We start from the raw sequence: 118,313 nt of genomic DNA, 5'->3' as shown, positions 1-118,313 counted from the left end.
TTCAAAACTTTATTTACCCTGATGTGTCAGCAAGGTGTAGAGATGGACGATGCACACACATTAACACACCAGTAACTAGATTTTTTGTTCAGACTGGCCACCTGAACACTAAAACCAGTGGACATTTACATTTTTTTTTCTTATAAACTGTTGGCTATTACCTGGATCAGCATACATGGCGGCGGCCATCTTGAACTGAGTAGAAGACCCGAGTGGACTTTTTTCAGCCTTTTTATACCTTTGCTGTGATACCAAGTATGTGTGCAAAGGGGTGGAAACTGTTCATGAGTTTGTGTATCTGACTTTTTAGAATTATTGTTGAATTGAAGCTATGCTATATTGTGTTACTGATATCTAATGGATTGAAGGAAATAGTGTTACTTGATTTTTAATCCTTTTTACATGTTAGTATGTCATATGATAATTAGGTGATTATGACTGCTTCTCAGAAATGGTTGAACCCTTGTGTATGAATTATCACGTAATGAAGCAGTCAGGGAGTCCTGGACTGGGCCAGTGAGTGCAGTAGCTATTGAGAAACACTCTGATTGAAGCATTGTTATACCTGAACCAAGTTTGGTTGTTTTATTTGTTGTTTTTTGTATTTTTAATTTTGAAGTTGGATTTTTCCATATGGAATTTTGCTATGTTTTCCACCTTTGAGCACTCTGCACTTTATTAGCTTAAAAAAAAAAAAAAAAAAAAAAAAAACCTGCCATTCAATGTCCCCTGTTTATTGTTTGAAGAATTCTAGACAATAGCCTTATTAGTGTGAACCGTTGACAGAAGCCTACAAGAAATTAGAAAGAAATCAGCCTCTGGGGGTGCTTTTGTGTTTATTTTATCAGGTGCATTATTGTATGTTATGTGTGGTGTTTTTTTTTTTTTTTTTTACACATGCACAGGATATTCATAACATATGGTCTCTTCATTCTAAACAACTTTGCTTCTTGTAGCACTGCTTTCAGTCAAAACGTTCATTAAATATTTGTGATTTATGTGAGAAATTTTCTTGTGCAAACTAGTCAGAGGTTTTTTGCTCATCCTAAATAAAACCATTGCAGTAAAATTATCTGGACTCTCTAGGTCAATAATTATCACAAAAGAAAAAAAAAAAAGTTGAGGTTTATTTTTGGAAAATGGGTGTGGCCTAGTGCACACTATAGCCTGCAATTCTTCAATGAAGACTGATAACTTTGCAACTCTGTGACTACATGCTACATATGATTCTAAAGAAGCATTACAAACTTTTACAGCGATCGGGCTACAGGTGGCACTTTAACTAGTATAAAAGTGAAAATTCTATATTGAAAAGCTAAATTTGATAGCTGAAATTTGTTTTTGTGTGTCTTATTTACATAGAACTTCACAAAATTTCCTGAGCACATGCAACATTTGATAATATGGAGCATCTAAACTTTTATGGAAATTGGACAATATGTGGCGCTATAACCTATATAAATTTATATGATAAAAATTGTTTATTTAAATTGTATTTTTTTATTTACTTCATTTCTTCTCTCATACAAATTAAGGTCTGTAAATATGTTTTTAAATATGGAAATAATTTCTATTGCCATTTGGTCATTGATACACTTTATTTGGTTTAAGATATACATATGGGGTACTGTTTTGCTGCAGCAATCATCAAAACAGAGTAAGGGATCTTAAGGTTGATCCAGGTAAATGTGTGCTAAAGGATTGGGCCCCAATCCTATATTTTGCCGGGGCCCCCATATATATATATTTTTGAAAGATAATTATACATATTCCAAACGTAATCAACATTTTATATCTATATGCCAGCTCTCTTTGAAACAGGCGGATGACAGTGAGTTAATTCATCCCCTGGGCAAGTCTCTCCAGCCCAACGATGAAAGTGCGGATTTACAATCTACTATAATCTAAAGTTTAAAGGCAAAAAATATTAACTCAACATTACAAGTTGTTAAACTATAGCAACTTTTTAATGTCAAATTAGCTAACACCTAGTTTTAAAGATAAACTAAATCCTATCAAGTTCTACAGATATTCATACATGCTGTGATTGCAGATTCAGTCAACTTACTTTAAAGTTTTCATGATAACCCCAATTTAACATACATGATCACCCTGTAGCAGATCTATACAGGTGGATCTGGGGAAGGTGGAGGGTTTCAGAAGTGAACTGCAACTAGCTTTAACTTTCAGTGAAGCACGGTTCTGTGATCAGCTGTATATCTCCACCCGAATGCCAGAGGGCACTCTTGCGCAGAAACATTAAATACACTAAACAGAAAAAATCCAGGAAATGCCTATGGCGGTTGCTGAATAAGCAAGTGGTATGAAGCTGCAGACTTCATGCCCTCTAGGCCGAATCAATGAAGACATTTAAATCCAATATTAAGAAGCTGCAGACTCGGAGCCTGAGCCTGCTGCATCTACAGTCCCGCACACAGAGTCCCGCATTCTCAGACCCCTTGCAACCCGATTTAATGGCAATTCTTACATATTTTAGGAGGTGGCTAATTCGTACAAATTTGTGTGATTGTCCAGTGGTAGTTTTTAAAAACTCATGGAATTATTATATTTTGTTAATGTGTCTGTAGAATATTATAACTGATTAATGGACACAATTGCCTTTCAATTAAGTACTCATTCTTTACTTCAGCCTTTAGAATTATGGTTTCATTCTTCCTTGTACCCATTTTTGTCTTATCTGGATTTCATCTCGTGCTCATTGTAAATGTTAATAGCCTCAATAGGGGTTTGGCTGGAAGTTTTTGTTAGGTAAATGTTTTAAGATAAGTTATAATACAAGAAACTTTTTACATAAATCAGTAATAAGTGGACATGAACGTTAAATGTTTTCTTTCAATGAAAAACTGCCTTGAACTAAAACCCTCAGAAACACCATTTTAATTTTTGTAAACAAAGAAATTAACTTCATAAATCTTGACATAATGGCTGGAATCTATGTGTCTCTAAAATATTTGTGTGTTATCAGAAATAACTAAGGATATATCAAAATCACTGAAAGTGAAGTGACATGGTGTATGGTGACCCATAATTTGTGCTCTGCATTTAACCCATCCGAAGTGCACACACACAGAGCAGTGAACACACACACACACACACACACTGTGAACACACACCTGGAGCAGTGGGCAGCCATTTATTCTGCGGCGCCCGGGGAGCAGTTGCGGGCTCGATGCCTTGCTCAAGGGCACCTAAGTCGTGGTATTGAAGGTGGAGAGAGAACTGTACATGCACTCCCACCACCCACAATTCCTGCCGGCCCGAGACTCGAACTCACAACCCTTCGATTGGGAGTCCGACTCTCTAACCATTAGGCCACAACTTCCCAAATGGTAAATTGACTTACAAATGGTAAATAAATAAATAATAATAATAAAATACAAATAAAATATCACAGAGCATTTTTTTTTTTTGCATTAATACATGAACACATACTTGGGTTTCAAAACTTTATTTACCCTGATGTGTCAGCAAGGTGTAGAGATGGACGATGCACACACATTAACACACCAGTAACTAGATTTTTTGTTCAGACTGGCCACCTGAACACTAAAACCAGTGGACATTTACATTTTTTTTTCTTATAAACTGTTGGCTATTACCTGGATCAGCATACATGGCGGCGGCCATCTTGAACTGAGTAGAAGACCCGAGTGGACTTTTTTCAGCCTTTTTATACCTTTGCTGTGATACCAAGTATGTGTGCAAAGGGGTGGAAACTGTTCATGAGTTTGTGTATCTGACTTTTTAGAATTATTGTTGAATTGAAGCTATGCTATATTGTGTTACTGATATCTAATGGATTGAAGGAAATAGTGTTACTTGATTTTTAATCCTTTTTACATGTTAGTATGTCATATGATAATTAGGTGATTATGACTGCTTCTCAGAAATGGTTGAACCCTTGTGTATGAATTATCACGTAATGAAGCAGTCAGGGAGTCCTGGACTGGGCCAGTGAGTGCAGTAGCTATTGAGAAACACTCTGATTGAAGCATTGTTATACCTGAACCAAGTTTGGTTGTTTTATTTGTTGTTTTTTGTATTTTTAATTTTGAAGTTGGATTTTTCCATATGGAATTTTGCTATGTTTTCCACCTTTGAGCACTCTGCACTTTATTAGCTTAAAAAAAAAAAAAAAAAAAAAAAAAACCTGCCATTCAATGTCCCCTGTTTATTGTTTGAAGAATTCTAGACAATAGCCTTATTAGTGTGAACCGTTGACAGAAGCCTACAAGAAATTAGAAAGAAATCAGCCTCTGGGGGTGCTTTTGTGTTTATTTTATCAGGTGCATTATTGTATGTTATGTGTGGTGTTTTTTTTTTTTTTTTTTACACATGCACAGGATATTCATAACATATGGTCTCTTCATTCTAAACAACTTTGCTTCTTGTAGCACTGCTTTCAGTCAAAACGTTCATTAAATATTTGTGATTTATGTGAGAAATTTTCTTGTGCAAACTAGTCAGAGGTTTTTTGCTCATCCTAAATAAAACCATTGCAGTAAAATTATCTGGACTCTCTAGGTCAATAATTATCACAAAAGAAAAAAAAAAAAGTTGAGGTTTATTTTTGGAAAATGGGTGTGGCCTAGTGCACACTATAGCCTGCAATTCTTCAATGAAGACTGATAACTTTGCAACTCTGTGACTACATGCTACATATGATTCTAAAGAAGCATTACAAACTTTTACAGCGATCGGGCTACAGGTGGCACTTTAACTAGTATAAAAGTGAAAATTCTATATTGAAAAGCTAAATTTGATAGCTGAAATTTGTTTTTGTGTGTCTTATTTACATAGAACTTCACAAAATTTCCTGAGCACATGCAACATTTGATAATATGGAGCATCTAAACTTTTATGGAAATTGGACAATATGTGGCGCTATAACCTATATAAATTTATATGATAAAAATTGTTTATTTAAATTGTATTTTTTTATTTACTTCATTTCTTCTCTCATACAAATTAAGGTCTGTAAATATGTTTTTAAATATGGAAATAATTTCTATTGCCATTTGGTCATTGATACACTTTATTTGGTTTAAGATATACATATGGGGTACTGTTTTGCTGCAGCAATCATCAAAACAGAGTAAGGGATCTTAAGGTTGATCCAGGTAAATGTGTGCTAAAGGATTGGGCCCCAATCCTATATTTTGCCGGGGCCCCCATATCACTAAATCCACCCCTGGTCATAGTCAGAACACTGGAAGAATATTAATCTCTTTCCTGTTGAGCTTACAGAACTGATGCCGTTTCAACACTGTTCTTCAAAAACACAACAGATGGCGCCATTCATCAGTCCAAATAATATCATACAACTGATCAGTGCAGAAAGGTGTAAATATCAAAGGATTCAAATTATCAGTTTCAAGGAAGTCATTTACTGTAACTTAAGTAACACTGTTTGTATGTGCTATATATAACAGGGTGTGAATAGGTGGCAGGATTGTTTTGTTTTTTTTAATAACTGATAATTGGGTACAACACCCTGATATGCATAAAGTCAACTAAACAATTACATTCACAACAATAACTGCTATGATATCTGCTCAAATAACTACTACAGTGCAAAATAATAATTCTAATTAGGGAGAGTAAAAATCAATTCCCACAAATAATTATTTACAACGTCCTCTAGTTTATGATGTTGTCAAGTCATAGAAACGCCCCTGTGCCCAAAACACCCTATTATTGTTTCACATGTGAAGTTTTATTTTGAACACTACATGGCACTCTATACTCCAGTTATACACACTTTCTATTAAACACCTGCTGTTAGATTTAAAAGTTATGTGGGGTAAATGCCTCTATTCATTACAATGAATTTAGTATTATAGCAGATGTTTCACCAGTGACATATTTATTATTATTGTCTACATTAATTAATTTAGCTGCTCTTAGAGGGAAAGTTCACCCCAAAAATTATATTTGATGTTTATCTGCTTACCCCCTAGGCATCCAAGATTTAGGTGACTTTGTTTCTTCAGTAGAACACAAACTAAGATATTTAATTCAAACCTGCAGTCTTATAATGGAGGTGAATGAGATTCATGGTTAACACATAAATTAAAAAAATAAATAAATAAATAAAAAAGCACATACACAAATAAATCCAAATTGAACCCTGCAGTTCAATACACTGATGCGTAAAGACAAAAAATGATCGGCCTATGCAAGAAACTGAACAGTATTTATATATATATATTTTTTTTAACCTCTGATTTACGCATTGTCCGAACTGTTAGAACTCTACTGAGCGGGTCTGTTGTGCACGTTCTCAAGCAGCAGGTGTTTAAGGCTTCTTCTTCTTGCTTTAAGCTAATCACAGATTTATAAGTGCATTACTGCCACCTATCTCTCAAATGGACCATTGACGCTCCCAATTGAGATTGTAGATAGAGTGTCAATAGTCCAAATGAGAGATAGGTGGTGGTAATGCACTTACAAGTCTGTGATCCACCGTAAAGCAAACAAGAAGATACAAAGTCACCTACATCTGGGATGACCTGGGGTTAAACAGATAAACATCCAATTTTCATTTTTGGGTGAACTACTTCTTTAATATAGAGTGATCAGTTATGTGATATTTACAGCTCAGGAGTTATCTACACACTAACAAAGACAAGTTAGTGAGAAGCCGTGGACTAGTGGTTAGAGAGTTTGATTCATAACCCTAGGGTTGTGGGTTCGAGTCTCGGGCTGGCAATATCATGACTGAGGTGCCCTTGAGCAAGGCTCTGAACCTCCAACTGCTCCCCGGGCGCCACAGCATAAATGACTGCTCCGTGTGTGCACTGCTGTGTGTGTGCACTTTGCATTGGTTTAATGGAGAGCATGAATTCTGAGTAAAGCCCTGCATTTCAGCCCGAGCCCGACAGGCCCCGACTTATTTATGCCCCTAGGGTCTGGGCTTCTGGCCAATTTTCACGTTATAGCTCACATGCGGGCCGGGCCTCGGGCCTTTTTTGAGTTATTCTTCTATTTATATTTTTAGACATTAAATAAAAAATGAGAAGTTGACGTCGTCAATAGAAAAACAAACATAGAAAGACATTTCATAACCTCATAACTTTCATAATCTGATAATTCAACCTGTTATAATTAAACTGACATACTGACATGACAGTCTCACACACGCACGCACGCACTTGCGCACGCACGCTTTTCCGTCAGCGCGACCCACGATTATACTTCACTTATATCCACTTATTGTAGTAGTAGCTATTATAGGCCTCTAAAGTAATGTAAATGTAAACAGCACGAGACCCTGCTACTCCTTCTTGAATTGTTTTATATACTGATTTTATTGTAGCCAAGTAAAGTATTAGCGTTAATTTGAGAGGCTTAATTGATTAAATATGTTTTAGGCTGTCGGCTCAACTGTTTAATGTTAATCGTCATTTTAAAAAAAATGCTCCAAACTTTTTTCTAAATTAACTTGATAAAGAAATGAAAAGAAACATAACACAAAACTGACCCATTTTTTAATTGTTGCAAATAGGGCAGGCTTCCGCTGTGTAATAAAATAAATAAATAAATAAAAACATGTGCTCGTGTCGGATTCGGGCTGATAATTCTGATGAGCTGTCGGACACCGGTCGGGCTAGGGCCTGAGCGTCTCGGGCGAGGGCCGGGCTCGGGTCTAGATTTGAGGCACGTGCAGGGCTCTAATTCTGAGTATGGGTCACCATACTTGGCTGTATGTCCTTTCACTTTCAAAACATTTTAAGACTTAAAGGTCCAGCTATATTTTGCTATACCAATACACATTTCAAGTTCATGCACTCCAGGCAAATTTCTCTTGCAGTAAAGTGGGCCATGCATGGTTTGTCATAAATTACGTTTTACAACAATTCAACACATTTTGAAATATTTCATTTTATTCCTTGTTAACTGTTCTTACAAACAACACATGAACTGTTTAATATTTAGTGTTTGCACAGGAGCCCCGCCATCCTAAAAGGTGGTCAACCTTGAATCAAGCGGGTTAGCATTGTTTGGCAGTTTCTCCTCAAAACTGAAGAAAACCAAATACATCAAACATAAATTATACATTGTAAATCATGCATTGCATGTTCTCTTTAAAAGACCCAGACACTGGCAGAAGAAGAAGAAAACAGGATATACCATTTATAAGAGTAGTTCTGCTTAGAAAGAAGTCTTGAGCTGGAAATAACTTCTGAAACTAGCACTACTTTGCTGCAGGATCACTACATGGTTATATAAGATCATGATGCATTTGTGCATGTGATATTTTCATGTACTAATATGAACAGTAATATCACTGCTTGTTTTGAAACCATTTTGTCAAACAGCAGCATTGATGAGTTCATTATTATATAGTAACGTGGTTTCTCTGTAGAGCAGAAGTTGATGCTTTCATGTAAGCAAGAATGGAAAAAAAGCCCTTCAACCACAAGCTATTGACACAGATGCACTTTTCACACCTCATACACACTCACAAACAAACATCAAACAAACATCCAGCAGTAGGCACATTCTCATGCACAAGCTCTTTGTCTATCGGTAGATCAAACCACATTTTCTGTACAGATGTAAATAATCGATACCACAGCAGGGTTTCCATTTCTTTTGATGAGTATAGTTTGCATCTACAGTTTGCACATTTAACTTTAAGAGTGAACAATGAAGATGCTTATTTGTACTGTAAATTCATTAAAACTCATTGCATTACAAGATTAAGTCTTTTGACGTTTTAGGAGACCAGATGCAATGTGGTGTTCTCAAAACCTAACCAGTTGACTCCGAATATGTGGTCATTTTTGGAGGTTTCTAGTGAAAATGATCACACAATGTAGGTCTTGTTCTAAGAAAAACATTGACGTCTGATCACCTCATCGTTATTGGTGCATAATCCACATGACTCTCTTCTTTAACTTCCTGTAGAAAATGCATAACACAAAATATAACAATACCACAAAATGTGATGTACCGAGATTATATAGTTTTAAAAATACAGAGCATTTATTTATTTATTATGAAAACGGACTGACTCTCTGCTGAAATTAAGCAAATACACTCATCAAATGAACAAACAAATGTCTTACCGACTCCTCTGTGTTTGTTCTGTTGAAAGCCAGCTCAGTGTAAGTGACCGTTTCTGCAGAAGCCTTCACTGTTTCAACAATAATATGCTTTAAAACAACTAAACTCAATACTTCACAATTAGATCTGGTTCTTCACAACAATTTTAGATATGTAGGGCTTTCAAACTTAAAGCAATACATATTTAATACCACAGTTTTAAAAATGGCATAAACAAATTTAATTTGCCATTCTGCCTATTTTTCATATTTTTCACCATGCACAAAATGTTTATAAAATATAATTTCATTTAGAGACACATTCTTTATACATAAATTAAACCCAGTTGGATGTTTAACAAAAGTCATTCTTTGTATTTAATCATCATTTAAAAACTCAGCTAGCAAAATAAAAGTCATCATTCATATAGAATTTAACTTGACCACCAGCTACATCTTTACACCTGTAAAGTTATTTTAATTATTATTTATTATTTAATTTAAAATTTTAAATTCATGTTTTTGTGTTAATGCAGACTGAGAAATGCAGATTTCTGTGAGACTGTGAGTGAGACGACTAAAGAGTGATGTTCAGTGTCATTATATACAAAGAGACACACATTTTGACAAAAAACTATATTATATTGGTTTCATATGCAGGATGTTATCTACAAAACTGTGAGATTAATTTGAATTAAATGATAAAATAGGCCTAATGGTTGACTAAAATTTGGAACTTATTTTCAATTTAGTATTTTTTAAAGTTTTTATTATAGTATTGTTTAGAAGCAGTAGGAAACACTTGCCTTGTTGATCATTTTTTCTATGTTTCCTGTAGATCCAGAATATCACAACTGCAGCAACAATCAACAGAGATCCAACAACAGAGATCAGCAATGTCAGAGAGACTGAGACTGGAGGAACTAAAGGAGAGTGAAAGATAGACATTAATGTGAGTGATTGAAATCAGTCTGATCTACAACAGAAGATCAGATAAGTAAATAAACACACACACACACACACACACACACACATATATATAGATCTCAGCTCTGATGTACCTTCACATGGTTGACAGAGTTGAGTGATGTCCAGATGTGTGGTCTGGTTTGTGATGGGATTGTTGATCACACAGCTGTAGCTGTTTTTCTCCTGATATTCCACCTCCAGAGGTAGAGAGAGACTGATGCTGAGATCAGACACACTGATGCTGGATAATAAACTGTTTCCTTTGTACCAGGAGAGAGTCACATGACCCACATTCACCACTGAACACAGCAGTGAACAATTCTTCTGTGATGAAGATGAAGATGATGAAGAACATTGTGAAGAGTTTCTGCTGATGACAGGAACAGGCAGACGAGCTGAAAACATGAGAGAATAAGAGGAGTATGAACACAACATTCATTCTGCTTTCTGTGATGTGAATTCTAGTGAATCTGTGTAAAAATTACATTAAGTGAGTGTTTAGCATGTCGATGGTCAATGAATGTGTCTGTCCTCTCAAACTATACAATGATTTAACACATGAAAAAGAATATGTGCCTGTTTGGATAAATTATGTCTTTATACCATGGATAGACAACATCCATAGCTGAACAAACTAATCAGTGTTTTGAGGATTACGAAGACTGTGCAGGTGTTTTTTTAATTTTTTTTATTTTCATTGTTGGATATAAACTCTTCTGGACAATGGCTTTTAAGCACCATTGAGACCCATCCCTGATCTCTACTCACCATAGACAAGAACACTGAAAGTTTTTGATGTTTTTTTCGCTCCACTTATCTCTAATTCATAATTTCCTTCGTGTTGAGTTGTGATGTTTGTGATGGTCAGAGATAAATTTTGATGGTCCAGCTTCAGTCTGTCTCTGAATCTCCCGTCAAGAACATCAAATGTGGAGAAGTTTTGCTTCTTTCTCTTTATTTTAGTTATGAGAGACTTTTCAGCTCCAAATTTCCACAGGATATCGTCGTCCTCATGTATTGCAGTAAGATTAGTGTGTAAAGTAACAGAATCTCCTTCCGTTCCTGACAATGACTCAACAAACACACCTGAAAAAAACAAAACAATAATAATAACAAAATATATAAACATAAAAAACTCAAAATATATAAACATTCATTGCAGACAGATTAGGGCCTCTGCCTTTAGGGTGTGTTACACCAATAAGGTTTCAATTAAATGCATGATCTTATAGCTGTATATCTCTGCTATATTGACCTTCCTTTGACACGATACAAATAAATATCTAAAATATCAACTACCATTACAGAGAGACTGTTAGAATAAATCAGACAGATAAAACACTGCAGCAGTGCTTACATATTGCCTGGAAACTTATCTATAGTGTTAAATAATGAAATAATATAGAATAATTTATGAAAAAATGATAGATAAACAGTGCCAAATAAGGAAAACATTTGATCCTAGAGCTATAACAACCTTGATGGATTCTTCAGAGTCATGACACATAGTCTTATAACACAATAATAATAATAATAATAATAATAATAATAATAATAATAATAATAATAATGACAATAATAATAATAAGAATTATTATTATTACAAATCTTTTTTTTTTAAGTACATGACCCATAAAAAATAATACATTTGATTTTCAAACTAAATATTCAAGGCTGTTTAATATATTAAAAACATAAATGCAAAAAACAGGTCTGCAAATATTGCAACAACTTTTGTAGTCATGGGACTTCATTGATGTGTTTAAAGTAACAGGGTCAAAGTTAATTAATCTTAAATATAAAGGACCATGGAAGACCTGGAAATTTTAATGTAACATTATGAACATAGACTAAATTTAGTAGATTTCTCAATATTTTTAACTATACTGAGAGCAGTAGATGAAAATAATATTTGAACAGTAGCAGCACCTTTTATAAATATGCAGTAGGATAAAAACAAAAATAAGATATAAACATTTTTATAACTTACCAGTATGATGGCACCAACACAAACATAACAAAGCAAACATGTGCAACATTTTCTGCAGTTGTTCAGTGTCTGATCTAATAAAACTACCTGCTAAACCAACAGCAGAACTGTAAATGTGTGAATCCTCCCACGACATAGTTTGAACCTCCCAGTTCACATTGCATGATATATTTTTACAGTTCATCTGGCTGTTATTAAAACTTAATAACGGTTCTTAATGGGTCAACATTCTTTATTTTTGTCATTTAACTTTCTTTAAGGTGCACTCTTAGAAAAAAAAAAAGTACAAAGGTTGTAACTGGGGCGGCACACTTTAGAAAAGTATCTTATTTACCCCCTAAGGGTGGATATTAGTATTGCAGATTTACATATAAGTGCCTAAACTGTACATATTACTAATGAAAAGGTACCGTTCCAATAACATTTTATGTGCCTTTCCTGGGAGCGTAGCTGTCTGATTGTGTTCAATTAAAAAAGTAAAAGAAAACAGTGTGAATTGTGGGTGAACAGCATTTAATGGTCCCAATTTTGCAGCCATTAAAATCAACATCATTGAAAGCATTGGAAAACTTTTATTTGTACTTTTATCAGTTTAATGAAGATTAATAATAATTAACCAATAATTTTTAAAGCCTACTGATTATAAAATATGTATAGTTATTCTAATCTTGGTGAATGGAAAAAAACAAAGTATAGAGAATGAAGTAGTCTGCCACCTCACAGTACCAGGTTTTAAGTTCAGCTTCTGAGTCAAACTGAAACCTGCTGCGGTCGCTGCTCTGCAGACATGTGGTTTCATCTGCTGGGTGGACAAACATCTAGTAGATAGGAAAGTGTATTTATTTCACGTGTTTAGTTTATAGGTCAAGAGTTTCCTGTCCTGCTACTATGAGCAAACTCACTTAACTACTGAAAAAGGCCAAGATGAGCAACTGCTTGACACTGACAGAGAAACAATAACACAAATCATCATATTTAACTTTTTTTCTTTATTTCTGGAGAATGAAACCAAGGTGGGATCAGAGGAATGAAGGACCAGAGTGAAGGCAGAGGAATGTAGAAGCATTTGCGCCAGTGGGATGACGGGCCCATGTACAGACGCAGGCCTGGAGGTCCACCTTGTAGCTGAAAGCTGGAGATGAAGAGGCAAATATATGGCCCAGGATAAATGAAAAAGTAAAGTCTATTGAAAATATGACATTCATTAAGATTATCCACTAGGCTCATGTTATTGTCACGGTTTTTGCTGCCGGAAGGAACACGGAGCCGAGGATAAACAAAATAAGGTTTTATTTTCCAACATAGGTGTTATCCAAACATGGATCACAGAGGAAGACACACGTGAGTAGCATGTGAGTGAGGTAGTGAGGAGGAAGTGAGGAGACCCGACAACACAGAACTGAAAGGACAGGGCTTATGTACAAAGGATAATGGGGAAACACAGGTGAATGGAATCACTAAATTAACAGGGACATGGAACACATGAGGAATAGAATAGACACACCTGGGAACTAATCAAATCAAACACGGAAGACAGAAACTGGGTCACGGGCAAAAAACACTAAATGAGTCCAGGTGTGACAGTACTCCCCCCTCCCGGTAGGTGCGTCCTCGCACCGTAGAAACAACCGAGGGAGGCGTGGGTGGGAACTTGGGAGGAGGTTCCAATGGAGGACGGACTCCCAGGAGGGGGCCAGCAGACAGGGACCACGGAGGAAGGAGCCAGGGAGGAGACAGGAGCAGGAGGAGCCAGATGGTCCACCAGAGACCAGCCAGGACGGAGATCCAAGGTGGAGTCGACGGCGGGAGGAGCCATGGTGAAGGAGGGGTCGACGACACCAGGGGGCCGACAGGCGGAGACTGCACCGGTGGGTGAGGAGCCCAAGATGGAGCAGCACAGCCACAGAGCCAGGGTGACGTCGAGGATCCGGAGGGCCTAGGTGGAGCAGAAGGCTCAGGCGACCAAGGCGGAGGCGGGGTCCTGGCAGACCGCTGTGGAGCTGGAGTGACCGAGGATGGAGGTGGAACCAGAGAGAAGGAGGAGCCTGACAGAGCCGGAGGGATGGAATGACGAGGTGGAACCAGAGGAGTGGAGTCCCGAGGCGTCGGATGGTCGACGACTGACCAAGGTGGAGCCGGAGGGACGAGGGAGCCCGGTGGAGCAGGTGGGATGACAGGCCACGGTGGAGACGAGGGAGCTAAGAGCCAAGGCGGAGCCGCTGGGTCGAAGGACCGAGGAGGAGTCCAGGGCTCGGAGGCTGGAGGTGGAGACAGGGCCTTAACGCGCCAAGGCGGAGCTGGAGACTGGCAGTCCAGCGGCGAACCATCGCGCCCCGATGGCGCGGACTGAGGGTGAGCTGCGGGACTGACTGGCACCAGCAGGGATGACGAGGAACTGGCTGGTCTAGGAGGAGGAAAGAGGAGAAGGATGGGAAGGACAGGAGGATCAGGGCTGGACCGAACCAGCGAAAGTGGAGCAGAGGGACCAGCAGGTCCTGGAGGAGGTGGGAGAGGGAGGCCGGGAGGGAACACAGGAGATACAGAAGATTCAGAGCTGGGCGGAACCAGCGGACACACAGAAGATTCAGAGCTGGACGGAACCAGCGGACACACAGAAGATTCAGAGCTGGGCGGAACCAGCGGACACACAGAAGATTCAGAGCTGGGCGGAACCAGCGGAGGCACAGAAGATTCAGAGCTGGGCGGAACCAGCGGACACACAGAAGATTCAGAGCTGGGCGGAACCAGCGGAGGCAGAGAAGATTCAGAGCTGGGCGGAACCAGCGGAGGCACAGAAGATTCAGAGCTGGGCGGAACCAGCGGAGGCACAGAAGATTCATGGCTGGATGGAACCAGCGGAAATGGAGCAGAGGAAATGACTGGAGGAGGTAGGAGTGGGAGACTGAGAGGGCAAACAGGGGAGTCAGGGCTGGACGGAACCAGCGGAGAAACAGGAATATTAGGGATTACCTCCATAGACCAGTCCATCAGATCCAGAACTTGCTCCATATGACCTTCAGAGACTGCATACAGCTCACCCTCAGTCGCAGGAGTGTGGGCAGGGCTTTCCTCCACGCCCTCGATCTCCACGAGGACTCCCACGACGCACTGTGTTGCCGGCTCACACACCTGGTCAGTCGCGCTCTCGAGATCCGGCTGCCTGTCGGTGAATGGCTCGGGCTCTGCGGCTGCGGTGGGCTCTGGCTCCGTGTAGCGAGATGGTGGCTGGCTGGTCTCTGGGTCGGGAGTGGGACTGGCGAGATCCTCCATGGGGCAGACGGTGAGAGGTGACCCATTTCTCGCCAGAGTCCACTCCACGAATACGACGAAATCCTCCCGAGGACCATCTTCGGGCGACAACGCTCTGCACTTGGAGTTCAGGCTGGTGTTGTAGAAGGTGCAGAGTGCGTCGTCCGGGTAGCTGGTGGCATTAGCTAATAGAAGAAACAGTCTGGTATGGTCCTCAAGAGAACGTCCTTCCTGCTCCAGCATGAGGAGGAGGAATTCGGGGCTATAGAGGGGATCCATTGACACACTACGGAAAGAAAAAGACTGAAAAACGGAAAACTAAACGGAGGGAAAACACGCAGTTTTTAAACTTTTTAGGTCGGGTCTTCTGTCACGGTTTTCGCTGCCGGAAGGAACACGGAGCCGAGGATAAACGAAATAAGGTTTTATTTTCCAACATAGGTGTTATCCAAACATGGATCACAGAGGAAGACACACGTGAGTAGCATGTGAGTGAGGTAGTGAGGAGGAAGTGAGGAGACCCGACAACACAGAACTGAAAGGACAGGGCTTATGTACAAAGGATAATGGGGAAACACAGGTGAATGGAATCACTAAATTAACAGGGACATGGAACACATGAGGAATAGAATAGACACACCTGGGAACTAATCAAACCAAACACGGAAGACAGAAACTGGGTCACGGGCAAAAAACACTAAATGAGTCCAGGTGTGACAGTTATTTAGTTATTCACTACATTTTCCTTTGCGAAATGGTAAAACGGTTTAAAACCTACTTTAAATCAAAGCATCTCTGTTCCCTACACATGCACATCAAACTGGCACAATTTTCACATTACATATGTCACGTGACTTTTAAATCCAGCTGTTGCAACGGGCTGATAAGTTGTTTTATCTTTTGATATTCAAAACCCACCAGATGGCGCCAGTTTATTGAATGAAAGTGACAACGACAGATGGGTGTAAATATGAGCTTAAGACATTGGTAAAACCAATATTCTGTCAATCTATAATAATAATAATAATAATAATAATAATAATAATAATAATAATAATAATAATAATAATTTAATATATTTATCTATATATAAGTCTTATTGAAGTAAAGTGTTGTCTGGTTATTACCATCACCATAATGAATAGGTTTTATACATTCAGTACAAAACAGCTGATTCTGTGTGAAAATAATGTTTGAAAGGAGTGGAAATGTATTTGTCAAAAGTTTGAATCACAACACTGCTGACCCCTGCTGGTCTGAACAGTGGAAATGCAGTGGAAACCCAAACATGCATAAAAACACATACATACTAGCCTACTACTACATACCACTTGCAAATGATTTCTTAAAGCTTTAATATATTAAATGCAAATAACAAATCATCTAATACCATTAAAAATTGAGTGTCTTCTGTGTGTTATTTCATTAAATTGTAGGACTGGTTTGATTTGTTTTACTGAGAACTTGGGTAATCAGAGCAATAGACAACTACAGCTCTTCATTTTTATTATTATTAATAATAATAATAATAATAATAATAATAATAATAATAATAATAATAAATGTTTAATTTAATCCCAAATAAAATGTTTAAAAGTGGTCTGAGATCAAGCAAAAACCATAATGTAGATACTGGCTCATGTGTTCTTAGAGATCATCGCCCCCTAGCGGCGAAACACTACCATTTTGAAACAGTTATAACTTAACAAAACCTAGTTTACCAAAATCACGTGGCTTTGGAAGTCTGATTGCACTGATGAGTCGAACCTTCATAAAGCAAGAATCATCTATTAATACTGCACAATATTGGGAAGCCAGACACTCCGAAAGTAGGATAAAACAGTGCGGTATTAAAGTGTTCGCTCAGAGCTGACCGATCATTGGCACGGCTTAATGGAAAAAGCTGCACGACTGACTTGACAGCGCAGAGAGGATGTGTTTACCAGTGCCACCGAACTAGCAATGTGTCAATCTAGAAATGATTCGTTCATTTTGAAGCTCTTCCTTTATATTATTAAATAAAAAGGATAATTATATAATTATTATTATTCATTTAGAACATATTTTTAATATGACTCGGGAAGAACGAGTCTTCTCTGGCGGGTGATTAATTCAGTCGCGCATATACAATATTCTATAGGTTCTGTTCTGCTAGTAGTACTTCAGCTGTGTCAGTGAATGCCGTCTTGAGACATAAAGAGAATTGATTAGTTCATCTTTCGGGTCTTTCGGGTTTTTGAGTCGTTCCTTAATCATGTGACAGCACCATACGCTAAACCAATGCAGTCTGAGCCAGAAAGATAAATGATTAGTTCATCTTTTGGGTATTCGGGTTGTTCGTTCTTTTGTCCCGTGATGTGACAACATTGGCTAGAGGAATTAGTTAATTTAAAACCTTCCTTACAAATGGGTGCATAGTAATTATTATTATTTTGTTTTATTTATTTATATTATTATTATTATTATTATTATTATTATTATTATCATTTACTCTTACAGATACGTGATGCATTTCTGGTTTCAATTTGTTGCTTTTAATTTCTGTCATGATGGTACTTTTCAATAATACTGAATGTGGAAATAAAGGTAGCTAAGGCTAAACCCACATCGACCAGCTCTGCCCAACACACTGTAAAAATTTTTGCCGTTAAATAACAGTAATTTTCTGGCAGCAGGGGTGCCAGTAAAGTACTGTTAATTTACAGCTCTTAACCATTAATTTACCACTCTTATTTTTTAACAGTATTTTACTGTAGATTCTACCATGGAAATTAACTCCACTCCCACTGCTTCAAACAGTTCGAGTTTTTAAACTAGCATTCCCACGATGTTAGTACTATGAACTTTTTCATTTGAGTCCACTGAGAAGGAATATTTCTTACACTTAGTGTGCAGTAATAAAGTAACTAAATACATGACTTTTACTCAAATCACTGCAGCTCATTGTCCGCTATAGCACACATGTATGTGCTGAAGTACTTAACACAGAGATCATCACTGTATCAGCGACTCCACATTTACTGCCTTTATATAAAGCAGCAGAAAATCAGAATTTGTGGCTCATCATTGACTGAAGCACCGGCTCTACTCTCCAGCACAATGGTGAACAACAAAACTACATTAAACTAAACGATCTCTCTTGTGCAAACACACATTAATACAGTCAAGTTCAGTATTTACTCTCATTATCAGTGTATGACTTTGCCTAATTTTTTTTTCTATGGATGTTCACAAATATTTTAGTTAAATTAACTTTTTTTTTCATTTGGTAAATCTGACGTTTACATTTTACAGTATATTACTGTTTTTCCTTGACTTGACGGCAAAAAACTGTAGAAAAACACTTTTTTTGCTGGCAACCATTAATTTACGGCAAGAAACAGTAGAAAAACAGTTATTTACTGGCAGCAGGGGTGCAAGTAAATAACTGTTTTTCTACAGTTTGTTTCCTGTAAATTAATTACAGTTTATTACTGTTAAATTATGTTTCATTCTGTTTTTTCTTCATCTTAAATCTTTAACCCTTTAAACCCCACAAGAAAAGCCTCGGTTTTAAATGAACACTTATAATGTGTGCACACTACAGAGTGTTAGAGTAACACTGAATCAGTGAAGTTAATGAGATAATTCGGTGATTAATTGATGATTGAGCATAAGTGATAAACACCTGCAGAATCACTGAAGGAAAGAGAAACACAAGAACTACAAATGACTTCAGCCACAGCCTTAGATGAAATCAACTGAATAAAAGAATACATCAAATCTCTCAAGATCTGATTAAACAACTCATAAAACAGCTTCACCAGATTCACATTACTAACCAGACTGACTTTATTTCTGTCAGATGTCTACAGAAGAACTTATGGAGAGTTAAATAGGTTTAGGTGTTTTTTCACTACCATGATGGAGATCAGTGTTTACTTTAGTTGGGCTCTTAAACGTGATTTTTCAACAAATAAGGTTTTTTTTTTCATGCTGTAACAATGCGCCTTTGGAACTTGTTATAGCAAAACAAAAATACACAGAAGAAAAAAAATCTGATGTTGTTGTTTATAGATTGACAAGAACAAATACTATTATTTCTGATCTAATCCCGTGTCTCTTCTCTTATTGAATATTGATACTACAGCATGAAAAGGAACACTGCTGAGCCATAAGTTATGAAAGACTGTTAAGAAAATTTCACTCATAATAAAAAAAAAAAAAAACCTTTGCTGAAATTTAGACAGAAACATCAAGAATCAGCGTATGAATCAAAACAATGGTGACAATCCACAAAATAAATGAACATCAATTCTGAACATCACAACATAGCTACTAAAACTTAAAACAAATGCAAAATTATAAGCACATAAGAATTCAAGAAAATAAGTGAACAATTCAGGGGCATAATTTATTCATGCTGCAATGCATGCTGGGAATCATGGATGAGTTTTATCCTGTGCTGGTACCCAGCATGCATTGCATCATGAACCTTTTGATTGTCACCATTGTTGAGATTCATATGCTGATTGTTGATTTCTCTCTTTGAGTGTTGTGGGGACTGCTGCCCGAAATACTTTTTAACTAAAACTAGTCGTTAAATACATAAATACTGGTTATCACACTACTTTTCAATCTTACAAAATTGAAGTGTCATTCACTCAAATATTTCAACACCAAATTAATATTTGATTATTATAGCAACACTTTAAGCCAGTCTAGTAGATCATGCCTGTTAGAAACAACCATAATCACTTGACTATCAAAATTAATACTGCTGTAACAGATGCATCATAAAGATACAAATACAGCAATAAAACAAAATTTAAAGTGCAAAAGTCAATGGTCAGGAGCCCAACTAAAGCAAACACTGATCTCCACAATGGTGACGCTAAACGAAACAGTAACATTATCATCTAAATCTCTTTAATTCTCAATAAGATCTTTTGATCTCTGTTCTCTGATTGGCAGAAATAAAGTCAGTCTGGTTAGTAATGTGTGAAGTTTGTGAAGCTGTTTGTTGATCATTTAAATCTTCAGTTGATTCCATCTAAGGCTGTGGCTGAAGTCAGTTGTATTTCATGTGTTTGTCTTGTTATGTTTTTTTTTTCTTCAGTGATTCTACTCATTAACAGCAGCTGTTGATCAGTGTCTGAATTCACTCATTAGTGTTCATTCTCTCTGTCAGGTGGACTATATTAGTAAACTCATGTAGGGAATAGTGAATGAGGGTGTAGGGTGTGATTTGAAACACAGCCGCTGAGTGTCGACTTTGAACGTTGTTAATTTACGATATATAGCAGCAGGCTACTTCTCGAAAACGATGAATATTTTTGCCAATGTCAATGTACGGTCTCTAATGAACAAGATGGACGAACTAAAGATCTGGACCCTCACACAGAAATGGCTTATGGACTGTAATGTTACAGTGTGTTATTCACTGAAACATGGCTCTGCAACGATGTCCCAAACAGCTTGGTGCACATGAATTGATGCTCTTTCTTCAGGGCTGACAGAGTAGCAGCAACTTCTGGTAAAAACAAGGGTGGTGGAGTATGCATTTATTTAAACAAATCATGGTGCACAGACTCTGTCATTGTTGATACCTACTGCTCTGCTGACCTGGAGTTCCTGATTATCAAGTGCAGGCCATTTTATCTACCACGTGAGTTAACTTGCATTGTTGCTGCTGCAGTTTATATACCACCGGATGCTAATGCTAACGTGGCTATGAAAGAACTTTGTGCTGCTATTAGCAAATTACAAACCCTGCACCCGGATGGAGCCTTTATCGTTGCTGGGGACTTTAAGATCTGTTCTCCTTAAATTTCACCAAAATGTTTCCTGTTCTACAAGGGGACATAAAACATTGGACCACGTTAATCTGACTGATGCCTACAAATTCACACCCCTCCCCCTCCTGGGTCAGTCTGACCACCTCTCTTTGTTCCTGCTCCCCAAGTACACCCCGGCATCAAATGTGTGAAACCTACAATAAACACTGTTAAAATCTGGCTGGAAGGTGCTAACTCCACTTTTCAACATCAATTCCAGCACACAAGACTGGAGTGCTGCCCAGGCCACCACAAACTCTCAGATTAACATTGACATTTACACCAACTCTGTCCTGGAGCACATCAACAGATGTGTAGGCAGAGTGACCACCCACACAAAAAATATAAATTTTCCCCAATCAGAAGCCCCGGATGAACAGAGAGGTTCGCCTACTGCTCAAAGCAAGAGATGCAGCCTTCAGGTCTGGAGACATGGAGGCATACAGCTCAGCCAGAGCCAACCTGAGGAAGGGTATCTGCCAGGCCAAACACATAAACATAAGATGGAAGAACACTTCAATTCTTTAGACCCCCAACGTATGTGGCAAGGCATACAATCTATCTGTGCCCCCCTCCAGCTCTGCCTCCCTCCCAGACGAGCTCAATCACTTTTTTTGCTAATTTTGATCAAAATAATGAGATCTCACTCAAAGATGACCATCAACCCAGTGAACTACCTCTTACACAGTCCACATCAGATTTTTACTCTACTCTGTGTAAGGTGAATGCACAGAAAGCAGCTGGCCCCTACAGAATACCTGGTCGTGTGCTTAAAGCCTGTGCAAAGCAGTTGGCTGAGGTCTTCACAGAAATTTTTAATCTGTCCCTGGCAGGGCCGTTTGAAGGAATTTGGGGGCCCCAAGCAAAATGGACAAAGAGGCCCCCCAACCCCTGCACGCACGCAAAGCCTACAGGAACCACAGCATAGCCAAACAGTTTAAGTTCACCTACACCTTATATAAATAAAAAAGGATTTACAGTGCAAATACTGCTTGAAAAAATAGTTTGGTGGGAATTCAATAGTGATTTGCAATAATATGACTGCACACACTTATCATTTCAAACTCTGGGCTGTGCAGGATATCAGCTATAATTATATATTGTACTGTGAAAAATGACAATAAAGTTTACAGATGAATTAAGTGAATTTAAGTGCCATTCAGTTGGGGTTTTAAATAAATAATTTTCTGAGATGCACATTAAACATTAAACACAAAACATTAATTTAATTTATATTAAAATTTTTGAAAATTAAGAAAACGTAACTTTTTTGGTAAACAAATGGGATTTACTATTAAAAATAAAACATGGAAGAAATTTTGTGTGATTAAACCTTAAAAAAAAGTAAAAAAAAAATTTTAGCAGTAGGCTATGTTCTGCTGAACAATAGTAATACATCTCTGGCAAATACTTGTCTAAAACAGGACTTTTATTTTGACGGGGTTGACGTACCATTTATTCAAATCAAACGGTCAAATGCACATGAAGGGACTGTCAGAGCAGTTCTGGAGATGTTGTTCATGTGTTCACGTCTTTAGTGAGACAGCAGACGCTGAAATTACCGCGAGCGTCACGTGCACTTCAGTGTAAAGGAAGTCGCGATTCTGCTCCATTCATTAACAGAGACGAGCAGAACATGCAGGATTCATATTTAAATAGACTGTTCCGGCTTATCGTGATTTGATGTAAGTGCAATGACCTATTTTTAATAAATTCATTCAAAATTGACACACGCCACGAAATTCTCTTTACATTTGCCCTCGCCCTCAAATCAAAACACTGCTGACTCCTTGCAGTGCGCGATTTCTGTTCTGCGTCTTCCTTATCCCGTTAAAAAACATGTTACAGTAACCATATTCCTTCCTTTCGAAAAAAAAAATGCACTAACTGTTCGTTACAAGCAGCATTTGCAGTCAGGCAGGTAGCTAACATAAACATATTTTTGCTAGCCTACCTGCTGCAAAATTACACCATTTGTACAAGACTGACAAGGTAGAGCTATTATATCCAGTGTAATTTATCACTTACCACTATCTTGTTTTTTTTCTTATCCTCCTCTTCCTTTCTCTTCTGGCTTCCTGAAGCATAATTCCACTTCATGACTGCCGAGGAGGTTTTGTATTTTTCCGGTAGCAGAGATCACGTGTTGGCTGGCTGCTGTCCGCGACTACTGAGAGGGGCCCCCTTGAGGGGGATCCAGATAACAGTGTCATTGCACGTTACTGCATTGACAATCAAAGAGGCGCTCAAACAGTGTCGTTGCATTTTATTCTTAACCAGTCGTTGTCTTGGGGCCCCAGGCCAGCTCGGGGCCCCAAGCAATTGCTTGGTTTGCCTGCCTTGTCGCGACGGGCCTGGTCCCTGGCCCAAACAACTGTCCCCACTATTTTCAAAACCTCCACCATCGTGTCAGTACCAAAGCACTCCACTGCCTCGGTCCCTAATGACTTCCGTCCTTTTGCACTCACCCCCATCATTGCCAAGTGCTTTTAAAAACTGGTTGCATCCCACTTAAAATCCAGTCTCCTTCTACATTAGACCCATTCCAATTTGCCTATCACCACAATAGGAAAACAGAGGACATCATCTCAATGGCACTTCACTCTGCCCTCACCCACCTGGACAGCCAAAATACACACGTGAGAATGCTTTTCATTGATTTCAGTTCTGCATTTTAATACAGTAATCCCCTCCAAGCTGATCTCCAAGCTCGGACTCAGCACATATATCTGCAATTGGATTCTAGATTTTCTGACTAACAGACTCTCCATCTTTATCATCACCCTGAACATCGGCGTGGAACAGGGTTGCGTACTGAGCCCTCTCCTGTACTCCCTATTCACCCATGACTGCGTTCCTGTTTATGGCTTCAACACCATAATCAAATTTGCAGATTGGTCTCATGGTCTGATCAAGGATGATGATGAGTCAGCCTACAGGGATGAGGTGCAGCACCTGGCTGTGGGGTGTGCCACCTACAATCTGGAACTAAACACTCTGAAGACAAACGAGATAATTGTGGACTTCAGGTGGACTAGGAGTCATGCACACACCCCCATCTACGTCAATGGAGCTGTAGTGGAGGGTGTGTCCAGTTTGAAGTTCCTTGGCATCCACATCTCTGATGACCTCACCTGGTCCCTTAACTCCTCCACCCTGGTCAAAAAGGCACAGCAAGGCTTAATTAACAACTTAATTAGGTAAACCTGAACCGGGAACACTTCCCATAACACCCAATGTACTTGCTACATCATTAGAAGAATGGCATCTACGCTAATATTAGTCTCTGAGGTCACCGTAGCCACCAGATCCAGTCTGTACCCAGATCAGAGGGTCACTACGTATCCAGACCAGATGGTGTATCGTCACCTAGAAAGGACCACTACATCCCTGAAAGACAGCGGTGACCAGGACAACTAGAGCCCCAGATACAGATCCCCTGTAAAGACCTTGTCTCTGACGACCACCTGGACAAGACCACAGGAAACGATGATTCTTCTGCACAATCTGACTTTGCTGCAGCCTGGAATTGAACTGCTGGTTTCGTCTGGTCAGAGGAGAACTGGCCCTCCAACTGATCCTGGTTTCTCCCAAGGTTTTTTTCTCCATTCTGTCACCGATGGAGTTTTGGTTCCTTGCCGCTGTCGTCTCTGGCTTGCCTAGTAGGGGTCACATCATTTACAGCGATATCGTTGTCTTGATTAAAAATGAATTCACAGACACTATTAAACTGAACAGAGATGACATCACTGAATTAGATAGTGAACTGCCTATATTTTTTGTGTTATTGACCACACCTAATGAATGTTGTTCAGTTGCTTTGATGCAATGTATCTTGTTTAAAGCGCTATATAAATAAAGGTGACTTGACTTGAATAATAAATAAGTAAAAAATAAAAAATACATATTTTTATATATATTAAGAAACATGGGAATTAAGAAACATGGGCGTTGAATCATTTATTTGTCAGGCCTTTTGAAAGAGCATGCAGAACAAGGTAAATTATAAAAACGTAAACATGTTTACAGCCTGGCCATGAGTTTGGTCTAAAAAGTAAATTTTGCCATTCATGACAACTGTGAAGGAGGTGGATTTTTTTATAACTCATCCGTTTAAATTATATTAAGCCTTAAATTTCTGCATAATTAAGGGCGTGGCCACTTGAGTGACAGGTGGTTTGTCGCTGCTGACAGTAGCTGCGTCTCATTTCGGAGGCTGCGTCCTCCGGAGGTCGCATTTGAAGGCTGCATACGTCATCGGGGATGTCTCATTTAAGAAAGGTAATCATAATAAAATTGACTGTTATTCCTTGTGATGTTTGTATTTTTTACTTTGCAATTTAATGGTTACTTTTCTTAAATGTGACTTCCCCGATGACGTATGCAGCCTTCAAATGCGACATCCGGAGAACGCAGCCTCTGAAATGAGACAATGTCGTCGCACAAGGTGGGCATGGCTTCAGCAACTAGATCCCGCCTTTTTGCCCATTTCAACTGTCCAGGAGAGTCGCACGGTAACGTGCTGCCAAGATGGCGACGGCCCGCTCTGCACACTTTAAGCTTCATAAACGCACTTCAGGAGTCTACGGATGACATCACGGACACTACGTGCATGTTTATTATACAGTCTATTATGGTAAACATGTCCTCTCCGGGCTGAGCGAACACTTTAATACCACACTGTTTCATCCTACTTTCGGTGTGTTTGGCTTCTCATACACTATGTCGGGTAAAAGTAGATGTGATTTTCCTCTTGACATTAGAGAGCGATGATGTGATAAAAAAAAAAAAAAAAAAAAAAACAGTCACTTAATTATCTCATTAACTTTAACCCTTTGAGGACTTGGGATATGACTTGAAGACTTGCTTGTGACTTGAAAGTCCCAACTCTGGTAAAAGCTGAATGTCAATCAACAATGCAAAGAAGACTATCTCATGATGTCCAAGTCAACATGATTTATAAGCAGAAAAAGCATAAGATCATCTGTCACTACAAGGTTTGATTCAACGATGCATACATGTGTGTTGCGAAAACAATATTGAAATTGTTTTGAATCAAATTGCTTTGAATTAGTAAAAGGGTCAAGAGACTACCTAAAGCAAACCCTGACCACAATTATGGTGGCATAGTGTTATTATTTTATTTTTTTTTTTCAGTTGAAGGCTGTGGCTAAATTCAGTTGTAGTTCTTGTGTTTCTCTTTACTTCAGTGATGCTGATTGTTAACAGCAGAAGTTCATCACTAATGTACAATCATCATTTATTTAGTCACTTAATTATCTCATTAACTTTAACCCTTTGAGGACTTGGATATGACTTGAAGACTTGCTTGTGACTTGAATGTCCCACCTCTGGTTAAAACTACCAGGCTGTCAATATTATAATGAAATTTGTGACTTATAAATAGATAAATATTTAATCATAATCATTAATTTTATGATCTCCCTAGCTACTTTTTTTTTTTACATTTCCTGCAGGTGCAGAAGATCCCAAACCCAACAGAGATCCAGCAGCATCTGCAGCAGAGATCAGCACTATCAGAGATACAGAGACTGGAGGAACTGATGAAGAGCAAAAGAGAGACAGTCATGAATGTAAGTGATTGAATCAGTCTGATCTACAACAGAATACAGAAATCTGTATCTGTACCTAAACATGTGTGACAGAGTTGAGTGATGTCCAGATGTGTGGTCTGGTGTCTGATGGGATTGTTGATCACACAGCTGTAGCTGTTTTTCTCCTGATATTCCACCTCCAGAGGTAGAGAGAGACTGATGCTGAAATCAGACACACTGATGCTGGATAATAAACTGTTTCCTTTGTACCAGGAGAGAGTCACATGACCCACATTCACCACTGAACACAACAATGAACAATTCTGCTGTGATGAAGATGAGGATGATAAAGAACAGTTTGAAGAGTTACTGCTGATGACAGGAACAGTCAGACGAGCTGAACACATGAGAAAATAAAGATGAATATGAAAACAACAGTCATTCTGCTTTCTGTGATGTGAATTCTAGTGAATCTGTGTAAAAATTCTGTTAAGTGAGTGTTTAGCATGTCGATGGTCAATGAATGTGTCTGTCTTTTCAAACTATACGATGATGTAACACATGAAAAAGAATATGTGCCTGTTTGGATAAATTATGTCTTTATACCAGGGATAGCCGAAGACTTTGCAGGAGTTTTTTTTTTTTTTTTTCTCAATATTGGATCTTAACTCTTCTGGACAATGGCTCTAAAGCACCAATGCTACCCATCCCTGATCTCTACTTACCATAGACAGAAACACTGAATGTTTTTGATGATATTTTTGCTCCACTTATCTCCCATTGATAAGTGTTGCTTCTTTTTCTTTATTTTAGCTATGAGAGACTTTCAGCTCCAAATTTCACCTCGTCATCCTCATGTATTTCAGTAAGATTAATGTGTAAAGTAACATAATCTCCTTCCGTCACTGACAATGACTCACCAAACACACCTGAAAAAAGCTGTATTATTTACATGTGAAGTTGAGAACATTCAGAAAAGCAGCAGAAACACTAAACACAATGAAAAGGGAGATATACGAACAGTGAGATGTGTGAGGGCTAAACCTTTAGGGTGAGTCACACCAGTAAGGTTTCAATTAAATTCATGATCTTATAGCTGTATATCTCTGCTATATTGACTAAAATATCCCTGCTAAAGCAAACACTGACCACTATAATGGTGACACACAAATTGTGATTTTCTCGTTTGGTGAGTCTGCTTGTTAACATCAGGTGTCTTCAATAATGCTCAATCATAACTCAATCAACTTCTTAACTATCTCATTAACTTCAACTCTGCTTCAGTGTTACTTTTAACACTGCTTCAGTGTTTATATGAGTCCACACTCAGAGTGTTAAATTAACACTGGAATATTTTGCTGTGTGCCTGATAAACCAATAGCTGAACTGTAAATGTGTGAATCATCCCACGACATAGTTTGAACCTCCCAGTTCACATCCTGCATTTGAATGATATATTTTTACAGTTCATCTGGCTGGTTTTAAAATGTAATACATGTTATTAATGGGCAAATATTCTTTATTTTTGTCATTTAACTTTCTTTCTTTAAGGTGCACTCTTAGAAAAAAAAGGTACAAAAGCTTTAACTGGGGTGGCACACTTTCAAAAAAGTATCTTTTTCAGTCAAACTGAACGTGCTGCGGTTGCTGCTCTACAGACATGTGGCTTCATCTGCTGGGTGGACAAACATCTAGTAGATAAGAGAGGGTATTTATTTCACAAGTGTTTAGTTTGTAAGTCAAGAGCAGCTTTTTAAGACTCACTAAACTACTGCGAAAGGCCAAACTGCTTACACAGGCGTAACTATAAGCAGGGTAAGCGGTTGCTTACGGGCCCGGACCAGTCAGGGGCCCGCCCGCGTTACTGGAAGATTTTGATTGACAGCCGGGTCCCCCTATCGCATTTGACTACTTTAAGTTTGATCGCATAAAATTTTTTTTGCGAATTGATTTGAATAAATAATGACAACAGCATATTTGACTGAAAATTAAATAAATGTTTGAAACGAACAATGATGAATTTGGTGTAATTTGTTTCTAATTGGAACTGGGGAATCCCCGGGTGAACTTGGCATTGTGTGCAAAACAGTTAAAAAATGTTGAACTTGAGACAGACATGGAGTCGTCAAATTATAAACACAAAAGTGGTTTGCACTGCTTTCATGATTTTTCTGACCATCCCAGTGACAGTGGCCTGTTTGATCGACAACTTCGCACAGAGAAAAACCCGAAAAATGCAGTGTATTTTTATGTATTTGGACCTATGCCTATGTGTATATAGCAGTGACAGTAACAGTAACAATGTGTTATTATGGTGCGCCGACACCAGCATTTTTTTTTTTTTGGTGCGCGTAGCGTCATCACGTGTTGTAGTAGGGGGGCCCGCCTTGATAATAATGCTTAAGGGCCCGGTGTTGGCTCGTTATGCCACTGACTTGAGCGAGAAACAATAATAAAAATTCTCATATCTAACTTTTTTTCTTTCTTTCTGGAGATGGAGACCAAGGTGGGATCAGAGGAATGAAGGACCAGAGTGAAGGTAGAGGAACGTAGAAGCATTGGAGCCAGTGGGGTGACAGAAAGAAAATGGCAGAAAGCTGGAGACGAAGAGACAAATATGTAGCCGAGGCTAAATGAAAAAGTAGAGTCTTTGAAAATATGAGATTCGTTAAATTGCACAAGATTATCAATTAGGCTCATATTATTTATAGTTATTCACTGCATTATCCTTTGTAAAATGGTAAAACTGTTTAAATCCTACTTTAAATCAAAGCAATAGCTTTTAAAGCATAACTGAGATTATCTCTGTTCCCTTGAAAGTGACACAATTTTCACATTACATATTATATCACGTGACTTTTAAAATCACATGAAAGTGATGACGAAAGATGGGTGTAAATATCAGTCAAAGACATTGGTAAAACCGATTTTCTTCCAATCTATAATAATAATAATAATAATAATAATAATAATAATAATAATAATAATAATAATAATTTCATATATTCATCAGTACAGCTTCAGGGCTGTATTTAAGTCTTATGGAAGTAAAGTGTTGTTTTTCTGCTTATTACCATCACCATCATGAATAGGTTATATACATTCAGTACAAAACAGCTGATTTTGTGCGAAAATAATGTCGAAAGTTTGAATCACAACACACTGCTGACCTCTGCTGGTCTGAACAGTGGAAGTGCATTGGAAACCCAAACATGCATGAAAACACCAACAGCAAACCACTTGCAAATGATTTCTTAAAGCTGTAATATATATTAAATGCAAATAACAAATAATCTAATAAAATTAAATATGAAGTTTCTTCCATGAGCTATTTTTATTAAATTGTTGGATTTGTTTAATTTGTTTTAAGGTGAGCTTGGGTAATCAGACCAAAATGTGACTACTCTAAACAGCTTTTCCCTTTTATTATTAAACATAATAATAATAATAATAATAATAATAATAATATATTTTTTGTTTGTTTGTTTAATTAAATCACTAGAAATGTGTATAACTGGTGTGATATCAGGCCAAAACCATAATGTAGAAACTGGCTCATGGGTTCTCAGAGATCATCGCTCCCTAGCGGCGAAACACTGAAATTTCAAAACTATTATGATGTAACGACATGTTCCCGATTAATTAACTGTAACCTTGTTCCCTAAGAAAGCAGAACTATATGCTGTGCTGCTCAGCATGTTGGGAAACATCTTATTCGTGACCAGCTGTGCATAATGTGTTTAACATGTTGATAGAATTGACCCGGCAGTAATATAGCCCAGTTGATGACGTCATCGGAGCATGCCCACAACATGGGGCTATAAATAGATAAGCCACAGGTGCATCAAAAGGACATTTTGTCTGAAGAGCAGTCCTGGGACATCTTCAGCATAGCAACGCAGTGCAATATCTCGTTCCGCTTTCTCAGGGAACAAGGTTACAGTTAAGTAACCGGGAACAATCCCTTTCGAAAGCTTCAGTCGATGCTGCGCTGCTCAGCGCATTGGGAACAAGAATACCCATGCCACCGTGCTTGAAAATGTCTGGACCCCTAAGGTTGTGCAGGTGTGCTACCAATCCACAAGAAGGCCTCAGACATTAGCTTGTGATGATTACTCAAGGACATGAGAACCCGGAGTAGCATGAACATCCAAACTATAAAATCTTATGAATGTGTGCGGAGAGAACCTACCTGCTGCATCACAAATCTGTTGTAAGGGGGCACCCCTTGCTAAAGCACTAGAGGAGGCGACCCTCCTTGTGGAGTGAGCTCTAAGACCTATAGGCGAAGCTTGACCGTGTGCCTCATTAGCTAAAGCAATAGCATCTGACCCAATGAGACATGATCTGCCTGGTGGCAGCTGCTTCTCTGTTACTACCACCATAACAGGAGAACAGCTGCCCGACTTACACCACTGGCTAGTGCGGTGAACTTAAGTCTAAAGAGCACAGACTGGACACAGTCTATAAGATTTATCCTGCTCCCGCATTGTGAATGGCGTAGGGCAGAAGGCCTCTAGAATGACCGGATGTACAGCCGAAAACGGAACCTCAGGCAGGTTATCAGGATGAGGATGCAAAATCACTTTCACCATCCCTGGGGCAAAGTCTAAGCATGATGGTGAGATAGACAGAGCCTGCGTATCCCCAATTCTCTTCAAATAATTTATTGCAATGAGAAAAACAATTTTTTTTAGAGTCAGAAGTTTATCAGACGCTGATTCTAAAGGTTCAAATGGGGTTTCAACCAGACCCTCGAGACCTATAGCTAAGTCTCAAGAAGTCATCTTGGTTTTCACTATAGGCCTCAGTCGTCTGGCCCAACAAAAGAAGCGAGAGAGCAGAGGGTGTCTCCCGAGTGGCATCCCGTCAATCAAGGCGTGGCAAGCCAAAAGAGCGGCCACATAAACCTTAAGAGTAGCAGGGCATGTGCCTGTTGATAATTTCTCTTGCATGAAGTCCAGAACTAAAGCAATATGGCAGTTGACTGGATCTACATTGTGTACCACACACCACCTCTCAAAGACACCCCATTTACTGGCATAACTCTGTCTGGTGGAGGAAGCCCTAGCACTAAGAACGGTATCAATAACATATTATATCGTGCCCTCTGCCTGAGACAAAAGGTCTCTCCTCTCCGGAATTGCCCATGGCGAGCCGTCGAGGAGAGTTATCTCCGAGAACCACACTCTGTTCGGCCAACATGCAATTGATGTGCCAATCGAGCTGATGACCCTCCCATTCCCCTTGAGCTGGATGGCCAACAAAGACCGCTCCCCAGCCCATCAGGGAGACATCCGTCATTATCAGTCTGCGATGACACGGTGCCCCTACAGTGTGACCCAAGGCAGGGTGCCACACAGATAGTGTACAAAGAGACTATGTAGAGGACAACGAATAAATTGGATCCTGTACCCTATCTGTACTGTGCTTAATACCCACACAGAAATGCCTGGCAGAAGTTTCCACACTGTCAGACTCTCTGAGAGTGGTACCAATTTTAACACTTCCTTTTGAGGGGATGTTAGATGTTCCGTGTCCTGAATGACGGCAGGAAACACTGGAACACCTAATATTTTGCTGGAAACCACTGGCCCCGAAGCACGAGAGGTGGCAGGGATGGATGGGTTTTGTGAGGGTAACAGGAAGGGGCGAACGCTCCCTTGTGCGCGTAGAGCCACTAGCTCTGTGTCCTGAAGTGGCAGACCAGCAGGGGACGACCATACTAGCTGCTCTAGAGACCTCCGTAGAGGTAGCGAGCCTCTTAGCACCGCTACGTTTCGGGCAGTAAATGAGAGAAGCGCTCGCTGGAGATCGCTGCACCCTGAAACACTGGCAGTGTTGGCAGAACAATCTCCTGAGGGCACTGAGGAGAGATGGGCACCGTGTAATGCAGTGCCGATGGCCCCTCCCCTTGAGTGCGGCAAGGAAGGAACTGACAAATGCCTCTTCAATGCCCATCAAATTAAGCCAGAGATGCCTCTCCGTGCTGACTAAAGCTGACATAGAACGAACGATGGCATGGGCCGTTTGCTTGGTCGCACCTATATATATATATATATGTTGGAAACAATACCTTTACTTTAACTTTTTATACATTCTGATAAAAAGAGGAAAATAATATTTCTGGTTAAAAAACACCACAGGATCAATATTTTCATAGGTGCAGAACAAAAGATCCGCCCACCTCTACAACACTTTGCATTTAGAGTGGGGGTGTAAACTTTTCCACAGGACTGTTGGAGTAAATTGCTCATCTAGACGAAACACACTATTCCCATAACACCCGATGTACTTGCTACATCATTAGAAGAATGGCATCTACGCTAATATTATTCTGTTTCTTTCTTATTCTGAAATCATCCAGACTTTCTGGATCTGACTTTGCTGCTGCCTAGAATTGAACTACTGGTTTCGTCTGGTTTCTCCTCTGACCAACAAAACCAAGGTTTTTTCTCCATTCAGTTACCGATGGGGTTTCGGTTCCTTGCCGCTGTCGCCTCTGGCTTGCTTAGTTGGGGATACTTCATTTACAGTGATAGTGTTGACTTGATTGCAAATGATTGCACAGATACTATTTAAACTGAACTGAACTATTTATCACTGAATTCGATGATGAACTGCCTTTAATTCTCATTTTGCATTATTGATACACTGTTTTCCTAATTAATGTTGTTCAGTTGCTTTGACACAATTTTTTTTTGTTTTGTTTAAAGTGCCATATAAATAATGGTGACTTGACTTGACTTGATTGTGTTAAATTATTAAAGAAAGAAAATTGTTGGATGAACAACATTTAATCGTCCCAATTTTGCAGCCATCAAAATCAAAATTGTTTGTTTTTTAAAAATACAATTTGGTCAATGAAGCATTGGAAAACATTTAGTTTTACTAACAAATTAACAAAATGATTTTAAAATTATGTTTTTTAATTTTAATTTAGGTGAATGGAAAGGTGTTGCGGGGGGAGGGGTGAATGAACAGTGCTCACTTTCACCTTCAATATCCATGGCTGAAGTACCCTTACGCAAGCCACTGAACCCCCAGTTGCTCCCTGGGCGCTGGATCTATAGCTGCCCACTGCTCCGGGTGTGTGTTCACAGTGTGTTCATTTGTAACTGCTGAACTACTTGGATGGGTTAAATGCAGAACACCAATTCTAAGTATGGGTTACCATACCTGGCAAATGTCATGACTTTCACTTCACTTTCATAAAGATGTCTGCCACCTCACAGTCACAGCTTGATGAATACTCTGAGTACTCTGGCTGGATGGATGACCATCACCTTCACCTCAACCTTACTAAGACAGAACTGCTGGTGGTTCCAGCTAACCCATCACAACTTCTCTATACAGCTGGGTTCGTCCACCATAACTCATTCCAGGACAGCCAGAAACCTAGGAGATGTGATGGATCATCAGTTAAGCTTCACAGACCATATTACTACAACGACCCTGTCCTGCAGATTTGCCTTATACAACATTAGGAACATTATACCCCAACTTCTTGTTTTCATAAAACATCTAAAGACTCATCTTTTCTGCCAACACTTAACCAACTAATACTAGCATTTACCTTTTCTTTTCTTGTCTATCATATTCTTTAAAAAAAAACACACATCAACCAACCTGGTTACGTGTTCTGTACTAGACTAACTGAGACTTGTCATCATGGCACTTGTATACTGTACACTTGTATACTGTTGTTGTTCTCGTGTTGGTCTGATTGCTTCTATTGTTCTCCTTTGTAAGTCGCTTCGGATAAAAGCGTCTGATAAATGATTAAATGTAAATGTAAATGTAAATGTACCAGGTTTTTAAGTGCAGCTTCTGATTCAAACTGAAACCTGCTGTGGTCGCTGCTCTGCAGACATGTGGTTTCATCTGCTGGGTGGACAAACATCTTGTAGATGAGAGAGGGTATTTATTTCACGTGTTTAGTTTGTAGATCAAGAGTTTCTCCCTGTCCGGCTACTATGCTACTGCTAGTGTTAAGACTCTCTAAACTACTGCAAAAATGCAAGATGAGCAACTGCTTGACGAAGAAACAATAACTAAATTATCATATCTAACTTTCTTTCTGGAGGTGGAGATCAAGGTTGGATCAGAGGAATAAAGGACCAGAGGCCAAGTACAGCCGCAGGCCTGGAGGTCCACCTTGTAGCTGAAGCTCGAGGATTCAAAGAGCCATGATGGAGTCTTGGGTCATTTTCCTTTGAGAAGTGGTAAAGCTGTTTAAAATCAAAGCATAGCCTAAAAGAAAAAGTGAGCTTAATATTAACAAGTATTAACAACATTAAAGCATAACTGAGATTATCTCTGTTACCTTCACATGCAAATCAAAGTGACACAATTTTCACATTACATATTATGTCACGTGACTTTTAAAATCAGCTGCTGTGTTGGGCTGTGATGATGTTTTATCTGTTAATATTCAAAACCCACCAGATGGCGCCAGTTTAGTGAATGAAAGTGAAGATGACAGATTGGCCAAGGAAGACATGTTCCTGAATCGACTGTTCCCATCTACTGATGATTCTGGACCAACATTACTGTCCAAAGATATAGACATAACCTGATTCCTGCCCCTAAACCTAACCCTACCCTTCATGTTTTCCCTAAAATCTGTGGACATGATTGCTGATTAATAAGGGTGACCCTAACCCTGACAGTTGTTGATAGTCCCAGTTACTGTCTTACAAGGCTCCTGTCCCCATAATAGGAGAAATCAGATGCGTTGTGTGCACTGTGTGAACATGATGTAGTTCTAGACTAAACGTTTCCTGGAAATGGTGTGTAACGGGGTTTAAGATACATTTTCTCTTGTTTGGTGGGTGTGTCAAACATGTCAGCCCAATCAGCAGCAACATGAATATAAACCCTGCGGTATTAAAGAGACAGCTCACACAAAGTAATTAACATCAAAATAAATTCACAAGAGCAAGTATATTGTTTGTACAGTTTATTTACATTAAAGGCAAAACAATAATAATAAGTACACATGTATAAATTTGGAAGTTCTGTAGGTCCCACTTTATATTAGGTGGCCTTAACTACTATGTACTTACATAAAAAAAAAAAAATACAATGTACTTACTGTGTTCATATTGTATTGTAAAACACTTTTGCTGCTATTGAGGTGGGATAGGGGTAAGGTTAGGGAGAGGGTTGGAGGTATGGGTAATTTTAAGGATGGGTTAAGGTGTAAAGTATAGGTCAACAGTGTAATTATAAATGTAATTACAGAAATTAAATACAGATGTAATTACATGTATTTTTTTTAAAATATAAGTACAATGTAAAAACATGTATGTACACAATAAGTATATTGTACAAAATGATTAATTAAAATTTAAGTACATAGTAGTTAAGGCCACTTAATTGCAATGTCTTCTGGTCCTTCCTTTCCTTAAGACGGTGTACTAAAGACAATTTAATTTAACATAAAAATACTATACATATTTATGCATTTTGCTATTGTATTTTGGAGTAAAACATTCATAAATGTCTCTATTCTCCTCTCATTATATATTGGTAAACTTTACAAAATCATAGCACAACAACAGTGATCAGCAATATTGATAATCCTAATACTCCCATTAGAAATAATGTCATATAGATCATAATATATTCTCGGAGGTACGAAGTGGATTATCATTCAATGTGAGGCACATTTTGGATCACAATAACTAGGAACCACAGTTTCCACAAACCCCTTTCACTTAATTGGGATGTTATCTTTTATTCTGGACAGCAAGGGCAGTAACTTAAACATTGAGCTTATTTTTCAGTATTAAACATTATAAAAATTTAATAAGACTGAAAATTCTTAAAAAAAAGAAAAGGCCTTCTCAGCTGCCATAGTTGCAACTCATGAATAATCAAAACAGGGTCTTCAACGCACCAGAGTTTCCATTAAAAAAAAGTTTTGCACTGTTTTGTCTGGGTTCAGACTGATGGCTGAAGGTCTAGAATTCATGGCAGCTTTCATTGGCCAAGGCCCGCCCATGGAGCTGTTTGACATGTCAATCAACCAATCACAGTTAGCCTCATTCAGTGTTACGTTTGGGGATGTGGAAATGTCACCACAATAACAGACTGGTGACATATTTTAAAGATTATATGCCGCGAACTTTAAATATTACATACACATACTTTTGAGAATCCAGAGTTTAGTTGATCCCAGAGGTGGAAGTCACACATGTGCGAGTCACAAGTAAGTCTCAAGGCTTAATCTTCAAGTCTCTTGGGTAATCAGACCAAAAGGTGACTACAGCTCTAAACTACAGCTCTTCCTTTTTATTATAAAAAATGTGCCATTAATTAAATGCCAAGATTAAAAAAATAAAATAAAAAAAACTGGTCTGAGATCAGGCAAAAACCACAAATAGACACTGGCTCAGAGATCATCGCTCCCCAGTCTGATTGCGCGCTCTGCGTCACTGTAAAGATGTCCAACCTTCATGAAGCAAGAATCATCTATTTATAGCGCACCTTGTGGGGTAAAAGTAGCGCTATTATTAGAGAGACGTGATTTTCCTCTTTCGACACCATGATTGTGATTATGCTAGATTTGCCAAAATATCCAGCAGCCCTTATCGTGTACAAAATATGCAATCGATATTATTATTATTATTATTATTATTATTATTATTATTATTATTATTATCAGAGAACAGTAAAGGGCGGAATCAGTATTTAATAGGCTAAAGTTTCTTGCATGTTAAGATAGAAAATAAAATAAAAAATTAGTTGAGTTTCAGAATGATATACTACTTGTAAACCACTAAATTAAACAGCAGCGAACATTCAAGACATAACAATGAGAGTGGATGTGAAAAAAAAAAATAAAAATAAAAAAATAAACAAATAATCCTGGCCGAGAATAATTGTAACCTAAAGAGGTGTGAAGCAGGACCTGCAGAGCTGCAATATCTATTTTATTCCAGTAGATCCTGTATTTGATCATCGCTTTGTTGTGACATTTCCATACACATGTTCATTCATTGATTTCTGCAAGGGAAAATATACAGTAAATCAAGAGCAACACCATTTTAAAAGTTATAATTGAATCTTGCTTTAGATTCACTCCGAGCGATTATGCAGGCTTTAGAAGACCTTATTAAAGCTTCTGTAAAATAATTTCATAAAAATGTCTACTTAAAAAAAAAAAAGGAAAACAAAAACTTTAAAAGAAATCATTCAATATAGGAACATCTGTTTTAAGAACTATACTGTACAAACGAGTATCAGACTGTCTGACTGCAACAAATTCTTGTAACTTCTTACCTTTTTTCGAGATGATGATTTAAAAAGCACTGAATGAGTCTTGTCTTTCCTTTTTGTCTGACCTGCAATAACAATGAAAGAACACATACATGTTAAAACTACCAGGCTGTCAATCTTAAAATGAAACTTGTGCCTTATAAATAGATAAATATTTGTAAAATATATAACAATTTTTTTACATTTCCTGCAGATGCAGAAGATCGCGACTGCAACTATAATCAACAGAGATCCAGCAGCAGCTGCAGCAGAGATCAGCACTATCAGAGACACAGAGACTGGAGGAACTGATGAAGAGCAAAAGAGAGACAGTCATGAATGTAAGTGAACGCAACAGAAGACAGAGATCAGATCAGTAAATAAACACTTAAACCAGGGCTGCTGTACCTGAACATGTGTGACAGAGTTTGCTGATGTCCAGATGTGTGGTCTGGTTTGTGATGGGATTGTTGATCACACAGCTGTAGCTGTTTTTCTCCTGATATTCCACCTCCAGAGGTAGAGAGAGACTGATGCTGAGATCAGACACACTGATGCTGGACAATAAACTGTTTCCTTTGTACCAGGAGAGAGTCACATGACCCACATTCACCACTGAACACAACAATGAACAATTCTGCTGTGATGAAGATGATGATGATGATGATGATGATGATGATGGTGATGATGACGAAGAACATAGTGAAGAGTTACTGCTGATGATAGGAACAGGCAGATGAGCTGAAAACATGAGGTAATAAAACAAATATTGATAAATCTAATCAACAATCCTATTTTTAGAAGGTTTCTATCATCTCAAACAACAAAATTACTAAGGGTCAAATAAATTTAGGTGACCACATTAAAATAAATCCACAAAAGACATTTTATATACATTGAAAGGACATTGAATCTAAGTTAACTGTCTACACTGATGTTTCAAATATATTTTAAGAAAACAAAATGTGGGTAAAATAATCCCAAAGGTTTGGTCTTTTAGCCGATTTGGATGTTCCTTCGAGTTTTCCTAAGGGGTTTTATAATGTGTTTTTTTTTTTTTTTTTGTAAAATAAAGCATGTGGTAAACATAACTTGAAAATAATTTTCATGTTTTGTTGTACAATGTAACTTACATCCATACCCAACATAAAAATGTGGAAACAGTTATGTTCATTTTTGAAAATGTATATTTGGGCAGCGAGTGTGTGCAGTTTACATTTTAGAAAAAAAAAAACTTAAAAGTATTGTCATGTTCACCACAGGCTTTATCTTTCTCATAAATTGTACCTCCCCCTACACCCCCTATTATAAAACCCCATAGGAAAATCTCAAGGAAACTTCTGCGAATTACAGTTCCTGGTTCTGATGTCAAAGTTCCCCTATATTGGAATAAGTTTGTCAGCAACTTCCGGTTCACGCAGACTTTAAGGAGTGCTGAAAGTGCACTGCTTTAAATGAACGGAATAGCATACGACACAAGGACTGTTCATTTCAAATCAAAACTGAAACTAAGATATAATTCATTACTCTGCTGCTAGCACAATTGGCAAGTTAAACTGTTATCAATGACTTAACAATGCCTTAAAGACGTCCTATTGGAGATGCATTATATAATCTGACAAGTTACAGCCATCTAGTAGGAAGCCATTGCTGTAAATTTAACATTTTTATGAAGAAGTAAATGAATGATCAGGATCTCTGCGATACACCTGAAAAGTTAATTGTAGAAGTCTTCAAGATTCTTAATTAAAAAAAAAAATATAAATTATTTTGTGTGTTTGGTGTAACAGAATATGTTGAGATGCTTTAATGTTCAAAAATATCACTTTATTGTTTTTCAAATACTGTACATTATTGTAAGTCTTCTATGCCCCGCCTCTCTCAAACAGTCCCTCCTTCCAACAAACGCAGTCTGCTCTGATTGGCCAAACGGGCCCAGTGCATTGTGATTGGCCGAACACTGCAGGCACTCTTAGGAAATGTAATGGCTCTTTCCATAATCGCAAGCTTCATCTTTCAAAATAAATGTAAAGACAATTAATAATGTCCTTAGTTTTACCATCAGTTCAAGCCTGAAAGAGGAACAGATTCACGTGACAGACACCGTGATGAATGAAGCTCGTATGCAGTACACAAGCCACAACAGATAAGACAGCTTACTCCACTGTGTGACACTGTCTCTTTCTCTCTCATTCATCCGTGCATGTGCACACACACACACACACAACACGCACACATACACATCACGTCACAACATTACGTCACAAATGCTGTTGATGGAGCTAAACTTGTACTGACTATTTCTTTTATAAGACAAGCTATATATGTGAATGTCTTGACTACTCACCATAGACAAGAACACTGAACGTTTTTGATGTTTTTTTCGCTCCACTTATCTCTACTCCATAGTCTCCAGTGTGTTGAGTTGTGATGTTTGTGATGGTCAGAGATCCAGTTTGATTGTCCAGCTTCAGTCTGTCTCTGAATCTCCCGTCAGGACCATCAGATGTGGAGAAGTTTTGCTTCTTTCTCTTTATTTTAGCTATTTGAGATTTTTCATCTCCAAATTTCCACAGTATATCGTCGTCCTCATATATTTCAGTAACACCAGTGTGTAAAGTAACAGAATCTCCTTCCGTCACTGACACTGAATTTCCAAACACACCTGAAAAAAAAGCAGATTTGAGGTTTCTGAGGGCTTACAAAACCTGAAAACAGCTAATTGTTAATAAAACATTCAGAACAGCAGCAGAAACACAAAAGGAATTGAGAGATGATATGCATACATTATATTAATGGAGTTTTAACATTATCTACTAGCTAGAGCACAAAAAATTTAGGAAGCTTTAAGGTTATTTTCAATATCAAAACTTGATTTAACCTGCACATTTTCAACAGCTTATCCTTCTTAATTATGGGACATTAAGATCTGGAGATGAGTTTCACATTGAATTTATATTACTTTAGTTCTTAGTACTTTACAGAAGATGTTTTGCATTTGTAAGATATATATATTTTTTATTTATTTATGAAAGATACAGGTGAAGAGTGGATGTAATATATATGCATTTTTTAAGCCAGCCCTGTTGTGTCCAGTCCCACAGCTCTTTCTGTTTTTCATTTTTCACTCAGCACTTTTTATTCTTCTTTAAAGGATTACATCCACTCTGCACCTGTATCTCTCATTGAAACTTTTTGCGAGGCTTTCAATCACCCAGCTCATATCTGGTCTGGTCATACCTTAGGTTTGTAATATCTCAGCCTATAAATATGTGGACATATTATGAAGTCTACAAACAGGACATTATTAGGAGAACATCTGAAATCTGCAGAGGATGCAGAGGATTTGTGGCATCAGCGATCATAAGACTGTTGAAAGAACTTGTAATCTGGGTCAGGCTTCACAGAAAGGAGAAGTAGCCAGCGGATTTTCCACGAGTGGAATGGGCCCCAAGTAAAGCAACATAAATCACTCAAGAACTCAGCCAGCTGCAGACTATATCAACAGGGTAAATTTCGGGAACATATAGCACAGGACACAAGCTGAGGATCTGATCATCCTGTAGCGGGCCACCCTTGTAGAGGGTGTATGTAGAAAGGTTGAAACACCCAATGGTGTAAGAGTACACTACTGACAGTGTGGCTCGTGCACTATTAACCTGAAATGGCACCCTGACTCACATTTACAGTATCTCACATACAGTTCTGAAAACCCCTACCAGTTGATTGTCTAGCACTTCTAGCAACAAGGTAAATCTAAAAAAAAGTGCCACCTACTGACAGAAGAGACAGCGTCGTCTGTGTTTTTATTCTGTGTTCAAAGTATGGTTCTTGTAGTGGTAACCAATGTATAGTAAACAAATACTATGGTTAAACTGTGGTTGATGCATGTTTAATTTTTGTAAAGGGCTTCCAGAGATGGGCTGTTGTACATCTGACGGTGTGTGAATTTAGCTGAACTTTCGAAAGCTGAACTTTCGGCATCGTTACTTCAATGTCGCACGATCCTTCAGAAATCATTCTAATACAATATTGTAAAAGCCTTTGCTGTCACATTTGATACATTCTGAAGTAAGTGCTAACCACACTAGGATCGATATTTTTAGGTGCGGAACAATAGATCCGCCCACCTCTACAACACACTGCATTTAGAGTCGGGGGTGTAAACTTTTCCACAGGATGGTTGGGGTAAATTGCTCATACTCTGTCTAGAAATGTAAATATTTCATGTACTGTTGCTTCTGGAGGGCAGTACTAAAAAAAAAATAAGAACTTTAAACCAAACAACCATCAGATTCAATTGTGTGAAAAGTCTGAAAAACAGATAATAATTCCTGCCATGTTACGGTGTGTCAATCACCTTGTTCAAAAGTTTACACCCCAGGGGCCTCATTTATATAATGTTGTGCAGAAACCATCCTAAAATGTATCTTACGTTCATCTCTCAAATATGCTCTAAATGTGTGATTCATAGAATGAACGTACGCACAGTAAATGCACGTATGTCTCTCTTTCAGATGTGATATCTATGAATCGCTACTGATCTCGAACTTGTGCGCAACAGAATGGTTTCAGCTCTGTGCTTCGTAAATGACTCCTTATTAATATCATTAACATGTAGAAGATCACAGTGATCATCCAAATTCTTTCATTTAGAACAGCGAGCTGCAAGAACGGCTTACGTTTTCAAAAACCTCCAGTACTCGAAAAAAGAAAAAGTGCGTACGTCTGTTCAGTCAAAGACAGTTTTTACAAATATAAACGCTGGGGTGGATTTAAACACACACACACACGCGCTCTTAGATCAAATCTGAGCATCTGCACACTTTATAAATGAGGCACCAGAGCTCTTAATGTTATGTGATGCGTTCTGCATCAGTGAATGTTGGCAGATGCTGATCATCAAAGTAACAGCATGCATATCAAGTACAAGAAACAAACGTATGGAAACATTTGACCCAGTTCTTTGGGTTAAATTCAGTTATCAGATGTTCAAATGAGACCTGGATGTCAAGTGAGCACTGAATCAAAAAAAACAAAAGCTTATGATCTCTCTTCATTTTTATTATTTTTTAAATCAAATATTTATTGCAGGATAATGTGCTACGTTTTTGAAATGCAATTCTCGAATTGGGCCTTGCAGAAGATTTGAAGGTGGCAAAATGGAGAATACACAATTTTCCATCAATCTCTGTGATTTTTAAGATCTATTTAAAGAATGCCACTGACATTAATCCAAAATAAATAAAAAAATATATATGTATTTATAACTTACCAATCAGACTCCACCAGCACAAACAGGACAAAACAAATATGAGAAGCATTTTCTTCAGTTGTTCAGTGAGAAGGGTTGAATAAGTTAATAACGTCTGCCGATTGTGACATCTTCTCAGCTCCTTTTCAGAGTCAAACTGAAACCTGCTGTGGTCGGTTCTCATGAGAGCTGAAGAGTGTGTGTTCTCGTACATATGTGTTTAATCTGTAGGTGAAGGGTCTTCTTCCTGCCCCGCTTTTATTGAACCGCACAGTTGATTCTGTCAAAAAAAAAAAAAAGTTTAATTTTTATTTTTTTAAAACATTTTTTACAGTGAAATAAGAAAAAAATAATAAACAGTCAAATTATTATAAATGATTAAACTAGACTCTTACCTGTCACATGTCGCTGATAACATGCACAGATCGACAGCTTAACAAAATGCAAAATAATACCAGACTTTTGGTTGGCTGCTACTGTAGCTTTCAGCAGTTTTTATAAAGCATTTGGTTCAAACACATTACGCCATTTTTTAGGGCCGTGATGTTGGGCCTCATTTGGCACAACATAAAAACATCAAGAGCTGACATTTGGAACACGCCACAAAAACCAGCACGACAGATGCCCAAAAATGGCCCGACATCACAGCCCTAAAAATAATGGTAAGCAAGTGCTGCTTTGGTTGCTGTTACATAAGTACTGTTGCAGCTGACACAACGCAGCAACACATTTACGCATTCACTGCTAGTTCTTTGATGTCGACTTGATGTGTCACAGCCTTTAAAAAACAACATTCATAAATAAGTAAAAGTGGCTATCATTACTTTTTTTTTTTTTTGAATCTGGCGTGTCACTTTTCATTCTGTTTTGGGGTAGGGACATACTAAACCGATGCCAAAAAACACTAGAACACATTGGACAAACTACTGCTAATGACAGACTAGCGAGTGTGCTCTGCACTTGGGTGACAAAATGAAACTCTCCCATACCAGCAGATGGCAGTAGTCAGTTTTTTTTTCCATGCAAACAGGGAAACTGGGAGAACTAGAACTGTGGATATACAAAGTAAGCAGTTGTTTTTTTCAGTCTTGTCTGCTGAGTTGCAAATGCCACTGGCATTGTCAGTCCTTGGTCTTCTTACTATAGGTTTTTTATTTTTTTAAAGAAAGGAATTGATAGAATGACAGGAAGTATCTATGCTCATAATACTTTCCCCACCCCCTGTTACTATAATTGCTGTTTTCACTTGCTTTTTTGTATGCAGTGGGGAAGGGTCTGGCTGCAGACTTGCACTTGCACTCTCAGACACTTGTGCTCCCGCTAGCGACGTCACTTACAGTCTTTATTATTATTATTATTATTATTTATATTTATTGATTTATTGATTATATTTATATTTTTGTTTGAATCTTTCAACATTTTACAACAGTAGCCAGGTGGTGAAGACAATAAAAAAGAAACCAAATTACAATGTCACTTGCAATCGCTACTTGCATTCTCAGACTTGCACTCTCCGACACTTGTGCTTCCTCTAGCGATGTCACTTGCAGTCTTTATTAATTCATATTTTTTTTGTTCTATTTATTTATACGTTTTTGTTTTGAATCTCTCAACATTTTACAACAGTAGCCAGGTGGTGAAGACAAGCAAAAATAAACTAAATTACAATGCAACTTGCAATTGCTACTTGCATTCTCCGCTACCTGTGACGTCACTTGCAATCAACACAAATCGTGCTTGTTGCCAATGGAGACAAGAAGCTGTGGTGGTGATTGATTACACGATTAAAACTAAATTAGTAGGCCTACTATTACACACAAAGTTTTTCGTTAAGTGTTTTCCTCCTGTAGAAAAAAACAAACACTTAATATGGCATAATGTATTAGGATATGTTAGGTTCAATTAAAAGACCAAATTCGATATATAGTTATTATTTAATGTACAATAAGGCAAGCAGATGGCTATGAACAATGCGAGCACTTAATGTGGCCTAATAACAGACTAAGATGATAAAGACAATTCAGTAGGCATAGCCTATATGTCTTGTTGTAGACTCAAAGTATATATGGACCAGCAAATATGAACGTGCATTATGAAATGCATTAAGTGATTTTAAAAGGATCAGCTCCGTACAGGCAGGCAGACAAGTACAGAACGCAGTGCGTTAAATTGTACATTAAACGTTTTCCTCCTATAGAAAATCAGTATAAATAAAACACATAATGTAGCTTAATGGACAAAGACAGTGATATAAACGAATTGTAGACAGTTTATTCTATATGGAAAAATGCTTAACGCGAAACTTTGCGCGTTGCGTTTATTCACCACCACAGCTTCTTGTCTCCATTGGCAACAGGCACGATTTGTGTCGATTTCAAGTGTCTCAGGTAGCAGAGACTGAAAGTAGCGATTGCAAGTGACATTGTAATATAGTTTATTTTTGCTTGTCTTCGCCACCTGGCTACTATTATAAAATGTTGGGAAATTCAAACAAAACGTAAAAAAAAAAATCAATAAAATAAAAAATAAAAACTGCAAGTGACGTCACTAGCGGAAGTGCAAGTGTCTGAGAGTGCAAGTCTGAGAGTGCAAGTCTGAGAGTGCAAGTGCAAGTCTGCAGCCAGACCCTCTTGATGCAGTGTGCAGCCAGTGTGCAACAATATCCAAAGTGTATAATCTGAACAAAATTTGAGTCATTGAATATTGTTTCAGCTGCTGTTTTTCCAGACTTGTTCCTGGTTGCACATGCTTGAACATAGCATGCTACAATGCAGTGGCGTGCACGGGGTGTGCTCCAGTCCCCTTTGAGGTCCGATGCTAAATTGCCCTTGCGTTCCGGTCTACCCTCAGTCCACGATTTCTGCCGAGGGCAGAGTAATACACCCTACTCATCACGTACTACCCCCACCCCGCCCCCGGTCTGCAATTGTGCCCTCGTTACGCCATTTCGCCCCTGCCCCTCCAGAGGACTGTGTACACCACTACATCGTATCTACTGTTATGAACCTGTTCCCGTATTCACATTTTCCATTTAACAGCTGTCAGTTGTTTGTTTTTTTGTGTTTTCAGGGTGGGGTCAAGCAGTTTGCATGTGATGACTGATAAGAAGGTTCTTTTTTTTCCCAGTGTGAGGCCTTTTCAGTGTGAGAGGAGTGACATTTCTATTGCCCTTGCCTAATGCAGTTAAAACATGTACCAGCAGGTGCTTATGTGACAAAAGATGATGCTCTTTTTTTCCTCTCTGGACTCTACAGATGGTTTGTATGAGCATAAAAACGTTCACTACATCACCGCTCTACCTTGCATAGGGAGGCTCTGATGACACTTTCACTTGACCTGGCAATAAACCATATTGCCACTAAAACAATTTTACGAGCACAGAGCACTTTTGATGACTTTGAATCCAGATTCATTTTATGAAGGGAAAAGTGGTGAAAATGAAGCCTCTCTTTAATTGGCTCGCCGTGATCTTGTTTTTACACCACTATGGTAAGACCTTTATTTATTACAATCTCTTTTCCGCTGTTGCACTGAGGTCTTTTTGAGGGGTTTAAGGGGCTGTAAGGGGCTGGAGCTGATGTTTCTGGTGTGGAGGCATGATCTAACAGTGTGGATTGTGTATGGTTTAAGATCATCTATGAGACTCATGTCTGTTTGTCTGATGAGTAATTGTGAGAATCAATTATGTTCTTCTGCTGTTTGTTTGCAGGTGTTTTGAATCCAGGCATATTTCTCTAATTTTGTGTATTTTGCTTGACTTATGCTGTGTTTTTTTTCTTCAGGTGTGTCTGGTGCTGATACAGACAGAGTGTCAGTGTCTGTGAAGGAGGGAGATTTAGTCACTCTACACACTGGTGTTGAGCCAGGCAAACTAAATTATATCGCATGGTATTTTAATGACACTCAAATCAACGGAAATCTCAGTCATAATCATACAGATGTTCAGTGTAATAAAGGGACTGAGAGATTCGGAGACAGACTGAAGCTGGACAATCGGACTGGATCTCTGACCATCATGGACATCAGAATCACAGATGCTGGAGTTTATAAACTACAGATCATCAACAGCAGCAGCAGTAAAAAATTCAGTGTTGATGTCAGTGGTGAGTCATTTAACAAATGCAGTTTATATATGTTTAAAGTATAATCAATGTGTTTTTTTTTGTCTATTGCTTACATTTTACATCTCCATTTTACTATAAAACCCTCAGTAATATCAAAAACTCAGTGATTCTGGATGGTCCATCTGATAGAAAAAAATAATTAAAATGTAAATTTAGGTAAACCTAAAGTTCTGCTAAATGTTTAATTGCCTTTTTGACTAGTGAAATTATAATCTATGCCACCGCAAAACTATTAAAATAATGTGACAGCTGTGATCAACTAATGAATTGTGTTAGAAAGCAACACGTATGTTTGTTATGATGCAAAAACTCAATTTTAAAAATTAAATGCAATATACAGACAATGACACATGTGCATCAACAATGCCGTGCATAGATCTGATCGGCTGGTTGCTTTCTATCAATGCTTCATGAATCTATCGCCTAAGGGGGTCTATGCTCTAAAACACATTAAAGGCTCTTGAAATACATTATTAAACAGCTTATTCAGATTTGAAACTAAAGTCCTATTCAAACCAGTACGATAACAATAACGACAGCAATATAGATATCCACAGCAACACACAATATTATTCAGTTTATTAAAAGAGAAATTTAAATGCTAGAGCTCATGTTGTAAAAGTTTATATAGTTCATCAATATTGTTTTATATTTAGAATGTTTTTAGATCTGTTTCTTAGTCATCAGTGTTATTGTTATCCTTGCCGTGAAAGGGCCTTAAGCCATTTCCGTTTTAACAGTTAATGTTTTTCACAAGAAGCTGCCGTTGAGTTCAGATGAAGCTGACAGTGTATACTCATCCAAATCTGACCAGTTTCTCTTATAATCTGTCCGAATAACAAACAAAGTGATCCCCCAGCAGCTTGTCGGTTTGTGTTTCAGGTTTGTCTGCTACTGAACGATATCAAATCAGACACGTGATGAACGGAGAATCTATCACTTTAGTATCCGGTGAAGCAAAAGACAAGTGTTATTTAATGACGTGGTACTATAATGACAATCTCATCACTGAAATGACTGGAGATCAGAGTAAGATCTGTACGGATGATCAGTGTAAAGAGAGATTCAGAAACAGACTGAAGCTGAACCAAACCACTGGATCTCTGACCATCACAAACATGAACATCACAGACTCTGGAGTCTATCAACTACAGATCATCATCAGCAACAGCAGTCTTTGTATCGCCAGAGTGAAGAGATTCACCGTCACTGTCTTCTGTGAGTATCCTGTGAACATTGTTTCCTCTCCACTCTCGGAGATATGATGCGGTTTTAAACTGCTTTTGCTAAAAACAACAGATCTGCTATTTATTGTTTAAATCAGTATCATGACCAAATTAGAAACTTTTATTTGAAATGATTCTTAAATGCTGGATATATTATTGCTGTTTTCAGTTCCCGCGGTGGGGATTTGTGTTCTTGTTGTTTTGCTGTTGATGAGTGCGACTGTAACTGCTGGTGTGATCTACTGTCGCCAGAAGAAATATAAACCGCAAATACTGAACATGTAAGTATTGCACACAACTGATTTAACAAGATATATGACTCACAGTTCATCAATCAATTAACATTTGTATATCTGTGTTTCCTCACAGGAGAATGATGTTATCCCGCCACCGAATCAGAAAGACGTTGCTTAAGGGACTTGGCATGACGTTAAATCAGACTCAGGACGAGGCTGGTTATAAATTAGTATAATGTTATTGATCATTTTGATACTTTCATTGTTTCATAAATACATTATTAGGACATGACGATGGAAAGAAGAGCAGCTGAAACTTAGCTTTGTGGAGAAATCCATAAGTTAATGACTTAGTGTTTTGTGTATTAATGTGGGCCTTTAACAGTCAAACCTGACTTTGCTGAGAGTATGTCTGAAGTTCAGTGCCTGTAAGACGCAATGTTGTTATTATTATTATTATTTTTTTTCTGAAACAGATAAACAAGGAAATTAATCTTTGTATGTTTGTGATATTTTTAAAAATAGGACTCACTCGTGACAGGAGGAGTCTGGGTGTCTCTAAAATATGTCTGTGTGATCAGAAATTACATAATCAGATTCCAACACCGAATAACTGTTTTCGGTATGAGCTTAACTGCACAGGCGGAGTATCCTGTAACAGATTGTTATGCTGTATTTGTGCTATTTCCCTTTATTGTTCTGTTTTCCTTTCTGCCGCTTAGGGTGTGTGGGGATTTTTAGCCACAAATCAGGTTAACTGAGGCCGATCGGAAGGAAAGTCACCAAGCCAGTTTGACTTATGGACCTTGAGGCCGGTGAGAAGTTTGAAAGACACTGGCTCCCCGGGGGGCATCGTGTTTTTCTGGTGTGTAAATAATTTTTTAGGCCTATTGCACTTTTTTTTCATCCATGCTTGCAATATTAATGTCATATTATTGAACTTCTCATTCGGAAGAAACAATTCTTTGCAACCACTACTGGAATCGTGATCCATGAATAAATGGATCATAAATGGATGACATGCATCTTCAACCGGGGAGAAAAGCAATCACGAAAGCAGAAATTATTACAAAATGACTGCTTTGGTAGTTCTAGTGTTAAAGGCCTTAAAGTGCTTGAAACCTGCATTGCTGCTTGCAGTAATAAAATGTCTAAAGTTAGGTGAAATATGTTCATTCAGCGTTACACTGAAAAATGACTTATTCTGACCTGTACTTACTTAAATACACAAAATAAAAAGTGATTATACTACATTTTATTGTATTTCTTCAAATGGACCAAATTTACTTTAGCCACAAAGTAAAAAAAAAAAAAAAATTAAAAGTAAACATTATAAACTGGTATATTTGTCTTTCCAGCTGATTGAAAAGATTCGGCTCAATAATGGTCACCAAATGGGTATCGAGGAAGATACCAGTTTTATTATATTCATTTAAAATGTGAGATTTTCAGATCTGGTTCGAGTCAAAATATTATTATAAAATTTTTAGAAAGTGTCTAAAATGCATGCACATCACCGATCTGTACATAGTAGTATATAAAAGTTGAACCTAACACTGTTAAAATGTATGGAACTGTTTGCTGAAATAACCTCAATATAAAAAATAATAAAATAAAACCTATTGTGGTGTCATTTATCAAATGCATGACAGATAATTATGTAACAATAATTGTCTTGTCATGCTATTAGAAAAATACTGATACATCCTTTTCATTTCCTTTCTTGTACTCTAATGATATGAAATAATCAAAATATGTTAAGATTATTTAAAGCTTAATCTGAAGACCTGATCCTCTCTCTATGGATAATCAACACAATTAATTTACTAAATATAGTGGGTTGCTCCTCTGTTAGCCTACAGATCAGTGAAACCGTAATGGACAGGCAACATTTTTTACCTCTTCTGTGCATTATAATAAATGCTTTGTAAAACTGCACAGCGTTTTAAGCTTTTTTTAAACAACATACTCCATCCTACACAAACTATGAAACATTTCCTATCATGTTTGTCTATGAAAGACGATCGAACCAATCAGAGTAGGTATTGGGGGAGGGGGTGGGGCTGCCTCTATATCTGCAGGCTGCAGCCGGGTGCTTCTCAATTTTCCTGCCTGGCTTCTGTTTCCTTGTTTTGCATTTTCCGTTGGCAGGTGGTTTTGTGTGTTCTCTCTCTGTTTGTGGAAGGTGGAGCTGCAGGTGCTGTGGGTTACTGTGATGAATTGACTACTAAGAAGGTCCTTCTTTCCCAGTGTGGTTTTTGCTTGAGCTACAGGTCTCTTTAGCACCAGGATTTTTTTTTTTTTTTTTTTTTTTTTTTTTTTTTTTTTGCCTTATTCATGTATTATTTATGCTACTACTGTAATTTTATATTAAATTTGTATTTTCTTTAATTTTTTTTTTGTATTTGTTTTGAAATATTTTTTTTTATGTTTATGTTTGTATTTTAATAATTCTTGTCTTTTATACACTTACATTTTATATTTTTAAATATAATTAAATTTAATTTTTAATATATATATATATATATATATATATATATATATATATATATATATATATATATATATATATATATATATAATTTTTTTATTATTTGATTGATTGATTACAGTATGTGTGGAGTGAGAGCCATGGCATTAAAGAAAGCTGCCTGCCAGCCACTGCTTATGGGACAAAGGACCTGCTGTTTTTTTTTTATACTCTGGACACTCACTATACGTCATCGCTCAACCTTCCAGTGAGGCTCCAATGTCACTTTCACTTGAACAAGTGAAACATTTGCATCGCCATTAAAGCAGAAGAATATAAGAACACTTTTATTAATCTGACAAGGCATTCATTTTCTAAAGGGAGAAGCTGTGAGATGAAGCTTTTCTTTCATTTGTTCGCCCTGACCTTGTTCTTTCTCGACAATGGTAAGACCTTTGTTTGTTAAAGTTTGTTGCACCGGTTTCTGTGAGCTTATAATAGGCTATGTAGGTTTGTGTTGACTTTATGATTAGGCTGAGAACAGCACCTAAGATCAGATAATTCATCATATGCACATAATTTAAGTGGGAGATTCCAAAAGTAGGACTAAAACATATTTATAGAAAAACATGGAGCTAATAATTTTCTCAAGTATTTTAATGAGCAATTCATCTATGCAATATAGAGAAAGGGGGTAACAATTTGAAACAGGATGTTGAAGGATATATGTATTCTACCTGAGTATATCAATATAAGAGGGCTTAATATATTCATTCAATGATTGATACGTTCATTTATTTTTACTTCATTTGATCATTTTTATAATGTATATGGGGAGGCGTGACAAAGGAGTTGAGGAACCAAATGCAAGGCTTTATAACATTATCATTTTAGTATTTCATTTAGTCATATCATTTATAATAATAATTTAAACCATTTATATACTAATTTAATTGATAATTTTCTTGATTTGATTATATATATATATATATATATATATATATATATATATATATATATATATATATATATATATATATATATATTCCATTGTTGTTTGGTCTCTTTGGGATTGTGTGGTTTCTAATGATATTTGCTGTTAAGAGAAGGAGAAGATAATATCTATTTTTTTTTTTTTTTGAGTTCACTGGATGATATTTTGAATTTTCCACTGCTGTTGTTTGTGGTAATAACACTTACTGGATTTCTGCTGGTCAGATAAACTTTGGAACGTACGCTGTAAAGATTAAACAACAAACTCTGCTTATTTGTTTTCATCCGTTTGTCTCCTGACTTTGCTCTTCACCAGCTTTACACCGTAAACTTCTTGGCTAATAGAAGACTTAATACAGTTTTGACTACCAGTAAAGTCTTGCTGTTAACAAGTGTTGGACAGTAACACTTCACTTAGTAACGCTTTACAGTAATTTGATTACTTTTTAGTAACTGAGTAATTTAACATGTTATAATTTACAAAACAGCAATTAGATTATAGTTCCAAGACGAGGTCTCTGGGTTACATCATTGCCAACAGAATGTAGTTTTATCATCTAGAGGGTGGAGCACATGCAGCGTATAATTACTGATAAAGTGCCTGCAAGGTGGATAATACCAACGAAAAACTCAGCATGGAGACTCCTGCCAAATAGAAATATCTAAATATCTAAAAACAAATTAAGTGTTATTCATCTATTGAAAAAAAGCATCAACTACAACTAAAATAACAATAGACTGTATAAAAACATGGACATAGGGAGTTTGACGTCACTTGTAGGTTTCTGAAGAGCAGTTTTTAAGCTTAAAGTGGGCGGATCTGGCTGTCGCCATCTTGGCAGTGCATCACCGTGTGTCACTCCCGGATAAATAAAAATGTGCAAAGATGTGGAAGCTGGTTACTGAAGCCACGCCCACCTAGCTCGACGGCAGTGTCAGCAGCTGCAATCCACCTGTCAATTAAGTGGCCACGCCCTTAATTATGCATAACTTTAAGGATTAATATAATTTAAAAGTATTTTAAATTAGAAAATATTTTCTTTATTATTATCACAGTTGTCATGAAAGGCGAAATCAGTTATATAGCCTAGTGTTGTCACGGTACCAAAATGTAAGTATTCGATACTGATACCAGTGGAAATCCACAGCTCTCTATACCAAATTCAGTACCAAGCAAAACACAAAAAACATGCTAAAAAAAAAAAAAAAAAAAAAAAAAAAACCTTTATTTTAATCCAAACTATGTGCACATTTAATTTTAAAGGGCTTATGCATTTTAAAGCCAAGAATAACAACTAAGAAAAAAGCCCAGAACTGCTTTTCTGACCATTTTTACATTCTCTAACAATGGATATTTTAGATTCATAATTCATTTAAAAGCCTCTGGCATGTAAAAATAGTAATCTTTTTTTTTACCTTAATATAAGTTATAGGAGCATTAAATAGTTAATAGAGAAATGTAATTTTATTATTCTCATTATTTTAGCGTTAGCCTCGCTTATGCTAATGATTAACTACTCTAAGAACAGCATTCATTGAAACCCGACATTCAAATTAAAATATTTAATTCCATTCATAACAGAAGCAGTGTTTCCCACAGCCTTGCACTTCATTTGTGGTGGCTCTTATATGCAAATTCATTTTCTGCCAGCAGGAGGAGCTTGTAGAGAGTGCGAGAGCGAGGTTTCCCGGTAACGGCTGCGATCACAAACGCTGCTCAGGCATTACAGGCAAGATGAACACCGGTACTAAAAAAAAAAAAAAAAAGGTACCGTAACATTATAAAAAAATTAGGTACCGACTTGGTAATGAAGTACAGGGTCTTTTGACAATAATATTGTAAATATTATTACACCAAACTGTAAACTTTTTTTCTGCTGTAAAGTTGGGCGTTTTGACATGGGGAGTCTATAGCCCCTTTCACACTGCGATTCCGGCAAATACACTGGTAAAGTGTCCCGGCAATTGTTCCCTGGTCGCTAGATTTTGCACTTTCACACTGCCAGTGATTACCCGGGATATGTGCGTGCTTTTACACACAACCTGTAAAGATCCCGTAATGACACGCGACATCAGGGCATGACGTGTAATGTATGAGTCGAAAACGTTAGGCACGTTATACTTTCACTGAAGCTAGTGTACGATCTCAGCGTCGGCACGGATAGTGAGGAACTAACTGATCTCTGAGTCATTCCAGTTTAGACATATTTTTTCATCGCAAACTTTGATCTTCATTCAAAACACCTGGTAAAAGAGTTGCGCGATAACGTTCGTCATCACTACGACATGGCATTAGATCTGGCTTTTGTTCACACAGCATTTGTTCCGGGACTGAACCTGTAACTAGGTCCCCGACCCGGGTTCAATGCCGGAATCAATCCCGGGACGTGTTTGCTTTCACACAGAAGGTGACCCCGGCAATGTTCCGGCAATTTGCTGGGTCTGACATGCAGTGTGAAAGGGGCTTATGGGTCTGACTCGCTTTTGGAGCCAACCTCTAGCGGCCAGTCGACATATTGCAGTTTTAGTCTCTTCCGTGATGTTTTCACAAGGTTACCGCTTGTTTATATCGTGTTTGTAGTGTTGAGCAATGTTGATTACTGGAACATAATGGCCAATAATGCTAAAAAAAACCCGGGAGCTCCTGTGCAGCACTGAAATTATGCGTGCTCATGAATCCTCTCATTATAACACACAAAATATAGAAAGACTATATATTATAATAGAGCTTTGTGAGACTGCAATACACAGAGATAAAGGGAGAGTCCTTTGCTAGGCTGAGAAGCAAACCAGTACACAGTCTATGCTTGCATTTAGGGATGCACCGAAATTTCGGCCACCGAAAATTTTCGGCCGAAAATGGCCTTTTCGGTTTTCGGCCGATAGACTTTTATCACCGAAACAACACGGCCGAAATGTTGTGATGACGCAAACAGAAACCGCGACCTGAACGTGCAGACCACGAGCTCCCCGCGACATTCACTTAACACCAGTGAGAACATTCTCTCTCTTCGTATTCCTTTATTCGCAGCACTAAAACGTCTCCTAATAAAGAGATTAAGACGGACCACGAAGTAAAAACAAAGAAAAGTACAGTCTTATAGAGTCTGTTAGCACACGTCTCACTGAGATCTTTTCGGATCCTCTGCACTTCATCGCGAATGTGCTTGATCCGCGTTATAATGACCATTACTTAGATGCGGAAATAAGGCAGCGCGCACGAGAAATGATCCAGGCCGCACTGGATGCGGAGAAGCGGCAAGCGCAGGAGACAGATCAGAGCGCAGAAAAGACTCGTCTCTGCACCAGATGAGTGGCATGCACCATCGTTGTCTGATATGTTCAGTGAAATTCTGCAAGAAAGTGCCTCAAATAATAATAATACGTTGGCTATTTTGTTCTTAGGCTACTATATATATATATATATATATATATATATATATATATATATATATATATACACACACACACACACACACACACACATATGTACATACATAATTTCAGATTGTACCCATATTTATGCTAGATTTTCTGCTAGATTTCTGCTTTAATTTGATAACAATGTTTATTTATGCCCTGGCCCTATTTAAATACACTCTCTCACACATTTCTCAAATGTCAGGCAGATGACAAGCTCAACTGCTCAACAGCTAGATGGTTATCTGTCTGAAGTCCCCATCCCCAGAAGTGACAACCCTCTTGCCTATACTGGAGAAGTGATGCACTTTCTAGTCCTACAGAGAACAATTTCAAATGCACTTCACCTAAATGCACTTTGTTTTTATGAGAGAACTGTTCATTTTAAAATCTTTCTGCAGGCCAGTAGGCCAGTACATTATTATTAAATATACACATGAGAGGGATTCATTTTTGGTTTGAATTTTATTTCATACTGTGCATTGTTGCAATATGCTTAATAAATATTTGCATCATTTGTAATTATGTATTTTTTTTTTTTTTTTTTTTTATAAGTTATGTAATTGTAATTATCTTTGAAACTTTATTAATTTATGCAATTGCAATGTCTTAATTTTAGTAAAGTTAGTACACGGTCATAGCAATAAATGCAATGGTACTAATAATTGGCATAATTTCTTTCGGTGTTTCGGTTTCGGTTTTCGGCCTTGGTTTTCTCTTTTTCGGTTTTCGGTATCGGCCAAGAATTTTCATTTCGGTGCATCCCTACTTGCATTTAATTAAATATAAAGTGGTTTGTGAATGTTGATGCTTTGAGCGTTTATGCTGAGATGTTGTGGATGTCCAGAAAAAGTAATGTAACAAGTAATGTGACTAAATACTTTTGAAATAAAGTCATCAGAAAAATAACTTGATTAATTTTACAGTGAGTATTCAGTAATCAGTAATATAATGACATTTCAGAGTAACTTGACCCATACTGCTGTTAACAGGTTTTGAAAATGTGACTATTTTGCTGAATAGTTGTCCTGTTACCAGAAAAACTGGTATATTTTTTGTCAGGATTTGCATGGCTTCAGGGGCAGGATCTGATATGGAGGCGTGATCTAACAGTGTGGATCATCTATGAGACTCATGTCTGTCTTTCTGATGAGTCAATGTGTGAATCAATGATGTTCTTCTGCTGTTTGGTTGCATGTTTTAATCCACAGATGTTGTTCTACTCAAAATCTTTGTAATGTGTAGGGGGAAAAAGTATTTCTTTTTTCACAGCACTATTGCATGTTTTTCTTGGCTTATGCTAACTGTTTGTTCTTCAGGTGTGTCTGGTGTAGGATCAGATAAACTGTCGGTGTCTGTGATGGAGGGAGATTCAGTCATTTTTCACACTGGTGTTGACACAAAATATCAGGAAGATATTAAATGGTATTTTTTTGACACTCGCATCGCTCAGATCAGTGGAGATCTCAGTAAGATCTGTACGGATGTTCAGTGTAATGAAGGGACTGAGAGATTCAGAGACAGACTGAAGCTGGATCATCAGACTGGATCTCTGACCATCATGAACATCACAAACACAGACTCTGGACTTTATGAATTGAAGATTATCAGTAGTACCAGCAGCAGTGAAAACATTTTCAATGTTACTGTCAGTGGTGAGTGATTAATGATTGTTTAAATGCAGTATTATTTTTAAAGTATTATTAATGCATTTATTGATTTTTTTTTTTTTACCTGTATATTTACACAGTATTTTCCCAATCTTGAAATTACATCTGCAGTGCATTATTAAACAGGTTATTTTGATTTTAAATTAAAATCTAATTTAAACCAGGATGATAACTATTATGATATTATATTACTGTCCACACCAACACACAATAGCATTAAGATCATTAAAAATGCGGCAGTTTTTTGGTCTGCCACTTTAAATGCTGGAGACCTTTAAGCAGGATGGATTCTGATTGGCTGTCAATGTTTTCATTGTTATTCAGCTGAAAAAATAAAAATAAAAAATAAATTCTGAAAATGATTCCTACAACATTTTTCCTCTGTGCTATTATCATTATAGATGCTGTGTGGAATCTTCACAATTATTGTTATTGTTATACTTGTTGATAAAGGCCTTAAGTTATTTCCATAATTTTAACAGTTAATTAGTTTTTCACTAAAAGCTGCAGTTTAAGCTCGGATGAAGTTGAAAGTAAACACGCCATCTCTGACCAGCTTCTATTATAATCTATTTGAATTAAGATTTGATATGTAAAGTGTGTTTAAGCACAGTCCAGAATGTTTTTTTTTTAGACCAAAAGTCAAAAAAGGGCTTGTGCAATTGCTGTCAAGTTCACAAATCTTTTATGTTGTGCAGCATTTTGTTTTCCCCCAAAAGTTCCTCCAGCAGCTGTTGGTTTGTGTTTCAGGTGTTTCTGCTGCTGAACGAGATGAAATGAAGAGAAAGTCAGTGAAGAAGGAAGAATCTGTCACTTTAGGATCGGATAAAACAAAAAGTCCAAATGATGAGTTGAAGTGGTATTTTAATGAGATTCTCATCGCTGTAATCTCTGGAGATCAGAGTAAGATCTGTTCAGATGATGAGTGTAAAGAGAGATTCAGAGACAGACTGAAGCTGGATCATCAGACTGGATCTCTGACCATCATGAACTCAATGACCACAGACTCTGGAGAATATAAACTACAAATCACCAGCAGTGTCAGAAGCAGTAGAATCACCAGAATAAAGATATTCAGTGTTAGAGTCAATGGTGAGTGTTACTGTCATTGGTGAGAAATAAAAAAAAAAAAATTGCTTTAATTAAACTAGTACGTGCTGGAATGTGAATGTTAGTAATAAGAAAAGTGGAAAACTTTAGTCCATTTTCCTGTCAGCATGGCTTCCTGTTGATCTCACAGTGATCGGATGCTGCTGTTGCTAAAACAGGTGCTTGCCATTTATCAGTTAAATCCGTTTCATATAACTGATGACAAAAGTGAAAAAAATAAATAAAAATAAAGTGTTAATATAAGTACATTATATTGTTAAATACTGGATGGATTATCATTCACTGTCTAGTAATAATGCCTGTCTGTCTTCAGCTGTTCCAGATCCAGGTCAGTCTTCAGCTGCTGTAGCAGGAATAGTTATTGTTGTTCTGCTGGTGGTTGCTCTTGTAGCTGCTGCTGGTGTGATTTACTGTCGCCGCAGGAGACATACAGCTGTACCACAGAATGTAAGTATTGCATACTGCTGATCTGACATAAATATAAATGCATACAGAAGACTGTGTGAAATATTTAGGGAAAGAAAACCTCTGTACGAGCAACAGGAGAGGAAAAAAAAACCCACACAATTCCGAGTCTCTAGTAAATGGTGTTTATACTTTTTACCATTTGTGAATGTGTTTTCTTACAGGACATAGATGCTAATAACTCGCAGCTCAAAGAATCCAAAAGATTGAGTGGCACGGAACATCAATGAATCAGACTCAGGCCAAGGCTGCCAATAAAACAAAGTAACATAATTTATCATTTTGATACTTTCAATTGAAAAGGACATTAAAGAGAATTAAGAAATTATTTAAACAAAGCAACATGTTATGGATCAGCAAGGACTATTTATTAGAGGTGTATTAAAGCTGCAAAAGTGATCCAGACAGGAACAGAGAGACATTATCTGTTTCTTGTCTTTGCACTATAACTGTCACCTGGTTTGACATTTCAATTATTTGGACTTGCCTTGCATTCAATGTTACTGACAGAACGGGCTGTGTTTTCACACAGTCTCATTCTGGAGCACAGTCTGCTCTATTGTTACTGTCAATGGTTTAACTGGTATTGTTGCTGTTTCTGGGAAAGATTGTATCATTACATTGTTAATGTTTATGATTTAAACAGCACTGTGCTTTAGTCATCAACTCTTTCCACCCACCACCAAACCAAACCCAGAACCAAAACCAGCCTTAATTAGCTTGGAAGTCCGTTGATTTGTTTGGTGAAAAACTTTGATGAGAGTATTTATGATGTGCAGTGCCTGTAACTGGAACCATACATGACACAGACTCTGGTAAATGCTGTTACTTACACTCAGAAAATGTTTCATGTGATGTTTGTCAGGAGGAATTTTACAGAATAACTAACACAGTGATTTTACCAAGTACAACATGTTCCTGGATCAACATCCTTGTTGATCCTGGAACAAAATTCCAAACAACCAATCAGAATTAAGATATAACTTTTCAGAAAATAATTGTTTTAGGCTTGCAACCAAGTGCTTCTACACTCTTGTTAATCAGCTATCATTTCCCACTGCTTTTAGGAATAAATTATGGGTAAGGTAAGGTTTAGGGGTAGGGACTGGGTTAGATCTATATTTTTTGGATAATAATGTTTATCCAGGATCATCAAAAGGAACATGTCTTACTTGGCAAAATCACGGCGACCAATTAACACACATGTATACTGGATAATGAAGGTAAAAGTGATGTGGCCAGTTATGAATATGCATCTAAAGTATAGTAAATCTTCATATATTTGATAGATATACTGTACTGTGTTTAACCTAAAAAAGCCAAAGACTGAAATTGCAACATTCAGTCTTACCTGTAGTTGCAATTAAATAACATGTGCTGTTTTATGAGGTGCTGATTTGTTCTTTTATTTTATTTGTTGGCATTTGAGGGGAGATGTTTGGCATATTCAATAATGAAGTGTGTTCAGCTGTGAATGAGTGTGATTGATTATTTTGTGATTGTATTTTGCTGATGTGTTTGTCCTGTAGAATATTTCCACTGTTTGAAGACGATTGCTTTCACTTCAATACTCCTTGGTTCTTTCTTCTGGCATCCCTCTTGTTCCTTTTTTCCTTTTTGGGGATTTGTCTTTTTGTCTGGTGCTCACTATTGTAGAGGTATATCATGATTTTTTTTTTATTTGTTTATGTTATGTTAATATTTTCAGAAAAGTCTCTGAAGTATCATAGCTAATATGCTGATCCTGTAGCACCGATTTTACCATCAACCAATATGAAGTTGACATCAATGCTAATGCTTTTACTCCTGTGGTCTGCTGAACATTGGCAACTGTGTTTGTTTTTGCTGTCAGTGCCGTCTCCACCTCTATTGTTCACTGTCCTCTGTGCTGCTGCTCTGAAAAGCATTATTTGCATACTGCACCCTGTTTCCTGGTTACCAGTGAACAGTCAATTCACTGACTCCTGCATGAAGAAGCCCAACAATAAAAACAGCCAAAGAAGCACAACAAGCAGAGACTTCAAGCTCTTTCTTCTCCATGAGGCTCCTTGCTAGTAATGTGAGAATCAAAGCCTTTCTCAACTTTAAATCAGTTGAAACAATTACTTCTTTGAATGATTGACTCTTTTGAATCGGCCGAATCTGGTGACCCCTGCTGGTCAGAACAGTGTGAATGCTCAGGGAAACTCAACTGGGTGTATCCATGTTGTATTTTAGGCCACATCTGAAATAGGTCATACCATTGATATTACCACGAGAAGTTGATACTCTAGAAAACCTTGCTCTTTCAAGGACATATATTCATGTGTGGTGTAAGAACAAAAACAAAATGTTTAAAATATGCTATCTGGGTGTCTGAAGGTGCAAAAAGCAGAGGAAAAGACAAACCGATTCGATTGACTGAGTCGTTTATGCTGGAACAGTTTTTATGCTGGAACATTGCCATAACAATGAACTATTTTTTTTTTTTTTTTTTTTTACAGTAGTGCTCTCATTATAACGTTAGCATAAAACGTTAGCAGTTAATGTTCTTCATTTCTGTTGTGAGCTGCGCGAGCTTAAGATGACCAGTAGAGTGATGCATTTGATAGCAGGTTTTTAATCAATGGGATTCAACTAATTTCATTATTTATACAACATAACGTTAATATTCAGACTTACAGACTATTTGCAAAAAGGGCCCGAATGCACATGAACATATCTGCGGGGCTCTGAATGCAAACTCCTTTTGTGGACACTTTCTTCCCTAAACAATGTGCAGAAACATGGCAGCTAAACTCTAAATATTCACAGCGTTTTAATATAATGGTCTTCTCATTATAATAGTATGTATACAGTCATAGTTATTAATATTCTTCATTGTAGTTTGTCTTGCTCGTGCTGCGCGGTAAAGAGATAATCACCGTAGTAGTACAATGAAGCGCTTGACTCAAAACCAAATGCATCTTATATCAGGTAAATAATATATCCACGATATATATACACCGACTGAAGTGTTTTGAAATCACTTGTACCCTACATGATCGAAAAAATCCAGTCTCTGCCTGTGTCAGTTTGAGTCTTGGTAAAGTTTTAAAAGATGCTCCTCTGTCAGTCACGGATTATGGAAAGTGAAACATAAACCTATAAGGGTGGTTGGATTTATTCACGCACTTTAAAATATTAATTTGAAGCTTCTTTTTTTCAGATTCTTACAGCTTTATCATAATAGGCTGTATATTAACTTATGGGGAGAAAAAACGGTAGTTCTATGTGAAATCAGACATTTGAGCTCCCCATATAGTCAAAATGGCATAATCAATAACACCCCGCGAATATTCAACTGTTAGATTGGTAGTCGAATCAGGCTCCTCGAATCAAAGCATCAATTCGTCGACTATTCATCCCTAGTAAAATTATTAGTTTATTAGGTAAGATCCTAAATCCTTAGCTTGTTAACACAGTGTCGAACCAGCAGTCTCTGTACAGTATATGTGTGTAAAAGCTTTCATCTATTTTATGTTGGATGAAGGTGAAGGCCACCATGGCGCTACTGTACCGTGAATGAAAGTGATAACAGCAGAAAGGTGTAAATACAAATCTCAGATACTGGTCAAATCTATTATTATCAATCAATCTATAATAGGTCTGAAAAGGTCTGCCTTGAAAACCTGCAGGAAATAAAACAAAGTAATATGTGTTTAATTAAGTGTTTATTATAATATAAACAGGCAAACAGAGGCAGATGTTTTATTTAATTCATAATATTGGTGCATCGGTGGTTCCTTTAGGAACTTATTTATTGTCATTTATTTTACACAGTAATATGGTTAGATTTATTATATCATCAGTATAATATACATTGAATAAATATATTATTATGTGATCAGGGGCAGATTAAGGTGGTCAGTGGCCCCTAGGCTGCTCTTTGTGTGAGGCCCCTCTTAAAGGGTAAGTTCACCCAGATAGCAAATTTATGTAATAACTCCCCCTCATGTTGTTTCAAACCCGTGAGACCTCTGTTTATCTTCAGAACGCAGTTTAAGATATTTTAGATTTAGTCCGAGAGCTCTCAGTCCCTCCATTGAAGCTGTGTGTACGGTATACTGTCCATGTCCAGAAAGGTAAGAAAAACATCATCAGAGTAGTCCATGTGACATCAGAGGGTCAGTTGGAATTTTTTGAAAGCATCGAAAATACATTTTGGTCCAAAAATAACAAAAAAGACGACTTTATTCAGCATTGTCTTCTCTTCCGTGTCTGTTGTGAGAGAGAGTTCAAAACAAAGCAGCTGGATATCCGGTTCGCGAACAAATCATTCAGTTCACCAAATCAAACTGAATCGTTTTAAATGGTTCGCATCTCTAATACGCATTAATCCACAAATGACTTAAGCTGTTAACTTTTTTAATGTGGCTGACACTCCCTCTGAGTTAAAACAGGATTTTGTGAGACTGTGATTGGTGAATACTGGTTCCTCTAGAGTCTAGATGATTCTGCAGGTATAAGAACATTTTGTTCATTTTAAGTTTAAATGCATAAATCTGAAGCATTCTGAGAGCAAAATCAAGAGACTAGACCAGTGGTTCCCAACCTTTTTCCTTGGGGCCCTCCCTATGTACATATTTAACAATCCGGGATATATATATATATATATATATATATATATATATATATATATATATATATATATATATATATATATATATATATTAGTGCTGGGAAAAAAATTAACCGCATCCAAAATAAAAGTTTGTGTTTGCATAAAATATATTTGTGTGTGCTGTGTATAATTATTTTGTATATACTATATACCGTAAAACTTCAAATAATAGCCGAGTCCCAAATAGACGCCTGTCTCTTTTAAACGCCTGGTGTGACGAGAGGTTTGGGTAAATAAAGGCCGGTCTCAAATAGAGGCCTGGTCTGTTTCAAGCGTGGGAAAAGCTGGATACGGAGCGGCTGAAAAATTCCTTTAAGGTATGCTTGCGCGCGCGTGTGTGTGCGCGCGAGGGAGAAAGAGGAGATAATATATTTCATTGACTTAAGGATGTTATCCTTAGGTATGTGGCCTGACAGTAGCTTCTGATGGAAGTGAGGATCACCATTGTTTCAAAGAGGGAGAGCCGTGCGCAACTGTGCGAGAGCTGTTAGTGCAAGCAAGGCAGAGTTAGCGGAGGCTGGAGAGGGAGAAGTGGAGGAGAGAGCGATGTGGAGGAGGAATTCGCCAATGAACTTGTAATTGAGGATCGCGGGGATGATGATAGTGATGAATAGAGTAATTTTCTATCACATGATTGCAGTTGTTTTACAGGGTAGCCATCATTCTTTCTTGTTGATATGTTTCGGGCAACAAGTTCATATGCTCAATGGATTTTAGCGGTAACTTCTATTGTTCTGCCCATTGCTGTCACATCGTTTCGTTTTTTATATATTTTTTTATGCTGCCAATAGCCAAAGACATTTCTTACATTAAATGATTTGTTAAACACATTAAAATGAATTATAAATAAAACGTAGTATAATGTGGTAACCTCCTGCTGTCATGCTTGAACATCTCAACACTAAATTAAAGGCCTGTCTCTTACAGACGCCGGTCTCAAATACAAGCCGGTGCAGTTCGGCGGTTTGGGTAAATAGAAGCCCGGGCTATTATTTGAAGTTTTACGGTATATACAAAATTCCCGGTTCGGTTCGATACACTTGTGTCACGGTACGGTTTTGATACAGCAAAAAGAAAGAAATGCCAGAGAAATTTCCTTGATTTCTTTTTTTAAAAAACTAACATAATAAAGTGTGATATTTTTGAGTAATTCTGGAGCTATAATTGATTATTCTAATGAGCATATAAAACAAAACAGCTTCTTGGAAAAAAAATTAAATTGTGGTAGATATAAACCAAGGTTTATTTTATTTCAGATCAACATTTGAGGGCAGCAATTGTATTCATGTCAAAATAAAACCGACGTAATGTTACTTGAAGGCATTATAGCCTACTATTCCTGCCAAACTTTCATGGTTCGGTTAGTGTTACTACAGTAAATCCATGGTGAATGTTGCAGATCTGGACACTGGATAGTTCATTCACGGCACAATGTTTCTTCCTGGTTTCCACGCGCTGTTTGATCCGTTAATAACGGAGAAATGTGAATGTTTCTCTCTAGAACTCGCAGCGATTTTATTACTTCTGTGGCAAATTCAAATGCTTTCTGTACAGGATCTCTTATTAGCGCTGTGTAGTAACAGCGTCGCATGATCACGATCGGCTCGCGTTGCCCTGGTCCAAAACTGATAAACGGTCCGTCAACCACACAATAACGAGCAGTTTATGTTTGCCATTTGATGTTGGGCACTGTTGTGGTCGCGTCAGCGTCTCTTACATTATGAGCGCGCTTGCCAAGTGCAACGCGCCTACATTTGAAATAACGAAATTGTAATTGAAATTGGCATTGTTAGCATATGATTTTTTAAAAACTTTGAAAACATATTTTTATATAAAATGATTAGTAGAACATTTTATGCATCTTTATTCACCTCAAAGCATATCCGCTCCCGCGCCCCCCCTGTGAACTCTGGCGCCCCCCTGAGGGCGCGGACCCCAGGTTGGGAACCAATGGACTAGACCAATAAATAAATATTTGCTCTTTCTTAGTAGTGATTTATTTATTGGTTGCATAAATGTGAATTTGATTGTAGGGTACAATTTTCAATATATAAATTCTTATAAAAGCTACAATGTCATTCTGTCAAGAGCAGGGAGTGATCTTTCATCTCATCTTTTGTTGGTTGTTTATCATTTATGCTGACACTTAACCAGTGGTGTAATGTAACAGACTAAAAATACTTCGCTACAGTACTTGTTTTTGAGAGTATCTGTACTTTACTTGAGTATTTACATTTCAGACAACTTGTACTCCTTTTTTCTTTTAATTTGATTAAAAGAAGTCACAATTCACAAGGGGACATATAGATTGTTCTGTTTGATACAGATACATAACATAAATACCCAAAAATAAAAACAAAAATACATAATTATTGAAAGGTATTGTTAGCTCGGAGCAGAGCAAAAAAGGAATCAGTTCTACTTTTTGAGTATGAATTATCATATGCAGTAAAAACAACAATACTCAAGCACTGCCCGCTTCTCTCCCGTCTGATTTCATGTGAGTCTCTTCAGACCTTTGAACTGTACATTAATTATCAGCTTTTAGAACGTTCGACCTCCTAACAGAACTCCTTTTCATAAATTGAATATACTGTAAAAATAAAAGCACTAATAAAAAAATAAACAACGGTCTTAGTTGACTCTAAACTCTTCCTAGTCGTATTAAGTGGAAACAATAAGTGCTCTCTCTATATTAAATGTGCAAATAGAGACCAATTGTTATTCAAGCCTGATGGCGCGGTGGTATAGAAACTACACAACCTATTAAATACTAGGCCTACATATTAATAACAGCTTAGATATGTTATTTAGCCATTATTTGCGCGGATCGGGGAGTCGCTCTCAAAACTTGGGGTTTTAAAATCGAGTGCGCGTTTTACTTTCGGTTTCGATTTAACGATGCCGCAAAGTCTCAGCGGAGCATTTATTTATTCTACAATACAAGACTTACATTTTGTCAGATGCTCTGCAACGTATGCTCCTTTGATGCTTTTTTATGGAACAGTGAGGGTATTTTTGTTCGCGCTGAAGTAAATTAAAAAGCAAGCCTGTTGATTAATCAGCGCTTGTATATGATAGATCATTATTATACATACAAAAACTCAAAAGCACAACAATGAATATTATGATGATGATGAATATTGTGAAGAGTTATTGATGATGACTGAAACAGATGGACGAGCTAGAAACACTGGTTTACATGTGCACATTAAAGGGGGGGTGAAAGGCTCGTTTTCACTCAATATCCTGTTAATCTTGAGTACATATAGAGTAGTACTGCATCCTTCATAAATCCAAAAAGTCTTTAGTTTTATTATATTCATAAGAGAAAGATAGTCTGTACCGATTTTTCCCGGAAAAAACACGACCGGCTGTAGGCGTGGCATGTGGGCGGAGCTAAAGAATCACGAGCGCGAATAGGCTTTTGTTGAGAGCATGTGGAAGCTGTGACATTACCGTGAGGGAAAACCCATCATCCAAAACAAACCATGCCTAACAGTCAGATTCAGCCGTTTATTTATGATCCAGAATCAGATCCCGAGGCTGAAACTGAACGAGAGCAGCAGCAGCAACGACTCGCTCCGAGCGGGGCTCGAACCCGGGTCTCTGGCATGGGAGGGGACGCATTAACAAGGAGGCAGATATATTTGAAACAGTTTTACTCACCGCCTGCGGTTCCAACACACGATCGTGACCCTTTTTCTTGGGATTGCATCATCCTTAAGCAGACATGGGGACTTGTGACTTGGTGACTTGGACTCGAGTCGACTCGAGTCGCTATTTTTATGACTTGAGACTTGACTTGGACTTGTAAGTTAAAGACTCGGGACTTGACTTGACTTGAGAGACGATGCCTTGAATGACTTGCATGTTAATCACACCATGTTTTCAGTTTAAATATAAAATATATAAATAACTTTTAAAAATAAAGTTGATTACTCAGCTGGAGCGCAGGTTGAGAATAGTGTCGTGACTGGATCAGGACACTATCATCAGTCATGTCCTCTCTACCTTACGCACACCACGCCCACTTAGATCAGATATCACATCACATCAACATGTCAGCCTGAGGGGTACCGAGGGTCATCGCTTTTGTCTTCAATAATTTGCGCCTAAAAACGCGTGGAAAACGCTGGGTGCGCCGCTTTCTCCTTCTTTCCAAAGCGCTCGGGCAGTTGCGCCCCTGAGGCGTCTTCCGTTGCTAAGCAACCATGCCGAGCTCTCTCCGTGACATGCTCTCTCCATGAAGACGCGGACATTTCAGCAAAAGATAAATGGATTTGCAGTTCTAAAAATCGCTTGCACTTGCACATGACCTGCGGCTGCGGTTAACTCGAACTCGATGAGGTGTGGACGCGCCTGGAAAACGAGTGCATCGCACCGCGTCCGCGTCACGACCGCGTTGCTTCCTTTATGAGGGCGCATACCGCGCGCCTACATTGGAAATAACGAACTTGCGCGCACAAAAGACGTGCTATGTGAACGCCCCCTCACGATCCGCTAGCAGGCCGTCAAACGTGTTCCAAAAAAAACGCTAGGGCTGGGCTTGTTTCATTCTGAAGCATAAGTGAATGTTTGAATCTTTTTAAATAGTTGTGTTTGAGTCCCTCAAATGTCCTCAGTCTGAAAAGATGCATCTCAAAATCATAGTCACTGCTGGAAAGGGTTCAAATATGCAAAGATGCTGGAAAACTGAAGAATCTGCAGGACCTTAAAGATTTTTCTGAAGACTGCTGCTCAGTTTAACTGTTCAGAACAAACAAGGGACTCATGCACAACCATCACAAAACAGAAAGACAGACGAGGATCATCAGGTTACAGAACACAGTACTAAGAACCAAGGGTTCCCAAACTTTTGAGTGGGGTAATTTTAATAATTTCAGCATTTTTTTTTGTCTTGTGGACTAAATGTTAAAATCTTTTATGTGCAATATCTTACTCAGGACAGTACTAAATAAAATATAACATGCATTTAGTAAGATCTCTCTTATTTTTTGAAAATTACTCGCATTTTCACAGATTCTGCAAGGGGTGCCCAAACTTTCGATAAATGTAACAAAGTTTAATGTTGTATGTAAACTATGTTTGCGAGAGAGAGGTGTTCAGAGAAGAGTCTGTTGGATGTTTAGCTGTTATTTGTTTAATGGACTCAGTGTTGAAAATGTAAAACATTTCAAACACTGTTGGCAGAAGTGAAAAATAAATAATTTTATGAAGTTACAATTTTGTTTGATTTCATGATGTATTTTACTGAACATGAGTATTTACAATGCAAATCCAAATTATTTTAATTTAATGACAGTTACTTGTATCTTGTCTTTTAACTTTATTAAGATCAGATTCTGCAGGTAAAATTACAATAATAAGGTGACTTGACTTGGACTTGACTTGACATAGCTTGTGACTTGACTTGACTTGACTTGCCCAAGAAAAAAATGCTTGGGACTTACTTGAGACTTGAAGGTTAAGACTTGAGACTTACTTGAGACTTGCACATGTGTGACTTGGTCCCATCTCTGTCCTTAAGAAATAAACGATGTGCAAATCCGGCATCAAACTGGGCCTTGTTTGTAAAACAAGCATCTTCGAAATGCAGGGAACAAACAAAAACACTTGCACAACTCCGTTGATGCTCTGTAAAAATAAACTCCATCCACTTGTCCCTTAATGCTGTTTTTTTTTTTTTTTTTTGGTAATCTGTGCAGGGTTGTCTTGCCCTGGCAACCAAAAACACACTTCTTTTGTGACTTTTCGTGACGCTCTTGCTCTGATCAGTGAATCGCTCTGATCAGTGAAATGTCTGTGCTGCTCAGCCTCGCTATATGGGAGCCCACGCTCTTCCGGCAGACGTGCCCTCAGGACCCATATAAGGAAATTCCGCTCCATCTAACGTCACACAGAGCCATACTCAAAAAAAACTTTCCGAAACTTGTGACAAACCGGAAGGAGTATTTTGGGAACAAAAATACTCCTTCAAATGTACAACTTAATTTTTGAAACTTTGTCCATGTTTCGCATTAGCATTAGCACTCTTTAACAGTGTAAAAAACTCAGTATGCATGAAATAGCATTTCACCCCCCCTTTAAAACATCGAGAACAGTAGCAGAAGCACAAAATGAAAATCTGAGCTGTATGAACAGATGAGAGACAAACATTTAGAGTGAGTTGCACTATAACTTTAAACACAGTTTAACAAATCAAGGCCTGTAATCCAAAACTGTGATAAAAACTTGTCCACCATGATTTGCTATTGTAATTTAAAAACAATAATGTTAATATTCAATTTTCTTATTCTTATTATTATGATAGAAATGTCCACTTTAAACAAGCACATATCCCAAAACACAGGATATTCACACTAAATATTCCAGGCTATTTGATACACTGAAATCATAAAACATCAATTGGACTGGGTCTGAGTTTCTTCTTCAGAGGACTCATCAGACAAGTCTTCAGTGTCATCAAATAGGAGAGCTGGATTTACATCTACAACTCCAGATTGACCCTGTGCCATATATATATATATATATATATATATATATATATATATATATATATATATATATATATACTCACCTAAAGGATTATTAGGAACACCATACTTATACTGTGTATAAGTACCCCCTTTCGCCTTCAGAACTGCCTTAATTCTACGTGGCATTGATTCAACAAGGTGCTGAAAGCATTCTTTAGAAATGTTGGCCCATATTGATAGGATAGCATCTTGCAGAGATTTGTGGGATGCACATCCAGGGCACGAAGCTCCGATTCCACCATCACTCCCAAAGATGCTCTGTTGGGTTGAGACCTGGTGACTGTGGGGGCCATTTTAGTTCAGTGAACTCATTGTCATGTTCAAGAAACCAATTTGTAATGATTCGAGCTTTGTGACATGGTGCAAGTTGCTCTTCTATCAGCTTGAATCAGTCGGTTCATTATCCTCTGACCTCTAGCATCAAAAAGGCATTTTCGCCCACAGGACTGCCGCATTGTGGATGTTTTTCCCTTTTTACAACCCTAGAAATTGTTGTGCGTGAAAATCCCAGTAACTGAGCAGATTGTGAAACACTCAGATCGATATATATTTTTTCTAGTAATAGATTTCAAGGTCAAGGTAACCTTACACTAACATTCAGATATTTCCAGTCATCTTTCGTGCACACACCAAATACTGTATACAAAAGCAGCCATGTTGAGTTGAGACAGTAAATATGTTTCTATAGGTTTCTATATGGGTTCTTTATGTATAAACACCTAAACTAAAGTAAGAAAGCAGAAAATAAATAAATAAATAAATAACCATAATGATTTGTGGAAATCCAAACCAGGATATTTAACAAATACCCCCAAAAAATAAATGATAAAATAAATTTCTTTCAGAGATCCAGCAAAGAAACCCTCAGCCAAGATGGAAAAAAATAAGCATTTGTGATGATCAAAAATAAGTTAATTGAGGAATGCCTGGAATACTGAATGATGAAACTGATTTCTTAAAAAGGTATATAAAATATAAATTCTGTCAGGTCACTTTAGACTCATGTTGTGCATCAAAGTGTTATTTATATTTTTAATCATCCTACTTTTCCCCTCATGGTATTTCATGGGTTTCATGGGATTATTGTTTGAAGACTTTTTGTTAAATGATTGAATGAAGAAATGTTTTGGACAATAACTTCCTGTCGACTGCTGATCATGATATTCTTTCTGAGTTCAGTACAAGTGTGGCATGCAGTTCTGCACTTGTTCTTCAACACTTGTTCATGGTTGCATATGTTTGAGCATTTCCCTGTTCAGTGATTGACTTCAGCCCTCACCCTGTCACCATCTGGGCATGATTTGTTTTATATCTCTGTGTTTGGGAATCAAGTGGATGAATTGACTGACAAGTAAGGTCTATCAAACACCAGGTTTTTTAAATGTATTTATTTTATTGCACATTTCATTTATCCATTACTTTTAAAGGCTTTTTTTTTTCTCTTCCATTTTGATTACCCTAATAAATATCTACTTTTGGGTCAGTTAATTTACTTGTGTCCTCCCTATCTTTGTTTTACTCTCATGCTTCCCTCAGGTTGTTCTTCTTCAAGGTTAAAGTATAGTAGTTGTAAGATATGTCAATAAACGGTAGGTTTACTTCTGTACCTCATCATTAGAAATTCCATAGGGGCTACAGATTATTAGTTTCACTTTCAACTAGTTAAATAACTGCATCACCATCATAACCACCAGCAGAAGAACAGAACGCTTTTGTGAATCAGAATCTCTATTTGTGAAGGGAAAGTGGGGAAAATGATGCAACTCTTTAAATTGCTCGCAGTGATCTTGTTTTTTCTCAACGATGGTAAGATCTTTATTTCTTAAGGATTATTTAAATATAGATCTAGGGCTTGTGATGGGTTATGGTTAGGACGACAACAGTGTAAGACTAACTATAAGTCTGTTTGTCTGGTGAGTGAAACTGATGTTCTTCTGCTGTTTGTTTTCATGTGTTACAACATGAAAATGATGAATAAATGTACTTGGGCTAGTTTTTTTTTTTTTTTCTTCTTCAGGTGTGTTTGGTGATGTTTCAGATGAAGTGTCAGTGTCAGTGATGGAGGGAGATTCAGTCACACTGATTTATGTCGAAACAAATAAACAAGAAGATATTAAATGGTATTTCAATGACACTCAAATTGCTGAAGTCACTGGAAATCACAGTAAGATCTATACAGATAATCAGGATAAAGAGAGATTTGGAAATAGACTGCAGGTGAATCAGACTGGATCTCTGACCATCACAAACATCACAAACACAGACTCTGGAGAATATAAACTACAGATCAACAGCAGCAGTGAAAACATCTTCAATGTTACTGTCAATGGTGAGTCATTAATGAATGTTTAAATGCAGTTATATATATATATATATATATATATTTTATACAATTATTATCATAATTATTCTTTTTGCATGTATATTAATTCACATATAAAATAAACTATTTCCATCTTCAAGCTGCTAGTTTTATCAGTCTTTACTTTTTCACAAGAGACTTAATATGACAGTGTCTAATCTAACCATCTCTGATCAGCTGGTAATCTGTTTAAATAAGGATTTTATATAAAATATGGATGTAAATCATGTTTTAGCACAAACCAAAATGTTTCTTTCTGGTTCAAAAGTCAAGAAAGAGTTTGTGCAACTGCATTCATGTTTATAAGTCTTTCATGTTGTGTAGTTTTGTTTTTCCATAAAAAATCCCCTGTGTTTCAGATGTTCCTGCTGCTGAACTACATGGCATTAAGAGAAAATCAGTGAAAGAGGGAGAATCTGTCACTTTAGATCCTGAAATAGTAAAAAATCCAAATGATACAATGAAATGGTATTTTAATGAGATTCTCATCGCTGAAATCACTAGAGATCAGAGTGAGATCTGTTCAGATGTTCAGTGTAAACAGAGATTCAGAAACAGACTGAAGCTGGATCATCAGACTGGATCTCTGACCATCACAAACACCAGAACCACAGACTCTGGAGATTATAAACTACTGATCATCAGCAGCAGATTCAGCATCGTTAGGAATTTCGGGATCACTGCTACTATCGATGGTGTGTATATAATTCAGTCATTCAATGCATGTTCCTTTGAGGAAAAAAATAAAAAATAAAAAATGTTCATTGTTTCTAAATCAACCCAATAACTTTTTTTTTTGTTGTGGACCATTTAAGAAAGTGAGCTTGGACATTTTGATTGAGGTTATTAAAATGAAAATGCATAATATTACATTACTTGCTCTTGTGCTCACAGTGAAGTGATGTTGTTTTAACTGCTGTTCCTAAAACAGATGCACATTTATCAGTTAAATCAATATCATATAACATGGTTCAGATATTTGTTAAATATGGGTTGGATTATCGGTCCCTCTTTAGTAATAATGACTGTCTCTCATGTTCTGTTCCAGTCTCAGGTTTGTCTGCAGGTGCTATCGCAGGAATTGTGATTGCTTGTGTCGTGCTGAATACTGTGTGTGGTGGTTTCAGTTTGGTGCTCTTCCACTAACATAAATGTAAGTTGTGAAAACTCACCTCTTTTATTTTCAACATCACAGAAGCAGAAATTTAGTAGTGAGGCAGAATCAATACAATCAAAAAAGATCCGTGTAATGCTTCACAATTCAACTTTCAGACAATATGGTGCAGATGCAAAAATGCAAAAATGAAAACAAACATCAAAATTGACATTTTCTTTACTTTTTTAAATTGTACTTTTGTTAACATGTGACTTCAGAAATGAGGATTTGAATGAATAAAATCTAAACAATTTTAAATGTTTACACTTTCTTTTTTTTTTTTGCTTAGAATTTGCGCTGTGGGCTGTACCACGAGGATAACAATTCGAAATGTTGCATTCATGTTCTCATCTGCTTTCCTGTGCTGTAGCCTGTCCTTTATTAATACATTATATTAATACATATACAGAGTTTTAGCTTTTTAATTTATGCCACTGTCTTCGTCCAAGGAGCCACGTATTTTCTTTAGGGGCACAAAACACTTAACACGCAATTTACAAGAAATTGCTTTCATATTCGGAGCTATTGAGTTTGTATGTAAATATAATCCTATATGTTTATTATTAATGAGGTGTGTCCTCCAGTGTCACTCTTTTAGTAGGATACACTAAATAATAATTGTGATATTATTTATTCAAAGTGATATTTTCTGGATTCACAACTTAGCATACATAAAATTGAAAAAGGAGAGAAAAGGGCATTTACTAATTTAAATATTTAAGAAATGAACAATAGGAAAACAACACCAAGTCTTCAGGTCTCTTATTTGTTAATCTGTTTTCTTACAGGAATATGATGTACTAGCCGCCTGGTCCAATTATTATTGCTTTGAGGAGGAGGCACTGGCTGTTTATCTTGGGTTATTTTGCAAGTAAATGTATCCTAATTTAAGAATGTTTCCGGATCAGCTGTGAATAGCATGGCTTTTGATATGTTGAGCTAAACCAGAACCAAAATCAGTCTTTAATGATCTTGTTAATACATTGACTTATACTGAAGTTGGTGAAACACTTTACTGACAGTAGTTATCATATTCAGTGCCTTTAACTGGATCTATTAACACTAAATGCTGTGTTAAATCTTGTTACTCTAATGTTATTCGTTTGGTTCACCATTTTAAGTGTTCATCTCTTAAACTTAAAACAATAATAAAAAAATAAAAAAACATATGTTTCGGTCCTATTGTATGATGACACATCATTTAATGTCAACTATAAAAATATATAAAAACAACTTTACAGCAGCATCTTCAAGGAGACTCTTTTCGCTGTATACGTGTTACATTCATGGACTTTTGAGTTTCCTTATTTGGTTATTTCCCTGTTCTTGTTTGGTTAATTGATTAATCCCCACCTGTCTCCATTCACCTGATTACTTCCCTCGTGTTTAAATACCCTTTCTTTTTAGTTCCTCCTCGTCCGTGACTGTTGTAAGTTAAGTTAATGTAGTAATGTATTGTATGGTTATGTTGGATGTGCCATTGTTCTCCCGCGATCATTAAACGATCCCATTGATACATCTTCTTCCTCGTGCACCTTCATTCGCAAACCAGCAGCCGTAACAATACGCATACATTACGCATTTTGTCCACCCAAGAAAGGTTTGGGAAGGTGAAACCAATATTTTTTTTAAAACTGGGTCCCAGTATGGATGAATCAGAAAATGCTGCCCTTGCAATATACTATATAACTATAACATGGGTTTTGGGGGGACACGCCTAACTATGACTTCAATTATAACCGCATGATAATGCTCGACAAATTGGCAGACTGAGCATTTTTACATGGTATACACAGGTAATACACAGGTAACCGTAAAATGGCTTCTCCTTTCAGACAAACCAACTGTTATGTGCTGCTGTTACAGAGAGACAGTTTGAATCAAATAGACAGAGAAAACACTGCAGCAGTTCTTACGGGTTTATGTAAATTCTATTGAATAATGGAGTAATATGGCATAGTTTATGAATAATAATTATTAACATTAATCTTAAAATCACCTGTTGTTTAGTGCTGTGATGATGTTTTAGCAGCTGATATATTTAAAACCCATCAGATGGTGCCACTATACACAATGAATGAAAGTGATGACAGGAAAGTGTAAATATGAGTCAAAGATATTGGTAAAATCGATTACTAGTCAATCTATAACAATGATGATAATAGTTTCATATAGTTATCGTCACAGATTCAGGTTTTTCTTTAGTCCTCTTGTCCGTTTTTATTGTAAACTGCCAAAAGTGATCAGATGTTTTATTTAGTTCATTATACTGTATGCTACACATCTATGCAATTGATATTCCATTTTATGTTTATTTAAATAAATCAAACAATGTGATACAAAAAAGTGAAAAAAAAAAAACAACAACAAACAACAGAGGTAAAACATCATAGCAGAAAATAAATGTAATAAAGATCTTGTAGGTGAGAAAGGTTATCCACTGCATGTGTGTTCAGTTTGTAGGTGAAGAGGTTCTTCCTGTTCTGTTATGAACAGCGTTGAACTATAATCTACAGAAACAGGATGAGAAACAGTTTCACACTCAGAGAAAAACAAAAGAAACACAATGATCATATTCAACACTGAAATTCACAAGATTAATTTAGAAATGTTCCACTTTTTGTTTTAGAAATTGATCATTTAAATCAATAGTTAAAAAAAATAAAAAACTCCATGCATTTATTGTTTTGGTCCAGTGACTTTTTAATGTGGTTTATGCTATAACTAAGGTTTTATTTAGTTCCCACTAAGGTGAATGTCTTACTACAGGTTTAGAAGCCAAAAACAATACATTGACATCATAACCATAATCCAAACTGTAAATATGAAACTAAATGTAATATTAAAACATGCATTATGAATACATTAATTTTGCAGTATTCTGAAGAGGTGATATTTATCAGGGGTCTCAGGGTCTATGAAGATGCGCAGTCATCTCTTGAGTGTGTATGTTGTGTATGAATCAGGATGTGAGTGTTTATGTTGTAAATGAAGTTATATAAGGTCATTTATGTTTGTTTGTCTGATGAGTGAAAGTGTGAATCAATGATGTTCCTCTTCTGGCTCTTTGCATTAGTTACATTTACAGACTGCAGCAATCAGACTGGATCTCTGACCACCACAAATTATATATTATAATATACTGTTTTTATTTTTATTTTATTCTTAGTTTTATTTTTTATTTTACAAATTTATTCAAGTTCTTACTTGATCATTATAGCGTAAACACACAAGCACACACTGATCTACACCTGACTCACTGAAATGATAGAAACACACACAACATAAATGAGATATAAATGATCTTACCGAATTATGATTCATTCATACAACGTTGAATCATGAAACATAACAATAGTGATCTCATCTTCACAGATCTGACCTGTGTGAACAACAGTAACAGATTAAAACAATGTTTTAATGTCAAAGTTGACGAGTTAATGAACACAGTTGATTAAATATATTTAATGCTTAAAAACATCATTAACCATTTTAATATGACATTATTACATTTTTTTTTCACTCACACTCCTCTTCCAGAGGAATAAAACAATGATTACAGAATTAGTTTTTGTGTGAGAGACGAATAAAGAGCTGTTCATTGTAGATAATTGCAAACAAATAACTACACTTTATAGGAACTAAATGGTGTTACCTACATACATTAAATTATAATGTTTTATATCAGTTGATTAATGTAGTGTATTTTGGTGAAGATTTTTAAAGTTAACTGTTAGTATTTGTAATAACAGCAGCAATAGGAAACACTCGCCTTCTTGATCAGTTTTTCTACATTTCCAGCAGATGCAGAAGATCCCAAATCCAGCAACGATTAACAGAGATCCAGCAGAAGCAACAGAGATCAACACTGTCAGAGAAACTGAGTCTGGAGGAGGAGGAGGAGGAGAGGAAAAGAGAGACATTAATGTAAATTGAGTCTGATCTACGGCATATTATAAGATCAGGTCAGTACATAAACACATATATCAGCTCTGCTGTACCTGAACATGTGTGACAGAGATGACTGATGTCCAGATGTTGATTCTGGTTGCTGCAGAGTTGAGTGATGTCCAGATGTGTGGTCTGGTTTCTGATGGGATTGTTGATCACACAGCTGTAGCTGTTTTTCTCCTGATATTCCACCTCCAGAGGTAGAGAGAGACTGATGCTGAGATCAGACACACTGATGCTGGACAATAAACCTTTGTTTCCTTTGTACCAGGAGAGAGTCACATGACCCACATTCACCACTGAACACAACAGTGAACAATATGATGATGATGATGATGATGATGAACAGTCTCTGGTAATGGTAGGAACAGGCAGACGAGCTAAAACATGAAAAAATAAACAGAAATATGGATAGAGTAAACAATTGTATTTTAATGGTGTAGTATTGAGTGAGTGTTTATACGATCTGTCATCTCAAACTATAAAACAAGAATATGTGAATGGCAGAACAAATTATCTCTACTCACGATAAACAGAAACATTGAATGTTTTTGATGACAGTTTTGTTCCCCTTATCTGTTGTTCATAGAGTCCAGTGTGTTGGGTTGTGATGTTTGTGATGGTCAGGGATAAAGTTTCGTTGTCCAGCTTCACTCTGTCTCTGAATCTCTCATCAGGAACATCAAATTTTGAAACATTTCGTTTCTCACTGATTTTAACTATGAGATACTTCTCAGCTCCATATTTCCATGTTATGTCATCATCTCCATTTAATTCAGCAACATTAGTTTTTAAAGTGACATGATCTCCCTCCATCACTGACACTGACTGCATTTCATTTGTTTCTGCACCAAACACACCTGATGAACATGAAGAGGTTTTGTCACAGATTAATGTTCCTGCTGGTTTACAAATCCTAAAATCAACTATAGTTTTAATCACGCTCATGTAAACTGAAGAACATTCACAACAGCAGCTGAGACACAAAATGAACAGGGGTCTGTTTTAAAGTTATCTGCTGTGGGGCAAAATCAGTGTGTAAAGTTACATTAGTTGAATTGTGCTAAATATTTAATACTGTCTCTCATTCTCTCAGGGCTCCTGCACATTTACATGACTTTTGTAGAAGTTTCTGATATCTGCATTTACATTTTTTAAAACATGGAATTCTTTTGAAACATAATTTACATTGCAGCCACCATGCAGAACATAAACAAAGACATCTACATTCACTGTTGAGATTTCCCATGAGATTTCTCATAGTAATGATGATTTATTTGGTACACATAGTTTAGCACATGAAAATTGTCTAATTCTTAATAGGGCTGGGCGATATATCGAACGATATGATCATGCGCATCTAATCAGTAAAGCTGCTTCCGTGATCACCGCTAAAATCTCCATCACATAATTGGAGTGGCATTTAATAGACAGCAGAGGTGGGACTTGCAAGTCACAAGCAAGACTTCAAGTCATATCCAAGTCCTCAAAGGGTTAAAGTTAATGAGATAATTAAGTGACTAATTAAATGACGATTGTACATTAATGATGAACTTCTGCTGTTAACAATCAACATCACTGAAGTAAAGAGAAACACAAGAACTACAACTGAATTTAGCCACAGCCTTCAACTAAAAAAAAAAAAAACACTATGCCACCATAATTGTGGTCAGGGTTTGCTTTAGGTAGTGTCTTGAGCCTTTTACTAATTCAAACCAATTTGATTCAAAACAATTTCAATATTGTTTTCAATAGTGTTTTTTTTTTTTTTTTTTTTTTTACTTTTTTTTCAGTTGAAGGCTGTGGCTAAATTCAGTTGTAGTTCTTGTGTTTCTCTTTACTTCGGTGATGTTGATTGTTAACAGCAGATGTTCATCACTAATGCACAATCACCATTTAATTAGTCACTTAATTATCTCTTTAGCTTTAACCCTTTGAGGACTTGAATATGACTTGAAGACTTGCTTGTGACTTGAAAGTCCCACCTCTGATAGACAGAGCCGTAGATCGCTGACAAGCCACGCCATATCGCGTTCATATCTAAGGCGATTCATTTGCGATAATGAACGCGATATGACGTGGCTTGTCAGCGATCTACGGCTCTGTCTATTAAATGCCACTTCAATTATAAGCAGGTGATGGAGATTTTAGCAGTGATCACGGAAGCAGCTTTACTGATTAGATGCGCATGATCATATAGCTTGATATATCGCCCAGCCCTAATTCTTAACAACAAAAATAAACATAAAAACATTTTTTATATCTTACCAGTCAGACTCCAGCAGCACAAACAGAACAAAACAAACATGTGAAACATTTTCTTCAGTGGTTCAGTGTCTGATCTAATAAAACCTCTGCTAAAAATACTCAAGCTGATGTGACTCCTCCCAGACAGAGTTGGACTCTCTGTGTTTTCTCTGTATTTTCATATGGTATAATGCTTTTTTTTAATTTTTTTTTTAATTTTTTTTATCTGATCCTTTTATTTGTAATGGGTGAAAATATTCTATATTTTTAACATCATTTTTAAGGTAAATTTTTATTAAATAAAAAAAAAGTGAATGTTAAAACTATGTCGTATCACACTATCGGTTTTACTGAGGTTCAGTTTCTGTGTCAGACTGAAAGCTGCTGTTGTCTGTTGTTCAGAAATGTGTCTGAATCTGTTGGGTGCAGGAACATCTTGTAGTTGAAAGTACACATTCAGAGCACGTGTGTTTAACTTGTAGTTGAAGGGCATCTTGTGCTTCTGCACTGAAAAGCTTTTTAAAGCTGTTTCAATGTGAAAAATGTAATTTTTAAATGTAAAATGTAACTTTGTCTGACACAAACACTGCAGGTTGGGTGGTAAACCTTGAAAATGTATTATGTGGGAATGAGTCCACTAAATACATGAACTAAAGACCCCGAAATCTTTCCAATAATACTGGGAGAGTCAAATTGTAAATTAAAAATACATAAAAAACAATACATTAAGCAATACATTGAGATTCTTTCACCAAATATCAAATTAATCTTGAGTACCTATAGAGTAGTACTGCATCCTTCATATATCCAAAAAGTCTTTAGTTGTATCTTATTTCTAAAAGAAAAATACAGCTTTCTGAATCTTTCCGGGATAATGCCGAGCTCCTGGAGTGGAGCTATAATGCTGATGTTTCATGTTGTTTCCATTAACATATATTCACTTATGTGCTGAGTTCAAACAGAATACAGAAATCTGATGCAATTGTACTTACATGAATGGGGTCTTTTATCACAGGGACGGCTCCATGTTTTAATAGGAAACAATGTGCAAATCCAGCTTCGACTCGGGCCTTGTTTATAAAACGTTTGTCACTCAAATGACCAGAAAACACACAAAGGATCTTGATACACTGCCCCGGAAAAACAAACTGCATGCACTGTTCATGTAACGCTGGGTTCTTTGGGAAGCTGAACATGGAAAACTTTCCCTCACATCAAAAAATGCACTTATTTGGAGAGATTCTCGAACAAATCCTACGCAGTCTCGATCTCCTCTGGTCAATATGTGCGCCGGCATGCTTTTCCCAGAGAAATGGTGAAAGGAGTTCCACTTTTGTCTACGTCATTAAATCCACGATCGAAAAAAAATAACAAATATCCGAAAAACTCGGAAGTAAGATTTCCGGCATTCTCAGTCATTCTTCTAAATTATTTATTTTTAAACTTTGGCCATATTTAGCATGAGAATCAATCTCTTTCACACTGTGAGCAACTCTGAATTCACTTCTTTTTTTTCAGTGAACAACTCTGAATTCACTTCTTTTTTTTCAGTGAAGAACTCTGAATTCACTTTTTCACACTTTGTCACTGTACTTTACACCATTGTACCCCCCAACCCTTTAAGATTCCATACAAAAGTGACTTTCACCTGCATTTATCAGAAGTTAATTCAGTTGTACAGTGCAGCTGTCATTCCTGTGCAGAACACTGGTCTGCCATGACTCAAGACAGTTTGAAGGCTTCTTTGAGACTAGTAACCAGCAGCTACTGCCTGAACTATGCTAAGCTGTTACTCTCCAAACATGATGCAATAATTCAACAAGCAAATAAATATCTCTTGTGCAAATCTGACCATTTGTCCTAACTAGCACAATTTGCGACAGGATGTTGCTTGTTACGTTTCTATTTAAGCCCATGCCTTAAGTGAAATGTATAGGCCACGAATTCTGCTCAAAATCATTACATGTCAGAGCTGTCTTTGATAAATCAAAGACATCTGTTGATGATTGTCTGCAAAATTCAAAATGTCAGATGCACAAAATGACCTACTGAGAGCAATCATATCATTTTATAGCCAAGCTGTTGAAAAGTTAAAAACAAAAATGTAGATTTTTATATTTATTGACCACTACGTGGCACTGTGATGAAACTGCTCAAATATCCTCAGGCCATGATTGGTTTAACACAATTTGGTCTGAATAAATTAAAGCATTGCAGAAATAGCCTTGTGTCTATTTTGGCACACTTCTTATTCACTTTAATGCACTTTACAAGAATTGTTTGGTCTGTAATAGTGCATCATGCACCATTGTCACAAAAAAACAAAAAACCTCAGGGGCTTGTAGGATTTTTTTCCACCTGTTTATCATCCAGCAGCAAGTCACTATCACTGGAAGAACACAGAGAGTTTAAAGGGATAATTCACCCAAAAATGAAAATTACCCCATGATTTACTCACCCTCAATCCATCCTAGGTGCATATCTCAACCTCACTAAACTGCCAATATAAAGCTTGGAAGAGCCAGAGCATTTATAATATTACTCAGATTATATTATTCTGAAAAAAGATAGCCATATATATACTGAAGAAATGAGGTCAGAGCAACATTTCTCAGAATATATAAATGGGAAAATGCAAGTATATATATTTTCACAACCTTATTCACTCATTCCTTGATACCAGTGCAAGTTTCAGTACTTATTTCCATCAATAGTGGCACTTGTAGAAGAGCTATTCTTGTCGATATCACATCCTCTTTTCATAAAGATCTTTTCCTTGTCTGACAATCCCTTGGAATAATTAAAAAAATAAATATAAGTGTTCTTTTGTTGTTGTTGTTGTTTCTTTGTTTCACTGTTGTAATATTTATTGTATCATGCAAATGCGCAGTGGTCAAAAACTATGTTTTCATCAGTTTTGGGTAGTTACTTACAAAAAGGACAAATCTTGCTCAAACCTAATTTCTTTTGTATGTATATATCTTCTTTCAGAGGAATATAATCAGAGTTATATTATAAATGTCCTGGCTCTTCCAAGCTTTATAACGGCAGTAAATTGAGGTTGAGATGTTGAAGTCCAAAAAATTATGTCCAGCCATCATAAAAGGAGTTCTACACAGCTCTTGGAGGTTAATAAAGACCTTCTGAAACAAACCATAAGAACCATAATCTCTAGCTTTCACTAACCATTGAATGCACGTACATGAGAGGCTGGCGTTCTCCCACCTAGAAATTTTTAATGTTCTAGGAACGTTTTCAGCGGCTAGTTTTATTTTAGTTCCCAGAATGTTCTGCTAAAAGTTAGGATAACATTCTCGAAAAACATTCTAAAAATGTCTATTGATAGCATTGTTACAACATTGTCCTCTAACATTCTAATAAAGCTTCACATCACACTAGATGTGAACTTACATTGCTCAAAAGTCAAAATGCACAATCTTCATTTAATTAGTCACTTAATTATCTCATTAACTTTAACTCTTTGAGGACTTGGGATTTGACTCAAGACTCATTTGTGACTTGGAAGGAATGACTTGGTTCCTCCTCTGGTGAAATCGGCTGCTGAGTTCATGGGTGGAACAAAAATATGGCAGGACTTTTACTCTTTGGCCCCTGGACTTCCCACCTCTGGTTGGATTATCGGTCCCTCTTTAGTAATAATGACTGTCTATCATGTTGTGTTCCAGTCTCAGGTTTGTCTGCAGGTGCTATCGCAGGAATTGTGATTGCTTGTGTTGTGCTGAATACTGTGTGTGGTGGTTTCAGTTTGGTGCTCTTCCACTAACATAAATGTAAGTTGTGAAAACTCATCTCTTTTATTTTTAACATCACAGAAGCAGATATTTAGTAGTGAGGCGGAATCAATACAATCAAAAACGATCCGTGTAATGCTTCACAATTCAACTTTCAGACAATATGGTGCAGATGCAAAAATCCAAAAATGAAAACAAACATTTTTTCAAAACACTTAACATGCAATCTACAAGAAATTTCTTTCATTTTCGGAGCTATTGAGTTTGTATGTAAATATAAGCCTATATGTTTATTATTAATGAGGTGTGTCCTCCAGTGTCACTCTTTTAGTAGGATACACTAAATAATAATAAATCAAAAGGAAAAAATTTACGTTTTTCAAAATTGTGATTTTATTTATTCAAAGTGGTATTTTCTGGATTCACAATTTAGCATACATAAAATCGAAAAAGGAGTGAAAAGGGCATTTATTAATTTAAATATTTAAGAAATGAACAATAGGAAAACAACTCCAAGTCTTCAGGTCTCTCATTTGTTAATCTATTTTCTTACAGAATAATGATGTACTAGCCGCCTGGGCCAATTATTATTGCTTTGAGGAGGAGGACCTGGCTGTTTATTTTAGGTTATTTTGCAAGTAAATGTATCCTAATTTAAAAATGTTTCTGGATCAGCTGTGAATAGCATGGCTTTTGATATGTTGAGCTAAACCAGAACCAAAATCAGTCTTTAATGATCTTGTAAATACATTGATTTATACTGAAGTTGGTGAAACACTTTACTGACAGTAGTTATCATATTCAGTGCCTTTAACTGGATGTATTAACACTAAATGCTGTGTTAAATCTTCACTGTAAACCCTAATAAGTTGAGACTACTCAAATGATTTGAGGAAAGTGGTTGCGTAAGTAAAATTGAGTTATGGCAAAATTGCCAACTTAATTCAATTGAGTTGACCTAATGTTGGTCTCTTCATTGAATTAACTTAAATGTTCAAGTACAGATAACTTAAAAAGGCAAACAGACTTAACTTAAATTTTCGAGTTTTATATGGTTTACTTGTTTTAATGATTTAATACAAATACTGTTTTTCCATAAACAGCTTTATTTGGTTTATACATTTACATTAATTTAAGAAATATTGGTAATATCAAGCTTATATTTTTAAGTCACATTAAGACACTTGAACAGCACTTTAAGCTCATATTTTTAACGGTAAGCTCACATTAAAAAAAAAAAAAAAACAGTAGCTATTTTTTTTTTTACAGGAAGCTGCATTTTTAAGTCACATTAAAAAAAATTGCTTATATTATACTGTAAGCTAACATTTTTACAAAACATTAAGCTCACATAAAAAAAGTGAGTAAGCTCATTTTTAAAAGACACATGAATAAAAGAGTAAACTCGTATTTTTAACAGTCTCATTTTCAAAAGACCATGTGTAATGTAAATGTGTTGCTATTAAAAGTGCGGCAAGCAATTTCTCCATTTTAACCAAACAGCTGGTTTGCCAACGACTGTGTTTTAGGCTGCAGGTCTTTCTGCCCCAAGGAAAGTAGAATCCGCTGAATGAAGTCAAATGTGTCTCTCAGCGACTTTGGGTAACTCAGGTGCAATGCATTTATTAGTCCGAACAGAAGGCACATTGCTTCAGGAAGGTCATGTAGATTGTCCATCACTAATTTTCCCTCGATTACTATTCCAATCGAAGAGGGAGACCCATCTTGTAGGGCTGGGCGATATATCGAACGATATGATCATGCGCATCTAATCAGTAAAGCTGCTTCCGTGATCACCGCTAAAATCTCCATCACCTGCTTATAATTGGAGTGGCATTTAATAGACAGCAGAGGTGGGACTTTCAAGTCACAAACAAGTCTTCAAGTCATATCCAAGTCCTCAAAGGGTTAAAGCTAATGAGATAATTAAGTGACTAATTAAATGATGATTGTACATTAGTGATGAACTTCTGCTGTTAACAATCAACATCACTGAAGTAAAGAGAAACACAAGAACTACAACTGAATTTAGCCACAGCTTTCAACTGAAAAAAAAAAAAACACTATGCCACCATAATTGTGGTCAGGGTTTCCTTTAGGTAGTCTCTTGACCATTTTATTAATTCAAAGCAATTTGATTCAAAACAATTTCAATATTGTTTTCGCAACAAACATGTATGCATTGGTGAATCAAACCTTGTAGTGACAGATGATCTTATGCTTTTTCTGCTTATAACTCATGTTCAGAATCAGAATCAGAATCAGAAAGAGCTTTATTGCCAAGTATGTTTGCGCATACAAGGAATTTGTTTTAGTGACATAAGCTTCCAGTACACAGAGACACCAAAAAAAAAAAAAAAAAAATGTAGCCAAATAAATAAGTGTATAAACAATTGTGCTATAAATGATAATGTCTTTTAATGTCTTTGCAGATAAACATTTTCAGAAATACACTGGTAAATTATGTTTTTTTGCACAAACATTGAGGTTTAAACCACTGGAGTACAGTAGTAAAGAGTACTGTAACAAAGTCTTTATTAGTCTTTAAGTGATTGAATCAGTCTGATCTACAACATATTATAAGATCAGGTCAGTACATAAACACATTTATCAGCTCTGCTGTACCTGCACATTTGTGACAGAGTTTGCTGATGTCCAGATGTGTGGTCTGGTTTGTGATGGGATTGTTGATCACACAGCTGTAGCTGTTTTTCTCCTGATATTCCACCTCCAGAGGTAGAGAGAGACTGATGCTGAGATCAGACACACTGATGCTGGACAATAAACTGTTTCCTTTGTACCAGGAGAGAGTCACATGACCCACATTCACCACTGAACACAACAGTGAACAATTCTGCTGTGAGGATGAAGATGATGATGATGAAGATGATGAAGAACAGTCTCTTGTAATGTTAGGAACAGGTAGACGAGCTGAAAACATTAAAGAATAAACAGAAATATGGATAGAGTAAACATTTTTATTTTAATGGTGTAGTATTGAGTGAGTGTTTGTATGATCTGTCATCTCAAACTATAAAACAAGAATATGTGAATGGCAGAACAAATGATCCATACTCACGATAAACAGAAACACTGAATGTTTTTGATGACAGTTTTGTTCCCCTTATCTGTTGTTCATAGAGTCCAGCGTGTTGAGTTGTGATGTTTGTGATGGTCAGAGATCCAGTCTGTCTGTCCAGCTTCACTCTGTCTCTGAATCTCTCATCATGAACATCTAATGTTAAAACGTTTCGTTTCTCACTGATTTTAACTATGAGAGACTTTTCAGCTCCAAATTTCCATGTTATGTCTTCATTTCCATGTAATTCAGTAACATTACTTATTAAAGTGACAGAATCTCCCTCCATCACTGACACTGTCTGGATTTCATTTGTTTCTGCACCAAACAGATTAAATTAAAATTCCTGTTGGTTTACAAATCTTAAAATCAACTATAGTTTTAATCACGTTCATGCAAACTGAAGAACACTCACAACAGCAGCAGAGACACAAAATGAACAGGGATTTATTTAAGTTAATAGCTTTGGGACAAAATCAGTGTGCAAAGTTACATAGTTGAATTGTGCTAAATATTTAATACCGTCTCTCATTCTCTCAGGGCTCCTGCACATTTACATGACTTTTGTAGAAGTTTCTGATATCTGCATTTACAATTTTTAAAACATGGAATTCTTTTGAAACATAATTTACATTCAAAACACAAAAAAAATCTTATGATTAAAATCAACTCAGTGGAAGGTTTGATATTTCTGAGCCACCATGCAGAACATAAACAAAGACTTCTACATTCACTGTCGAGATTTCCCATGAGATTTCTCATATTAATGATTTATTTGGTACACATAGTGTAGCAGATGAAAATTGTCTAATTCTTAACAACAAAAATAAACATAAAAACATTTTTATATCTTACTAGTCAGACTCCAGCAGCACACACAGAACAAAACAAACATGTGAAACATTTTCTTCAGTGGTTCAGTGTCTGAACTAATAAAACCTCTGCTAAAAATACTCAAGCTGATGTGACTCCTCCCAGACACAGTTTGACTCTCTGTGTTCACACACTGTATTTTCATATGGTATAACGTTATTTATTTATTTATTTATTTTTTTTATCCGATCCTTTTATTTTTAATAAGTGAAAATATTCTATATTTTTAATATCATTTTTAAGGTAGTTGCTTGACTCTTTAAATGGACAGAAATAGAAGAAAACAGTGTGAGCTGTGGATAAACTACATTTCATGGTAAAACGAATGAAAGTTTTGTGATTTTTAAATGGTTTTAAATTAAAAAAAAGTTAATGTTAAAACTATCTGTCGTATCACACTATCGGTTTTACTGAGGTTCAGTTTCTGTGTCAGACTGGAAGCTGCTGTTGTCTGTTGTTCAGAAATGTGTCTGAATCTGTTGGGTGGAGGAACATCTTGTAGGTGAAAGTACACATTCAGAGCACGTGTGTTTAACTTGTAGTTGAAGGGTATCTTGTCCTGCTGCATTGAAAAGCTTTTCAAAACGGTTTAAAAAAAAATGTGATGAAGAACTGTGTCTGACACAGACACAGGACACATGGTAGTGTGGCAAACCTTTAAAATGTGTTTGAAAAATGGTTGAAAATGTTTGTGAGTGAGTCCACAAAATGCATGAGCCAAAGACCCTGAAATATTTCCCATAATACTGGGAGAGGCAAATTTTAAATTAAAAATTCATAAAGAGCAATGCATTAAGCCATATATTAGGATTTTTAAGATTCCATACAAAAGTGACTTTCACCTGCATTTATCGGAAGTTAATTCAGTTGTACAGTGCAGCTGTCATTCCTGTGCAGAACACTGGTCTGCCATGAAGGCTTCTTTGAGACGAGTTACCAGCTGCTATTGCCCGAGCTATGCAAAACTGTTACACTCGATTAGGTTCTCTGTACTATTAAAAAAAAAAAAAAAAATAAAACACAGTTTTTCAAAGTAATAGTAACTACTTCATCTCCAGGTGAGACACTGAAACCTCTCCAAACATGATGCAATAATACAACAAGCAAATAAATGTCTCTAGTGCAAATCTGAACATCTGTCCTTCTGACTTGCACAATCTGTGACAGGATGTTGCTTGTTAAGTTTCTATTTAAGCCCATGTCTTAAGTGAAATTTACAAAATGCACAACAATGACCGACAGAGAACAATCTAATAATTTTATAGCCAAGCTGTTGAAAAGTTACAAACAAAAATGTACATTTTTATATTTATTGACCACTATGTGGCACTGTGCTGAAACTGCTCAAATATCCTCAGGCAATGATTGGTTAAACACAGACCAAATTTGGTCTGAATACATTAAAGTATTGCAGAACTTGTGTCTGTTTTAGCATAGTTCTCATTGAATTTAATGTGCTTTACAAGAACAGTTTGGTCTGTAATGGTGCATCTCAGATACACCATTGTCACTTGCTATATCATAAACAGGTGAAAGTTTACCAATGTGATTTCAGCATTATTTATGTCCATACATTTTCACAACCTTATAGACTTATTCCTTGATACCAGTGCAAGTTTCAGTACTTATTTCCATCAATAGTGGTGCCAGTAGAACAGCTATCCTTGTCGATATAACATCCCCTTTTTATTTGTCTGACAATGTCATGTTTTTGTTTTACTGTTGCAATATCTATATTGTATCATGCCGAAGTGCAGTGGTCAATAACAATGACCTCATTTCTTCAGTGTGCATATGACTTTCTCCTTTCAGACGAATATAATCTGAGTTATATTATAAATGTCCTGGCTCTTCCAAGCTTTATAATGGCTGTGAATTGAGGTTGTGATTTTGAAGTCCAAAAAAGTATGTCCATCGATCATAAAAGGAGCTCTACAAAACTCCTGTAGGTTAATAAAGACCTTCTGAAACAAACCATACGAACCATAATCTCTAGCTTTCACTAACCATTGTATGCACATACATGAGAGGCTGGCGTTCTAGCGGATAACGTAGGATGTAGTAGCATAATCGCTAGTGTGAAGTGACACACATGGAAGCGCAGTAGAGAGCGCAAAACAAAACACCGGCCATGAATTAGGAGTACAAAATGAGGATTCGTAAATATAAATGGCAGAGGATTCAATATATATCCAAGAGGAGACTAGTTTTCCTTCACTGTAAACTAAACTTTCTCACAAGACAAGCATATTCTCACCGGAGCTTACGCTACGTCTGCATCCTACGTCATCCACTGGAACATCACTCTCAACATGTTTAAATATAACTCTGATTGTATTCTTCTGAATGAAGAAAGTCATAAACATGTAGGATGGCTTGAGGGTGAGCAAATCATGGGGTGATTTTTATTTTTGGGTGAACTAACTCTTTCTGATCTTCCAGTGACTAGTGACTTGCTGCTGGATGGTAAACAGGTGAAAAAAAATCCTACAAGTCCCTGATAGTCTCTTTATGTCACCTGTTTATGATATAGCAAGTCACAATTGTGCGTCTGAGATGCACCATTACAGATAAAAACTTTCTTTTAAAGCACATTAAATTTAATGAGAACTGTGCCAAAATAGACACAAGACTATTTCTGCAATGCTTTAATGTACAATATTGTGTGTGTGTGTGTGTGTTTATTTGTGTCTGTAAAATATTATTATTATTATTATTATTTTTTATTTTTTTTATTTTTTTTGTAATATTACTATTTTGTTGTTCTTGAAGAGGGCAGTTTCTTCACTGCGCTAACAACACCAGACTCAAATTAGTTATTGCATGTTTTAAAGTCTTAAAATGTCTTAATTTACCCTTACACAAATTAATGCCTTAAAGTTTTAAAGGAATGAACCACTTCCTCTGTGTTTTGTCTTGTTTTCCCACTCAGTTATATTTAAATTGAGATATGCTTATTTATGATGCAAATGTAAAATGAAATCTTGAAAAATGTAATTACATTTAATGAGTTTACACTTAAAACAATAAAAAAAAAAAAAAAAATTAATGAGTTATCAAAACTTCATTTTAAACTACGGTGACTTTTAGCCAAATTGCAGATTAGTTCTTGTTTTAATCACAAAATCACTTCAAACAAAGATTGTATTTCATGGTTACTGTGTATAGACCACCAGGGCCGTATACAGAATTCCTAAAAGAATTTGCGGATTTCCCGTCAGACCTTTTGGTTAGAGTTGATAAAGCGCTAATCGTCTGAGATATTAATATACATGTTGATAATACAAATTATGAATTAGGACTTGTGTTTACTGACCTAATAAGCTCTTTTGGAGTCAAGCGAAATGTCACCGGGGCCACTCATCGTTTTAATCATACACTAGATTTAATTATATCCCATGGAACCGATATTGGTATAAATAGATATTGTACCTCAAAGTGATGATGTTACCAACCATTTTCTTATCTTTCCGTATCTTCCATGCTGCACATCACTGATAGTAACTATGTGGCAACATGGGCACTATTTTCTCCAATACATTAGAAGCTGTTGCCCCCATCAAATTGAACAAGGTTAGAGGAAAACGTACTGTGCCATGGTATAACAGTAATACCCACTCTCTCAAGAAAGAAACTCAAGAAAGTCTTGAGTGCAAATGAGAAAATGCTAATAGGTGGTGTATTTTTCATTATCTAGTGCAGGGGTTCTCTACTTGAGTTCAGCTCCAACCCAATCTTGACCAAACCTACTGCCAGTAACTTTCTAGTGACCGTGAAGAGTTGGATGAACTTGTTCAGGTGTGTGTGATTTGGATTGGAGCTAAACCTCTGCAGGAAAGGGGACCTCGAGGGCCAGAGCCCTGAGCCCTGTGATCTTACTTACTGGAATATTTTCATACACTGGAGAGTTCAGATCAGGTTTACAAAAATCAGAGCCTTGTTCAACAGCCTTTATGAATGAAGAGACAACATAAAATCAAAATTGTGTTACACTGTAAACCCCGACAAGTTAACTTAACTCAAATCGTTTGAGTAAACAGATTGCCTTGATTTAAACCATGTAAGTTTTAAAACTTTGCATTCAAGTAATTAAGTGATTAACTAAGTGCTGATTGAACATAAGTGATGAACAGCTGCTGTTAACAAACAGAATCACTGAAGAAAAGAGAAACACAAGAACTACTACAACTGACTTCAGACACAGACTTAGATGAAATCAACTGAAATAAAATACATGAAATCTCTCAAGATCTGATTAAACAACCCCACAAACAGCATCAGCAGCTCCACTTATTAATAACCAGACTGACTTTATTTCTGTCAGACGTCTACAGAAGATCTTATTGAGAATGAACTAAGGTTTAGATGTTGATTTATTGTTTCATTTGAAGTAACCATGTTAGAGATCAGTGTTTGCTTTAGTTGGGCTCTTGACCCTTGATTTCTGTCTTAGTCTTTTCTCTGGCTGTTATAACCGTGTGTTTCTAAAACATATTTGTTGTAACTCAAAAGCCCAGAAGAAATGCCATCAGGTGTTAACCTGTACCTAGGTGTAGGTTTTTATACTTTATATTGGTGATAATCATCAATTATTGATTCATAAGAAGTCTAATCTCTGATGAAATAAGTGTTATGTAATTTGATTGATTACAGTAAAAGTGATCCTAAAACCCAGTGGTTCTGTGATAATCTGTGAGACGTCACTTCCTGTCTGTTGTTGACGGCTGTACTACGTTTGAGCTCCGTCACTATATTCTTTTCATTTACTATTTTTAACTTAAAAATCAATTTTATACATCATTGTTTCCGTTTATATAACGCGTGAATATATCCTCTATTGTATTCTACAACAAAAACAATCAGAGCGCCTCGCTATCACTAGTTTTATTTTGATCTCCCGGGTCCGCTATTAGCTTTTAGCCAGTTAGCATCAGCAAGCGTGGTTGCTGCTAAATGCGCTTACATTGCTAATACTCTATTCTCACACATTACCACTGCTGTACTCACTGTTGCTTGCTTTAATGGCGGATGAATGTCTCCACTCTGTGCAGCTCGAGCTCGAGGCCGTGGGGAAGCAGATTCGCGACCTGGAACAGAAGCAGGCCCAGCTGAGAGAGCGGAGAGCCGCGCTGGAATCATCCCGGGCTGACGCTCACAAGTCCGGGGTAAGTATACGGCGTGCTGTTAACAGTCCCACCACGTCTACTCCGTGTGTTTCTCTGCGCAGGCCCGGTGCACCCAGGACGCGATCTTCCCAGATGTCCTTCACTGCGACGCCGGGACACCACGGACCCTGGGAGCATCCACAGCGGAGGACGCGAGCTGGGTCCCGGGCGACTACTTCTCCCCCTCCTGCCTTCGAGATCTCCATCCAGAATCGCTTCGCTCCCCTCCGCGAGACAGGACGCGACGCTGTGATCATCGGAGACTCCATCGTCCGACACGTAAGTGCTACGTTAGCCGAAGGTAAAGTGCACACTCATTGTTTGCCTGGTGCTCGTGTTCTCGATGTTTCTGCGCAGATACCCGCGATCCTGAAGGACGGCGAGAGCCCCAGAGCGGTCGTGCTTCACGCCGGAGTTAACGACACCACGCTGCGGCAGACGGAGACGCTGAAGAGGGACTTCAGGAGCCTGATCGAGACGGTTCGCAGCACGACGCCCGCGGCGACGATCGTCGTGTCAGGACCACTGCCCACGTATCGACGAGGACACGAAAGGTTCAGTAGACTTTTTGCTTTAAATGAATGGTTGTTGTCATGGTGTAAAGAACAGAAACTGCTATTTGTTAATAACTGGAATCTTTTCTGGGAGCGTCCTAGACTGTTTCGCGCTGATGGATTACACCCCAGCAGAATTGGAGCGGAGCTTCTCTCTGACAGCATCTCCAGGACACTTCGCTCCATGTGACTAGTAAGACAATTCTCAAATAAGCATTATGATGAGTTTTGCTCCAACCGCTTAAATGCTAAAAGTACTTGCGCTGTAAAACCTATTAAGACTGTGTCTGTTCCCCAAATAGTGAGGTCAAAATATAAATATAATGTAGGATCTAGAAAAAATCTTATCGTTATTAAACCAGAAAAATGTAAAGTAAATGAACAAAAACAATTTTTAAAGTTTGGGCTCATAAATATTAACTGCACCAAAAGCAGTTATTGTAAATGAAATGATCACCGATAATAGTTTTGATTTACTCTGCTTGACTGAAACCTGGCTAAAACCAAATGATTATTTTGGTCTAAATGAGTCTACTCCACCAAACTACTGTTATAAGCATGACCCCCGTCAGACTGGTCGTGGCGGGGGTGTTGCAACAATATATAGTGATATTCTCAATGTTACCCAGAAAACAGGATACAGGTTTAACTCTTTTGAAATACTTCTGCTAAATGTTACTCTGTCAGACATGCAAAAGAAATCTAATGTATCTCTTGCTCTGGCTACTGTGTATAGACCACCAGGGCCGTATACAGAATTCCTAAAAGAATTTGCAGATTTCCTCTCAGACCTTCTAGTTACAGTTGATAAGGCGCTAATCATGGGAGATTTTAATATTCACGTTGATAATGCAAATGATACATTAGGACTTGCGTTTACTGACCTAATAAACTCCTTTGGAGTCAAGCAAAATGTCACCGGGCCCACTCATCGTTTTAATCATACACTAGATTTAATTATATCGCATGGACTCGATCTTACTGCTATAGATATCGTACCTCAAAGTGATGATATTACAGACCATTTCCTTGTATCGTGCATGCTGCGTATAACTGATATTAACTATATGTCGCAGCGTTACCGTCTGGGCAGAACTATTGTTCCAGCCACCAAAGAAAGATTCGCAAATAACCTGCCTGATCTATCTCAACTGCTAATTATACCCAAAAATACACACGAATTAGACGAAATTATTGACAACATGGGCACTATTTTCTCTAATACATTAGAAGCTGTTGCCCCAATCAAATTGAAAAAAGTTAGAGAAAAACGTACTGTACCATGGTATAACAGTAATACTCACTCTCTCAAGAAATTAACTCGTAGTCTTGAACGCAAATGGAGAAAAACTAACTTAGAAGTTTTTAGAATTGCATGGAAAAACAGTATGTCCAGCTATAGACAGGCTCTAAAAACTGCTAGGGCAGAGCATATACACAAACTCATTGAAAATAACCAAAACAATCCAAGGTTTTTATTTAGCACAGTGGCTAAGTTAACAAATTACCAGACGCCACCTGATTCAAATATTCCACCAACGTTAAATAGTAATGACTTTATGAATTTCTTCACTGATAAAATAGATAACATTAGAAATACAATAGCGAATGTAGATTCTACAGCGTCTAACACTTCAGTTTCATCCATCGCACCCAAAGATAAACTGCAGTGCTTTACAACCATAGGACAGGAAGAGCTAAATAAACGTATCACTGTATCCAAACCAACGACATGTTTATTAGATCCTGTGCCCTCTAAATTACTGAAAGAGCTGTTACCTGTAGCCGAAGAACCGCTTCTCAATATCATAAACTCGTCGTTAACTTTAGGACACGTCCCAAAACCATTCAAGCTGGCGGTTATCAAGCCTCTTATTAAGAAACCAAAACTAGATCCTAGTGTACTGGCAAATTATAGGCCTATTTCAAATCTTCCATTTATGTCTAAAATTTTAGAGAAAGTTGTGTCTGCTCAATTGAGCACCTTCCTGCATAAAAATGATCTGTATGAAGAATTTCAGTCAGGTTTCAGGCCCCACCATAGCACAGAAACTGCACTTGTTAAAATTACAAATGACCTGCTCCTTGCGTCAGACCAAGGCTGCATCTCATTTCTAGTCTTACTTGATCTTAGTGCTGCGTTCGACACCATAGATCATGACATACTCATAGATCGATTACAAAACTATACAGGTATTCAAGGGCAGGCTCTAAGATGGTTTAGATCCTACCTGTCCGATCGCTACCATTTTGTTTACTTAAATGGGGAGTCATCTCATTTATCATCAGTAAAATATGGAGTGCCACAAGGATCCGTCCTAGGTCCCCTTCTATTTTCAATATATATGTTGCCCCTTGGTAATTTTATTAGAAAATACGGAATTAGCTTCCACTGTTATGCTGATGATACTCAGCTATATATCTCAACGAGACCAGATGAAACTTCCCAATTATCTAAGCTAACAGAGTGTGTTAAAAATGTAAAAGATTGGATGACACACAATTTTCTCCAATTAAATTCGGATAAGACAGAGATACTAATTATTGGACCAAAAAACACTACACAGAATCTTGTAGATTACAATCTGCAACTAGACGGATGTACTGTTACTTCCTCTACAGTCAGAAATCTGGGTGTTATATTAGACAGCAATTTGTCTTTTGAAAATCATATTTCCAATGTTACAAAAACTGCATTCTTCCATCTTAGAAACATTGCCAAGCTACGAAACATGTTATCTGTTTCTGATGCAGAAAAGCTAGTTCATGCATTCATGACCTCTAGACTGGACTATTGTAATGCACTTCTAGGTGGTTGTCCTGCTTCGTCAATAAACAAGCTACAGGTCGTCCAAAATGCAGCAGCTAGAGTCCTTACCAGGTCAAGAAAATATGATCATATTACCCCAATTTTACAGTCTCTGCACTGGCTACCTATTAAGTTCCGTATCAGTTACAAATTATCATTACTTACCTATAAGGCCCTAAATGGTTTAGCTCCAGCGTACCTAACTAGCCTTCTACCACGTTACAACCCATCACGCACCCTAAGGTCACAAAACGCTGGACTTTTGGTCGTTCCTAGGATAGCAAAATCCACTAAAGGAGGTAGAGCTTTCTCACATTTGGCTCCCAAACTCTGGAATAGCCTTCCTGATAATGTTCGGGGTTCAGACACACTCTTTCTGTTTAAATCTAGATTAAAAACACATCTCTTTCGCCAAGCATTCGAATAATGTATCTTTTTAACTGTGAGTGTAGTTGCATCTGTTCAAAGGTGCATTTTTATTCATTAACTTGGGTTAAACTAATTTTACTTTGTTGGATCAGCAGCTATGCTAATGATGTCTGTATTTTGTTTCTATGTTTCGCCACGGGATTTACATCCCGTGGTAACTAGGATTTAAACAAGCTCCAGTCTGGATCCAGAACACCTGAGAAGAGATGATGCTGACCCTCAGAGGACCCCAGATGATGCTACCTTGAATCAACAAACAGAACTAACAATTATTGCTAAATGTGTCACTGAATCATATAATAACTTAATTAATAATATTGATAGTTCATCGTCTAGCTGACTACGTCTTATATTATTATTATTTTTATTTTTTCTAAAATCCTGTCAAATGTGCACAAACTACTAGCTACTACTAAATATTGTAGAAACATAATTTTCTGTAAAGTTGCTTTGTAACGATTTATTTTGTAAAAAGCGCTATACAAATAAACTTGAATTGAATTGAATTGAATTAATCCGTTAATGCAAAGACTTTCCAAACAGTTTGGACTTCTATGGTGTCAATTAGTCACACACAGACATCAATAATCAGAATATGAACCTCAACAATGGTGACCATAAAAAAAAAAAAAAAAATCCTGCAAAGCATGCTGGGAGCCATGGATGAGTTTTGTTCTACAATAGTACCCAGCATGCATTGCAGCATGTTTTTTTGTCACCATTGTAGAGGTTCATATTCTGATAATTGATATCTGTGTTTGACCAGTTACTGGCATAGAAGACAAAAGTATGTGTACAAAATGTTTATGAAGTCATTTTAATATTAATTGAATATTACAGAATCACTGGCTCTTAGTGTCATTTTTACTAGGTCCACTTCTACTAATTGCACATCAGAGATAAGACTCCACATGGATCAATAACTGTGAATAATAATGAATAATTACCATCACCTTTATAAAGTATAACAACCTACAACTAGGTACAGGTTAACACTTGATGGCATTTCTTCTGGGCTTTTGAGTTACAACAAATGTGTTTTAGAAACACACGGTTATAACAGCTAGAGAAAAGACTAAGACAGAAATCAAGGGTCAAGAGAACAACTAAAGCAAACAGTGATCTCTAACATGGTTACTTCAAATGAAACAATAAATCAACATCTAAACCTTAGTTCATTCTCAATAAGATCTTCTGTAGACGTCTGACAGAAATAAAGTCAGTCTAGTTATTAATAAGTGGAGCTGCTGATGCTGTTTGTGGGGTTGTTTAATCAGATCTTGAGAGATTTCATGTATTTTATTTCAGATGATTTCATCTAAGTCTGTGTCTGAAGTCAGTTGTAGTAGTTCTTGTGTTTCTCTTTTCTTCAGTGATTCTGTTTGTTAACAGCAGCTGTTCATCACTAATTCTCAATCAGCACTTAGTTAATCACTTAATTACTTAATTGCAATGTACATCTTTCAGTGAACTCAACTGAATTAAGTTCAGAGTACTCATAACTGTTAGTTTTTTCAACTTAAACGGTTTAAGGCAATTGGTTTCCTCAAACGGTTTGAGTTAACATAACTTAAGGATATCTGTTTACTCAAACCGTTTGAGTAAAGTTTACTTGTCGGGTATTACAGTCAAGGCAATCAGTTTACTCAAACGATTTGAGTTGAGTTAACTTGTCGGGTTTTACAGTGTAAACCGTTTAAGTTGAAAAAACTAACAGTTAAGAGTACTCTGAACTTAATTCAGTTGAGTTCACTGAAAGAAGATATACATTGCAATTAAGTGATTAAGTGATTAATTGAGCTTTAGTGATGAACACCTGCTGTTAACAAACAGAATTACTGAAGAAAAGAGAGAAAGGAACAACAGCTGACTTCAGACACAGCCTCACTCAAACCTGACAAGTTATGTTAACTCAAACCGTTTGAGGAAACCGATTGCCTTAAACCGTTTAAGTTGAAAAAACTAACAGTTATGAGTACTCTGAACTTAATTCAGTTGAGTTCACTGAAAGAAGATGTACATTGCAATTAAGTGATTAAGTGATTAATTGAGCTTTAGTGATGAACACCTGCTGTTAACAAACAGAATCACTGAAGAAAAGAGAAACACAAGAACTACTACAACTGACTTCAGACACAGACTTAGATGAAATCAACTGAAATAAAATACATGAAATCTCTCAAGATCTGATTAAACAACCCCACAAACAGCATCACCAGCTCCACTTATTAATAACCAGACTGACTTTATTTCTGTCAGACGTCTACAGAAGATCTTATTGAGAATGAACTAAGGTTTAGATGTTGATTTATTGTTTCATTTGAAGTAACCAGGTTAGAGATCAGTGTTTGCTTTAGTTGGGCTCTTAACCCTTGATTTCTGTCTTTGTCTTTTCTCTGGCTGTTATAACTGTGTGTTTCTAAAACACATGTGTTGTAACTCAAAAGCCCAGAAGAAATGCCATCAGGTGTTAACCTGTACCTAGGTGTAGGTTGTTATACTAAGTATAGGTGATGATAATTATTCATTATTATTCACATATATTGATCTGTACAGAGTCTAATCTCTGAGGAAACAAATGTGTAATTAGTAGAAGTGGATCTAATAAAAGTGACACTAAGAGTCTGTGATAATCAGTTAATATAAAAATGGCTTCATAAACATTTTGTACACATACATTTGTATTCCATCCCAGTAGTTGGTCAGACACAGACATCAATAATCAGAATATGAACCTCAACAATGGTGACAAAAAAACATGCTGCAATGCATGCTGGGTACTATTGTAGTACAAAACTCATCCATGGCGCCCAGCATGCTCTGCAGCATTTTTTTTTTTTTTTAATGGTCACCATTGTTGAGGTTCATATTCTGATTATTGATGTCTGTGTGTGACTGTTTGACACCATAGAAGACCACACTGTTTGGAAAGTCATTGTATTAACTGATTATTACAGAACCACTGGCTCTTAGAATCACTTTTACTATAACCAATCAAATTACACAACACCTATTTCATCAGAGATTACACTCCTAGCAGTTCAATAACTGATGATTATCATCACCAATATAAAGTATAACAACCTACACCTAGGTACAGGTTAACACCTGATGGCATTTCTTCTGGGCTTTTGAGTTACAACACATGTGTTTTAGAAACACACGGTTATAACAGCCAGAGAAAAGACTAAGACAGAAATCAAGGGTCAAGAGCCCAACTAAAGCAAACACTGATCTCTAACATGGTTACTTCAAATGAAACAATAAATCAACATCTAAACCTTAGTTCATTCTCAATAAGATCTTCTGTAGACGTCTGACAGAAATAAAGTCAGTCTGGTTATTAATAAGTGGAGCTGGTGATGCTGTTTGTGGGTTGTTTAATCAGATCTTGAGAGATTTCATGTATTTTATTTCAGTTGATTTCATCTAAGGCTGTGTCTGAAGTCAGTTGTAGTAGTTCTTGTGTTTCTCTTTTCTTCAGTGATTCTGTTTGTTAGCAGCAGCTGTTCATCGCTAATTCTCAATCAGCACTTAGTTAATCACTTAATTATTTGAATGCAAAGTTTTAAAACTTACAGGGTTTAAATCAAGGCAATCTGTTTACTCAAACGGTTTGAGTTCAGTTTACTTGTCAGGTTTTACAGTGTACTAAAAGACTCAACTAAAAAGACAGCTTAAAAAGTATGTTAAATGATAACAAATAAATAATATTTCACCCATTAATAACAGAAAAAGTTTTAATAAGGGCTAAATAAACTATAACAGATCATAACTACAACAAATAATATACAAATGTAGTTTGTGAGCAAGGAGGAGCAAACTCTGTTGTGGGAGGATTCAGTTCTAGTGAATTCAGTGTTTGAGCAGAGGTTTTATTAGATCTGACACTGAACTAATGAAGAAATGTTTCACATGTTTGCTTCGCTCTGTTTGTGCTGCTGGAGTCTGATCGGTAAGTTCTAAAACATTGTCATGTGTTTCTTTTTCTTTTTTTTTTTAGAGTAATGAACTTGCCGCTACATATACAATTTATACTAAAGTGTATCTTCAAGATACTGATATGAACCTTATGGATAAATAAGGTACAGAAGAGCACCTTTTGAAAGAATACCATTTGTACCATTTTCTGATAGTGGACTGTTTAAATTGTATTATTTCCATATGCTGTAATGTATCAAATTAATCATGAATATTTTGAAATGTACTAATTGTGAACTCAGATCTCTGTTAATAATGTTATTGACATTTTCAGAAAATAAATAAAATGTTAAAAATCATGCAAAAATTACATACATCTGCAGCAAATGTAGAGGTCTCTGTTTATTGTCTGTTTTATTATAATTATATTGTAGCTACAGGATCCAACGTGTTCTTAATTTGATGCTGGTTTTCTGTCATTCTTCTTCTTATTATTAGTATTCATAAACAATGCCATATTACTCCATTATTTGACACTATTTGCTTTAATCCGTTAAGAACTGCTGCTAGGGTGACCACCTGCTAATAAGCCCAAGGGGGGACAAGGGGTATGTTTCTGAGGTACAATGTGGGACACTGCCCCCACCCCATGGGCAGACTCACTGATCGTGGATTACCCATTTCTAGCACATACCACCTTACATGGTATATTAATAATGCCCTATTCCCCTAAACATGTGTAATTGCTGATGTACTGTATGCTTATGACAGAATCGAAAAATGCACTTCCACTTACAATTTACTTTAGCTATTTAATTTAATTTATTTTTTATTACAATTTATTCACTTTAAGAATAAATTACTGCTCATATACAGCATTCGCGTTGAACAAGAGTGAATGATTTGTCCAGTTTTTTTTTTTTAGTTTTTTTTTTTTTTTTATGTTTTTGTAATGTCTGGGAAGCCAGAATGCGCATGCATCAACAGAAAGGTTTTTTTTTGTATTTATTTATTTATTTATTTTTTTTCAGCGAATCAGTTTGATGGTATGGTTTTCAGTCTAAAACAGTTGCGTCAAGTATAAATGTCTCATCTGTTTCGGGAGGTGCGCGCGCAGTCAGCGGAGGCTCGCACCTGTTTTTCTCAGATTTTGAAAAATCTTCGCGATCGACTTAAAATACTTCCAAGATCGACTTGTCGACCGCGATCGACGGGTTGATGACTCCAGATATAGGCACCAACTTTTTTTGAGCAAGCATTGATTATGCGTGACACAGTCTCAATTTGTGGGATGCATGTATTGGGCTTCAAACGCTGTGCGCGCGCGCGCACACGCTACGTGGGACGGGTGGTCACCCTAACTGCTGCACTGTTTTCTCAGTCTATTTGATTCTGTTTCTCTGTAAAAGCAGCACTTAACAGTTAGTCTGTCTGAAAGGAAATGGTATAATACATTTTTTGCTTTTTAATAAATTACAGTGGTGAATCCAATAAAATATGGACAATATAATGTGGATGAAAGATTTACAGGTTAGAATTATAATCCCTGATTTGTTCATCTGTGTTTAAAGTTAGATGGTGTAACTCACTCTAAACACTCTCACACATCTGTCTGTTCATACAGCTCACATTTTTTATTTGTGTTTCTGCTGCTGTATAATTTTCCTTTTTTTATAAGGGAGGCCTTATAAATTGGTATTTGGTGAATCAGTATCAGTGATGGAGGGAGATTCTGTCACTCTAAACACTGATCTTACTGAAATACCTGAAAACGATGACATACTGTGGAATGTTGTAGCTGAACACACTCTGATAGCTGAAATCAACAGAGCTGCTGGAATCTTCTACACATATGATGGTCATGATGAGAGATTCAGAGACAGACTGAAGCTGGACAGACAGACTGGATCTCTGACCATCACAGACATCACAACTCAACACGCTGGAGACTATGAAGTAAAGATAAGTGGAGATAAACTGTCATCAAAAACATTGTGCTTCCGTCTACAGTAAATTGCACCATGTGCAATGCCTAATTGTTTTATAGTTTAAGGTAGGGCTGCACGATTAATCGCATGCGATTGTCATGCGTGTCTCATCAGTAAAGATGGTTCTGTGATTAGCGGTAAATGTCCATCAGCTGCTTTCAAATGGAGCCGCACCTAATATACAGAGCCGCAGATCGTTGACAAGCTACGCAATATCGCGTTCATAACCGCATGCGATTAATCTGCGATTATGAACGTGATATTGCACAGCTTGTCAGTGAATTACGGCTTCCCATCACACTAGATGTGGACTGACATTGCTCAGAAGTCAGATGTTGGTTGAAAGTGAAAACCCAACCTCTGTTTGGTGTCAAACTCTAGCGTAAATACTCCAAAAACATGACAATCTTCACTTATTATAAACAAGATTTATTTATGTCATAAATGTAAAAAAGTTCTTATTGAGATTAACAGAGATGTTGATGGTTTATTGAAAAGTATAGTTTAGTTTGATGTCACCATTATGCTGATCAGTACTTAGGAAGTATGAGTCTTTTCAGTGTTAGCGTTCATTTAGCTGCTGTAATTAAATCTGTTACAGCAAAAGCATTGAGAAAAAGATGTAATTCGATAATGTTGGTTACTGGCTGATATTAAAGATGTCTTAATGTAACAATCTGATGAACTGATTTTACCAGGAGTCTGTTCTACGCTATTAATTTAATATTAGTGACTATAGCAGATGTGTTGCAATACACAGGATCCTGACAATTTATGTTATTTTATTTTTATCTGATCTTTTTAAACTACATTGTTTTAGAATCACTTCAAACCATAGGATGCTTAGACATACAGAGACCTTAATAATTAGTGTAAGAATCTCAACAATGGTGACATGCTTCATGCCGCAATGCATTCTGGGTGCTATGGATGAGTTTTGCATGATGTACCCAGAATACATTGCAGCATAAAGCATGTCACCATTGCTGAGATTCATACACTGAATCTTGATGTTTGTGTGACAAATTTTATTTTAAATTTTTGAAATTATCTGCTTTAAATTCAACTGGGTGTCAGGTTGTTGACCATTGAGTCCCTTTAATAAATAATACTTAACTAACACCACACAGTAGCTTGGGTGAAAACAAGTAATCAGACATATCAATCATCAGCAAGCAAACAGCACCATTGAACCACATATTCGTTTGCTGTTTTAGCCACAATAAAGATGACAGCAGCTAAAAAACAACACCGTCAAGTCAAGTGTCAAATTGCACAACTAAAGCCAACACTTACCAGCATTATGGTGACATCAAACCAAGCTATTACTTTTAAACAGACACATCCACATCTAAACATCCACTTAAATCTTAATTAGAATGTTATGGAATAATGTTCTAATAATGTTATTGATAAACATTTGTAGAATGTTTTTAGAGAATGTTATCCTATCTTTTGAGAGAACGTTCTGGGAACAAAAATAAAACTACCCGCTAAAAACATTGTTAGAACAATCCATGGGAATGTTCTTAGAACATTTTAGAACAAAGAAAATTCTAGCTGGGAAGTGCCGCTCCATTTGAAACCAGGTGGTGGACATTTACTGCTAATCACAGAACCGGCTTTACTGACAAAGACACGCATGACAATCGCATGCGATTAATCGTGCAGCCCTAGTTTAAGGTTACAAACACAATATCTTCTCAACATCACAAACACTCATGTTGAATCAAAAATAAGTGTTTTTTTTTTTTTTTTTTTTTTTAGATTTACCCATATTTCTCTTTAATCTTTCATGTTTTCAGCTCGTCTGCCTGTTCCTGTCATCATCAGTACACTGTAAAAAGTGATAAATTAAAAGGGTCAAGAGCCCAACTAAAGCAAACACTGATCTCCATGATGGTGGCATAATTTTAACCAATAAAACATCAGCATCTGATCCTCTGTAACGCACAATAACAGCAGGTGTTCATCACCAATGCACAATCATCATTTAATTAGTCTCTTAATTATCTCATTGACTTTAACTCTTTGAGGACTTGGGATTTGAGTTGAGACTAGTTTGTTACTTGGAAGGAATGACTTGTTTCCTCCTCTGGTTAAATCAGCTGCTGAGTTCATGGGTGGAGCAAAAATGTGGCAGGACTTTTACTTTCTGACCCCTGGACTCTCCACCTCTGAAAATAATTAATATGTATTCAAGAATATCGGTTTTGTTGGATAAAACGAGAAGCACCCAGCTGCAGCCTGCATATAGAGGCGGGGTTGCACATGTCAACCCGCCCAATACCTACTGTGATTGGTTTGACCATCTTTCATAGGCATACATGATAGGAAATGTGTGTGTAGTTGGTGTACACTGTTAAAAATAATACACTATATTTAATTAATAAAATCGTGGCAACAGATTACAAGCAATATTATTAATTAAATTTAACACATAAGAATTCATTAGAATTAATCAAATGAGATACTTAGAAATTAACCATTCAAAATGAGTTAAAAATAAGCTAAGTTTAAACAAATAGAAACAACAACAACAACAACAACAAAAAAAAAAAACATTTCTTTGAGAAAGAAAAAAAAAAAAACACTATGCTAATGAACACTATGTTATGCATACCAGGCCAGTAGTTGGCGACTAAGAAACACATCCCAAAAATGTAATGCACAAATTCATGTTTTAGTTGATTACATGGAGATCATACAGGCATCATGTTCAAAAGCTTATGTTGTCAAGCTACCAAAACAGAATCACTGCAGGAGAATAATCTAAATTTTGGTTACCATTACGGTGGTCAGTGTTTGCTGTAGTTGGGATCTTGACCCTTAACCTTTTAAACAAAACTTTTTTTGGTTGCTGTAATTGTGAGATTGCCGCTAGATAAGCCAACAAAGAGTAAGATCAGGTGGTGTTGCTTGTTTTGACAGCATTTGGTCTGGATTTCTGAGTTGGTTTTGTCTTACAGGCAACAGTTGTCCTATTTTTGAACAGTATAAGGTCTGAACATTTAAAAAAAAAAAAAAAATATTTAGGCACACAGACATCAAGAATCAGCCTGAGAATCTCAACAATGGTGACCATGAAAAACTTGTTGCACTGCATTCTGGGTGCCACCAATCAAAACCATTTATGGATCCCATCATGCTCTCTGTCACCATTCTTGAGAATCATATGCTGGTTCTTGATGTCACTTAGTGCCAAAGAGGAAGTTTCCCTTCTCCGTCACAATTTTTTTTCTTAATCAGAATTCTTAAACTCTGGATTTCACATAAAAATCCAAGTCTTCTATTGTAGAATTACAGGTGTTGCTTTAATGAATGTCAATTTGTCTCCGAGAACAGGCTCAATTTATAATGCTCAGGCCAAACAAAGATTGTGCTAAATTGCAACCAGGACCACCGCAATTCTCTTAGCAAGTCTAGCTGTTATAATTCAGTTACAACAGCAGTATAAAATGTTAACATTAAAAAGTCAAGGGTCAAGAGCCCAACTAAAGCAAACACTGACCACTATAATGGTAACCCTACAAATGTACCCTTTTTTTCCTTCAGTGATTCTGTTTGTGAACTTTAGGTGTCTTCAATAACTCTGTTTGGGGGGCCTTAAGACACACACTTCTGAACATGATGCCTGTATCATATCTATGTAAGCAACAAAAATGTGAACATGCATAGTGTTTCATGATCGCCAACTACTGGCCTGGCATGTATAACATAGTATTCTTTAGCATAGTGTTTTTTGTTTGTTTGTTTTCAATAAAATCAATATTTTTGTGAAAATGTTACTTAATTTTTTCATGTTATTCTACTCATTTTGAATGGTTGCTTGTAACCATCTAATTTGATTATTTATAATTAATTATAAAGTGTTAAATGTAATTAATAATATTGAATGTAACATTTTAAACAATTTTATTGAGTAAATAAAGTGAATCATTTTTTACAGTGTAACTCTTCACACTGTTCTTCATCATCGTCATCATCTTCATCATCATCCTCATCACAGCAGAATTGTTCATTGTTGTGTTCAGTGGTGAATGTGGGTCATGTGACTCTCTCCTGGTACAAAGGAAACAGTTTATTGTCCAGCATCAGTGTGTCTGATCTCAGCATCAGTCTCTCTCTACCTCTGGAGGTGGAATATCAGGAGAAAAACAGCTACAGCTGTGTGATCAACAATCCCATCAGAAACCAGACCACACATCTGGACATCACTCAACACTGTCACACATGTCCAGGTAAAGTGATATGTGTTTATGTACTGACCTGATCTTAAAAAATGTTGTAGATCAGACTCAGTAATTTACATCAATGTCTCTCTTTTCCTCTCCTCCTCCTCCTCCAGACTCAGATTCTCTGACAGTGTTGATCTCTGTTGCTTCTGCTGGATCTCTGTTATTCGTCGCTGGATTTAGGATCTTCTGGATCTGATGGAAATGTTGAAAAACTGATCAAGAAGGCGAGTGTTTCATACTGCTACTGTTATAACAAATACTAACAGTTAACTTTAAAAATCTTCACCAAATACATTAATCAATTGATAGGCAACTTTGTAATTTTATTTATGTAGGTAACACCATTCAGTCTGTGGTTATTGCTTTGCAGTTGAATGAACAGCTTTACAGCTTTGCATTACAATGAACAGCTTTTTATTTCGTCTAATAATTCAGTTATTGTTTTACTCCTCTAGAAGGGACTTTTCATATTAAAATGGTTAATACTGTTTTAAGCAATACATTTATTTAATCAACTGTGTTCATTAACCCTTCAACTTTTACATAAAACATTGTTTTAATCTGTTTCTGTTGTTCACACAGGTCAGATTTGTGAAGATGAGATCACTATTGTTATGTTTCATGATTCAACGTTCTATGAATGAAACATAAATCGGTAAGATCATTTAGTTCTCATTTATGTTGTATCTCAACTAAAAAAAAGTAATTTTTTAAAATACATTTACACTAAGTAAAGTTCATATTTACTGACAAGTGCTCGAGACTTACTGCTACATATAGAATTACATTACAAGTTCAATTGTAGGGTATTTTATTAAGTACATAAATGTGTAAATGTATTTGTAGGATACTTAGCATGGCATAGATGTATTTCAAATACATTTTAGTACATACAAAAAAAAAATAATAATAAATGTTTGTATCATTTCAGTGAGTCAGGTGTAGATCAGTGTGTACTTCTGTTTTTTCTCTATAATGATCAAGTAAGAACTGGAATACATTTGTAAAGCAACTTTAAATATATAATATATTATATATCATAATAAAAAACTAAATCACAGACAGCAAGGAAAAAATTATTAAAAACAGGAGGATGAAACTCCAACTACAATATTCTGACACAAATTCATTCATGAAATGTATGAACATTTTTATTTTCCTATTACTGTATGTTTCCAATCTAGTTAGGCCTGTGCAGTTCATGCAATTATTATTACATTTCTATATTACTTTCTCCCCCAAAACCATATATATATATATATATATATATATATATATATATATATTGTGTATTTTCTTACTATAAATCATTTTTTTTATTATTATTATTTTATTCCTTACATCATGCAGTTATTTTACAGAAAACTGAAGAGGAGAATCAAGTCATAGAGTATGTGTCAGCATGAGTAGAATCTTTTTTTTTTTTTTTTTTTTGTAAGTACCAGATTCAGATAATTTTTAATAGAAAACTCCTGTGAGTTTCTCAGAGTCCATTGTAATAATATTAAGAGGAATATACACCCCTCTCTCAGTGACTAGGGAAACATCTGCTATAATTCTATAAATCAATGTACAAAGAGATATTTTCGCCACACAGTAGTGTAGTTAAGTGTAACAGCAGATGTTATTTTAATAGAAACCATGTACAAGCGCAGCTTAGCGTGCCATCTAGTGTTCAAAAAAAAAAAAAAAAAAAATTGCTTGTTTACAAAAAAGATCAAAACATAACTCTTGGGGTCTGTACCATGATCGTAGCTGAACAAATTCAGAGTTACAGGATTAGTTTTGAGTAGACAAAACCAAACCAGTCCAATCCGGCTTTGTTGGTACCATGATGCTGATCATAAACTTTCTTTGTCAACTCAGGCTTTGATCCTGAGTTTAGGCTTGTTTAAGATGCGCCTCGCCTCGCCTGAAATGTAGGCAAGAGTAGGCGGCGGCAGTAAGGGGAGGGAAGAAAAAAGACCTTTGAAGTCGGACACTTCCTGAATCTCGCTGTTTTGTAGCCTGTGGATGTAATCGAAATACCAGTTTTTACATGAAAATGGTAACAATGATAATCACCAAAGGTACTGTCAAATAAAAAGCTTACACAACAACATGTAAGAATTTTTCAAGGATTATATCAGCAGATAATGAAGTAAATAGCAGGTTGTTTTTGAAAAGACAGAGGTCAGAATAAATGTTTAACCTTTTGTTAAGAATGTCCCTATAATTCGTCATTTTATTGAGCAAGCGGTCCAATTATACAGTGCCTCTGAGTTTCAGAGTCATTTCAGACTTTCTAGAGGGCGTATGGAGGTATGTAGGGGGTGAGACGAAGTACATCATGTAAGAAATATTTTATCACTGTTCTGAGTAAGATTATTTAAGACTCAAACACAACTATTAAAAAAAGTTCAAACATTCACTGATGCTCCAGAAAGAAACACCATGCATTAAAGGGATAGTTCACCCAAAAATTAAAATTATGCCATTAATGACTCACCCTCATGTCATTCCAAACCCGTAAGACCTCCATTTATCTTCGGAACACAGTTTAAGATATTTTAGATTTAATCCAAGAACTTTCTGTTTCTCCATTGAAAACCTATGTACGGTATACTGTCCATGTCCAGAAAGGTAATAAAAACATCATCAAAGTAGTCCATGTGACATCAGAGGGTCAGTTAGAATTTGTTGAAGCATCGAAAATACATTTTAGTCCAAAAAAATTTTTTCAGCATTCAGCAAGTCTTTATTCAGCATTGTCTTCTCTTCTGGGTCTGTTGTGAGCGCGTTCAAGTGTAGTGATATCCAGTTCGCGAACTAATAATTTGATTTAACCAGTTCTTCTTGAGCCAGTTCACCAAATCGAACTGAATCGTTTTAAACGGTTCGCATCTCTAATACGCATTAATCCACAAATGACTTAAACTGTGAACTTTTTTAATGTGGCTGACACTCCCTCTAAGTTCAAACATACCAATATCCCCGAGTAATTCATGTAGTCAAACAGTAGGTACACTGACTGAACTGCTGTGAAGACCGAACTGAAGATGAACACAGAGCCGAGCCAGATAAAGAATTAAATATTGACTCATTCTCGAGTCAAGAACCGGTTGCATCGGTTTTCGAATCACCAGTAATGATAGGAAGTTCGGTCGGACATTTCGATTCAATAAACCAGTTGAAGAAAACGGTTCACCGGTTCTTTTGCGCTTGACATAAAGATGTCATTGGCAATGGTTTCTCTTGATTTAAGCCTTCGGTTTACCCGCGCTCATAACATTAGCACAGAATCAGTTCAGAATTAATCACCAAAAGAACCAGTTTGGTTCAGACGCGCTTCACAGTCAGTCTGCTTCACACTGAATCACACATGCGCAGTATCATCAGCTCCTTGGTTCTCAAATCGGACACGTCCGACAGAAACGGTTCTTGACTCGAGAATGAGTCGTTCGTTATCTGGCACGGTATCTGGCTCTGCTTCACAGCAGTTCAGTCAGTGTACTATTTGAGTGCACAAATTACTCCGGGATATTGGTTTGTTTTAACTCAGAGGGAGTGTCAGCCACATTAAAAAAGTTCACAGTTTAAGTCATTTGTGGATTAATGCTTATCGGAGACGCGAACCGTTTAAAACGATTCAGTTCGATTTGGTGAACTGGTTCAAGAAGAACCGGTTAATCGAATGATTTGTTGGCGAACCGGATATAACTACACTTGAACGCGTTCACAACAGACCCGGAAGAGAACACAATGCTAAAAGTCGTAGTTTTTGTTATTTTTGGACTAAAATGTATTTTCGATGCTTCAACAAATTCTAACTGACCCTCTGATGTCACATGGACTACTTTGATGATGTTTTTCTTACCTTTCTGGACATGGACAGTATACCGTACACACAGCTTCAATGGAGAAACAGAAAGTTCTCGGACTAAATCTAAAATATCTTAAACTGTGTTCTGAAGATGAACGGAGGTCTTACGGGTTTGGAACGACATGAGGGGAAGTTATTAATTACATAATTTTCATTTTTGGGTGAATTATCCCTTTAAGAGCCGGGGGTGAAAACTTTTGACCAGGATGAAGATGTCCAATTTTTTTTCTTATTTTGTTTAAATATATGTTTTCCCATTTAGTACTGCTCTTTAGAAGCAATATAAGATACTTGCATGTATCTGGAAGCAATATAATATACTTGCATGTTTCTGGAAGACAAATTAAGTCCAATTTTCCTTTATCTTCCATTTCAAAAAGTTTTCACCCCCAGCTCTCAATGCATGGTGTTTTATTCTGGAGCATCAGTGAATGTTTGAACCTTTTTTAATAGTTGTGTTTGAGTCTTAAAATATTTTACTTAGAACAGTGATAAATAACTACAGATCTACAGTATATTGTTATAAGGTGCATAAAATTATACATATAAACAAAGCACGTAAATGTATATGGGGACATAGCTTGATTGTCTAAAATAATAAAAATTTTCAGCTTAAGCCCTTGCTTCAGCTTATGAAGCCATACAGGGACAGTGGCCACTTGACTGTCAGACAAAGACGGTTTAATAAGAAAATTAATTTAGCTCGTGTCGTAATTGAAAACAAAATTCAGGAGATTGAAATGTCTTCACATGAAAGATTTGAAGAATATTTATACTGCAGTCACAGCCTGTTGCATCCTTCACAACATGTGCCTGGAATCCAGTGACCACATAGATGAGGATGAGCGAATATGGAGGATGAACCATATCCACAAGAAGACCACATTTACAATGATGCATCACACTATAGAGATGCAATCTGTGGCTGCCTGTAGACATTCCGTTGACATTCTTCATTCAACCCTTGCTGTAAACACATCTTTCCTTTTGCACAAAGCTTTTTTTATTTTACTGTTTTGGAAGCTGGTGGATGGGATTGTACAGGATAATAAGCAGTTAATAAATCTAATAATATAATAATATATAATAATATAATAATAATATAATGTAGTGGTATGCTAGTCAACCACTGTCCCCTGTGTGGGGAGAAAAGTTTTGTGATGTTATTGTTATGATGGTGTGATGAACAATAAAAAAAAAAAAAAAACATGATATGCATGGGAATGGACTGTATATAGTTATATAGATTAACATTTCTTAGGATTTACTTTTTTGAGTTGTTCAAGTATTTCTCCAAGGCAGGTTAGAGTTTTCATTTCAAACCCCCTTCTGAGTTTCTCTTTGAGCCTTCTTCGGCGATCCAAGTCAGGCCGCACTAATGATTCTAAAGCAGCTGTTCTCCTTTCTAAATGTGCCTCAAAAACATCATAGATAGTTGATCTCATTGGTCTTCTTTGTGTTTCTGTGAAGGGGAGATCAGGAGGGACCTGGTTGCTCTTCTGAGAGAAGCTGTTAATGGGAGCTTGATGCCGGTGCCATTGAAGGCTGCGGAGCTGTAGTCTGGGATGAGGTGGTGTTGAATAGAGGAGTTGAGCATATTGTGCCCGATGGTGCATTCCCAACTACACATTTCCCAAATACACATTTTTTTTAATTTTCTTTTTTGGTTATCAGTTTTATGTCACCGCTTTAACTGATAAATGGCAGCATCATTTTAACAACAGCAGTTTGATCAAAACTATAGTTTTTTTTTTATTCCTCAGAAAAATGAATGACACTCACCAATGACTGTAACACTGAATCTCTTCAAGTTGGTGATACTACAGCTGCTGTCACTGATGGTGATCTATATAGTTTATAACCTCTTAAGACCAGAGAAAAAAAAAACATTTTAGGATTTTTTTTTCATGTCTTTACATGGTTTCGAACATAATAAATAAATAAATAAATAAATATTCTATGTCCTCGTTAGAGGACACCAGGACAAAATTTCTTAAAAAAATAAATAAAATCATGAATAATCATGTATAATCATGCATGGCCAAGAACACTTGATTTTTTAAATCACCAATACATTTTTTTTATTTTTACCAAACTTTATATAACGATGATTCTAAACTATGTTATAACAGAATGATTCAATATACAATTTTTCTTTCTGCAAAATGTGTGTAAAATGGCCATAAACAGGTTTTCTCATTATATACAATGTATTTATAAACTAAATCTAATTTGCATACTAATGTGTTTTTGGTTCAACATGTAATGAAAAAAGAACTGTACTAATGGGAGTAATAATTAACAGGATTTTCATAATAATATATATATAATATTGAAATATAATTTATTTCCCACTTTATTTGTTATGTCTCCCAAAATGCGTAATAAACATACTTTTAGTCCTGGTGCCCTCATATGACATACAGTTTAAAAATCGGATAGATTTAAATGATAATTACAAAATATTATAATATTTCCATAAGAGTGTCACTAAATTATTTTCAGACATATTTGAAGACCAAGGAGAGGGAGTGTTCAAGGTGATACATCCAAACATGATATCTCTGAAATGTGTGAATGTGTTCTGTACAGGACATCCAGACTTAAAACTGTGGCATGTACAGTCTCAGAGAAATTCACTAAAATATAATTATTAAGAGGTTAATCTCTGGTTAAGTCTGTGTTTTTGATGGTCAGAGATCCAGTCTGATGATCCAGCTTCAGTCTGTCTCTGAATCTATCTTTACACTGAACATCTGAACAGATCTTACTATGATCTCCACTGATTTCAGTGATGTGAATCTCATTAAAATAGGAAAAAAAGAAAAAAAAAAAAGGAGAAGAGTTTATTGAATAATTTCAAACATTTCAATGCTTAGACTTCATCTGATGAACACAAAATCACCAAATTATTATACCACAAGCCATAGCAATGGAAAATGACTGCTTCACAACATTATCCTGTGACATTAAAAACCTTGAAATGGAGACATTGTCTGATCTCTTACGAAGGTAAATATCCCTTAAAAACCACACAATCATAAGACTAAACAACAAGGGAAAAAAATAGAAAAATAATAGCATCATATAAGTTTGTAAATTATATAAGGAATTAAATTATTATATACATAAAAGGTTTCCAAAGATTATTATAGGTCATAAGTAAATGGAATAATAACATGTTTAAATGATAATACATGAAGTATAAATGAAAATAAAAAAGTAAAACACAACACAAATGTATGGTTGCTGTCTTGGAGAAACACACAGTTGGTTACGAATAATCCTTAGATTCTTCAAAAAATATTTTTATGAGAAAATATTCTTTGGAATTTTTCAGATTCTGGTTTAAGTCAGATCAAATATTCACCCCAAAAAACATACACACAAAAAAAAAAAAAAATTCAAAGAAATTAATCTTATAATAGTAATTAATCGAGAACAAAACCCTGAAGCTATTATCAACAGCACTATGTTATTAGTAAAAAAAAATAAAAAAAAAAATAGCAGTATATAATACAGAAGAGATCATACACACATACATAATATACAGGCCTCATACACACCAATTGTTTGTCTCAGTACGTTTTACACATTGAAATAGTTTTCTGAAAAAACCTTATTCTTTATCACCTGTCAACTAAACTCAAAGACAAATCTGCAGGGTATTTTGCAAGTCTGACTGATGGTATATTTATATCTGGTCTCGGTCACCCCTGAACACTTTTCTCTCCCTCTTTCTCATTTCTTCCGAAGTTGCACGTGTTTTTTTTATTTCCTCTAAAACATTGAAGAGATCTTTGTGTGTTTTCCTTATCTCTGCAGTAGCCTTGAGTACACTGGATGAGACCTTTTCTGGATCATCTGTTTTCCACTGATTTCTCATCTGGTGAATCTCTTGGGAATCTTTTGCTATGAAGACAGCATCAGCAATAACTAAGAGTCCAGCCAACACACCTGCTGCTGCTGCTGCTGCTCGCCCCATTTTGGCAGACTGAAGAGCAATTCTGATAAAATTTCCCAACACACCAAGACTCGATAGTCCCGTGACAAAAACTATTGTACCTTTTCCTATCTCCCATGACAATCTCACATTATCAGAAGTTGAGGTACTGGCAAAATCACGGAACTTAAAATTTGTTTCTATTAACCTTCTCAATTCAAGTGAACAGCGAATCAGTTCTCTTCCTTTTTCAATGGAAGGTTCCAATTGTTTAAGTTTCTCATGGTATTTTTTTTGTTCTACTGCATCTGCAATATTGGCGCCAGCACCGATTACACCACCTGCAGCACCGACTCCAGCACCTACAGCTGAAACAATCAGAGATGCTCCCAAAGTGAAAGGTGCTAATATTGCACCAGCTAATACAGCTATTCCTCCAGCTGCTCCAATCACAGAACCTGACAGACTTGCTGCTGTGGCATTATAATGTGCTTTCTCTAGTAAATCTGCTGTTTCACCCCACTCACTAACTAAGATCTCAAATTCTTTATAATGCTTGTTGTAGGCCTCATCAAAGGCACTGGTGGACTCAGTAAATCTTTGTTCTAGTGCTTCTGGAATTCTCTTGTTTCTCTTTACTGCATCTTCCAGGAATGGTTTTTCTAGAATCTCCTCAGCTGATGGTCTGTCTTTAGGGTCACAGCTGAGCATTTGTCTGATTAATTCCTGAAGTTCCCATGAGTATCTCTCTGAGATGTGAGGCAGGGTTCCATCCAAGCTGTTAGCATGTGCACATAAACACTTTATCCTATTTGACTGTGGAGGAAAATAAAGAAATAAATAAGAATCTGGTAAGCTTCAAGATCCTACTCACTGAGAAAGCAAGGTTTAATGTGTTAATATTAGCTTATAAATTAGGCAATAAGCAATTTATTTACAGCTTCTTTTTTGGTAGAAAAAATTGCCAATAAGCATTGAGTGTTCACTTGAGTGTTGAGAAAAGAAACCTCGTAGGGGAGGCTAGCATCCCTTCTGGTATATCAACCAATCATCATAGAGACGTAAATTACGTGCTATTAGTTTGAACGTCTCGCACTGTGCTGATAATGTACTAGTGTAGCGATATTGAAAATTTGATCACCAGCAGATTTTGATTTCCAAGCTGCCATTAAAACAGTATATATACAAATTCACAATAAATGGAGAACACGTCTAAGCTGAATATAGGCTTTAGAGCAGTCACTTAATTAAATAGAACAACAGACTGCTCTCTTTTAACACAGACTTTTAAGAAGGGATGGATGTTTGCTTTAAGTGATAGGGCAGGTAGCTAAGTGAAACTGTACTATCTTGTTGTATGTGTCATTTTTTTTTTTATATGTGTTCTAACTAAAATCAACCAAAAAGCCATTTTAAAGTGGTTAAGTAAATAATAATAATAATAATAATAATAATCGGCAGGGATCCCCAGACCATTATAATTAGTGTGCCTCATCTATTTTAAAACCCACAAGCTGGTCCTCATTGGCTTTTTTTCAGCCGATTCGACATGTTTAATTAGCTTCGGAGCTTGTCGGTCAGTCGGGCCATCTGATCATTCTGATGCTGTTCAGCTGGCAAATGAGTGCACGAAAAAAAGAAGAAGAAAAAAAACTTCTTACACTGGCTATCGGGTGTCGTGCATCGGCTTGGTGTGTTCCAGGCTTAATAGAGACATTCAATTATCCTAATGTACAATTAAGGTACTAATGCATAAACATGCCTAGAGGAAAATATGTAAATGTATTTTTTTCACTCTTGATTGCCACTCATTTGCCTTCAAATTTATGGTCTTTGGGTTTCCTGTCAGTTGATCTTGTGCTGATAAAATAGACTGTTGATCAGGGATAAACAGCTTTTACCCTGCCACTTCCAGTGCGTAAGCTCATACTACAAGAAAGGCACTTACTCTGCCTCTTGTTTTTCCATACAATACATTGTTCCAATTTTACTGTCTGTATGTTTAAATGTAACTTAATAAATAAGAAACATTCCCTTTACCACTGATAAAGTTGAAAGGTAAAATTATTGTAACTTTCGTTGTCTATAGTCAGGTTAAGTCATACATTTTTTTTTTTTTTTTTATATAGAAATACTTTTTTTTTTTCCTTGAAAGAAAAAGCAGTTAAAGAAAAACAACAACTTAGAATAGTTGTATCAGTCAGACAACTGAATTATTCATGTCATCCTTCAACTGCTTTCTGTTGCAAAAAAACAACCCATCTGTAATATTTTTGTAAGTTGCTTTTGATATAAAACATTACTTTTTTGAAAAGGAAAAACACTCACCCACACATCCAGCATGCAGAGATCATGGAGTAACCATCCCAATGACCAAATGTCACTACAAAGACATGGATAAAAACAAAAAAAACAGCTGTAAAGTTAATAGATGAAGTAGTATTCATGTATTAAATTTGTATTAGACAAATAAAATAATCAGGTAAGTTTACTTTGGTTATACTAACTTTAACAATAATGCATATGAGAATGTAATGTGTACTCAGTGTACCTTTTGGAATTATAATGTTTCGTCTGACAAACTTCTGGACTGAAATAGTTATTTGCACCAACATGTGATGCAGCATATACATCAGCTCTGAAAAATAAAAATAAATAAAGCCAATTTAAAATGATATAAAAAGAGGGATGCACCAAAATCTTATTTCCCTAACAAAAATGTCACTTTCAGTCTTCAACCTGAAAAAAGACTGAATTTATGAATAGAAACTATTACTTTAAAATATAGTAAAGTAGATGCTCACAAACAGCAGGGTTCATGCGACATTATCATGGTTTAAAATCATTTAATGTAATTATGACTGTTGGAATATATATTGATGAACTCTCGCTAGAAATAGCAGTCTGGGGGCATATAGACCAGACAGAAAGGTCACTTTATGGTGATTTTCCACTGCATGGTACAACTCAACTCGGCTCGGCATGGCTCAGTTTGAGTTTACACTGCAGTTTAGAAAAACTGTGTCATGTTTGGATGCATCATTAGATCTCATTACTGTTTTTACCTTTCCAGCATTTTTGAGCATCCAAAATCTCCTAGATTGATGTAGCCATCTTCAGTCAGAAAAACATTCTACAATAAATGCAGAGAACTCGTAAGTCATACGTGTGGTGGTAAATGATTTATTGAGATTTGTCAATATCTACCTCTGGTCTTATATCTCTGTGTAGCACATTGTTTTTATGAATATACTGCAGGGCAAGACAAATCTGAACAAACCAGTCTAGAATCTGCAAACAGAAGATACACAAGAAGAAAGCAGTGAGTTCATTTATGATATATGGCTTTGAAACAATGTCAAGTTGATTAATTATTTACTAAATTAACACCAAAACATAGACAAGTTGTGAACGGATAAATCAAAATAAGTTCCGTCGCTGTATGCACCTTGAGTCCCAAGGAGGAACCAATAGTGAATATTTTTCCACATTCTGTGTGAAATATCATTCTTTTTCCATATTTATTTTAATTGTTTTATATATGTTTACATAAAGATTACGTAAATATGTTAAAGGTGAATCATATTTTAATCGTGATCATGAATTCTGGTTCTATTGATTTATTAAGCATAATAGTCTGTGATATGTGCCCACTTTTTTAATCCAAAGGTTTCATTTTAATTTGGAAATTTTGTAATCTCGAATCTGTAATGTTTCCTACACAAGATTTAATTGTTGCAGTTGCCAGATTTCAAGAGTTTAATCCCCAAACAGAGCTTAACTCTGAAATCGATACATGAAATGTAAAATAATAATAATAATAATAATAATAATAATAATAAATAGTTAAAATGTGACAATAATGCTAATTAATAATAATGATTATATTTTTGAGCAAAATATTTTTTATAAATAATTTA

General features: G+C 36.6%; 7 protein-coding genes across 19 annotated transcripts in view; 4 read left to right on the top strand and 3 right to left on the bottom strand.

The window, feature by feature from the left end:
* Positions 1-36,487: 36,487 nt before the first annotated feature.
* On the bottom strand, positions 36,488-43,358 carry LOC127987084 (SLAM family member 9). The gene is made up of 6 exons (XM_052589378.1): positions 43,191-43,358; positions 40,263-40,580; positions 38,324-38,656; positions 38,119-38,223; positions 37,940-38,001; positions 36,488-37,663 (listed from the first exon to the last, which is right to left on the bottom strand). The coding sequence occupies exons 1-6, from the start codon at positions 43,351-43,353 to the stop codon at positions 37,616-37,618; spliced, it is 1,029 nt and encodes a 342-aa protein (XP_052445338.1). The 5' UTR covers positions 43,354-43,358; the 3' UTR covers positions 36,488-37,615.
* A 2,774-nt stretch (positions 43,359-46,132) lies between these two features.
* On the top strand, positions 46,133-50,008 carry LOC127987090 (uncharacterized). Its single transcript, XM_052589385.1, has 5 exons — positions 46,133-46,658; positions 46,952-47,272; positions 48,176-48,511; positions 48,689-48,800; positions 48,889-50,008. Exons 1-5 carry the CDS (start codon positions 46,586-46,588, stop codon positions 48,989-48,991), a joined length of 945 nt encoding a protein of 314 aa, XP_052445345.1. The 5' UTR covers positions 46,133-46,585; the 3' UTR covers positions 48,992-50,008.
* An 839-nt stretch (positions 50,009-50,847) lies between these two features.
* On the top strand, positions 50,848-60,894 carry LOC127987089 (carcinoembryonic antigen-related cell adhesion molecule 1-like). 3 transcript variants are annotated; one of them, XM_052589383.1, is made up of 6 exons: positions 50,848-50,990; positions 51,368-51,671; positions 56,958-57,293; positions 58,059-58,400; positions 58,732-58,865; positions 59,048-60,894. In XM_052589383.1, the coding sequence occupies exons 2-6, from the start codon at positions 51,620-51,622 to the stop codon at positions 59,111-59,113; spliced, it is 930 nt and encodes a 309-aa protein (XP_052445343.1). In that variant the 5' UTR covers positions 50,848-50,990; positions 51,368-51,619; the 3' UTR covers positions 59,114-60,894. The 3 variants fall into 3 exon arrangements, with proteins under 3 accessions (XP_052445343.1, XP_052445342.1, XP_052445344.1); XM_052589382.1 differs by having other exon boundaries at positions 50,848-51,028; XM_052589384.1 differs by having other exon boundaries at positions 50,881-50,952.
* Positions 60,895-72,122: 11,228 nt separating this feature from the next.
* On the top strand, positions 72,123-75,088 carry LOC127988057 (junctional adhesion molecule 3B-like). The gene is made up of 4 exons (XM_052590570.1): positions 72,123-72,393; positions 72,786-73,121; positions 73,475-73,579; positions 74,371-75,088. Exons 1-3 carry the CDS (start codon positions 72,123-72,125, stop codon positions 73,570-73,572), a joined length of 705 nt encoding a protein of 234 aa, XP_052446530.1. The 3' UTR covers positions 73,573-73,579; positions 74,371-75,088.
* A 2,460-nt stretch (positions 75,089-77,548) lies between these two features.
* Positions 77,549-94,904, bottom strand: LOC127988056 (SLAM family member 9-like). The gene is made up of 3 exons (XM_052590569.1): positions 94,356-94,904; positions 78,061-78,393; positions 77,549-77,913 (listed from the first exon to the last, which is right to left on the bottom strand). Exons 1-3 carry the CDS (start codon positions 94,405-94,407, stop codon positions 77,549-77,551), a joined length of 750 nt encoding a protein of 249 aa, XP_052446529.1. The 5' UTR covers positions 94,408-94,904.
* LOC127987126 (uncharacterized) lies at positions 92,540-96,947 on the top strand. Its single transcript, XM_052589425.1, has 3 exons — positions 92,540-92,649; positions 92,712-93,396; positions 96,604-96,947. Exon 2 carries the CDS (start codon positions 92,743-92,745, stop codon positions 93,391-93,393), a length of 651 nt encoding a protein of 216 aa, XP_052445385.1. The 5' UTR covers positions 92,540-92,649; positions 92,712-92,742; the 3' UTR covers positions 93,394-93,396; positions 96,604-96,947.
* A 16,333-nt stretch (positions 96,948-113,280) lies between these two features.
* Positions 113,281-118,313, bottom strand: part of LOC127987065 (calcium/calmodulin-dependent protein kinase type 1D) — a 17,748-nt gene continuing 12,715 nt past the window's right edge. For all 11 annotated transcript variants that reach the window (XM_052589344.1, XM_052589350.1, XM_052589353.1 and 8 more), the window contains 5 exons: positions 117,601-117,684; positions 117,459-117,526; positions 116,945-117,031; positions 116,722-116,776; positions 113,281-115,209 (listed from right to left, as the gene is read on the bottom strand). In XM_052589344.1, the coding sequence (XP_052445304.1) occupies positions 114,145-115,209; positions 116,722-116,776; positions 116,945-117,031; positions 117,459-117,526; positions 117,601-117,684 (1,359 nt within the window). In that variant the 3' untranslated portion in view covers positions 113,281-114,144. The remainder of the gene's footprint in view (positions 115,210-116,721; positions 116,777-116,944; positions 117,032-117,458; positions 117,527-117,600; positions 117,685-118,313) is intronic.

The sequence above is a fragment of the Carassius gibelio genome, chromosome B22, assembly GCF_023724105.1.
Source record: "Carassius gibelio isolate Cgi1373 ecotype wild population from Czech Republic chromosome B22, carGib1.2-hapl.c, whole genome shotgun sequence".
Classification (NCBI taxonomy): Eukaryota; Metazoa; Chordata; class Actinopteri; order Cypriniformes; family Cyprinidae; genus Carassius; species Carassius gibelio.
The sequence above is the reverse complement of the archived record's forward strand: the minus strand, read 5'-3'. Positions and strand labels throughout refer to the sequence as shown.

Bases quoted from the DNA above. Each gene is read 5' to 3' on its own strand.
- LOC127987084 (XM_052589378.1), bottom strand. From the start codon at position 43,353: ATGAGAACCGACCACAGCAGGTTTCAGTTTGACTCTGAAAAGGAGCTG. The intron at 38,002-38,118 runs GTAAAAAAATTG...TTGTTATTGCAG, and splicing joins CTTCTGCATCTGCAGGAAAT to GTCAGACAAAAAGGAAAGAC. The intron at 37,664-37,939 runs GTAAGAAGTTAC...TTTCCCTTGCAG, and splicing joins AATCATCATCTCGAAAAAAG to AAATCAATGAATGAACATGT.
- LOC127987090 (XM_052589385.1), top strand. From the start codon at position 46,586: ATGAAGGGAAAAGTGGTGAAAATGAAGCCTCTCTTTAATTGGCTCGCC. The intron at 46,659-46,951 runs GTAAGACCTTTA...TTTTTTCTTCAG, and splicing joins CTTGTTTTTACACCACTATG to GTGTGTCTGGTGCTGATACA. The intron at 48,512-48,688 runs GTGAGTATCCTG...TGCTGTTTTCAG, and splicing joins ATTCACCGTCACTGTCTTCT to TTCCCGCGGTGGGGATTTGT.
- LOC127987089 (XM_052589383.1), top strand. From the start codon at position 51,620: ATGAAGCTTTTCTTTCATTTGTTCGCCCTGACCTTGTTCTTTCTCGAC. The intron at 51,672-56,957 runs GTAAGACCTTTG...TTTGTTCTTCAG, and splicing joins CTTGTTCTTTCTCGACAATG to GTGTGTCTGGTGTAGGATCA. The intron at 57,294-58,058 runs GTGAGTGATTAA...TTTGTGTTTCAG, and splicing joins TTTCAATGTTACTGTCAGTG to GTGTTTCTGCTGCTGAACGA.
- LOC127988057 (XM_052590570.1), top strand. From the start codon at position 72,123: ATGGAGGGAGATTCAGTCACACTGATTTATGTCGAAACAAATAAACAA. The intron at 72,394-72,785 runs GTGAGTCATTAA...CCTGTGTTTCAG, and splicing joins CTTCAATGTTACTGTCAATG to ATGTTCCTGCTGCTGAACTA. The intron at 73,122-73,474 runs GTGTGTATATAA...GTTCTGTTCCAG, and splicing joins GATCACTGCTACTATCGATG to TCTCAGGTTTGTCTGCAGGT.
- LOC127987126 (XM_052589425.1), top strand. From the start codon at position 92,743: ATGTCCTTCACTGCGACGCCGGGACACCACGGACCCTGGGAGCATCCA.
- LOC127988056 (XM_052590569.1), bottom strand. From the start codon at position 94,407: ATGTTGTCAATAATTTCGTCTAATTCGTGTGTATTTTTGGGTATAATT. The intron at 78,394-94,355 runs GTTGAGATAGAT...CATGTTCATCAG, and splicing joins ATTTTTGGGTATAATTAGCA to GTGTGTTTGGTGCAGAAACA. The intron at 77,914-78,060 runs GTGAGTAGAGAT...TTCATGTTTTAG, and splicing joins ATTCAATGTTTCTGTTTATC to CTCGTCTGCCTGTTCCTACC.